At 39.6% G+C, this 144179-nt stretch overlaps 2 protein-coding genes across 2 annotated transcripts in view; one reads left to right on the top strand and one right to left on the bottom strand.

The window, feature by feature from the left end:
* The window catches only part of LOC134654428 (septin-2), a 12698-nt gene extending 2005 nt beyond the window's left edge, over positions 1-10693 (top strand). The window contains exons 4-9 of the mRNA XM_063509868.1: positions 28-214; positions 1882-2000; positions 2750-2942; positions 5529-5692; positions 7327-7464; positions 10504-10693. Of these exons, the coding sequence (XP_063365938.1) occupies positions 28-214; positions 1882-2000; positions 2750-2942; positions 5529-5692; positions 7327-7464; positions 10504-10671 (969 nt within the window). The 3' untranslated portion in view covers positions 10672-10693. The remainder of the gene's footprint in view (positions 1-27; positions 215-1881; positions 2001-2749; positions 2943-5528; positions 5693-7326; positions 7465-10503) is intronic.
* Positions 10694-30528: 19835 nt separating this feature from the next.
* Positions 30529-142476, bottom strand: LOC134654423 (GAS2-like protein 3). The gene is made up of 11 exons (XM_063509864.1): positions 142319-142476; positions 89310-89349; positions 58598-58813; positions 57457-57631; positions 35177-35301; positions 34511-34652; positions 33916-34108; positions 33524-33567; positions 33261-33394; positions 32373-32501; positions 30529-31827 (listed from the first exon to the last, which is right to left on the bottom strand). Exons 3-11 carry the CDS (start codon positions 58799-58801, stop codon positions 30898-30900), a joined length of 2076 nt encoding a protein of 691 aa, XP_063365934.1. The 5' UTR covers positions 58802-58813; positions 89310-89349; positions 142319-142476; the 3' UTR covers positions 30529-30897.
* Between the last annotated feature and the right edge of the window lie 1703 nt (positions 142477-144179).

The raw sequence follows: 144179 nt of genomic DNA, 5'->3' as shown, positions 1-144179 counted from the left end.
TCACCTGCCACCTCATTTCTCTTGCAGCTGACAATTTGCGACACGGTGGGCTACGGAGACCAGGTGAACAAGGAAGACAGCTTCAAGGCCGTGGTGGACCACCTGGACGCTCAGTTCGAGGCCTATCTCCAGGAGGAACTAAAGATCAAGCGCTCCTTGCCGGCGTACCACGACTCGCGCCTGCATGTCTGCCTCTACTTCATCTGCCCTACCGGTTTGTGATGTCCTATTATTATCATCTTTCTTTATCATTTATATACAATCTTTCATTTTGTTGCTTTGTTTTCAATCAGATCCTTATTTTGATATCAAGCTGCAATTTAGCATATAACTTTGTTGACAATGTAATTTTATGATACATTCAGGCCATGTGGTTATTAATATATACAGAAAATAACGCAAAGCTCGTCAGAATCGTATAATATCCAGTGATTACGGTGTGAAAGTTCCATACTCATACAGTCCGAGCCAACAACTATGGACTCCTGGGCTACAACCGCCAAAATCGAAGTTCGCAAGTTGCGGGCATTTTTCTCTGTCACTCTAATTACGCCTTCATTGTAGTAAAAGAGAAAGATTTCGGTTTTCGCGGTAGCCCCTCTGGCTGTGGCCGTCTGGGTAAAAAGTGTGGGGACCCCTGTTTTGGGAGATCAATATTGTAGTTTCACAGTGGTCAAATTCAAAATAGCACTGGTTTGATAATAACTCAGGTCCCCTGTTAGGTAGCGATACATCGATCCTCGTCTTAAGGCTTCGTCACACAGGCGCGTTTTCCGGGCGGCGCGTGAGCGGGGCGCGCAGCTTTTACATATAAAATGCTCACGCCGCGCCCGGAAAACGCGCCTGTGTGACGAAGCCTTTATTGTCCTGCCTAGTTTCACGTCACGTATTGGATTACTTTCTCCATCCCACTTGCCCACTAAAATATTGATGTGTCCTTGACACTGGGTGTTATATGTATTACTGAGCATATTTATTCAGAGTGCGTGCGTTAGACAATAACATAGCGTCTAACGGCACTCCGCCATTTTGAAACCCTTTACTTACTTAGTGATAGCTAATAATGGCTAATAATAACGACTGTCAATCTTAATACAAGAACGTGCATACAAACAAATATGAAAGACGGTACTTTTAGGCGGCTAAAACATGTGGTACTGTATAGCGCCATCTAGTTCGGCTGTCAAACTCGGAGCACGATTTATTCTGAGCCTTCAAACCTCTTCTACAATCTAAAATTCTTGGATAATAAACTTTACACTGAAGAGCAATGAAAATGTGTCACTTTCTGTGGAGATTATAATCTGACCCGATTTCGATGCTGCTGTGTGTATGACTGTATGTACTTGTCTTTGTTACGAAGATAATGGCGTGCTTATACGGTAAACAATGCATTAACACCGGCGATAAATAAATCGCTGCATATATTAACATTCCGGGCAGTGTCATATTTTTGTAGAAAACCAGTGACGGAATATACATGGTAGACAAAGCTCTCAATACATTTTTGACTCAAAAGCTGTCCATATGATATGACTGGCTCTTATCTGACACATATGTATCACTGAAAGCATCCCTTCTCCGGTATATTTATATACACCGACCGCAGCTTTGAATATTAATAACTTGATCCACACTTTCCCGCTATTAAAACAAAACTCAAAAAATACTGTTACAATTACTTTCTTTCACTTAATATGTACAGTTGCAACACACGATCATAATAGGTAAAACAACAAGATAAAGATAATAAAAAAATATTTGCCGAATATTCGGAATTTTAACTGAATAATTCGGCTGGATACGAACATTGGAAAACTTGCCGAATACCGTGTAATTACCTAATATTCGTCCCAACTCTTAATCTTATTATTTACGCAGGTCACGGTCTGAAGTCCATCGACCTGGTGTGCATGAAGAAATTGGATACGAAGGTCAACATCATTCCCATCATCGCCAAGGCTGACACCATCTCCAAGACGGAGCTGCAGAAATTCAAGGTACTCATTTGTTACCTAATTATCCTATCACTAGGAAACAAATCAAAATATTTTAGAATTTTAATAACAAAACTTCCGTGAGACACAGACATATTATATTAAAAGCGGGTCACTCACGTATTTTAAGTCGTTTTTCGACTTGAAATACGTGAGTGACCTGTGTTTAATATTTCAGAATTGTTTTTCAAATAGAAACACTTAAAATAACTGTTGGCCAAAGCATGGGGGTGTCTAAATGTGGCATCATTCAAAATTATTTCTCTGTTTACATAATACGAAGCTATGTCCCGGTACATTGAGCCCTTCGTGAAACATGTGTACGTGACGAAATAGATACATGCTAATGTTTTACTTACACTAGTGCTGCCTCGAAGGTAATTGCCTAATTGCTAAATGCAAAGAAACTTGTAAAAATTAATTATTTACTTCCTTCCTCATATTAATGTTCAGTAATATTATAGCTACAGGTTATATTAATTACCTTTATGTATTATTATAGACGTGCGTTTATTTACTTAATTAGAGATTTTGTTTGAGGAGTAAAACAATTTAACCCTGTAAACGCCAATACGTTTAAAAAGTGTCTCAAACGAAACCTTACTTGAAAGCATGAAAATCAATTTCACTGGGACACAAAGTGTAACATTTAGGCCGAAATAATTCGTTTTGTCCCCTAATAAACAACCTGTAATCAATATTTGGAAAATAAAAATGAGAATTATTATAAAAAATACCGTTTTGTATTCCAGTCTAAGATAATGCAAGAGCTTCAAGCCAACGGCGTGGAGATCTACGCGTTTCCCACCGACGACGAGTCCGTGGCCGAGGTCAACGGGTCGATGAACTCTCATATACCCTTCGCTGTGGTCGGGTCTACGGACATGGTCAAGATTGGCAACAAGACGGTCAGAGCGAGGCAGTACCCTTGGGGCACCGTGCAAGGTAGGTAGTGCAGGGGTCGATGAACTCGCAAATCCTCGCTGTGGTCGGGTCTACGGACATGGTCAAGATTGGCAACAAGACGGTCAGAGCGAGGCAGTACCTTGGGGCACCGTGCAAGGTAGGTAGTGCAGGGGTCGATGAACTCGCAAATCCTCGCTGTGGTCGGGTCTACGGACATGGTCAAGATTGGCAACAAGACGGTCAGAGCGAGGCAGTACCCTTGGGGCACCGTGCAAGGTAGGTAGTGCAGGGGTCGATGAACTCGCAAATCCTCGCTGTGGTCGGGTCTACGGACATGGTCAAGATTGGCAACAAGACGGTCAGAGCGAGGCAGTACCCTTGGGGCACCGTGCAAGGTAGGTAGTGCAGGGGTCGATGAACTCGCAAATCCTCGCTGTGGTCGGGTCTACGGACATGGTCAAGATTGGCAACAAGACGGTCAGAGCGAGGCAGTACCTTGGGGCACCGTGCAAGGTAGGTAGTGCAGGGGTCGATGAACTCGCAAATCCTCGCTGTGGTCGGGTCTACGGACATGGTCAAGATTGGCAACAAGACGGTCAGAGCGAGGCAGTACCTTGGGGCACCGTGCAAGGTAGGTAGTGCAGGGGTCGATGAACTCGCAAATCCTCGCTGTGGTCGGGTCTACGGACATGGTCAAGATTGGCAACAAGACGGTCAGAGCGAGGCAGTACCCTTGGGGCACCGTGCAAGGTAGGTAGTGTAGGGGTCGATGAACTCGCACATCTTCGCTGTGGTCGGGTCTACGGACATGGTCAAGATTGGCAACAAGACGGTCAGAGCGAGGCAGTACCCTTGGGGCACTGTGCAAGGTAGGTAGTGTAGGGGTCGATGAACTCGCAAATCCTCGCTGTGGTGGGTCTACGGACATGGTCAAGATTGGCAACAAGATGGTCAGAGTGAGGTAGTACCCTTGGGGCACCGTGCAAGGTAGGTAGTGCAGGGGTCGATGAACTCGCACATCATCGCTGTGGTCGGGTCTACGGACATGGTCAAGATTGGCAACAAGACGGTCAGAGCGAGGCAGTACCTTGGGCCACCGTGCAAAGTAGGTAGTGCAGGGGTCGATGAACTCGAACATCATCGCTGTGGTCGGGTCTACGGACATGGTCAAGATTGGCAACAAGACGGTCAGAGCGAGGCAGTACCCTTGGGGCACCGTGCAAGGTGAGGATTTAAAATTCGTGTTTTCGTACCATCTAAGCTAGTGCCTCTGTGAGCAGTAGACCTCGCGAGCAGAGCTTAAAACTGAATAAATGTATGGCAAAAATATTTATTAAAATATAGGTATAGTACATGTAATATAAACAAAAAATTAAAAACTACATAAAGCTACAAACAAAAATTAAACGAATACGCTTAACCCGCGCTTGATAAATAAAAAGTACGAAAATTTTAATTTTTTCAAAATAAAATAAATAAACAACTATACGAAATTTAAGTATAAAAAAATACAAAAAGTTATGTAGCAGTATACAATTACTGGGGATGGAACCAGGGACCTGCCGATGCAAACAAAAAAAGCGAACGTTTGCAAAATACGCCATTATAGTTCTTACTAAAGCTGACGAAATTTAGCTACTCATTCTCAAGTAAAAATTAAATATCTAAATACCGCCAAAACCAGCATTACAAATTTTCTGAATTTTTGGCCATTTAATCTATAAACATATCTCAAAAAGAAAAAACTCTTATGATACCGATACGACTATTTGTTTAGGCGGGAGCTATCACGACTCTGCCATTTTGAAAAATTTCCAAAAACCGGATCGCCAAATTTTTTTTATTTCGTCATAGAATTCGGTCACAAAATTTTACGAAAATCGGTTAAGAATTGCGACCTGTAGAGGAGAACATCCGAACATACAAAAGCAATATGCCCGAGTCAAAACGTAGACCTTCGCTACGCTTCGGTCAATCAAAGATATCTAAATTACGGCCCCTAATCTTTACTTTAGCCCGCGATAAGAAAGCGGGAGAGCCAAAGGTCGCCCTGTCCAAATGTTTGGAGACCCTCGGCCTAAATGAGCCTTAAACACATTCATTTCCACCCAGCCAAACAAGTCATCCGCGCCAGGCCACAACAATTTCTTCATATAAAGGTGTTGTACCGCGATCCCAACTATCGGGTCCTGCGGCCTGGGAACGGAATCATAAAATACCCGATAGTCTGGTTTTCGGCACTGAATGTGTTGTCTTTTGGTTTACCGTCAAATACTTAGCCTAAAATGTTGTCATATACAAGCATAGAGAAAAAAATACATAGAGTGCTCACTCCATACATCAGTTTTAGTACCAAAAAGACTATTAGCATCTAGCATCGAGTAGCGGAACTATCAGTACTACTACTTGACAATAGATGTAGCCACCGACCGGAAAGTCTTATGCTGTTGAGATAAGACTTTCCGGTCGGTGCTACATCTATTGTCAAGCAGTACTGATAGTTCCGCTACTCGATGCTAGATGTAGACACTGAAATTAATAGTCTGAACTGATGTATGGAGTGAGCACTCTATGTATTTTTTTCTCTATGATACAAGTAATAAACAGATCCCTTGAACATTGTAGTGGAGAACGAGTCCCACTGCGACTTCGTGAAGCTGCGCGAGATGCTGATCCGCACCAACATGGAGGACATGCGCGAGAAGACGCACGCGCGACACTACGAGTTGTATCGGCGCCGGCGCCTGCAGCAGATGGGCTTCAGCGACGTCGACGCCGACAACAAGCCGGTGAGTACTCACTGCTTACAGTTTATGCTGCCCTGGTACTGTCTTCACGTAGGACATGCGCGAGAGACGCACGCGCGACACTACGAGTTGTATCGGCGCCGGCGCCTGCAGCAGATGGGCTTCAGCGACGTCGACGCCGACAACAAGCCGGTGAGTACTCACTGCTTACAGTTTATGCTGCCCTGGTACTGTCTTCACGTAGGACATACGCGCGCCAGTACGAGCTGTATCGGCGCCAGCGCTGCAGCAGATGGGCTTCAGCGACGTCGACGCCGACAACAAGCCGGTGAGTACTCACTGCTTACAGTTTATGCTGCCCTGGTACTTTCTTGACGTAGGACATGCGCGAGAGACGCACGCGCGCCACTACGAGTTGTATCGGCGCCGGCGCCTGCAGCAGATGGGCTTCAGCGACGTCGACGCCGACAACAAGCCGGTGAGTACTCACTGCTTACAGTTTATGCTGCCCTGGTACTTTCTTGACGTAGGACATGCGCGAGAGACGCACGCGCGCCACTACGAGTTGTATCGGCGCCGGCGCCTGCAGCAGATGGGCTTCAGCGACGTGGACGCCGACAACAAGCCGGTGAGTACTCACTGCTTACAGTTTATGCTGCCCTGGTACTTTCTTGACGTAGGACATACGCGCGCCACTACGAGTTGTATCGGCGCCGGCGCCTGCAGCAGATGGGCTTCAGCGACGTCGACGCCGACAACAAGCCGGTGAGTACTCACTGCTTACAGTTTATGCTGCCCTGGTACTGTCTTCACGTAGGACATGCGCGAGAGACGCACGCGCGCCACTACGAGTTGTATCGGCGCCGGCGCCTGCAGCAGATGGGCTTCAGCGACGTCGACGCCGACAACAAGCCGGTGAGTACTCACTGCTTACAGTTTATGCTGCCCTGGTACTGTCTTCACGTAGGACATGCGCGAGAGACGCACGCGCGCCACTACGAGTTGTATCGGCGCCGGCGCCTGCAGCAGATGGGCTTCAGCGACGTCGACGCGGACAACAAGCCGGTGAGTACTCACTGCTTACAGTTTATGCTGCCCTGGTACTGTCTTGACGTACGACATGCGCGAGAAGATGCACGCGCGCCACTACGAGCTATATCGGCGCCGGCGCCTGCAGCAGATGGGCTTCAGCGACGTAGACACAGACAACAAGCCGGTGAGTACTCACTGCTTACAGTTTATGCTGCCCTGGTACTTTCATGACGTGCTTTAAGATCCTCTAAGGCCCGCTAACCCGGGGTTAAGTGATTAAACCGTTAGCCTAGTGTCAAATTGTACTAGTAACCATGGTAACTCCAGGTTTAACCGGTTAACCCCGGGTTAGTGAAATGGTGCAAGTGGGCCTAAATTAATTTAACTTCCGTTATTTATCTGATCTAAAACGTGTACATTACGTAATGCTTATTTTGACATTAAAAAAAGAACTGATTTTATTGGTCAGTCAACAATTTTTACAAATATTTGTCGAAGTTATAATCAAGGACAATAATTTTTTAAGCTTTTAGGATGTTTATGATTTAGATTAAAATTACACTACAAATTTGCATCAATGAATCTATATATGAATGTCTGCAATTTGTTGATTTGTAAAATAACCCTCTTGTTTTCCGTTGCAGGTGTCATTCCAGCAGACATTCGAGCAGAAGCGCAGCGCGCACCTGGCCGAGCTGCAGCAGAAGGAGGACGAGATGCGGCAGATGTTCGTGCAGCGCGTCAAGGAGAAGGAGGCGGAGCTCAAGGATGCCGAGCGGGAGGTAGGGGCGTTGCAGGTGTCATTCCAGCAGACGTTCCAGCAGCAGCGCAGTGCGCACCTGGCCGAGCTGCAGCAGGACGAGATGCGGCAGATGTTCGTGCAGCGCGTCAAGGAGAAGGAGGCGGAGCTCAAGGATGCCGAGCGGGAGGTAGGGGCGTTGCAGGTGTCATTCCAGCAGACGTTCCAGCAGCAGCGCAGTGCGCACCTGGCCGAGCTGCAGCAGGACGAGATGCGGCAGATGTTCGTGCAGCGCGTCAAGGAGAAGGAGGCGGAGCTCAAGGATGCCGAGCGGGAGGTAGGGGCGTTGCAGGTGTCATTCCAGCAGACGTTCCAGCAGCAGCGCAGTGCGCACCTGGCCGAGCTGCAGCAGGACGAGATGCGGCAGATGTTCGTGCAGCGCGTCAAGGAGAAGGAGGCGGAGCTCAAGGATGCCGAGCGGGAGGTAGGGGCGTTGCAGGTGTCATTCCAGCAGACGTTCCAGCAGCAGCGCAGTGCGCACCTGGCCGAGCTGCAGCAGAAGGAGGACGAGATGCGGCAGATGTTCGTGCAGCGCGTCAAGGAGAAGGAGGCGGAGCTCAAGGATGCCGAGCGGGAGGTAGGGGCGTTGCAGGTGTCATTCCAGCAGACGTTCCAGCAGCAGCGCAGTGCGCACCTGGCCGAGCTGCAGCAGAAGGAGGACGAGATGCGGCAGATGTTCGTGCAGCGCGTCAAGGAGAAGGAGGCGGAGCTCAAGGATGCCGAGCGGGAGGTAGGGGCGTTGCAGGTGTCATTCCAGCAGACGTTCCAGCAGCAGCGCAGTGCGCACCTGGCCGAGCTGCAGCAGGACGAGATGCGGCAGATGTTCGTGCAGCGCGTCAAGGAGAAGGAGGCGGAGCTCAAGGATGCCGAGCGGGAGGTAGGGGCGTTGCAGGTGTCATTCCAGCAGACGTTCCAGCAGCAGCGCAGTGCGCACCTGGCCGAGCTGCAGCAGGACGAGATGCGGCAGATGTTCGTGCAGCGCGTCAAGGAGAAGGAGGCGGAGCTCAAGGATGCCGAGCGGGAGGTAGGGGCGTTGCAGGTGTCATTCCAGCAGACGTTCCAGCAGCAGCGCAGTGCGCACCTGGCCGAGCTGCAGCAGAAGGAGGACGAGATGCGGCAGATGTTCGTGCAGCGCGTCAAGGAGAAGGAGGCGGAGCTCAAGGATGCCGAGCGGGAGGTAGGGGCGTTGCAGGTGTCATTCCAGCAGACGTTCCAGCAGCAGCGCAGTGCGCACCTGGCCGAGCTGCAGCAGGACGAGATGCGGCAGATGTTCGTGCAGCGCGTCAAGGAGAAGGAGGCGGAGCTCAAGGATGCCGAGCGGGAGGTAGGGGCGTTGCAGGTGTCATTCCAGCAGACGTTCCAGCAGCAGCGCAGTGCGCACCTGGCCGAGCTGCAGCAGGACGAGATGCGGCAGATGTTCGTGCAGCGCGTCAAGGAGAAGGAGGCGGAGCTCAAGGATGCCGAGCGGGAGGTAGGGGCGTTGCAGGTGTCATTCCAGCAGACGTTCCAGCAGCAGCGCAGTGCGCACCTGGCCGAGCTGCAGCAGAAGGAGGACGAGATGCGGCAGATGTTCGTGCAGCGCGTCAAGGAGAAGGAGGCGGAGCTCAAGGATGCCGAGCGGGAGGTAGGGGCGTTGCAGGTGTCATTCCAGCAGACGTTCCAGCAGCAGCGCAGTGCGCACCTGGCCGAGCTGCAGCAGGACGAGATGCGGCAGATGTTCGTGCAGCGCGTCAAGGAGAAGGAGGCGGAGCTCAAGGATGCCGAGCGGGAGGTAGGGGCGTTGCAGGTGTCATTCCAGCAGACGTTCCAGCAGCAGCGCAGTGCGCACCTGGCCGAGCTGCAGCAGGACGAGATGCGGCAGATGTTCGTGCAGCGCGTCAAGGAGAAGGAGGCGGAGCTCAAGGATGCCGAGCGGGAGGTAGGGGCGTTGCAGGTGTCATTCCAGCAGACGTTCCAGCAGCAGCGCAGTGCGCACCTGGCCGAGCTGCAGCAGGACGAGATGCGGCAGATGTTCGTGCAGCGCGTCAAGGAGAAGGAGGCGGAGCTCAAAGATGCCGAGCGGGAGGTATTAGAGCGGGTCTGACGCCATAACTTTTATAAGGGAGGTGGGACGTAGAATTAGGGAGAGGACCTCTGATGCTCGCGCGGGTTCGTACCTGGTGCAAAGGCTGGCCATCGCTATCCAACGTGGCAACGCGGCAAGTGTCATGGGCACCTTTGCACCCGGTACAACTAGCGGAGGTCTTTTTGATTAAAATATTTTAATATTTAGATTTATTTAAGTTATTTTTGTATTATTTTTTATATACCATTAACCTTTTGTATAATACAATGGTATTAGATTGGGTTTTTATTTGTCTCGTTCCCATAGACATACAAGAAAGATGCCAAAGATTTTTCTTATTATATACCTCAGTGGTAGTTTTTACTTCACCTAGATTTGTAGGTTTGTCATTAAGAAGCCTTTGAATTTTTAATCCAAAAAACTGTCGATTATGTTGCAGACTTATATATTTTTTTAAATGTGTGAATACCAATCATCATTCATAAAATAATTAGATAAGGTCTTCTAAATCCCTTTAGGCATGGCATCATGGGATCTGATACTTGCCCTCAAGATCCCATTTATATTACTCGTACCCACCCTGGAAATTCAGGCTTAAATTAATGTTTTTTTTTTTAAGTTAAGTTAATGTCTTTAGCGGCGCTGTGCACTTTTTGCGATGGGGAAAAAAATGTTAATCGCGACAGGTCACGTGACCGTAAGATTCGTAAGACGTAAGACGGACACGTGACCTGTGCCCTGTTTATCAAAAGCTTATAACTTGTAATACAAGCGAAAGTCACTTTTTGACAGCTTTTGTTAGAAAGGGACTTCCACTTGTATCACAAGTTACAAGCTTTTGATAAACAGGGCACTGCTCGAAAAACTGTTACAATGTCATTGAGTTTTCACTTCTGCTGGCACTCCCGGAGTGCAACCCGTTGTTTTTTATTGTACATGACCTTGTTCTGTTTCCAGTTGCACTCAAAGTTCGACAAGCTGAAGAAGGATCATACCGACGAAAAAAAGCGTCTAGAAGAACTCCGCAAGAAAATCGAAGACGAGACCATCGAGTTCAACCGGCGCAAGCAACAGACGGTGCAGTCCCACCACACGCTCACTCTTGGCAAAAGCAAGAAAAAGTAAACTCGCGCTGTTTCATGTGCTCCCGGTAGGGCATGCTCCCGGGAATTCCCGGTTCTCAAATTCCCGGGAATTCCCGGTTCTCAAATTCCCGGGAATTCCCGGTTCTCAAATTCCCGGGAATTCCCGGTTCTCTAATTCCCGGGAATTCCCGGGAATTTTATAGTGTCGAAAGAACCGGTACTGTAGACCCGGTACCGGTACTTCCCGGTTCTCATCAGTATGCGTATTTATTTCCATTTCAATAGTAGTTATCGTTTAGTAGTTTAGTTTTAGGATATTATATTCGAATATTCTTCTTCTAGGAAGTTGGTTTTATATGAAAATATTCCGTTCTCGGGTTGAATTTTCACCTTCTGACCCTTCTGTATGTATCGGTGCCGTCATAGTGCTGAGTGCATCAACTACGGCCGTGTGGCTCGTACACCTTGAAGCCCAGGCGGAGGCAAAGTATGCCGGTTAATTTCGTAAATTAGGTTGGAACTCTAATAAAGTGTTATTTTTTTTTAATAAAATACGTCATTTATGAATATTTATGCAATTATTTATATGAAAATAAGTCATTTACGCTGACACAAACAATTTCTTAAAAATAATCATACGATGTTTAGAGAACCGGGAAGAACCGGGAATCCCGGTTCCGGCTATACCCAGAACCGGGAAATGAAATTCTTGGTACCGGGACCGGTACTGCATGCCCTAGCTCCTGGTACCTTCAGCGTGATAAATGGCGCGTATAATCGGATCTCTGTAGACTTTGACGTGATAAAATGTGGGAGTGCCATATCTTTATTGAAATTTAACGATTGTGACGCCTCCTCACTTTGTTATTGCAAAGTGTGTGCAGTGTTAGCTTGGTCCGACTCTGTTGGCTTATTACACCTGCAACCATACGCTCCATTATCAAGGCTAATTCCACATACTGGAACTTTATTATGTATTAAGCATAATTTTCAAGTACCCTGCCTTAATATAATATCAATTATCACAATAACTATAAAAAATCCATGAGATATTTAAGGCAGGTTTCCCTATGAGATTTTAATGAATAAAGTTGCATTGTACCTAACCTAATGGTAATGAACTTTGATTCTTTTAAAATGTAATCTAGTTTTCGCTTATAGCATTATATATCCATTCCCCTAATCGAAAATGAATGATATTTGCGTATAGTAATTATAACTAGTTTCGGTAACGATGGATATGCTTAAGGTGTCCCACCGCCGACAGGTAGCAAGAAGCTAGTAATAATATAAATAGGTTTTATTCGGTACATCTATTACACGTTTTTCGCGTTGTTCGCGAGCGAAATGAGCAAATAGTTGAAAGTTTGTCGGCGGTGTGACAGCAGCCTTACAGCTTGTTTTACTATACTCGCCCTCAACCCAAAAGACGACTATGGCAATAAAACCCTTGAGCTCGCGTTATCAGTTTCCCATTGTATTTCACGGAGCGAGCGGAGACCTTTAGTGCAGGTAGTAAACCCATATAAAGGAATGTCGATATTGTCGATAAGTTGAGTGAGTGAATAGGTACATTTCTTGTGCATGAATTCAATATTATTATAATAAAAGTTGAAATACGGTGTAACATTATAATTACCTTATTTACACAGACAAAAATCATTAAATAATTGTGCAATTACAGTGAAACTAAAATAAAATAGAATTACATCGACGTTTAAAACACTTCGACCGCCGAGCTTTATTACCCCTGCCTCGAGTTTTATGGCCCCAGTCGTCTTTTGGGTTGAGGGCGAGTATAGTGATTGCTTTGTGATGTGTTATGTTTGAACAAAACCGCTCACGGACAACCGGCCACTGCAACCTATTGTTGATCCTAGACTTAAATATCAATAGTTCTCGAGATACAGTAATGTGACAGACAGACAGACGGACAGATTCGCACCATGAGTTCCTTTTGTGCCTTTTTGGTACAGAACTCTAAAAAACGTAGAGTAAGCGGCATTAATAAAACTTCGGTATTTTACGATATAAAACTATTAAAACGGATTATATCGCGTATATTAAATTTTATTCTAGATCCCGACGTTTCGAACCCTTTACAACGGGACGTAGAACAAACGAACGGTCGTCTGAACGTCGGGATGTTGAATAAAATTTAATATTCGCGATATAATCCGTTTTAATAGTTTTATTTCATGAGTAATTATCGCGGTAACCGAAGACAATATTCGGTATTTTACTTAAACATTCTTTGCTTTTGGATAGCTTTCATGACCATTTTTAGAGAAAAAACGAAGCATCTACGTTTTTTCGGAAAACTTAAAACTTTTGGGTTCTTTCTACTCAGAATCGGAAGGAACTTATTTGACATACGAAAAATGTTCTGTGACGCATTTTTACATACATTTTGTTTGGACTGTCACAAAACGGACCTCATACATTTTGAATGTAAAACTGAGGTCAAATAATCCCGAGACTCAAAATAACCCGAAAATTCTTAATTTTTCGAACAAAAGCAAATCACACTTTTTTCTGAATACCGATTTATATGATTGTGTTCATTAGATGCCGTACTAAAATAGCTTTTGTAAGACGCGCTAAACCTAGAACTTTAAAACATCCATTGCCGTATATTATTTTATAAGTTAATTTTAAGAAAATTGGCCAAATAATCCAAGTAACCAATACTATCTGGTTATAAAATATCACTTGACTTACCAAATGTATTAAGAATAGATTATAAAAGGTTGTATTCTGTGCGTGACTTTGAAGGCGTTGACTAGACATTGAAACTCGAAATAAATGAAACATGAGAATATAAAATGTAATTTTATCACTTGAATGAATGTATTGTCTAGTTAACGTAATCGGGTGGATCAACTTTTTTTTTGTTTTAATAATAAAACATCCACAGACATTCAATGTATTAAACTCACATATTTTTAAGTCTTATAATCATCAATTCATCTGATTCATCACCGTAAATTGCCCGTTATGGAAATTGCCGTAAAATTGCATTTTTGGTACATTTAACCCTTTAACCGCCAGAGTCTGATATATAAGACATTACATATCCAGCTCGTTTCGCCACAGTCTGATAAATAAGACAAAGATCTGATTTGGTTTTACAGCACATTTATAACTCCCGTAACTATGCCAACCTTACTCTGCGTGGTACAATTACTGTCGGTGGCGACACGAGCACACTCGATCAAAAATTGCTGGCGGTTAAAAGGTTAAATACCATAAAATCAGGATTTTGTTTTTCCTCTGGAACTAATCGTAACCATGGCAACGAGTGACACTAAAAAGTTGATTCACCTTATTCCTCTAGTATAAGGTCTCAAATTAAACATACGGTTATGTTTAAATAGTTTATTATATACTTACGAAAGTAGCCGTATTGGAAAACGCAGTTTTTGCTACCACTACATTACGTTATTTTGCGGTTTGACATGATTCTTGGCTTCGTATAAAGCCACTGTAGGAATAATAATCAGATTTATAACAATATTTAATTAATTTTAATGAATTTTATAATCGTTTTATTAATAATGCTCTCTACATTTTGTACTTTGCAGTAAAAGGTAGCGTAGACGAGGGCAGTATGTAATTTCCAGGCATTTATTTGTTCATTCCTGTTCCGTCGAGGAACAGATTAGTATTAATTAATTTCTATGCATATTTAGATAGGTATTTTTTCTTACATACAAAGCAACACAATTAGGATAGAATATATTTTCATGTATGTTAGCGAGATGTTTTTGAGTTGGCAACTACATTTATCTCAAAGCCCTTCCTTCCGGCGCGACCTATGACCGCGCCACCTAGCGAAGATAAAAAAAAAACTTCTCCTGCCGTTGAATCGAAATGGCTGCGATCGCTCCGCGCTCCGGTTAAAATAATTCATATCTCGAGTTCTGTCGCTGCAATTTAAGTGAAAATCAACCAGAAAGTACTCAGTGACCCAGTGCCCCTCATGGATATATGCAGCTGTCGATAAAAGCAGAGGATTTCCAAATCACCATACATAGACCACCACGCGGTCCGCCAAGGCGCTTCTGGATTTATGTAAGTTTGACCTCTCAATATATATCGCCGCTACATAGTTTTTTGATCCGTTCGATCCGGATCTTTCTTTCTCTGGTTGTGTTGCTTTTGTAATTTGCGGTATTTCGTACCCAGTTTTTCATTTAGACACGTTTGTAGTTCAATTTAGTATTGTCATTTCCGCCATCTTTGTCTCGCAAAATGGTCCCAAACCCTACAGACGGCAATGCTGAAGCCGACACATCGTGTATTACACAAGACATATTCGAACGAGATCTAATTCTCGACGAATTAAAGAGAACATTACAGTTCGCAGCGACAAATACAGATCAATTCCGTTCACGAACAACAGATTTAACAGTGCATCAGCGAAAGTTTACTAAGATTCAAACTAAAATCGAAAAAGCGTTAATTAAATTGCAAAGCTTCAACAAAGAAGCCAATATTAAGATTCGTAACGATTTTAACGACTTGTATTACGCGATAGTTACACATCTAAATAATCTAAAGGAGGTAGACGTAGAAAGGCGTCGCGCGAGCCGCGTACTTACCCCCAACGATACGCTTAGCAACGATCGTCGAAATTTACCCAAATTATCGCTTCCCGAATATCACGGTGAACCGACTGGTTGGCCTGCCTTTTTCGATTTATTTCAATCGCTGGTACACAATAACAATGCCTACACGGATGCGGAGAAGTTTAGGTATTTGCTCCTTTCCGTTAAAAACGAGCCACATAATTTAATTAAATCAATTCCCATAACGGAAAGTAATTATGCAATTGCGCTCGATATTCTAAAGTCTCGTTATGACAATAAACGCATTATCGCATCACAACATCTGGATAAGTTGTTCGATATAGATATTTGTTCCGCGCGATCAGCTGTTGCTATGAGAAATTTACTAAATGTTTATCATGAAAACATAAAGGCTCTGGAAGTAATGGACTTTCCGGTTAAGGAATGGGACTTCGTTCTGTTAAATTTATTGTTACGTAAGATTCCCGTTAATACCCGAAAAGAATATGAACGTTCCTTAACCAACCCGGGCGAAATACCTAAAGTTCAAGGCCTAATTGCTTTCCTCGAACGCGAACTTTCCGCGGAACAGATGATTTCAGTTTCCAATACACAGTCCACTCGAAACAATTCCTTAAGTAGTAAAAATAACCCAAATTTAAATTCAAATCAAATAACACCCAAGCGTGTTTTTGCAACAAGTACGGCGTCAGCCCAAAGTCGACCTTACAACGATACAAATAAGGTTCGATCTTGCTTGAAGTGTAAAGGAATGCACTCACTTAATAAATGTTTGGAGTTTCTAGACTTATCAATCCAAGATAGATTTGCATTTGTTCAAACAAATAATGTATGTTACAATTGTTTATGCCCCGGGCACGACTTAAGGAATTGTAAATCAAGTTTTAAGTGTCGTAAGTGCAATAAAAGACACCATACGTTAATTCATTTAGAATCAAACATTCCGCGACCGGCTATCAATGAAGCTGCGGAATCAGTTGCCGTCTCGCTCGCTCTTACGGAGCAGCCCGGCCCTAGCAGCCCGTCTGCAGTTCACGGCGTAAACGAACAGAGTTTAGGTAATGTAGGTAAACGGCCTAGCACGGTTCTATTGTCAACAGCGTTGGTTGACCTTTATTACGAAGGCAATAAAATTGCTACTATTCGCTGTATGATAGATGGGGGTTCACAAGCAGCTCTAATTACAGAATCGTGTATGCAACGACTTAATTTACCGCGACATCACGATAGCGAGCCTTTGGTCGGTGTCGGCGACTTGCCGCTGGAACCTAGGGGTACCTTCGTGTGCTCAATTTCGCCTAAGGGCAAACAAAGTCCGATTATTCCGTTAGAGGCTTCTATTCTGGCGAAGTTAACCCGCCAAATGCCTAGTGTACCACTAGCACCTCTCGCTGATTGGCCTCATTTGCAGGGCCTCGCTTTGGCCGACCCTGAATTTCATAAACCTCAGCCGGTTGATATGATACTAGGCGAGGATATCTTCATGGATATTGTTCGCGATGGCATTGTCAGGGGTAAACCTGGAACGCCCACCGCAATTAATAGTGTGTTTGGTTATTTGCTAGGAGGTAAAGTGAACTTTACTTCCAATGTTTCGACTCCACGCCATACTTGTTTTACGTCGTTCGACAACGACAATCTTCAGAAGTTTTGGGAGCTGGAGTCAGTACCAGAGTTGCGGAGTTACACTCCCGAAGAAAAGCTATGCGAATCCTTTTTTCAAAAGACGCATAAGCGCGACGACACAGGGCGATACGTAGTCGCTCTGCCATTCAAGCCCGACGCACCGCCGCTCGGCGAGTCTCGGCAAATTTCTCTAGCACGATTCCATAAATTGGAATACCGTCTAGAACGTAACCCCCAGTTGAAGGCGGATTATCACGCGTGCCTCCAGGAGTACGTGGATCTCAACCACATGGAGCTCGCGGACGATAACCCCCCCACTGGCGCGAGTTATTACCTACCCCACCATTCTGTGTCAAAAATTTCCGAAACTACACGCACACGCGTAGTATATGATGCTGGGTGTCGCACGACAAGTGGACACTCCTTGAACGACACCTTGTTGACGGGTCCTACGTTACACTTAGACATCGTTGACGTTCTTCTAAAGTTCAGAGTGCATAACATTGCATTTTGTTCCGACATCAAACAGATGTATCGCAATATTCTTGTGCGTGAAAGTGATAGGGACTTTCAGCGCATCCTTTGGCGTCAATCGCCCGAGGAGCCTCTGCGCGACTATAGGCTTCGTACCGTTACATTCGGTGTAAGTAGTTCCCCCTATCTCGCATTACGCACAATCAAACAGCTAGCTCATGATGAAGCTGAGCGTTTCCCACTCGCCTCACCAGTCTTACTAAATGACGTCTTTGTCGACGATGTGGTGACCGGTGCAGATACCATAGCCGAGGCCCTCGCTCTGCAGCAGGAGCTGATAGGTATTTGTGCCACGGCCGGGTTCGAATTACGTAAATGGCAAAGTAACTCGCCCGCTATTCTCGCTGGTACGCGATCCCCAGATTCTCATGGTGAGCGGCGCGATAATGTTCATTTTGCCGAAATGGAAAATGACAAAGGGGTCAAAGTCCTTGGACTTCAATGGAATCCGGGATCAGACTCATTTAGTTTCAAAGTACAAAGTACTTCTAAGGCCTGTACGAAGCGGGCAATTCTCTCGGAAATTGCAAAAATTTACGACCCACTCGGGTTATTATCTCCGGTAACATTGTTTGCCAAACATCTAATTCAATTGCTATGGTTAGCAAAGGTTCCCTGGGACGCCGAAGCCCCTATCGATATAGTTAACTCATGGACGAGTTTTGTTGGCGAGCTCCCGCTCTTATCTCAAATTTCATTTCCTCGTCATATTTTTAATATTGACGACTTCGATTCAATCGAAATTCACGGATTTGCAGACGCAAGCCAAATTGCATATGCCGCATGTGTTTATATACGTCTTACGGACAATACCGGTAAGGTTCAAACTTATTTAGTCATAGCTCGAACCCGCGTAGCACCTCTTCGGATTTGCCTTACTATCCCGAAAATGGAATTAATGGGATGCGTGATCCTCTCAAAATTGATAGAACGAGTAATGCCTATTTACGGTGATCGCATTCGCCCCGATCAAGTGTACGCGTGGTCAGATAGTTCCGTCGCGCTCGCGTGGCTTAAGTCACCCCCGCACGAATGGAAAACGTTTGTCTCTAACCGCACCAGTGAGATTTTGTCCCGTGTCCCGGCGAGCTGCTGGCGTCACGTCCCGTCAGCTGACAACAGCGCTGACCCGGCGTCGCGCGGTCTGCTGCCCGCCGCGCTCGTACAAAATGACTTGTGGCTCCATGGTCCTACATGGCTCCAACAAAGTCACGACTCCTGGCCTATACAAAAACCGGTAGTAAACACAACTGAGGAAAAACGCAATAAAAATGAATCGACAAATGTTAATTGTGCATGTGTGTCCACACTACCTACTTCCCCGGACGATGATACTCTTATTACGCGATTTTCGTCGCTAGGTAAATTAGTTCGCGTCACGGCATTGATATTTCGTTTCTATAATAAATGTAGAAAACATAAACAAACGCTCCCGGAGTACATCACCGTACCAGAGTACCACTTTGCATTAAAGCGACTCATATTGATTACGCAACAACAAGTGTTCGACGACGACTTTAAAAATATTTCGTCAAGTAAATCCCCTTCCTTACGTTTGCGGCGTCTCGCGCCTATTATAGATAGTGAGGGATTATTACGCGTCGGCGGACGCATTCATAAATCGTTTTTACCTTATGAGTCAAAACATCAATTAATTTTACCTAAACGACATCCTCTTACAAATCTTATCATTGACGATGTTCATATACACGAATTGCATGCCGGTCCGCAGTGCGTGCAAACCTCGCTCTTACAGCGATATTGGATCATTTCGGGTCGCGATATTGTGCGTCTGCGCGTGCATCGGTGTATTCCATGTTTCCGCGCACGACCTACTCGCGTGCAACCTCGCATGGGCATGCTTCCCTCGGTTCGCTTGCGCCCCGCGCGCGTATTTAGTAAAACCTCGTGCGATTTTTGTGGGCCATTCTACGTTCGCGCTAATAAAGTTCGTAATGCAAAAATAATAAAATGTTATGTTGCGGTTTTCGTATGTATGAGTGTTAAAGCTGTACATCTTGAGTTAGTTTCCGAACTTTCTACGGAAGGTTTTTTAGCCGCGTTGCGTCGTTTCACGTCCCGCCGAGGATATTGTACAGACATATATACCGATTGCGGACGTAACTTTGTTGGTTGTAATAATTACCTTAAAGAATTATACGCGTTCTTACGTAACGATTCGGTCATGAGCGCTCTCAACCAACAAACCTTAGAACAAGGATTAACTTGGCATTTTCAGCCACCGTATGCTAGCCATTTCGGTGGACTATTCGAAGCGGCTGTTAAGAGTTTCAAAACCCATTTATACCGCGTAATTGGTACACAAACGCAAACATATGATTCTATGCACACGCTGACCTGTCAAATTGAAGCGGTACTGAACAGTCGGCCGCTGTGCGTGCTAAGTTCGGACTCTTCTGATCTGTTGCCCCTTACGCCGGCTCATTTCTTAATCGGAGAGCCCTTAACGGCCCTACCGGACGTTTCCTTGATTGACGAAAACCCTAGTCGTCTTACGCGTTGGCGCTGGGTACAGCAAGCTGTCCAGCATTTCTGGCGTCGATGGAGTCGCGAATATCTCCATCAACTGCAACAGAGTACAAAGTGGCTTCAAGATCGCGGTCCCGCCATCCGTGAAGGCACTGTTGTTGTAGTTTGCGATGACCACTTGCCGCCGTTACAGTGGAAACTCGCACGCGTTCATGCTGTCCATCCGGGCACTGATCAAGTTATTCGCGTCGTAACTTTAAAAAGTGGGAACACGTTGTTCAAACGACCCGTAGTTAAGGTCTGTCCTTTACCTTTAGAATAATTCCTACTATCGTTACGACTCTTAATGTTAGCATTTAAGTTAGGTATAGGTTTCTTATCTTTCTAAACTTTCGTAACGTTACTTTTAAAAGTCACTACGTGCTTTTAAGGTGAGCGGCATGTTCCGTCGAGGAACAGATTAGTATTAATTAATTTCTATGCATATTTAGATAGGTATTTTTTCTTACATACAAAGCAACACAATTAGGATAGAATATATTTTCATGTATGTTAGCGAGATGTTTTTGAGTTGGCAACTACATTTATCTCAAAGCCCTTCCTTCCGGCGCGACCTATGACCGCGCCACCTAGCGAAGATAAAAAAAAAACTTCTCCTGCCGTTGAATCGAAATGGCTGCGATCGCTCCGCGCTCCGGTTAAAATAATTCATATCTCGAGTTCTGTCGCTGCAATTTAAGTGAAAATCAACCAGAAAGTACTCAGTGACCCAGTGCCCCTCATGGATATATGCAGCTGTCGATAAAAGCAGAGGATTTCCAAATCACCATACATAGACCACCACGCGGTCCGCCAAGGCGCTTCTGGATTTATGTAAGTTTGACCTCTCAATATATATCGCCGCTACAATTCCTTTTATATATTTTTTATACTTATAATTAATATTTACCTGATTGAGGTATTTAATAAAATCGTAAAATTACATTTTGTTTTACTTATCTAATTTCGTATTACCTGACATTTAGCAAAAATGTAGGAATATTTTAGATAATGGACGGATTCTATCATTGTCAAAAGTTACGGTTAAACTATACCTTCTCACAAGACGCAGCTTAATACATTTCAATACATTTATAAGAGTTAAAATGTTAAGTATTATTAACATGTAGTCAGCAATACTATTCGTTTAGCACCTTTGCATACAAATGTCACTTTTCTCTACAGCTGACTCTACTCTACAACCTTTACCGTATCGCGTAATATACATGTCGTAGTCAGATTGTATAATCCGCCGTATTACATTACGGCTAGCCGTTTTACAAAACAGGGGCGTTTTGAAATGCGGCGGTTCGACGATTAGCCGGATTGTCATTGCGATACGTTCTTCAATAAGGCGGCCTACGTTTAGCCGCATCGTATCTACTATTTAGATTGTAGAGTGACCATTGTTTCGATCGCCTACGTAACCGGAGTTTGACAATGTTTGCAATTTAATTTATTTTTACCATGGTCCCACCGCACTACATGTGTTTCTTTTCCAAAACATTTCCTTCACAACTTAAATAAACGGAGCCCCGCAAGCGGGGCTCCTATTTCTGGGCGATTTGCCCTTCGGGCATCTGAAGCTACCTAACGAACCTAACCTACTTACCTACCTACGCTTTTTTCCCCAAAGTGTAATGTTTTCACGGACGTCTCACTAAATCAATAGCTAGGTAGGTTAGGTTCGTTAGGTAGCTTCAGATGCCCGAAGGGCAAACCGCTCAGAAATAGGAGCCCCGCGAAGCGGGGCTCCGTCTAGTTAAGTCGCGAAGGAAATGTTTTTTGAAAAGAAACAGTCCGATGAACTCCAGATTTGATGGACACCCCAGCGTTTTTCATAGTTTGTTGTTGTTATGTCAGGCAGCGCCACGAGTGTTAAAAATGGGAACTAAAAACTGTCAAAGCGGCGGCTAATGACTCGCTGTATTACATTACGGCTAGCCGTCTTGAAGAACGTATGGCGCCGAATACATTCCGGCGGATTTTCATTCAGCCGCATTCAATCCGGCTAATCGTCGAACCGCCACATTTCAAAACGCCCCTGTTTTGTAAAACAGCTAGCCGTAATGTAATACGGCGGATTATACAATCCGACTGCGACATATATATATATGTCGTCTCGCGCAATAAATTCTGATTTTATAATAAATATTTCCCTCTGCCGCAAAATGTACAAAAAGCAAAATGTACACAACGCGCAAAATGTAACAACAGGTAAAATGCTAAATACGCAAAATGTGCACAAGATAAAACGTACAATAAGCAGAACGTACAAAAGCACATTGTACAATCGCATAATGTACAAATCTGAAAATGCGCACTACTAGCAAAACGTACAATACGCAAAACGTGCAATATGCAGAACGAGTTGTAAGCAAAATGTAATTTTTTTTTTGTATTTTATGTGCCCCACACCACTGCTGGATTTACTCCTTTACCTTTATGGGGAAGGCCAAAATTTTTTCGAGATTTCGGTCAGTATGGCCTCAGTAATCGTGTTGGAAAAACATCCTGTATATAAAAGAAGAAACTGACTGACTGACATCAACGCACAGCCCAAACCGCTGGGCCCAAAGTTTTAAAACTTGGCACGTAGATTCGTTATAAGGTCTAGGGGTGCACTAAGAAAGGATTTTTCAAAATTTACCCTCAAAAGGGGGTAAAATGGAGGTCCAAAGTTTGTATGGGGAATCATGATTTGTTAGACCATTTTATTAAAAACTTCGTAGAAGTATTTGTAACGACAAATTAGTAAACACGTGTTTCCGCATTTTTGAGAATGCAACCCTTAATAGGGGAAAATGGAGTCAAAAAGACTGAAAAGATAGAAAATGATGATGGAGTCGCGAAAAACTTGTGTCAGACATCGAAAATGAACTCACCAAAACCTCGATGTGGGATCAGGACAACCTAGTCCGATTCAACCCTACCGAAACACAAGTTTGCGGACACGAACTTTTAGGGCACATCCCTAACCACGGAAGTACTGGGATTCTTGGAGTCGATATCGAGCTGTTAAGTTAAGGAGGAGGTTATAAGGGGTAAAGGAGTAAACCCAGCAGTGGTGTGGGACACATAAAATACAAAAAAAAAATGTACATTTTGCTTACAACTCTATCTGCATATTGCACGTTTTGCGTATTGTACGTTTTGCTAGTAGTGCGTATTTTCAGATTTGTACATTATGCGATTGTACAATGTGCTTTTGTACGTTCCGCTTATTGTACGTTTTATCTTGTGCACATTTTGCGTATTTAGCATTTTACCTGTTGTTACATTTTGCGCGTTGTGTACATTTTGCTTTTTGTACATTTTGCGGCAGAGGGAAATATTTTCGTGTTTCTGTAGATATAGGCACAGAATAAATAATAGTACTTAAGTACAGAAGACTCACTCTCTAACAAAACGCGTCTGTTACGATCAGCACAGATATGGCCGCTAGGTGGCGACAGCGCCACGCGCAGCTTATGGCTTTCCCCAAAATTGGGGCCGAACGGATGTACTTTTAGCTACTTGTAGGAAAGCGATGAAATCGCGGAGTGGGACACGCCTGATATAGGCTCAAGTTAATTAATTAATAATAAAGAAATTAGGCGCTAGAACAATAATATTTGACTCACGAGTTAACTTATAACATGTAGTAAAACATTACATTCTCGTCTCTACCATCTATCCAGGTTGATAATCTGATAGTTGATGTATGATTCGGTTACACCAGCGAAATTCGTAGAGGTTGGGGTAAAGTATACGCAATAGGTTTGTACAGGCTGTTGTAGTAGGTATAGCGGCGGCGCTGGGGCGTCACTGAGCCGCGCGCCGCGAGGGCCTCGGCGCTCGGAGGTGTCGGCCGACACTGCGGAGAAACACCGCTGTTTAGTGATTAATAAATGTATATATATAGATAGATAACGTGCTCAAAAATATCTGTATATGTACTCTAATAGTTAGATAATGGCGGCATGTTTAGAATATTTATGAGCACCTTGGATAATTCTGATACCAAATGGACTTTTTGCTTTGTAAAAAACACAATTATTATCTTTCTATGCCAGTTTGGTTTTAGGTTCCTACAAATATTGATAAATATATATTTTGAAATGTAAGTAGGTAGGTATGTTAAAAATTAATATTTATAATTTTGAGCACCTTTATAGCCGGTTTCAACTCTCGCACGAGCCACGAGACGCGAGTCCACCGTTTACACTCGCGTTCGGCTTGTCATTCGGTTATAAACCTTATGCCGTGCCGTTAGTGTTTAAATTATATTAGCTCGACGAGCTTGCGAGCCGCGAGCCCACCGCTTACACTCTCGTCTCGTGGCGCGGCTCGTCTCGTGGCTCGTGCGAGAGTTTAAACCGGCTATTATAATTTATGATTTACAATTCTTTTAAAAATTAAAATGTTAACTTACCCAGAAGCTCTGTTGAACTGAAAATCTCACACTATGACAACTTCACAAGCGTGCTTTCTGCAGATAACGTGAATGAGGCTTAGCGGTACGATACCTACTCTACTACTAGAATGATATGGCGGATTCTTTCAACTCTTAGCCGAATTTTGCTAGATAAATGGGATAGTTTCCTCAGTATAAGCAACTTTTACTTTATGACCAACTCCGAAAACGCGAAAAGAAATTAAGAATTTAGGCTCTCCCAAAAACATCGACTTTTGATTACCTTAGCTACAATGTATGGAATACGTTTTACGACGAAGACTTGTTACACCATGCACATACTAAATGCTACGTTAACAATTCTTGTATCTGCACCATTTTAATTCACACTAACGGCAAACGCTATACTTATACCAGATACGTATTCGAAATGAGCAATTGCACGATTATCTGTAGGCACGAGGGCGCCAATATGGTACCTATGGTAATGGTGGTGGGTACCTAGTAGGCACGAACGATCTTGTGTTTCCACTGGTCGTAAAACAAGCGTTGAGAATTAAAACGATGCATTTGTTATGACAACAATCGACAAAGTATGCCGATGCCGGTCAGTAGACCAGTACGGATATGATGGTCGTTCTTGTCTACGTGACAGCGTGATAAAACGGTGTCCGTCACTTTCTTTCCCACGGTGTTAAACAGTGACAGTTATTTTATCACGTGGATAAAGATAGATAAAGCTATCCATAATAGGCTGGCTGTAGAGTAGATATACAGGCAGCTGCGCGTGAGCGTCTAATCGAGGGAATGCTCTCATTCGTACACTTACTGCGTGCTCGGACTGCCGAGCTTGAAATCGTTTCAAATGAGAATGGGTGAAGTCCGGTATTGTCAACTTGTGCAACACAGACATTGTTCATAAAGCCCCAGTACCTGTACGGACGTATTTTTCTCTTATTTATACTGTAGTCGTTTAATTTAAGTACTTTGGTATAGGTAAGTATGATTTCTTAGCTTTTTCTAAATTCCCCATGTACTTACGGTACCTAGTAATTAGCCTCAAAAAATTAGGAGTGACTACATGTTGCTATTGTTCCATATAGATTGGTTTACTTTTTCGGTTGATTTCAGGAGCTATTAATAATTATTGATCAGTCTATGATTAATTTACAGCAGCCATAGGGTAAAACCCGGATAAATTCGAAACATTCAGCAACTTTTTGTGGAAGACAGATATGTGGGCCCGGCATATTCTAAATTAAGGTATTATTTTTCGTATCCGGGTTTTACTTATCTAATTGCCCAAAACCCAGACTAGAGGTTCACATTGTATTGGAAAATGAGGTACGAAAGAAACAGTGCGAGTGAAACTACAAGCAAGTGTTAAACCTTTATTATCAACCACGAGTAGGTACAGTACAGACCTAGGTACTACTTAGACTTACACGATAACTGGTCATTCTCTCATTTCGTGCAAATCGATGAGATTCTCTCGATTTGTAATTTTTCTTTTAAATGGTAAACTTTTGGGTTTCGTCAATTTGTGGATTCATTTATTAACATTTTTCTGCTAAAGGCACCTTTGTAACCTTATTACTTTTCATTTAATAAGGCTACTGGTAATGAACTACGCGCTGGTAATGAAATCGGCCGAGATGGTAATTTTATCTGTGGACGGTAATGAAACAAACTTATGAAATCGAACATAAAAAAAAAGCGGCCAAGTGCGAGTCGGACTCGCCCATGAAGGGTTCCGTATTTAGGCGATTTATGACGTATAAATAAAAACTACTTACTAGATCTCGTTCAAACCAATTTTCGGTGGAAGTTTACATGGTAATGTACATCATATATTTTTTTTAGTTTTATCATTCTCTTATTTTAGAAGTTACGGGGGGGGGGACACACATTTTACCACTTTGGAAGTGTCTCTCGCGCAAACTATTCAGTTTAGAAAAAAATGATATTAGAAACCTCAATATCATTTTTGAAGACCTATCCATAGATACCCCACACGTATGGGTTTGATGAAAAAAAAATTTTTGAGTTTCAGTTCGAAGTATGGGGAACCCCAAAAATTTATTGTTTTTTTTCTATTTTTGTGTGAAAATCTTAATGCGGTTCACAGAATACATCTACTTACCAAGTTTCAACAGTATAGTTCTTATAGTTTCGGAGAAAAGTGGCTGTGACATACGGACGGACAGACAGACGGACAGACGGACAGACGGACAGACAGACAGACAGACATGACGAATCTATAAGGGTTCCGTTTTTTGCCATTTGGCTACGGAACCCTAAAAACTGTATTTCAAGAAAATTAACACCAATTAAAATCGACAATATTAAAAACATGTGTCTTAAGCACTGTGGAGATGATCAAACCGACTTAACATACACTTGGGGTTGACAATCTCAACTTATAATGTTCAAGCTAGATGGTACATTTACCATTTACTTATCATCATTATAAGTCGAGATTGTCAACCCCAAGTGTTTGTTAAGTCGGTTTGAACATCTGCGCACCATATCACATAAAACGTAGTTTTCAAATTTTCAAAAATTAGCATAGACAAAATATATTTAAATCATTCGCGTTTTGTACCTATGTAATTTATTTTTATCGTTTTAACCCTATAGTGTGGGGTGTCGTTGGATAGGTCTTTAAAAATAAATAGGAGTTTGCAAACAACATTTTTTGATAAAGTGAATCATTTCGGAAATAATAATTTAGAAAGAACAAAAAACGGTTATTCCTTCTAACTTTTGAAAAATCGATCCAAAAATATGAAAAAAAAAAAATCATAAAAATAGTGCTTAATAAACTCATTCAAACAAAATTAAAGCAAACTTGATAAGTTAAGCCGTTTATGAGTTATCGCTAAAAGTCTTCCCTTCTTATTTTATTTAAAAGCCTGGCAACCCTTATTTGTGATCGGATTTTCGCAAGCAACCCTATAACCACATAATAGTGACCGGGAAAAGATAGGCAACCTAGTTGATTTATATTGTACAAGTTGTATACTTTCCATTGGAACTTATTTTGTTTGTCAGACAGATCGGTGAAATTTAAAAAAAAAAAACTTAAAAAAAAAAAAAAATAAAAATAGTCTTGACCATATTTCTTTAAGCAACCCTATTTATTTATGTTCAGGAACATATTTTCTTTCATAATATGTAAGTTTCATCCGTCAGACATATCGGTGAAGGTCGACCATCTTAGACTACAAAGGCTCAACTATTATCATATACAGTTTTAAATGTTTATAACAGCGTAGTATTTATAATTACTAAGCCTCTTTTCATTAAATGCACTGCCTCGAATATATTATCATTACCTTCTTAAGTCATTCATTACCTTCCCCAGTAAAATTGGAAGGAAAAGAAGTGAATGAAACCGATATGAATGAAGTTTTGGAAGTTTTTGTCGCCTACATCAGTTGGCATCAGACCTTAATTTTGCAGAATAAACCATCTGAAAGGCGACACTAAAACACTTCATTACGTATAATTATAATAATGTACACTTGCTACTTACTGTATAAATCACGCGATGGCGATGAAGACTATCGAGAACCACACTCCTTCCCGACCCGAGAGATCGTATATATTTTCGCTAACAGTGGCACACGGGCATCCGCTACGAGATCATGCGGCCAACTGACTGACGAACAATGTGTTGCATCGGCGGTAGGCGCTATATACCCTCGCTATGTAGCAAAATATAGCTAATCTATTTCTCGCGTCGGTAATGAAGAAATTACTTGAACCATACACTTATAAGGCTGTATAGTTTTTATTATTTATTTCTAGCTTCTAATATTATACGATTTAAAACATAACTAAATAAGTCATTTATTGCACAAACAACGAATTTTCTATTGTAGTATCTTAAGGTTAAAATGTAGGTCAAAGTTATATCTTCACGCGTTACATATAGAGATGAATGAAAAAATTGGGTGTTAATTGTACATATAAAGAAAATACTAACTTTTTTAGAATTGTTCATTGGAGATACATATACTTTAGGCCCTATGTTACAACCTTGCATTAACAGATATTCGAAAACGCCACCACATTTTTGGTAAATTTCCGAAAACACCGATTTGCACGAAATGCGAGAACGACCCTATGGCACAGTATTGCTATAGTGCGTCAAGCAAATCTTGTCAGTAGCAATGTACTGCAAATTAAAGTAGGGTAACACTCAAAGAGCAGAATTGCGCTAAAAAAAGCAGCAATGTACATCGAACCAAAACGTGTTTATTTTTCCGCCCTTCATACGTCAGTTCGAGTGAATAATCATTAACCTCAAATTTTAGTAATGTTTACCGTCAACGAGCATGATTGTACATTGTAGGCACCTTAGCTTTGCTTGAGGTCATGCATAATCTTGGTATTTAACGGTGACAGCAGAAATTTCTCTTGAAATAGAAACGATTCAGAATGTAAACAATAAGATGATGGCTGTCATTCACGATCCACATTCCACAGATAACACACAGATGACACGCGATTTTGGAATTATTCGAACACAGTGTTGCTAACCCGCGATTTTTAAAATTTGCCGCCTTTTACTACTGACAAGATTTGGTTGATCCAGTTTATATAGCTACACACGTAGATGAAGTAAAAATACTTGGACTTTGGCCACCAATAAGCAGTGTTGTGAATAACGCGTATTTTTAGGCTTAAAGACTCGAGCCCTCAAGACTCGTAAGTCTTGAAGACTCGACTATATTTGAGAATTGTATTTATTTATTTTACACGTATGGATGTAAGAAATCGTCTTTGCCGCCTTTGAGGCGTTAAGCCTCGAGAGTCTTAAGGGTTCGAGTCTTTAAGCCTCAAAATGAGCGTTATTCACAACACTACCAATAAGTCCTGTCAAAATACCTGGCAATAAATCACTACGAAACTGAACACTTATTTCATGGGCAAAATTGTAATTTGCCCTATAAATAATTTAAAAAAATATCATGTGACACGACCCGCTGGCCAGAGTATGGTCGTACTAAACCGATCTCGGAACATAAGGTAACCCTGTGAACGCCACGCCTATCGTGCGCGACGGGTAATCTTGAACCTTGACGGAATGTACGAAGGTTGATATTGGGCTGTAGACGCGTCCGTCAGTTGACGTCTTTGGCAGTGAACATTTTTTACCTAAATTTTAATTCATCTAACTGGCGACTTACTCTTAAGAAGTACATAAAATATCACTTGCGTGTATTACAGGTAAGCTCTCGATTATATTAGGCGATGATTTAAAAATGTGTTATTATTAAATTTGATGATTTAACTACTTGTGTTTAAAAGTATCTAGCTTGACGAATGAATTCTATTCCTAACAATCAAGATGTGTGATATTACCGTATAAGTATAAAACTTTGCCGTTTAACATAACTTTGCCCACCGCGTCACAGTTCGGTAATATCGAAATAACTTAAAAGTAGTTACAGATACACTTTCTTCAGAAATTTACAAGGAAGGAAGGGTCTCGGGAACTTGCAAAGACTTTTCAGAAGGGCAAAGTTTTATACTTTTACGGTACCTATTATATAAAATACTGGAAGAGTTGACAGTCAATTGTTTAGTGTGCTGCAAATCTATCTTAATATCTGGGAGACCGAGCCTTGCTCAGATAACATATTAAAAACTCAAAAATGCGCGTTTTCCCAGAGATAAGACCTAGCTACATATAGATCGATTTTTCAATCGTTAGAGCCGTTTCTGAGAATCTCCAAAGAATTGCACGTTTAAAGGACGTTATAAGAATATTTAGGGGTCTTATAATAGAGAATAATCAGCAACACACAACCAATTGATATTGGAACACTTACTTTGAAACCTGTTCGTTTGTAAGCCGGGTTCAAAAGAGCTCTGTAGTGTGTCCTAGACGTCCTATACTTATAGTGCTTGTCTAGGGTTTGCAATCCGGATCCGAAATGTATGAAATTATCCGGATCTGGATCCGGATCCGCGGATATTCCCATACATTTCGGATCCGTCGTCGTGCAAACCTTACCTATGCTTGTCTATCTAGTGTGGGTGCAAAAATATCTAATTTCGTATGAAAATAGGGATATGTGGAACTATCGACAACGAATATTTGTACCGTCGAGTCGCGTACGGAGGCCACCTTCATTAAATTGCTAGTCTAAGTAATATAATATCGTAGAGAATAAAAAAATAAGCAGAAAACAATAAAAAACAAAAATAAAGTAGTATCTCTTATCTTTATTATCAAATCATAGCATCAAATGAAATTATCTATTTATGGCGGTTCAGTATTCCATTTGAACATGATAGTAACTTAAATATCTTTAACATTATTCAAACACAAAATCATAATCAAACATAAAATCAATAAAATAAAAATTAAATTAACCAGATTCATTATTGCAAATTATTTAGGAATTAGACATTAATAATTATAAAGTTATATGATTATCGTTACAAGTAGAATGACTGGCCCGAAGGCGGAGATTATCGAGTTAGGAGATCTAAGTACCTTACACTTACACGCTAACTAGAGTTGAACTTAGAGCGACGCTCTCTTAGTCAAGAGTTAAAACTAGTGGAATGTTTATCTCGGGGGCACCTCCCGCGGCGGGGGACTCCGGTATTTGGCTTTGATGTGGAGGAAGGGCTTCTTCGTGGAGCATGAGTCTGATATAGAGGCTGCTAGAGAGAGGCGGATGCTCTCCTCTATAGCTGCTTGCGTGAACCCACCCACCGGGGCGGCCGATTGGGCTTTTTGAAGCGGTCGGGCTACCGGCGTAGCCGCTGCTAAACTCATGCTGCGAGTTTTCTTGGTGGCATTCAATTTCTCCGTCCCGCAGAAGGTTTTTTTCGGATCATGCACGGGCGTTGAAGCCAAGCTTTGACTTCGCGTCTGCCTCGGACCGGCGGTAGGCGTCGTAGCCGCGCTGGACGCTTTCCGAGCGTTAAGCCGTTCCGTCCCGCAGAACGGCTTCTCCGGCGCCAACGCCAGACTCATGCTCCGCGACTTTTTAGGTACATTCATAGAACCAAGCGACTTCCTATGCTCTACGGGCGGTGTTTTGACTGATCTACTCGGCGTGCTGGGTAAGGATTGCTTGCGCCGCGTGTCGGTTTTCAGGGGAAGGGTGAGGTTAGGTCGAGGTCGAGTCGGTTTGGGAGTGGAGGTGCGCTCGTGAATCGGCGAACTCTTTCCGCTGCTAGCTTTGCTGGAGGCGCGAGTGCCGCTCCTGTCTGGCGAGGCTCCACTGGAGGCTTTGCTGACTGGAGAAACTGTTCCTAAAGATTCTTTAAGCGAAGCTTTGCTGGAGGCTGGAGAGACGCTTTTCCTAGGGATGGGAGAGAGTTTCCGGTCTTCGTCGATGCCGGAGTCAGGGTCGGGCGGTACGGGGAGGACGTCGCGGCGGCCTTGCGTGACGAGACGGACCTGGCAGGGTTCGTGGCGCGAGAGGAAGTGCTCCAGGGTGTCCCAGCCCCCGCCGACGCGCACCATCATGTGGCGACCCTTTAGCAGCTGTGGAAAACAAATTATATACATGGTAATTGAATCATTGCTCGTGGAAAAAAATTATGCACCTACAAAAAATAAGGCCGAAAACCAGATAATCTACTAGTGAAAGAAAAAAATATATATTTTATAGAAAAAGAATGCCAGAATGCACCAGATATTAGACCAGAATCAGTGTATGATTTAGAAGGTAGATATATATTAAGTAATTAAACAATAATTCCCCCTGACAGTGCAAAAACGATCTAAAATTACTGTGTACCTATGTCTTAAATTGTGAGAAATTTACAAGGATTAGAAAAGGATATGGGTGCATGGGGTGCATATAGCTGCGTCCCGATCTCAAACCGCGAGCGGTCTGCTGCATATGTTTTTTAACATCAGTTCGACTTTAAAACTCGGGGTACGATTTTTTCTAAGACTTCACTCCTCTCCTACAATCAGTAATTTTTGGTGTAGGCAAGGTCACGATGCGTGTCATCCATTGTCAGTTGAAAAATTTGGGAGTCTTTACAGGTACGGGGACAGGATATCTTGGGATAGATAGTTACCCGAATGAAGACGTTCCTCCCCGCGATGTTGTAGCGCCCCTCGCCCACCTTCTTGACCTTGAGGAGCCGCGAGCAGCGCCCCGCGCCGCAGCGGCAGCCCCGCTCCAGCAGGCGCGTCACCAGCTGCACCTGCAAGTATAATACACTCAACCCGCTATCTACTGCTACTCCGAAACCGACTACACTCCACTAACTACGCAATGCGGCAGTCGCGGCAGATTATTCAATATTCGTAAGTTTTAATTCGTTGGATCTGTATGCCATCTTGTAAACAAGGGACTAATGTGCTGTGCTTCTCGCTACAGTTTACGCACGTTCTCTATAAAATACCCACTTAGTCTGACGAGGATAAGCCAGACCCTGAACCTGTTCACGGATATTAGTTTTTATGAAGGTTTTTAACCCCTTTTGGCCTGCGTTGCGTTGCGTAGCTAGTGGATAATAAAAATTTGATGCATGTACAAAATGTGACTGTACACTAGCCACCTTGTGCGAACAAAATTAAGGAAAATGTGTGGTCTTCACTGCCACTACGAGTACAATATAAACACTAACTTTGTCAAGGTATCCACACAGTGAATGTTACAACTAAAATTTTCTTTGGACGCATAAGTAGTTTACCGACAATACAATGTTGCTGATGAAAAAAATCCTCCGAGAGGAGAACTCAAACAGGGCCTTCCGCGGAAATCGTTATTAATTTCTCTATCGCTTCTTCATATTCGTGCGATTGCGATAGACAGGCAGATAAAGAAATTTAGATTTTCCTTTCCCGCGGTAGACCCTCAGACACTCACGTGATCTTCGTCGAATTTCGTTTAAAATTATAGAAATAATTTGACCAAAATTGTACGAGTTTGAAACTTGTAGGATATGTGGTCTACGTACCCGCTTGTCAAGCTCGTTGGTGGGTCGGAGGGGCACATCGGAGTCCCCGCTGTCGAGGGACCCGCCCGAGCGGGTGCTTTCTGCGTCCACACCGTCCGGCACCAGCTCTCCTGACACCTCCGTCTGTGTGGACACTGTAACAGGATATCAAAGGGTTACACATACATATAGACATGACAAAGTTCATAAGGAATGACTCACGCTAGAACGCCGTCTTATTTATTATTAGTATTACTTATGCGCTGAACGGGTTTAATACTTACTTTCATGTGGTTCGGGTGACGATGGTAGAGGATCACTCTTAGTTCTGAAAAAGATAAAAGTGTAAGTTATTTGAGTCGAAATAGAATAGAATATACACTAAACTCTAATGACCAGTGACCAAGTCCAGAGGCCGGGATCGAACCTAACGTCCTGACCACTAGACCACCCGGCCTCAGCGGTATTACCCTCTCCAAAAGTGATACAGTACTCAATAGCGAGAGAGATGGTGCTATTGGTGTAGGTATTCGAGGGAAATTTATCTTTTAGTGAAGCGTTTAAGTATTACAAATTTACTAATTACATACAGGCAAGTTATCGTTAAACTGCCATAAGTATATCAAACCCAAAGCCATCCGTGACTAGGAGATCAGAAGTCGAAACGCATACTCACTTCTCAGGCACAGGCGAATTATCCCTGAACTGCCAAGCCCCGGACATAGCTGAATCGAGTCCGGAGTCCCGCTCTTCAGCCGCTATCTCTCTCTCCAGAGCCACGAGGCCTGGAGGCTCGAGGCCGAAGCGTGTGGCCAGACGAGCCACCTCCAACAGGCAGAGCACCACCTGCCGCGGCTGGTTATGTAGTACTGGAAATTAAAATTAAATACATGGGCCTAGAATATAAAACTTTATGATAAAATATGGGGCATTATCTATGAAAAGGGACCTTATTGTCGATGGCGCTTACGCCGCACAGCGTCGCGCGGCATTGTATTTATATCGGAGCATCGTTAATAATGGCGTAAGCGCCATCGGCAATAAGGTCCCTTTTCATAGATAACGCCACATATTTATCTCTCTCTTAAGAAGAATATTCTTTTCACCATACCAACGCGTAGCTCTCTTGATTGTTCAAAAACTGATAAGAAATTTGCATTTTATCCACATGTGAGGCAAAGAAAGCCCGCCTAAGATACTCCAGGCCTTCGGCCTCTGGGCCTCCGGCTTTTCCAAGGACAGGTACTTATAGCAGAATATCAAGAACATACCTAGGTCATCGCTCTCGAAGAGCAGGTTCTCGTGGACGCCGAGGTCGCGGCAGAAGGAGAGGAAGTTGTCGGCGTTGTCCCGGGAAAAGAAGCTGCGGCGCGCCGCGCGCTGCCAGCAGCGCCCGCGCACGGCTGGCACCGGCTGTGGATAAACAGAATATTGAATGTTGTCTCTTTCAAACAAACAAAGTAAGTAGAAGACACTCCAGGCAAGTAGTAATAACGGGTATTTAGGGAACAAAGACAACTTTTATTTTCCCAATGTCTTTATGACCCATTCTCGTATAGAACCTTAACTCCTATTAGTTTTCCACTCAACTGGTTGAAACAAGACTTTCCTACCCATACGGAGACTACGGAGAGTCGAGAGTCCCAGGACCAACGCTTCACGCGTTGACTGATGCCAGTTGACAACTTCTCACCGCTGCCGAATGCCTCCAGAAAGTTATATGTCAGCGTGACATTTGCTAGAAGACTGATCAACAAACCTGCTGCAACTAAACTTACCCCAACGAACAATCCCCGGTCTAACGCTTCGCGAGCTCGCTCATAGATGACTGATGACGCCAGCTGACACAACTCTGCGCAGTTGTCTAAGGCGTCCAGAAAGCTCTCCCATCAGAGTCATTTTCTGGCAGATTACAAACCTACTGGAACTAGACTTACCCCAACGAAGAGTCCCTGATCTAAAGCTTCGCGCGCCCGCTCATGGATGACTGATGCCAGCTGACACAACTCTGCGCCGTTGTCTAAGGCGTCCAGAAAGTTCTCTCCCGTCAGGTACGTGATGCCTGGAACAATGATACACCTTTTAATTACTGGATTAAGATTCAGTATTGCACGGCAAGTCTGGTTATAATGTAATCAGAAAATTACAGTAACTATAACGTTTAACTTAATATAGCAATAATATATTAGATAAGTTGACAATCCCTTTAACCACACAACAATCCTATCATATATCACGACTGACGCCCCTGAGTATCTATGACACTATAAATGTCGAAATCATACGCGGTCTTACTCCGCCATAAACGTCTGCATTGCAATAAAGTTTATCCTTCGTTCGTACCTAATCCCGTCCATACCAATGACTAAGGAATATAATGTGGCTTTCCACCAGAGAAGGATCCTTATGCTGGACTGAAACGTTCCTTATGAACACGAAGCATAAGGACCCTTCTCCGATGTAAAGCCACAAAAGTCTAGACCGCTGCATTTTATCGATCCATCCTCTCCCTCTTCGATGGTCTTTTACGGCACCATAAATCCCGCTTTTTATGTCCTCTGGTGTACAAGTTACACCTAGAACTTTAGCCCACGAACACTATTTTAGGCTGTTAAAAGCAGTTAAACTCGACCCCGAGACTTGTCATCGTTAAACTGACGGCTACTCGTTAAACTAGCTGAAACGGGAGGTGACTTTGGTATTTTTAGTCCAGGAAAGAAAATAAAAGAAAATTTAAATGACCTACGCTAATACGACTCTAACGCAACGTTAGGTATTTGTACAAACCACTAGCCAAACTTATTACCTTTGTAGTGCTTAAAGTGTAACAAGCTTTAAGGTGTAATATCGATAGAAAATACGTACATTATGGACTAAATACAGAAATCTAAAAACCTTATCATTTTACGAATGCTCGATCCACGGCAAAGACCACGTGATTAGTGGCAGAGACAGGTAAGACCACCGACAGGGGCGACAGGTACTTATTAAAAAGTAAACTGCAACTGTACTTAATAGTTACATACTATTTCAAATCGAAGCTCTAATCTAACGCATTAAATTCTTCACGCTCGGGCGCGCACATCGCGTGACGAGACGTGACGCTATTTCACACCTTTAAAACGCAGAATCATAAAATCCTTCATCACAATCACATTTAAGAGTATTTAAAGCCCGATCGTGTTAATTTATGGATAATATCAAATGGGAGGTTTAAGTCAGCTAATTAAAATAAACACATGTTTTATGCAGTCATAAATTCACTCGTAAGAGTAGGTAGTAAAATAGTAGTGCATGTGTTTGTTTCCTACAAGCTGGCATACGTGCGTCAGTGCTGTCTGTGCGTCGATTACGGACACTGACCTACGGCAACTTATTCACGAGGAGCTTGCAAGCTTAATACGTCCGGTGAAAATTGGAATTTAAATACTGGTGTTAATGTCGCTCGAATTGAAATTTTTAGATGTTAAAGGAAACCCGACACCTGCCGGGAAATGCATAAAAGCCTGTGTAAGGCCTGAGTGGACGCTCGAATTGGGCGTGCAGTGGGGCGGGGCGTGCGGCGTGCATGTTAAACAAATGCAAGCGTATAGGAGCGGCCTTAGTGCACGCTGGTCAAATTACTTGTGAGCCCGACGCCACGCTACACGCCCCGCCGAACGCTCCGCTTCGAGCGTCCACTCAGGCCTTACACTAACTTATTTATGAACTCGAAAATGAGTCTGTCAACCCTTAGCTGTCAATGTTAAGTTTTGTTGTGAACCGTTTACTAAATGGTGAACCCCTGCCTGGCGACATCTTACATCACTTTAACCCTTTATATGGCACACTGAGATAACAAAAAAAACTGAGGTAAATAAAATCCCGCCAATTTAATCAGAGTTTACTTTGTTTATGCGTTCGCGTGCCGTACAGCGCCGTTAGATAACCGCGTATTCAATCAGCTTTCTTGTGGCAAAAACGCTTTTACTACGCTACGCATACTGCATTGCACTTCTTGTGTGCATTAAGGCGCTGTGAGCCGCGCAGGTCGCAGCTCGCTATATAAGGTTAAACGATCAGCCGTGCGTGCTCGAGATCGGTGCAAATTATATTTCGTCAACCATACATATGTGTATACGGTGATTGTAATAGCTAACAACATCAAATTATTGGTCCTGATTCTAAATCACAGATCGCAGAACGATATGCCTTGCTCAACACCCGTTAATCATAGCAAACGTCAGTAGGGCGAGTGCACCGATAACCTCACCTAATAAAGCGGCAATTATGTTGAACTTTCACGAGCGCACCCGTGACCCGACCCGGGAGTGTGCTAACAACTGGCCAGTGTACACCTTATTGCAAAGGCATAAGGTGCACTGAAGGTCACTTGACGGTGTTGCTGTTACAGAGACCCATTAGCCATTAGTCCGAGCATCGGCGTCTACTCAACTCTATGGCCACTGCTCGACGCAACGTTAGCGTAACAGCGCAGCGCCACTATTTTCCATAGCGATCATTGGTGATATAACTGTATAGTGATAGGTATCTATCGCATCGAATGATGATCCCTATGACAATTCATTTTAAATGGTACGTAAGGACCACCTCACACTAGCCTATTTTGAGCGTCGGCGTCTAGTAAGCGCTATACAAAATGGCGTCTCTGCATTCGCAGTTGCGCCAACGTTGCGTCGAGAAATAGGATTGACTAGACGGCGACGCTCGGGAGCGCTAGTGTGGCGTAGCCCTAAAATGTTTGTAGACAGTAGAGAGGAAAATGAGGACTACGTTTGTATGAAAAGGCGCTCAGTCGTCCACTTGCGTCTTAAAAAATATTTTGCACGATGGTCCGTGCAAGCATTGCGCCATGGGCGCGGGCGCACGCAGCGTATTTGGCTCGGCGCCGGCGCAGTGCTGCAGCAGCCGATAACGAGCCACGAGCGCCGCGCCGTGGGAAAACGCTCCACCAATTACTTAGTAGTGACAGACCCGAGCCAAGCTCACCTTTTCTAACTTATTTCATCACCCTTATAGGTATACATAATATTTAATCAATAAACATATGTTCTGCTAGAGATTTAGAAACACTTAAGGTCATCATTTAGAAGCTTAAACTTTGCGAAAGTGGAGGCTAAATGGTGACGAAGAGTTCTAACTAACCTTTAAAAACCTACTCGAGATTAATAGACTTTCTACGAGTATATGTTGTAATAGGTCGATAATCGATGACTAACATCGTTTTGTCCGTGTGCCGCCGGGCGTGCCCACTTCCACTCTGACCAATTCCTTTTCAAAAATCTATTATTGATTACACTATTTACACCGTTTTGCAGGTAGGCTTCGATTATTCTGCGTATGTATAACCATTGGCCTTTGCGTCTATTGCAGACGATTTATGGTGCAAATCGGAGAGACAATGACCTCTCCAGACTTAACACCGCCTGGGACGGAATTAAGGAAACACAGGGATGCCCAGCACTCTGCATTACCCTCTCGGCTTCACTGTCTTATCCCACAGGAAAGGGAGCCAATACGTGTGGAGGCAGGTCGGCTGCAGGAATCTGCCGCTTATTTCAGGTTGGACCCTACTCGCGCCTTACGGTAACTCCATTCCGGGATTTAATTTTGGAGTATCCTTCTCCTATCTAGATGGATTGCAAGCCAATGCTAAGAGGTCCATCTCCCCTGTGACGAAAAAGCTTTTTGATTCGTTTGTGGACTTAGACTTAGTCGCCTCGTACAACACCCTTATCCCATGTGAGGGTTGGCGCTATTCTAAAGCCAGCCACCACACGGCATGTAAGTATAACCACACGCAGAATAATCGAAGAAGATTGCTAGTTGCGACTTATTTATAATATCCACAAGGCCCGGACCAACGGACCTAATATTAGGGGCCCAGGCAACTAGCAATGGTTTTAAGGCGGAGAAGGCGGCCCCCCTAAATTCAAAGTGCTAGGGGCCCTCGGTCTCTAAATCCGGGCCTGGCGCTTGCAATGGCTTGCATGTACGTGATATATGTGACGAGACTTATGTAAACATATTTTGATGCCAGTCATAAATAAACATTTAAAGTTCAAAACCCCTTACCCAATCATATTAATGAAGTTGTATGTCCTAAAACCTAGTTAAAATGCATTAGGCATGCAACCGCATGTCTGTTACGCACTTTATAGACGAAAACCGTACGTGTTGTAGGTTAAGTATAGTCGGCGTAAGATATACCTAACATATCCTAGCCCCACACATAATATAGTTAATGTTATGTTATGTACATTAGGATACCTAATAACATTGCTAACTCTTCTTACCTAGTCCTAGTCTTACGTAGTCGGGTAGAAGATTTATTTAATCGTATGGCATGCATGATTAGGCAATCAGAGTACCGCTTTGAGGTTGTTAAGCCAGGTAACTACCTACTTCGGGTGTCACAGCGCATCCAGGTCCATTACTGGGCCAGGATAGGAGTGAAGAGGGCAGCGCCGAAATGTGTGCTCAGTGGGGGTCGTTTGTTCTTCTTCGCCGCACTAATATAAATGTTTACGTCGTGGGTCTAGCGTGAACTAATGCAGAATGCACTCCAAAAATGCAAACAAAACGGCAAAAACGCGGCAGGAAACAGTAATCGCATTTTCGAGCATAACTCATTGCGTAAAGTTTCTAGTATGTGGATAAAGTGCTCGTTTAGATTGTAATCTACAAATATTAACAAAAACTGCTCTTTAATGTTATCAAGTGGGTTAGTTTGTGACCCGCGCACATAGACTTACTTATTTTTAACCGGCTCGGCTGCTATATTTCAAAGTTCAAAATATGTATACTTTATTCATGTAGGCCTAGCAACAAGCACTTATAAGAATAAGAATATAAGAATATTTATTTAACAGAAAACCTTATTAACAATTAACAATGTCCTGTGGCCCCACACTAGGCTATGCCTGTCACGTGGTAGCCGAATTCGTTATTCGTAAGCTAAAGGTTTAGTAAGATCTAATCTAATAGGTAAAGAAATTAAGTAGTTCAGTTTTGATATTAAATCTACATATGAGCGCTGTAAATACAAAGGTTTGTGTGTGTGTGTATGTGTGTGTGTGTGTGTGTGTGTGTGTGTGTGTGTGTGTGCGCGCGCACGCATTAAATCATAGCAAGCAAATGTAGCCCTACGAGGGAATTTATTCTCTTGGGATCAGATACCAACCGAGGTCACTATCCACTACAATTACCTTACAACTTTCAAAATGTCTTCACATTCGTCATAGCTCCAGGATAGCAGAAGAGCCTGAATTTGCATTTTGGCTTGACTAAACCGACAATCTTTTATATTACAGCTTTTGAGTAATTTGTTGTATATGTGCGGAAACAGAAATGCCTTAAACCGTTTAGCAAAAGCAGATTTAACGCTCAGTTTCGGGACTTGGAATATTCTTTTCTGTAACATATTTGTCAGATTGGATGACTGACTAGTATCTCTGTGCATGAGCATGGCAACACGTAACATGAATAATTTTCTCACTGACAAGACTTGAGCTTCACTGTAGAGAGCATGTGTAGGATATCGTCGGGGTCTACGTAAGGAAACCTTAAGTACCGCCCTTTGAGCTCTTTCCAAGTCTATTAAAGTGGACTTAGCACAGCCTCCCCACGCAAGAATGCAATAATCTAGAATAGATTGACATAGTGCCAGATATACCATTTTAAGAGTTTGTCCATCTGTAGCCTCTCTTAGTAACTTCATTGTATAAATGAGTTTCCGAACCCTACCCGCTGTTATCACAATGTGCTTTTTAAAATTAAGTTTCTCGTCTATTTCTATCCCTAAGTATCTTAAAGAGCTAGCTTTGTTAATGCTGTCACAGAGGCATGAGCAGGGTAAAAGGCCACAATATACGTCACAATTTATAGCATGGATCTTAAGGTTGGTCATTGATGGAGGGGGGCTTGAAGACGCAGATTTATGGAAGCACAAGAATTTGGACTTGTCTGGATTCAGAGTCATAATATTTTGATCCAGCCACTGGGACAGCCTTTGGAGGCCTAGCGTTGATACGTCTTTGACCTGGTCCCAAGAGTGTCCATGAAAGATTATAGCAGTGTCATCTGCGTAGCAAAAGACTTCACTATTTGAAAGGTCGAGAGACAAAACATCATTTATATATGCGATGAATAGGGTTGGGCCCAAAATGCTGCCCTGGGGAACCCCAAATGACACAGGCATTGGTTCACTGACTAGGTTACCGATCTTAACACGCACACACTTATGAATAGTAATTACGTATGAAGGAAGAGGCACTCAATCTGCTCAATGTTTTAGCCCGAGGACAATGGGGCTGTTCATAAATTACGTCATCTATTTTTGAAAATATTACGTAATTTATGAATAGCCCCAATTCACAGTTTGTCCTATTGTCATCGGGCCAGGATCCGTTGATCGGATTCTCAAAAAATCAAGGGAAGTGCTAAAATTCACTTTAACTGATAATACACTGAAATTACCGTAAGTGATAGAATAAATAGTAAAGGTACAAAAACACCAAAAGAAAAAAGTCACAAATTTTTACGAAAAAAAAATCCTACTTTTTTGGCCTGTCAATTATTTTTACTCCATTTTAGTATGTTTTGAACCGCTCATAGGAAAAATACGTAAAATCGTACTAAAATGTATGATTTGATCAAAAAGTACGATTTTGGTAGGTACGTTTTTGGACAGCGTACGATTTTAGTACACGTAATGCTCAAAAAGTACGTAAAATAAGTACTATAAGGTACAATTTGGCAACACTGGAAACGCTCGTAAAATCTATGTCTGTGAAGTTGGCATATCAAAATCTAGCAGATCGCTTTTGCTACTGATGTTGTTACGTATATTGGATTAAATTGACAATTTACTCCGTTGTTATTATATAAATAATTATACCTATGCTTAGATTACCTACTTAGACTTGAAAAGGTAGTAAAGGCTGCGCCACCGTCCTATAATCTTGTTAGGAACGATGCAGTAAGACGATTAACCCTATTGTCTACACAACACATGCAAATAAACTCACTGCTCTACCACACCGACATAACTTTTCACTTCTCATGTTACCGGTAAAACATTTAGAACGAAAAATACCGGTTATTAACGAATTACGGCTAATTTCTTTACAATTTTGTTCCCGAGTAGGTACTCAGTTCTTTAGTTTTTAACTTTTTAGTTTCCTATCACGAAAGCTAAACTCCCCGAGAGACTAAGTATTACAGAACTTTGTGGTTCTTCGATAAAAAAGTTGAGGGTTTTAAAGGGTCGCCAACGTAGACGTCTCATCCCGATAGTTCCAAGGGTCCACATCCATAAGCTGCTTTGATAGCTTACTATCAGGCAAACTTTTACACTTCTTTACCACGAGGTTAAAAAAAGTTAATATATTGCCGTCTTCATGGATAATTTCCATTAAAACTACAGGATCTACACAGTAGGGTCTTCCGCATTGCACATTATCAATGCAAGTATTCCAACAAAAAGCCATGTTGAATTGACAATGACAAAAACATTTTTAATTGCTATTGGATGACGTCTGAATGGCCGGAGTATGGCCAAAGATCTGTTCACTAGATGGATCATTGGGATTCGCTTACTGATTTATGATTGGATGATTTTATTTAATGTGATAGTGAGCAAACTAAGCCTGGCCTAGCGGTAAGAGCGTGCGACTTGCAATCCGGAGGTCGCGGGTTCGAACCCCGGCTCGTACCAATGAGTTTTTCGGAACTTATGTACAAAATATCGTTTGATATTCACCAGTCGCTTTTCGGTGAAGGAAAAACATCGTGAGGAAACCGGACTAATCCCAATACGGGCCTAGTTTACCCTCTGGGTTGGAAGGTCAGATGGCAGTCGTTTTCGTAAAAACTAGTTCCCACGCCAATTACTGGGATTAGTTGCCAAGCGGACCCCAGGCTCCCATGAGCCGTGGCAAAATGCCGGGACAACGCGAGGAAGATGATAATGAGTGAGCAAACTAGCAGACGAGCAGCCTGATGGGAAGCATTTCTTGACGCACCTCTACGTTCAGCGATAGATTTTTCTGGCAGTGAGAGGACCGTCGTGAGTCTTCGTTTTCGCATAGGTATATTTAAATGCTTTGTAATGCGAAGTCTAAGGGAGGATGTTAATGCTGTATGGATTGTTGAACATGAAGTAATGGTATTGCAAGCCTTGCATGACGGAATGCTGTTACAACATGAGGTTCTAGACCTGTTTGGGACCTAAACTACGGACGTGTTTTCGATTTTCTACAAAATAATGATAGTAATGAAATGAAAATATTTATTTTCAGGCAACTATTATTGGCCCATAGATAAATACCTTAAGAACTAGCAAAAAAAACAATAGTCTTGTAAAAAGTACATTATAGTCACACGAATCCGCCGTCAAAAACCGCTGCCATACAATCGAAGTTGAACTTTCATTTTAAAACGACACTACATGAAACTTGGCAAGAATATTTACGTAACTATATATGTATGTCTGGTACTAGATTTCGTTGATTGCTTAGTAGAAATTTTGCATGTAAAACTACTGTCTGTGTACTGGCTCTAATTTCTTTGTATTACGATGTCTAATACTAGGTACTATGATGATTGGTACTTACTATAGGCATCCAGTTTCCACAAGAAGTATCACAGTATCGATAACAACGCGTGCAACCAAAACGAACCGGACCACCCGCGTACCTGGCAGCACTTGCCTTATGGCGAGCTGACTCATCCGATAATTTATGTATTTAATTAACGGTTGCAAAATATACCGATTTATGGCGGTTCAAAGAATGGAATTAATATTCCGAGCGTATAACACAGTATAAGAACAATGACAGTACTCTATTTCCTCTTTTACTACTTCGTCTTGTTGGGTTATTCCCACTAGTTTTGATTATGTAACATTTCTTCTGTCTCTTCTATAATATTAATTCCTGAGGTTTTGGTATTTTCCTAGACATGATGCCCTTAGCAAAAGTAATTAGTAATTAGACTAATTTCTTTGCTTAGGTATTCGTAATCCAGTACTGATGCAATTATTTCGGGCCCCTTCTATGAGATATCAGGCCCCTATTTCACCACGGCGACAAGTGCGACAATTCGACAAATGTCACTGTTGCTGACGTCACAGGCATCCATGGGCTACGGTTACCGCTTACCATCGGGCAGGCCGTATTTCTGTTTGCCACCAACCACCATCATTGTATTATTAAAAAAAACTTTATTATATAGGCAAAAAACAGGTATTTCTCTTTCGAAGTTTATGATGATGATGATGACAATTGTCACACAATTTAATAGACCTTTCGGTAATTCTTGACACGAAATGAGTTCTGTGTCGGAATATCGTGACAATTGTCGTGTTTCTTGTGACAATTGTCATTAGCTTCGCAAAATAAGTACTTACATATTTATTTATTTTATTTTATTTTCTTTATTGGAGAAACAACAGAAGTAAGTACAGTAAAAGTTAATGATAAGATATACAGTTCAGAAGATGTGCACCTACCTCCTATTGGCGATATAATGGAGTATTTTTTAAATTAATATGTTGGTGGCAAACAAGCACACCGCCCGTCCGATGGTAAGCGGTTACCGTAGTCTATGACGTCAGTAACAGTGATGTCGACAATTTTCGCACCTGTCACCGTGGTGAAATAGGGGCCAGGTCACCTTGGCTGTGGTGACAATCGTTGATAAAAAACGCCAATTGAAACTTTAATCATCATCATCTTCCTCGCGTTGTCCCGGCATTTTAATTGCCACGGCCCATGGGAGCCTGATGGGGTCCGCTTGGCAACTAATCCCAGGAATTGGCGTAGGCGCTAGTTTTTACGCAAGCGACTGCCATCTGACCTTCCAAACCAGAGGGTAAACTATGCCTTGTTGGGATTAGTCCGGTTTCCTTACGATGTTCACAATCGAAACTAATTAACACTGTACGGAAATAGTCGTGTAATTTTTCGTAACATCTGTCATCCTGATACATTTTTTTTTATTCATCTTGGGTGGCCTCCCTGATCCTTCATATCATGTCTCGCGTATTCTCTGAATCTCATTGTACCTTTATTTTAAGATGTACTACTCTCTATATTATCGACTCTGATCTTAATCAGCACGCATCTACCACCCACCCTCAAGGGTACTTGTTCTCTTAAAATATCCTGTACGCCCTAGACCACACGCGGGCGATGCGTTATCAAATGCAACATGCCTTAATTGAGCCCGCGGGCGAGGGAATGGCAATAACATTTTTCATGCTAAGATGGTGGTAAATAAGCACAGGGTCTGATGGTAACAGCTAGAACATCGCCTATGAAAATGGGTATATACCTAATGCTAGAAGCGGCAGATACCTATCATTATCAATGTAGTTCAGTGAAGCGAGGACGGAATGTCTTTACCGACTTGAAGACTTCAAAAGGAGGAGGTTCGTTATCCTGAGATATGTAACAACTAACTTACTGAGGGCCTTACCAAGCGTACTGTGGGGCTAAGTCAATTGGGGTAAGATTGTCCCAAAATATTGATTTATTTACTAAGGTGACTTAACTTAGGCGTAATTTTATAGGGTTTTATACTGGCAAGCCTTCGACTCATTTGCTCGTATAGCGATTGGAAATAAAACTGAGAAATACGGCCTGTGATAACATCACGCGCCAACCCTCTACTTATTCCAGCAATTATTAATTACGTTTTGCTTTTAGCAATAATTGCCAGTGGTATTTGTATACAACAAGATGAACATTGCGATACGTGTCTCAAAATTGTTGCATGTATTTATTTACTCTCCGAGCCTCTTTGTCGGCGAGTACACTGAGTTTTTTAAACAAGTCTTGAAATTTCATAGCATCTTTGTTAATGCTTTAATTGATTTCAAACGACTACTCATTAATTAGCTCCACATTTTACTACGTATCATTAAATTATCCGCCGATACTTTATGCATCTGACGTAAAACTGTTCTTAATACATAGGTACTACACTTTATGAACAGTGCTAAGGAATACCGGCTAAGGAGGTAGGTACTGTACGAGTAAAACGGTTTCGCCATCTGAATTTTCTAACTGGATTACTCTACCTAGAGCAAAATATAAGAAACATATTAAAAAATAAAGTTAGTATACTTGTTTTTATTAAAATTATAAGGTAAAGACCTCACGGAAACACAGACAAAGAAATATACCTATATACATACACAAATTAACAACGATTATATGTTTTAACTTTACTTTTATAAACTCAAAACTTAAGAACACTTGGGTTTTTTCCTGTCTCCGGTTGAGCTCCAGAGAGACGTACTTTAATTAAAATTACAATAAAATCAATCGTAATTAGTTCTGCGACATCGAAAAATAAATAATCAATAAGTAGTCGCAAATAAGCGCCAAGGACGGATTCCGTCGAAGTGAGCGGACATTTTTGACATGCCATGCGAGTGCACATACTCGTACACACAACTACACGTATATAATACACTCAGTATCAATATTAGCGGATGAAAAAATGCGCCAGAACTCCAAAAGTATCTTCCACCCTCGAATACTTTTCCAAATAAGTAGAGATATATCACAGTTAATCCAAATTATATATTACCTACATTTTTTACTTACTAAACTGTAAGCTATAAGCCACTGAACCGATGGTATCTATTTGTTTAAATCTTGGCTGGCAGCCAGCGGGAGCTTTCATATTGAGGTAGATCAAGAACCCTCAAACGCATCTATGATGTTCTTTTTAGAATATTGAAGTACACATTGCAAAACACAATCTAATTAATAACAAAGCTGGGTATACATTGTTTAAAATAATACAATAAAAAACACATAAGTCAACTGTTATGACTATGACTTACATCTCAGAGACAGTATGACAATCGACAATACTTGCTCGGCACTGTGGTAGTTGACCCGAATGTTCGCAGTATGACGGCGAACGGCGCACGCGCGGGCAGCGGGCGTAAACAACAACATTACATTTGCAATGCTTATGTTTATGCTTATCAAACAGGTCGCAATTCGGTCAATACCGGCTCAGATTGCTATAAATAGGAGGCGTTTTAGTACCTATCTTTAAAGATAGTGCATTTAAATGCATTAGAGGACAATGGTGACCTATATTAATTAGATACTTAAGTATATAAACTTTTTATTGACAAAATTACGTTATATGTTTACATTTTGCTTATCAAACAGGCCATAATTCGGTCAATACCTGCTGTGATACAAAGTATACAGCGTTTGTAGGGCCTCTTAGGCCATTACGCCTTGCTTGCATTAGGGCTTTGAAGTAGGACATTAAAGGCTTAGTGGGCTAAAAAGATCTGTGTATTTTCAACAAACACAAATTCAACGTATAAATAACGGTAGATATGCAAATATGCACCTCCGTTGCATGTTGTGTGTACCAACAAAGTACTTACTCTTCAACTACCAGCAATTTTAAACGTTGTCAATTTACATGCAGACCTGTAAATGTGCAGCTTGCAAGCTAACCTTTTCGCAAAACATGGTTTCCAATTTCAATATCTAGTAACATACTGACCTTATTCTTCATTTACTGTAGTAAGTAGTATAATTTTGTATAAAGTGCATTGTTAATTGCTACTATTGCAACGGGCTGCAGCTTGCAACCGAGCTGGCTAACGGGATCCGCACTCCGTATTCAAATTGAGTTTATTCATATTAATATAATAAGTGTCATAGTAACTATGTGCGGCGCAATTACAAGATATAGCGATTCAAAGGCATCAGCTGAGCGGGTTAACGAAAAATAAGTATGTACTTAGTATGAGCAACGCTAAATGATGAAGACGCGTGCGGTGGATTTTACCGCTTTGTGCACCCGCGCCTGCTGGCGAACGCTCTCAATGATTCTCTAATGTTCAGTGGAGTCATGTTTAGACGTAAAATTTATGCGCCATGTTTCATATCCAATTCCACAATATTCCACAATCAAAGGCTTTTTGGTCAATACTGAAATGAAATACATTTGGCCATTTTAGCCGGTAAAGACCTGCAAAATTCTTCCGTTCATTGTATCACGATGGTTAAAACTGTTAAAAGTCATTTCCATCTAATGGATATAGGTTATTTGTGATGTATAATTTAGCTATTTCGTTTTAAACCCGTTTAAAAGTCCATTGAGTTCAATAAGTAAGTCGCTCTCTCAAGGGAAATCCTGGCATTTCGTGAGAAGCTTTTGTTTAGATCTGCCCGAGTATCTATCTGCTCCCGCCCCTCCTGCGGCCCACACTAATGTATGCACGCCGCACCGTCTGCGCGCGCGCCGCAAGCCTAAAATAGAACCATTATAATTACTTGACCCGTGACTCACGCCCCATTTCCTTGCACATTCTGACAGTAACAGTACTCTAGTGCGGATAGTAATCCGCAAACCAAAATGGCGTCCGAGATCATATTACCATCTCGTTAATTCCTGCTACGACTCTGAAAGTGTGAACAGCGGCAGTGGGATTTGCAGTCCTAGGCCACAAGCCCCTGTAGAAAGTACTCGTACTAGCCGCCCATTTCTCAGCACCCATCATATAAACTGCCGCTTATATCTAGGCCCGGGCCTACTGGGCCTTGGGGGCAAACCGCCACTGAGTGTGAATGAGAAGTTTTACAACCCCACCGTCGTTTGTTTTGCGGATCGTATAACAGCTATCTTAACTGAACTAACCATTGGTGTACCTTATGTCATTGCAATAAGGTTTACGAATTGGCAATAAACAGTGTGGACAATGGTACAGTCAGCTTAACTAAGTAGCGGATGAGGCAACGCGCCAAAAGTATGTATATGGCATCCTGGAATACTTTCCCAAATCAATATTATAGAACATTTTATAATAAATATAATAAATATTATAGGACATTTTTTCACAAATTTACTAAGCCCCACGGTATGCTCAAGAAAGCTTGTGTTGTGGGTACTCAGACAACGATGTATATAATATACAAATACTTAAATACATAGAAAACAACCATGACTCAGGAACAAATATCTGTGCTCATCACACAAATAAATGCCCTTACCGGGATTCGAACCCAGGACCGCGACTTCACAGGCAAGGGTCACTACCTCTACCTACCACCTACTAGGCCAGACCGGTCGTCTAAATATATATCTACAGTTCGCGTTCAAAAGTGCCTAATTGTTCTAAATATACATAGAGACATAATTATATCTTTTTTGTTAAGTTGTTAGAGAATGACGAATGACATTTGACGCGTAGTCTGCTCCGTTACTTTTGATGCTGACTGTACTAAAGTTCCCATTTGGTGTAAAGGCATGTAGTCGCTTTTCCTACCGTGACAGACAGATTTGCCGATGAAAATAATGATGTCGTGAACAGTTATATGCATATTTGGAAGAATGACCTGTCGACGGGTCGTTAAAGACACATTTTCACAAGAGTTTGTATGAATATGAAATATCATGTCTTTAGATACAGATATCACATTTCATACAATTCCGCCATTTGTACTGTATTTGTTATATTGTGCAATAAAATTGAAAATAAATAATATATTCATCGAAAATTAATTGTTTCGCAGGAATCTCTCATTGGACTTTGTTTGTTTCGTAATAAAACAAACTGGATTTGGTATGTTGGAACATTATACGCCTAAATGAGGCCATTCATAATGGATAGTTAGACCATTAGGTATTTCCAAGAATATTTCCCTTGTACCCCGTACATTTTTATTTACCTACTTGAAGTATGTACTTAATATGTATTAAGTAATGCTGATTTAGTATTAGTATCATCGTTAGAATCGGAGAAAATTTATAAACAAAATCGACATCACATTTCATTTCGAATCATCGTCAAAAATAATCATATTTCTAGTATTTCAGAACCTCCAGAGGATTACAGTCCATGGTTTTAGTCAAATTAATTACTTACTCGTATTTTTTATGAACGTTTACTCTAAAATTTATATTAAGGTCAAACAAATGATTCACCACCTCTCATGCACCGAATGTTGACCCCACGTTACACAACAATGATTCAATCAACAACAGACGAGTTTGTTTACATCGTTTCTCGCGTGTGCTATAGCCGTATGGTTATTACTGAGTGCGTCTATCATGGTTCACTGATCATTTTTATACCTTATTGCAATAGTTTAAGGTCTAATATTGGTCAGTTTAGTTGTGAGTACCATTATTTCCTTGAAACGGCTTGTCCGACATACGCGCGATTTCTCAGCGAGAATTCAAGTCTCACGAACAGACTGTTGAAAGATATGTGGTGAGCGCAGTATGTTGCTTAGAAATATAATAGAGAGAGAAATTATACATAATAGAGTCAAGATATATTACCAATTTTCTAGCTAATTTCCGTCTTTTTTTAAATAGGTAATCATAGTTTCCTTAATTCAAAATTCAAATTCAAATTCAAAATTATTTATTTCATGGCAATAAGACATTTTCAATACTAATCCCAAAATCTTTAATTAATTGCAAAATTTTCTATATTCATCCCAAAGACGTACCGATATCAATAAAAAAAGAGACACGTTTCGTACAAACTTCTTTCTACATATATAGGTAGGTACATCGGTTGAAGAGTTAGCTCATATATTAAGCTTACGTCTCAGTATTATTCTCGTACCTTGCTGTTGTCAATCTACTGAATATTCTTACTGTAGCTAAACTGTTCTCTCAAGAAAATCTAAACGAAATTAAATCTCGTTTCCCCATCACAAAACACAAATTGCCTCCGACAGACACATGAGGACATTATGTCGTGACAGACGTCCCAGCAAACACGAGATAAAACAATTTGTGTGTCAGCTGCACTGGCTTTCGATGGTTATGAAGCTTCGAGGGAACTTTCCCCGGTTTCATCTTATTGTTAGTGAAATCTAGGATTATTTTACTAGAGGGTACAAAAAACATATCACCCCGTAAAGACAATGAGATCGTGCTCCTGATATTCTCGGTATGGAGCAAACATGTCGAACAATTGTGACTTAAAATATATGAGTGACCCGTTTTAATCTCATGGAACATCGCTAGATTCCCTTGAGAGTAAGGGGTAATTTGTTACAAAAAACTAAATGACTTTTTTATTTTGGAAAATAACACAACAAGCGCTGTGTCTTGATTCGACTTTGCGTCGTAAGGTGTTTCGGCTTATGTCTTTGATACGGTACTTTTGTGCCTTTGTTTTGTTCCGATTGTACATGGCAAATAGTAGATTTAATGAAAACAGCTGCGTTTAGCATTACCTCAATTAGCAAATATATTCGTCAGAATTAGGGCTAAGGCTGATGAGTCAGGCGTGAGTCCCTCGACCAGTGGGCGAGTGTCAATGAGTTGCAGTTTGCAGCTAATGCAAATAGGTGTTTAAGCTACCCATACACCCTACAAGTTATCTGAGGTGTCTTATGTTTATAGAATTGCACGGCAATAAGATTTCAACGACACGTTCCGTACAAACTGGCAGCGTACAATGTCTTGCTGCCTGCCTTGTTGAACCCAATGTGCAATGTGTTTAATAGATGTCAATATAATCCTCAACAGCAACAAGCAATAATATGTCTAAACAAAAATTCCTTTCTAGACAGAGGGCCTACCGCGAACCACGTTCGATGTGTTACCTCCTTTTCACACTTAAGTACGAATTCAGAAGTGCGCCAGAGAGGCAACACGTCGAACGTGGTTCGCGGTAGGCCCTCAGATATCTATCCGCAAGATGTTCTATATTTAATTAGAAGTTTCTTCTGGAAAGAGTTATTCATTTTCATGGCCGGCCATGGAATCCTCAATAATCTGTTTAACAAATGTTTGTATTCGAGCTACCTATTCGTGCCGCCCTGCGCGTGCGCGTGCGCGTGGGCGGCGAGGTGACAGATCTAGCGCCTGCGCGCCCTTGCCCTCTGTGGTTAAGGTGCGCCCAGCCTATAGCCTAGATAATCGTTTGTATAAAACGATAATCGAATCTATAATCTCTGTATTAGTTTGTAATGTACCTATCTATGGACCTGAGATGTCGGAGATTAAATAATTTTAGCTTTTTAATTTTTATGATTCTGTGCTTACTTATTAGCGTCATGTAAGGCTCAATTTAAGCGCGCAAGCTTACCAGCTCAATTTGAACGCACCTTTAGTAACTTAACAAACAGCTTCGAGTCTACTGTTATAAACCTATACCTGTTTTAACACATCTAAATCAACTCAATCAGACACTTAACTTGATATATTGTTATTTAGTTCTCCAACTTGTATTTTCTCATTTACTTTTTGCTATGGCAACTGTAGGTAAGTAAATTGCATGTATTTCAAGTACCTACTCTAATAAGTTATGACCATTTTAAGATGGACAGCTACTAGTAATTTACGATTGTATTTACGCTTGTCACCTCTTCAACGAGCGCTACCATTTTAGGAACAAGGCCAATATGTATAGGTATAAATATGTTAAGAAAATACAGAAATTGACATTTTGTATCTTGTTTAGCTGTATATAAATAATTGTCAGTTTTATAGACTCTTGTATAAAACATTATATTATACATAGGTATGCTAAAACGAATGGAATATGAATTTGCCAAGCAAAATGTATAAGAACATTCCAATTAAGACGTTGATAATTCGCAAAAGGAAAAAAACCCTTTTTTCGAAGGCCTTCATGAAGCAGTAAGTGCAAGAGAGACGATGTTTTTATTAACATTATCGATACCTCGATACTATGTAGAATACAATAACATAAAACATTAAATATAAGGTCATGTGGGGTAAGAGGAATAATTGATTTAGCTCGGGGCAAAAGAATCAATATGTATGAAGATTCCCAACAAGTGTATTCCACCCAGTGTTTCTCTTATCATATCTTACCTCTTTGCAAATTATTGCTGTGCCGCTCGGCTTTTTCTTTAAACTTGGCCGGACCACATCACACCCCATTGCTATGTGTAAAAAAATCATGATAAGTCTGTTAACTCGATTATGTACATTTAATTGATTATTCACAGGGTAACTAAACAAAAACACAAACGTTAACATAATCAACGGCAAAACGCTGTGCTTAATTAATATTACACGCAAGCTCCGATTATGCTAAACGTCCATTGTTTTGCAATATGGGATTAACATATGCAACGGATTAACGCTACTTTGGACGAAATACCACATTAAATAATGCATTGCGTGAATATTTATGCAACTAAGCTAATTTTTTGATTGACGACAAAATATCGCAGTCGTATACAGGGCCGGATTAAAGGCCAAGCCACACCGGATGCGTGTGCGTGACGTGCACGTACACGTACGCGTCCCGCTGCGTTGTAGAATACGAAAACACATAAGAGAGGACACACCGCTTGCGTGACGTGCGCGTGACGTGCGCGTACGCGTGACTTGCACGCAACGCAGCTCCGACGAGACAAACCGGCTGCGTACTGCGTGCACGCGTCCACGCAGCGGAGCGGCAACGTCGCTTCGTTGCGTGCAGTGATGACGTTGTGTTTAACTGCGATCCCTATGAGAGGGCGAACCGAGCAGGTTCGGACACGCACAGCTCGGTGCTGCATAGGTGCTGTGCGTGTACACGCGCAGCTCGCTTGTATTTATTTACAACTCGGTCGGTGCGCGTGCTGGTTTTTAATATGGATTCAGTGATAAAAGAAAAACTAATTAAAATCTTTCGTCAATACGAATGTATATTTACAACATAGCACAAAGATTACAAAAAAATACGTCTTATATAAATAATTTGGCCTGTGGGAACAAATCGATGTTAGGTATTAACCAGGCATGTTATATGTGTAATAATTGCAATGGCGGCATTAGTGAGCTGCTTCCATTTGCAACGGGAGTCACATGATGTAGGTACTGTCGCAGGAGTATTTTATTTTACTGCACGCATGACTGAGCTGCAGCGTGCACCTGCGTGGCGTGTGCAGCACACTGCGTGGCGTGCGCTGCGTGACGTGCGCGTCACCCGGTGTGACAGGGGTGCTGCGCACGTCACGCAGCGCACGCCACGCAGTGTGCTGCTAACGCAGCCGGTGTGGCTCGGCCTTAAGCGTGTCGGGGCCCCTAGGCAGTGCAATGCTCGGGGCCCCCTTATAGTCAATTCTGCATACATAATGTTCAGTACAGGGAAGTAAGTTTTCGGTTTTAATTTCAACCTTCAGGTGTCGGTTGAGACGATCCGAACTTCAAACTTCAACATTTATTCAACAAATAGGCCACAAGGGCACTTTTACACGTCAACATTGAATTTACATACAAGCAAAAAGTAATAATAATACACCAACAATTATAAAATACAACTCCCAAATCAAACTAACGTAATACAATTAGAGATGTATAAGGTCTCTTAATGTCGAATTACATAAAAAAAGTATAATAATAATATTAAAATAAAAACAAAACAGATACATGGAGAAAAAAAATCTAAACTTATTTAGAGGTGTAAATGTCTCTAAGTGTCAGAACAAAAAGATAACTTTAATTAAACTACTAATAATGATTTTCCATGTATTCATTGACCAGTTAAGCTACCATGTAGGTGTGGTCAACCAGCAAAAAACGCGAGCGTAGCGAGCGCGAAAATTTTTGTAAAAAAATTGTGAGAGCGTGTTAGAAAGGCCGGGCCGGCCCTAAAAATTCGAAGTTCCCCAGCGAGCTTTCATGCGAGGTCAAAGTCGTGCTTCAGGACAAGCTCAGCTAGAGCACAGACGCCAACGAATGTCCATTGTATTAAAAAGCGAGACCGCAGGCCGAGCTTGGCGCAGCGAGACCAAAGGCTAAGCTGAAGAAGAGGAGATTTGGAAGACAAACCAAAATGTGAGGTAGCCTCACTTTTGGCTGAAGGTCGAGCTCAGCAATCTCCACATTACTTAACAAGCCCAAAGCGTACTTATAACCAGCGAGGTGAGCTTTCATGCGAGGCAAAAGGCCAAGCTTCTGAAATCAATGTTGATATTTGTTAAAAAGCGACGCCGAGGATCGAGCTGTAAGAAAGTAGCGTGCAGCGCTCTGACACGAACTAATCGTCAAATGTTACTCAACAATAATATGTGTCATATGTACAAGAGTTACTCGGAGGGCAGAAGTTCCATTGATGAGGTTTTAGGCCCTCAGGAGCCTGAAATTCGTGCTCGTCATTACAGACTTTAAAAGCTATAAAATAACATAATTTACATAATCATCTAATGATTGTGTGTCTGAGAAACTGATATTGGACATTAGGTATAAGTAGGTACCATAATTTTTTTTTTTGACCATATGATACAAATTTTTTTTTGACGCGCGCGGGGCCCCCTAACCGAGGCGGGGCCCATAAGCAGTTGCCTACTCTGCCTTAGGGTTAATCCGGCCCTGGTCGTATATTGAGCAAGGGAGTCAACAGAGGAGTATAGAAGTGGTGTACTAACTTCAAAATGAATACTGTGCCCAGTTGCCCTAAATTTTAGTACTATACTTTGTTTTTTTTTAGCATTAGAAATAAGGTAAACAATCTTGATGTGTCTTTTAGTTGAAAAACACATTTTAAAAATAAGTTACGGTAAATATGTAACAATTATGAATCTAATACGATTTTTTATAGTCTTCAGCTTTCATAAGTAATAGTTATTGATTTTTAAAAAGTGTTTTTCAATTAAAAGACATGTCAAAATCGCTTACCTTCTGTCAAGTTCTTTCTAATGCTAAAAAAAACGAACTTATAGTAGGTAGACTTATTTACATCGGATCTTATAGAGCATTCGAGAATTCAACAAATATTGCTCTAATGCTGCTCTAATAGTTCTAAAAAGTTTCAAAAAATTTGAATATGATCTCAAGAAATAAAGAAGTTCAAATTTGCTTTTGCAATATTTTGTTTCCCACACAAAAATTACAGTCTTAGAAGCTTTCTGTCGGCACGATATCCGATGTATGCCTAGAAGTCCTCTAGAAGAAAGACGAAGAGTTGCTACCTGTGGTCCACGTGTGTTCTTCGATTAGTTATTTGGGCCCCTGATTAAATTAATACTACGACTCATATGCACCTGATTGATAGCCAGTGACAAACTTTTTACGCACGCTCGCCGGACAATGTGGTCACGATAAAAACATGTTTGCCGCGAGCGCGTGGGCCACGCAAAAACACCACCGATATGGCGCGATGATACAATACAAGATTTTATACTATATTAGATCGTATTATAACTATGTAGTGTTAAAAACGGGGTATTTCCCATCTATTTTGAGTTCCTCATATTTTAGCGCTGCACATGATATCTTCTCGGAGTAACTGACGTGGCGTGCGTAAGTTTTGTGGTCAGCCCACACACCATAGCGATCTATCCTCTTCTTGTTTCGCTTGTTACGCACTTATTTAAATATTAGTTTAAATTTTTTAATAGTAGTTCTTCCATCCTTTCGACGTATAGTACCAAATACGCTTAGTGCCATTACGCTTAAATAGCGTTTCGCAAAATGTTTTTTTTTAATAAGCAAAGTACCTATACCTACCAGATTATTAGAATACCAAACAAAGGATGTCCATGTTATAGAGCTTGAAATTGTAGCTATATTAGATCGCATGGTTACTGGATATATTGGCACTAGCTAGAGGGCAGCTGACCATGGCGGCATAAACAATTAAACACGCTAGAAAACGAGTAATACTGGAGATTACGGCAACTAACGGGGTGATTCGCTAGAGAGAACCTGGAATCTAAATGGGTCATCGAAGTAATACTTAATAGAGTCTGTTTAAAGTTTTCTACGCATTCTTATTGCATAATTAAGATATCAAGTTAAACACTTTAAAAATAAAAATAAAAATGTTTTAAAATTTTAATCATTTAACCGTATCCCGAACAACTTAAATCACTCTTACGAACGTCGAAGTAGAATATACATATATCCTGAAGACTTACTCAATTTATTTTGCAAAACGTTTGCGATATCGCTGTCTTCGCGATCGTTAGTAATTTTCGTTTAATATAAATGAAGCCAAACGTAGGTACGTCACGTCTCTCTCCGGATAGCCTGGAGATAGTTATAATGACGGGCAAAGTTGAAGGCACGAGACCTCAGGGACCTCCTACTGCTATCTATATGCAATTAAAATTGAAGCATACACTTGTCGAGGAACTGAAGTCTATGGAGGAACCTATTAGCCTTCAACAGAGGGACATGATGTCACGATCCTCAGCATTGAGGGAACGACTGAAGAAGAAATGAAAGCTAAAGCTAGACTCACCGATGGTCTTGTTGATCCAGTCAGCCAAGTCTTCTTGCAGTGGGAACAGCTGACGCGCCTGCGAGTATAGGATCTTTTCTCGGTAGTAGTCTTCATCTTCTGCGCTGGGAGTTTGCGCGGCTAAGGCGCAGTCTGCTCGCTCGTAACTGCTGCTTTTCTTTCTGTTCACCACCACCTAAGGATATAATAATTGTAATTATATTAATAAAATTTAATTTAAAATGTATGTCTAAGAATTTGAGTCTCTAAAAAGCCTTTTAGACCATTGCTCCACTCCAGGATACAGACTCGTCTGCAATTGCTGTGAACTTGTTTGACATAGTTCCTATCTAAGGGCCACTTGCACCATTCTACTGACCTGTGATTTACCATGGTTACCACTACCTACCATTTAACACTGGGTTAACGGTTTAAGCGCTTAACTCCGGGTTATTCGGATGGTGCAAGTGGCCCTATGATGGTTAAGTTTGACTGCCGCATTCATAGTCATTTAATTAACAATTTAACGTTCATTTGTCAACATCATGTTATCTTTGTTTGACAACCAAGCGCCGGCACAATGGTTCTTTAATTATAATTAACTCTGAGTGCGATAGTAGTTACCTAGGTACTTAATTAAATTAAAATAGAACAACGTCTACAATCTCAAAATTTCTTGTCTCGTTCCTTTCATACTGTATAATTAGATTATACGAGTAGAGCCAAATTGTCTTTTAGCCACATCTTTGCTGTTAATAATTTAGCTGAGCTTACTCGTATACCGTGCCTTCATTTTACGTTTTTATCGCGCTGACTTATATATTAAGAGATGACAGTAGATGGCGTGTGCCTATGCTGATTATGAGTTTAACCTAAATTGGGCTTAACTTGAAAAGCCCTTAACTCTCTTTAAACCATTAAATTTCTGTAACGCCCATATGAACGTTTAATAAGTGGTCGAAGAACAGAGCAAATTTCTAAGTAGGTAGTCGTAAGTGTTAACATATTCAAAGGAATTGGAGCGCTTAGAACTCGCTAAATCTTGAGAATGTGCATGATCAAACCGCGTTGAGCAGTCGGTGGCCTTTGGGTCTACAGACTCTACAGAGTGAGATGACAAGTACTAACTAAAGATGACGTTACAGATGAAGTTTTTACAAACCTCTCCGTGTTCCACGCTTCGCGTCTCTTTCCCGCCCTGAGTGTTAACATACTCAAAAGCATTGGAGCGCTCAAAAGCGTTGAAGATGCGGTCAAAAGTGCCGCTGAGCGGGCGATCAAACCCCTTGGGGTCCACGGAAGGGGACGAGGGGCCCCAGGACGCGCGGCTGCCGATGGCCGTCGGCCCGCAACGGTAGTATGCCATTGCCTCCCTTTTCTGGAACAAAAGAAAGAACACTTGAAGAGATTTGTTCGTAGATAATAACTGTATTGTAAAGTATTCATACTGCGAGCCATCGTTGGAATCATAAGGTGCGTCCAGATCTAGCGAATGCGCCGTGAATGCGTACGCACGCATGTTTAGTAGTAGATTGCGTTCTTTATGCGAGCCTTGCATGAGTTTCGGTAAATAGGGACCCAATCTAAAGAAAACTCGTGTAGTTAAAACACAAAAACGTCCAAATTCGCGGCGTATGCGCTAGATTTACGTTATCCATTGCTTGTCAATGTCAAAAACAGGTGGCTAACAAAGGCACATTATACATTATATACTCAGTGGAAAAATATGGAACTTTTAGTTTTATAGAAAACACGTTTCCATTCATATCTTCAGCTGTTAACGTTGCATGTTTAACCATAATACATTGTTTTCAAAGACGTACGTAGATCACCTGAGGATATTTGCAATGAGCCGAACGTCTGTGCACGTCATTAAATAAACAACGAAACACGCAACACGCTATTGTACCAGTCTCCGTTGTTGCCATACGAGTAGTGAAAAAGCAGAAATAAAAGCCAGACGACTTTAAATCTTACGCGAATGTGACAAGGACTTATCTTTGTACGCGGATAATGCCTCAGCCACTGATCGCTTTTTGCGACATGACATAACTTCTTTAATGACTTGTTAATGGCAGTCGTTGTTCCATATACGTCCACTTGAATGGTCGATCATTCGTGTAAATTTCGGCCGAAACACATTTAGCATTCGGACAGGGGAGTCATTGTTCAAATCCTCGCTAATGGAACAGATATGACGACTTGACGAGACCGAGGCCATAATTAAACAACAAAGGAACCGATTTTTTTACGCGGTGCCGATCTTTTTCACAATGGCAGGTTGTTGTTAGACTCGATTTCTGCGAAGCCGTCTACGCTCTTAAATGCAGACTTCTCCTCCAAATAGCTTATACATACTTATTTAGCACTTTAAGAAAACAGTTCTTCTGGACTGTAAACAGGTAGAGATATACCTACAGGAATAAGTAGGTACCCCCAACCCTAGGTCTCCGTGCACCCTACGAGAAGCAGCCTACGTGTCAGCAACTTGAAAACATTGCTGGGTTTCATGGAGGGAGGTTAAAGTAGCTAGCTGTCGCTTTACAGAAAATGCCAGGACAACTAAATTTAAAAGGCATAAACACCAAATTATTAAATGGAGTTTAACCCTTTCACATCTAAAGGACGTAGCAGACCTACAGTCCATCACAGCGTCTATTTCGGTAGCGCACGAATGCGATGCGGTATATTGATTCGTCGAATCCCATTCATAGTTAACTTTACGAGAGTAAAAGCTGATGGATTGCAGTATTTGCAGTCACCGCATTGCGGACAAAATTAATTGGATTTAAATTCGTTTAACTTTTCAATTTTTTTTGAGGTAAGCTATACAGCAAAGTAGGTGGTACTGTTTGACGGACGGACGGAAGTAACATATGCTGCATTAAAATTATTGGTTAAGCCTAACCGTGTTTAGTGCAATTTTCACAATGACTACCTACAGTACCTACATAATAAAGTTTTCAGTCTTTCTCAGAACTTGACAAACAAGCAGGTTTGGATCATGAATAATGTTTGATCACGATCACATTACATCGCTACTTTTACTCATTCATCATATTTTTAAAACTCGAAAGAAGCGACACAATTACAATATATACTATATCCACTTATCATCGATGTAAAAAGTCGCCGTGTATTTAGAATACAAAAGAAATTCATGCTGTCTTAAAGAGGATTCCTAACATCGACTTTTACTTTAGCTCACCCCCATAAATCCTTATGCAAAACGGCGCCCATGTTCTGCCTGGCCTGCTCAATTATCCCGCCTTTGCGGCTCCAAAACGGGCTTATCGCCTGGGAATGTCTTCCAGCGCGTGATCAGCTAATCTATTACATTAAAACCACTTACGAAAGTCTCAAGAACAATCCAGTACAAAAAAGTGCTTGGATTAAGCATAGTAGTTAAGGATCGGGAGGTCACGTTACACTGGAGAACTTGACTCGTGCGTGTGCGCCTGCCGGGCCTTGAACCCCGCCATATATGCGCGCGCGCATTATGCCTGTGATTATGCTAAACCCGAGACAATGGCTTTTCAGTGCGCGTAATGAAGATCACGGCTGCGCTTTTGTATTTATTTCAGGCATAAGTTCGAAAATAGTTGCAGTTTGTTGCTATTCAAAATAAACTTTCATTCCCTTTGACTGGCGACTGGTGACTGGCGTATTTTCCTATTTTTTCTTTAATACATATTAAAAAAACTTATCCGGTCAATAATTCTTGTATATTTTGTCCTTATTTGTTTAAATAGGGTTCGGGTAAGTTCGTGTCGCCGATTGTCCGCTGCGCCGTGCGCGCGCGCACGACGGTATAATCGTACATCGTCGTGCTCATGCGACTCATGCGACTGATTGTTCTGATCGACAATGACTACGTGATCATGTTGACCTGTTGTTGATACTTAATTTTGTTTGGGGAAGTCATTTGACGATGGAGACAAAGCCCGTTGGTGTTTTGAGATCTATTTAGTTTAGGGTTCTTAAAATGTTTGTCAAACAATGGAATCCTTAGCTCTATTTCTTTATTCAGTAGACAACATTTCATATCAACCCACTATAATTATAGATTTTCGTGAAGGTCGATAAGACAGTGGTTGTTGGTGATCCCTATTTAAGTAAATTGAGTTTGACGTTGGTCATACATACTTACCATATAAGTATATAATTACCACCATCGAAATGAATATATATCGACAATTATGTCTATAATAAATGACAAAGGAGTTTACCATTTCCTGTAGTAATTTCAATCACAAATTGCTTAAGTATCTAAGTTTATGAAGCACGAGGCGGCCCGGGCGGCATCAAAGTTCAAAGTTCAAAGTTCAAAGTTTTTATTGTATATAAGAATCGGTACCGAAGTGCGGAAAACTTATAAAAATCGATCCAAGCAATTTGGGATAATATATATTTTGCATGTCATGCTTATTTGTCATTATAATATCAACCCTATTTCAATTGCGATAAAGATGGGTACTGCTGAATCGTACCTGATGGCAGATGGCACGCAATACTTACGGACAGTTTTCCTCGAGACGAAGCGAAGGGAAACATACAAATATTAAATTCGCATTGGGTCTTTCCGTGGAAAGATTGAAATCAACGAAGCATACCTACTTATAAAATATTCAGACTTGTTTTTAGGGACGAATAGGTTAAATTAAATTGGTTTTATAGGTATTTTATCGAAACATTTTTGTCGGGCGGACCACCTATCTATATTGAGGCTGACGAATGACGACAGACTAGAGGTATAATTGACTAGATGCCTAACGTTCCTACTAAAACCAATTATTAAAACACAAACTAAACTACTGAATGGTTTTATTCCAAAATAATGCCCATGAATCCCTATTTTCGCAACTAGACATCTTAATGCTGTAGCCTGAAAGGCTGCTTTCTATTATTTATTTTTAGAAACCTCGGTATCCAAAATGAACCTAAAAGGTAAATTTTAGATCCCTTGGTCACGGAACCAAAATGTCACCTCCCACTCCCTCTTACTTACTTACTTAACTAACCTACTTAACCATAATATAAACACCCCTTTAGATTTACCCTTAGAATATGGCCATGTGATTTAGTCGTGATCGTCTAGTCTAGCGTTAGGACCCCTCGAAGTGAACCGCGGTACCCTAGGTTCTTTAATGAGTATCAGCTAAATTTTGGACTCTGATTTTATTTACAATTACCTGGACTTTGGGAAAAATATTTTAAGATATTGGAAGCACATTTATTATGACGCTAATGAGTAACTTACTAGAATAATTTATTAAAATACAGAAATAGTACCAAAAGTTACCAGAATTTATTAGTGTAATGTAAATGGAGTTATATTTTACTTCAAATGATATTATTTAGGTAAATGCAGCATATATGATGATACTGATATAAAAGAAATATATTTGGTAAAATGAGTTTGAAAATGGGGTTGGTAAAAGCCTGCTACAATCTATTAAGCCTCCGGGATAACATATGAGTAGCACTCCTGGGGTAAGCCCATTTACACCCTAGCATTTCAAGTTAATATTATTAACTACCAGCTTCTATACGAAATATGCTACCCATACGCTCGATGCAGGACTGGGGGCTCCTAGTCCAATCAGCAAGGTCAATTGGAACTACTAACCTACCCTACTCTTTAGCCAGACGGGCTATGACCAACACTTCGGAACCTATGCGTACCTAGATGGCTATGGAAAGAAGTGTCAAAGTATCCATCAGTCATCAAAATTACTATTCTTTTTTATTTCAAAAACTAGGGATGCGAATCCCATTTCCATTCCCCAGCAACTAAAATATAGACTGTATTTCTAGTTTTTTAGAAGTATGAATGAAGTACTAAGTTTCATCTTCCTCGCGTTGTCCCGGCATTTTGCCACGGCTCATGGGAGCCTGGGGTCCGCTTGGCAACTAATCCCAGTAATTGGCGTGGGCACTAGTTTTTACGAAAGCGACTGCCATCTGACCTTCCAACCAAGAGGGTAAACTAGGCCCGCATTGGGATTAGTCCGGTTTCCTCACGATGTTTTCCTTCACCGAAAAGCGACTGGTAAATATCAAATGATATTTCGTACATAAGTTCCGAAAAACTCATTGGTACGAGCCAGGGTTCGAACCTGCGACCTCCGGATTGCAAGTCGCACGCTGTTACCGCTAGGCCACCAGCGCTTTTTTTGAAGTACTAAGTTTATTTGTTAAAAATATACTATATTTTATGAGACTGAAATATCAAGATGAGCATTATTTCACTCAAAATATCCTTTGGATTACTCTTGCCTGCCAAAGGTTCCCTAAAACAGCTAGACGTCGATTTTCTATCTCCGAATAGACTGTGTTCCTAATCCCAGCTTGATATTTATGATTTTATTGTGTAAATACCTTAGAAACATGATTTTAATACTCAGTACCTCGTCTTTACACCAGAAAACCAGAATTTCATAAATAAAAATAGAGATAAGATTTTACATTAATTATTTTCCCCAAATGAATTAAAATATTGGAAGATTTAAGCAATTGAAACCCTATACCTATTTACGCACAATTTTAGTTTAGCAAGACCGTAGTTGAAGTCCCTTAAAAAGAGAAATACATCAGTTTTACAGACCAAGACTAGAACGAACCCTAAATTCCGAATAATTAGTGTGTGAATTTACCCTAAACCTACCCTTGTCCCTACTCTAGTATAACCAAAGCACAGTTCGTACTTACCATCGACCTGGTACTTTGGAATATACGCAAGTGTATCCCTACTAAGAAACTGTAAGAGTTCGGCGAGCGATTCCGAGAATGCAACCTAACAGCTCGTGGGCTTGTCTCCCCCCATGGCGGGTTGCACAAAGGCAGGGTGGCAACATGGGTAAGACAGGTCCCTATTATGTATATAAGTGGTATAAATAAATATATTTAATATACGAAGCCTCCAAATACTGTAGATTTCAAATGGGCCCAGATTACTCCGGATGGTGCGCATGTGACACCCCCACTATTCATCTAACAGCTGGACATTGGAGAGCTAAGGAGGGAGACGTTTTTCACCTTCTATGTTGGTAAAGAGAAGGTGCCAAGATAACCCTCATCTTGGAACAAAAAGACTCCTAGACAGCTCACATTTAACACCGCAAGGGGTGAGCGGTCCAGTCGGACAAACAGTCAGTCCAAACAATGATCTGGTTTTAAACTATATAGCAAAAGACCCCATAGTAAAACACTAAAATAACTAGGTTCAATTTTACGAACCAAACTACTCACAAAATCAAACTAACTAAACACAGAAGTGAAATTCCCTTAAACACCATTATCTAAGTTCAGTTTTATGACGATATTGTCCCCATAAAACCAAACACAGACACGTTTTCCAAGTCCCTGCTATGCAACGATATTGTCCCTGCATAACGTGATGGCACTTAGAAAACACAGTGTAGAAAACTTCACTATAACAACACACAGTAGCAAAGAATCCCCGCAATAGCCTGAGCTCAGTTTTACGACGATATTGTCCCCGTAAAACCAAACACAGACACGCTTTCCAAGTCCCTGTTATGCAACGATATTGTCCCTGCATAACGTCGCGGCACTTAGAAAAACACTGCGTAGGAAACTTCACTATATTTAAATCCCGTACACGGTAACAAAGAATCTCCACAAAAGTCTAAGATCAGCTTTACGACGATATTGTCCCCGTAAAACCAAACACAGACACCATTTCCACGTTTAAATTCACCAGGATAATTCCAAGCGAAAACAAACATAGTAACAGTAGTAGAGGAACTTTGCTCACCGAATATTAAACGCCCGAGAACCAGAGTCACTGCTAGTCCGATGGTTGAAGAATGAATGAATCGCTCGCAGCGCGCACCCGCCTTTTATACCCCTTACTGGCGACCTATTAGCGACGCAACGGCGACCTATTGGCGACAGGCGACGTACTGGCGACCTATTGACGACAGGCGGCATATTGGCGACCTATTAGCGACAGGCGACTCAACGGCGACCTATTGGCGACAGGCGACGTACTGGCGACCTATTGACGACAGGCGACTCAACGGCGACCCATTGGCGACAGGCGACGTACTGGCGACATATTGGCGACAGGCGACGTACTGGCGACATATTAGGGACCTAGGCCTAGGGTCATAACAGTGACGTATTGACGACGTATTGACGACATATTGGTGACATATTGGCGACATATTGGCGACATATTGGCGACATATTGGCGACATATTGGCGACATAACGGCGACATAACGGCGACATAACGGCGACATAACGGCGACATAACGGCGACATAACGGCGACATAACGGCGACATAACGGCGACATAACGGCGACATAACGGCGACATAACGGCGACATAACGGCGACATGTGACTTACTGGTGATTTTACGATACACTGGCGACCTATTGGCGACAAGCGACATAACGGCGACCTATTGGTGACTTGCGACATACTGGCGACAGGCGACGTAACAGCGACCTATTGGCGACAGGCGACGTACTGGCGACCTATTGACGACAGGCGACTCAACGGCGACCCATTGGCGACACATTGGCGACAGGCGACATACTGGCGACATATTGGCGACAGGCGACGTACTGGCGACATATTAGGGACCTAGGCCTAGGGTCATAACAGTGACGTATTGACGACGTATTGACGACATATTGGCGACATATTGGCGACATATTGGCGACATATTGGCGACATAATGGCGACATAACGGCGACATAACGGCGACATAACGGCGACATAACGGCGACATAACGGCGACATAACGGCGACATAACGGCGACATAACGGCGACATAACGGCGACATAACGGCGACATAACGGCGACATAACGGCGACATATCGGCGACATAACGGCGACATAGTGGCGACATAACGGCGACATAGTGGCGACATAACGGTGACATAACGGCGACATAACAGCGACATAACAGCGACATAACAGCGACATAACAGCGACGTAACGGCGACGTAACGGCGACTTACTGGAGCTCTTACAACACACGGGTGACCTATTGGCAACATGAGACGTAATGGCGACCTATTGGCGACATGGACATACTGGCGATCTATTGGCGACATACTAGCGACATGTAGAGACAACTGTTATTCTAAAAATACCAGGATACCAGAACCGAGGAAGAGGTGATTTGTCTCGTGGCGTGTGCCGACGCTTGCTTCGTGAAGAAAGATCCTAAGTCCTATTTTGTTTACTAAGCCATACGACCGTAATATTAAGGTTCACATTCGTAAAGTTCGATGTTACCAAGATCTATCCCTTTCCCGCTTGCGTTTTTAGAGAAAGACGGAGATATTTTCAATGACGTCTACGCACACATTCATAGGCAATAGTAGGGTAGTCAGTTTGAGTAGACTAAATTACAATAAAAGGGAACGTTTTATGGCTCCTCTACACGTACGAATTTGTAAGCATTATTTAACTTTGAGATACTTTTAGTTTCTTTCCGAAAAACACTCCCGTATTGAAGTACTTTATGTTTATTAGTAGTCAAACATAGCGGGAAAATTAAAATCTTACGAGTTTTGGATTGTTCGTATTAACGCTGTACTAGGAGTTCAGACTTCCGTACGACCGAACGTCAAACTGTCAATGTCATCCAAAGGTTCACGCATTTAGGTTAGTTTCAACTTGAGATGATTATCTGACGCAATTTATTAATCTAAATAGCGAAAATTTTATAGTGGGTTATATATTAAATGAAACCACAAGTGGTAAAATATGGAAATGTGTGCTTCAAGTTGTAATTGTTACATTATTCATTGGAATCATGTATGAAATACGCGACTGAAGGGGATTTTAGTATTCAAGGTATTTCTTTCTAGTTTCTGAGTTTTGTAATGACAATTTAAGGTTAATATTATGCAATAGGCATACGACCAGTCACAATGCCTGATAACAGTTTGGATATCGACTAACGCAAATTGCCCAAAACAAATAACTCATTCTTTTCGTTGAAAAATGGAACCGGGAACATTTCATGGGAACTTTGCATTTTTTGGATATCCTCTTCGGCAAATTGCTAATCGGAATGTCAACGGAAATAGTTCTCATCCATCAACATTTCCATTCAGAGCGATATAACCGGCCGCAGATAAATAGCCGCGTCAGCAGCGTGATAAACGACAAGTTACGTAAGACAAGTAAGACAGGGTAAGGCCTTCGCTGTCGTCGCTCAACTTGACCTGAGCCCGACAGACTATTTGCATAACTCGGCCCGGTGAGGGCAGGTGGCTTTACAACCTAACAATTACTGTATTGTCTTGAAGTAGATCAGCCGTCATTTTCATGTAGTTAATAATTATACATATAAACCTACTTGATTGAGGTGACTGTTGCAGCCGCTGTTACGGTCGACATCTTTGATAAACTAAATAAAGCGACGGATTAAAAGTTGTAATCGTGGCAGTAATGCGGCGGCGACAGAATTCATTGGATCATTCATATTAGCGGTAGTGATCATTTACCTATTCCGAAGCACTAGGGCGTAGGGCGCAAGACGAATGCTTTGCTCTTCAGGGCTAACACAACTCGTACCACCACTCTACTCCCACACTTCTATTACTGGCCCCGTAGACAACATGTCAATCGCTAACGCTCCCTAGCGAACGAAACGCAACTGTCACTGTCACAATAATATGGAAGAGTGATAGAGAGACACAATTCGATGGCGAAGCGATAGCGATCGTCACCTTGGCTAGGCCGCCTGTTGTGGCAAACAAACTCAGCACTAGGCTAATCTTATCGTCTCCCGTTTGATTAACTCCATTAAGATGAATGTTCCGCGGACACCCGAATGCGCCGGCGCAGGGCTCAAGACGAGTGCGTTGCTCCCTTACACAGGGCTACCACTACTTTATAATATTTTGCCAGCAAAGATATCTAGTCTAATAGTGGCTTTTAAATAACTATTGCTCCTGAACATAATGATCTCCCTTATATTATGAAAGTCAGAAACACAAGACAAGTGAAGTGAAATACATCATTTGGCATAAGTTGGTAGCTTAACTTTTTATCGACAAAGCGCATCTTAGCAAGTCCACCATGGCTTTACCAAATAGTTCTTTTTTTTAGGGTTCGGTACCCAAAGGGTAAAAACGGGACCCTATTACTAAGACTCCGCTGTCCGTCCGTCCGTCCGTCCGTCCGTCCGTCCGTCTGTCACCAGGCTGTATCTCACGAACCGTGATAGCTAGACAGTTGAAATTTTCACAGATGATGTATTTCTGTTGCCGCAATACAGAATAAAATAAAGATTTAAGTGGGGCTCCCATACAACAAACGTGATTTTTGACCGAAGTTAAGCAACGTCGGGCGGGGTCAGTACTTGGATGGGTGACCGTTTTTTTGCTTGTTTTGCTCTATTTTTTGTTGATGGTGCGGAACCGTCCGTGCACGAGTCCGACTCGCACTTGGCCGGTTTTTTTTGTATCCAATTATTTCGTTCTATCAATCAGCAGTCAGCACTAACGAATGCCTCAAGTGGCTTAAGTTGTTGTATTAGTTTTTTTAAATAGAAATACATTAAGTATTAACTGGTAGCAACGCTCTACATCTACACAAAAGTAAGTACAAAAGTCCTGAAGGTTTGTATTTATTTAGGTATGCAACAAATTTTACAAATTGATCCAGATTGGACAGCCCTGTACACGTCGGCGTCGGCGGGGGCAAGTCTCCATAATTGGAAGCTCCCGGCGAGCCCCAAACCCCTTCGCGTTCCTTTCTGAGGGCTACCGCGACCACCGAAGTTCGCAAATTGCGGTCATCTTTCTCAGTCACTCTAATTTGCGCCTTAATTGGAGTAAAAGAGAAAGATGCCCGCAATTTGCGAACTTTGGTGTCCACGGTAGACCCTCTGAACATGCTCAAATCAATGCTTATTAGTGAATTATTTATTACACTAAGGGTTTTGGACTTATTTATGTACAGTCAGTTGCAGAGATAACTGATCCCTTGCATAGAAATTCGTTCGTAGGGGGGTCAACAATCTCTGCAGCCTACTGTACTAGATTAGATTAGATTCATTCAAAATAAAATGCATTCACAAAAAGATCTAGGTTAGGTTAGGTACTTCATTTCACTCTACCATATATGTATATCAATATTATTTTTATATCCCTAGATACTAAAGTTTGTCTTTCTAGTACTTACCTACAAACTAATAAAGCTAAAAAAAGTAGGTACTGTAAACAATTGCACAATACAGAAAAATATAATGAAAATACATTGAGTTTGTCTATCAGTTATCAAAAAAACATACATCAAAATGTTTAAGTAGGTAGCCCAATAGGAATTGTTGATCTACCTGTTTTTTGTACGATTGTATTTTGAAAATTGAAGACAAGCAGAAAATTATGATAAAGCGGTTAGAAACATAACAACAGCGGTCGCATTCAAATGTTTTAATTAAAAGAATGAGTTCAAACGTGCTCGCGATGGATCGGTGTCACGGCGGCGGTTAGTTAACAAATCTCTTCACAAATCGTTCTATATGCTCGAATTGCTCGACTGCATATTTTTCTACAGCTAGTAGCGTCGGTTACCGTATCTTATGGAGATATCGCTTACTTCTTTTTTAAATAACCCCATGCCGTAATTCCTCGAGAATTAAAAGCTCGGCAACTATTTCAATTCCTTAAGCCGAAAAGAATGCGGAAAAAAAATCCTTTAGAATCAACTGTGTCAACTGTTGACGGCGAGCGTTGCAGACAGTGGTCTAAACAGCCGCTGCCGTGCTGAGTACGCATAATCTGTTATCCAATCGGTAGAATCCGAGCAGTAGCAAGTAGAATAGAAGCGGTAAACTAGAGTCCGTAATAGTTACAATTGCGATATCATACGTTTGCTTTATGCTTTGTGAAAAGTGACAAAGCAGCGGCACGGCAGCGGCTTCGGTACCGCACCAACCCAACACCGCAACATACCAACTTCTAGCCCGCAACATATTCACTTTCCGTCCGTCTCAGGTTGCACCTATCATATTTGTGGTCGATTTGGCAAGAGGAAATGAGATCGATTACAGATACGTTCTAAACCGGTCAACTGTATACTTTCAATAGCTAAAGGAAACTAGTAAAGTTTTACTGTAATGTACCTATCAATTACGCCTAGAGCATAAATGTGTCGAAGTCTAATCAAAGGTCTCACTTTGTCGCTTACCATAAGAACGAGTTTGATTTTTATCTTTATACGAATAACCTGTCAAATCGTCCTTATAGCATGCGAAAAAGTGGGAATTTTTTGCTTGGAAACAACACAAATGTGCGTCCGTGTGTGGTACTGAAAGAAATATATAATATATTTGCACAAAAGTAATAAAAATATCTGACAATATTATTTAAAGAGTCACAAGAGTGAATCATAATATTTTTGAGCGTTCGTGTAAGATATTAGTGCAAAGAAAAGCTAATATTTAAAATTAGATTAGAAACACCTTATCCGAGTGTTCAAAACGAGCATTTGTCGCGAAGTTGTAGTACCGTGTAACAAGATCGCTTCGGCTTCGATCGATTTACAAGCAAACGTTACTCAATCAATTCGCAGGAAATCGAACCCAATTCAAAAGCAATGAATGTTTAGTTCATGTCCTTTAGAATGGGCAATTTCTCTGAATGGGCAATTGCTCTCGTTGCATCTATGATGGGCTATTCATCTTGATGGAGATTAGACGTCCGTGTCAGAAGAGGAAAAGGGTACAGTACCTCTTTATAATATCAGATATTAGGAGTCTCAAAACGGCCAAGCTTTCAAGTGTCCCACTTCCTTTTCCGAGACCGTGCGAAGTGGGGGAAAAACTAAGAAAGCGACCACCCGGCTCCGAAACAGCATCTAAAGACGCAACCGAGATAAACTCTTAGCTTTTTGGTGTCTCGACGACGACTGTACGAAGTGTAACTAGTTATTTTAGTGATTTATAATTTTTCATACATTCGTGTAAAAACTGTAAAACATGAAGCAGCCTTGCTACTTGATAAATATCGAAATTATTGCATGTGATACGCGATATGTAGGTCCCTTCATCAGTTCTTTGTATAAATGTTTCAGTGTCACCGACGATCGGCATTTAACCGACAACCGCACATGCATACAAAGTGCACATTACAGACCCGTTCGTGGCGCGGCCGTAAATCATTATTGCATATGCGAAATTCACATCGCTCCGTCGATGTTTTTACGATCACACCTAAACGTACCGTCAACCGGGGTGAATAGACACAGTTCTGAACTTTGAACTGTTAGGTAGTTTGACAATTTTGTGATTTATTATGTGAGCTCCTAAATTCCTAAACTATGTAATCGCGTACCTATGTTTTAAAGCTATCAATATTAGGTCCGTTGGTTTTTTGTCTGGCCATTCAAAAACATATATCGACATTGGTATCTTATTTGGATGATGGCACGATTGGAGGACCAGCCAACGTTGTTCTTAGCGATTTAAGGAAATTATTGCCAGCCCTATTGGGCATTGGCTTAGAAGTAAATTCAGAAAAATGTGAATTGTTTCCATGCAGTTCATCTGGCTTTTTCCCTGACTTCCAAGCACTGCTGCCCAATTTGAAATTAATTGACACCACATCTTTTTCACTTTTAGGTGCTCCAATATTTCCTGAGGGGGTGCCCTCTACAATTCGGAAAAAAGAGGATGCATTATCATCATCACTCCATCATCTACAACAGCTCTCATCACATGTTGCCTTGGTTTTATTACGTAACTGCTTCTCCATGCCCCGCCTGACTTATACACTTCGAACAGCGCCCTCATGGCTCTTCCCAGAGCAAATCCGCAACTTTGACCAAACTTTGCGAAATGGTCTGGAAATCATCCTCAACGTCAGCTTGAATGATTCCCAGTGGTCTCAATCTTCGCTGCCCATCCGATATGGTGGTCTCGGGATCCGTCGAGCGCACGATGTCGGACTAGTGGCATTCATAGCCTCCGCTCACGCTTCCATGGATCTTGTCACTCGAATCTTACCAGTAAACGGTGGCAGTGTCCGAATTCCTTTTTTGTAAGAAGCCTTATATGAGTGGAGGGCTAGGTGCCCAAAGGACGCGAGGCCCGAAAATCTGAAGCTCCAAAGATCCTGGGACGACATTCTTAGCAAGAAAACATACGATGACTTACTCGAAGCGGCTGTAAATGTCGATGTGGCGCGTTTAAAAGCAGTGGCATTGCCTGAATCCGGAGCATGGCTGCACGCGCTACCATCACCATACTTGAGCACACTCTTTGATACTGACTCCCTTCGCATAGGTGTGGCACTGCGACTGGGCTGTACTGTTTGCGAACCCCACCAGTGTGTGTGCGGGGCTGCAGTCCAACCAAACGGTCACCACGGACTGAGCTGCGTTCGTTGCGCCGGTAGGTTCTCCAGACACCAGTGCATTAACGAAATTATTCGTCGTGAACTGGTGTCTGCGAATATGCCCTGTGTCTTAGAGCCCCAAGGCTTAAGCAGGACCGACGGAAAAAGACCAGACGGTCTGACGCTGGTCCCATGGGAGCGAGGACGCAGCCTCATTTGGGACGCGACGTGCGTAAGCACATTTGCCCCTTCCCATCTCAGCTACACGGTGCATAAAGCTGGAGCTGCTGCCGAAAACGCCGCCAAACTAAAACGGGTTAAATACTCAAATCTGGAGCCGACCTTCGATTTTGTACACCAGCGGGCCTTGGTGTGCTGATGCTAAAAAATTCATAAGAAAGTTAGGTCAACGCCTACGAGAGAAAAGCGGCGACCCCAGGTCCGGCGCATTTTTAATCCAGCGTATCTCGCTAGCGGTACAAAGAGGGAACGCCAGCAGCGTACTAGGTACATTCAGCCGGGTACCTATGGCCTAAATGCATACAATACCATTAATTTTTATATTTACCTAAGTATATTAAGTTTGTAAATTTCTGTACCTAATAAATGAACATATGTATAACCTATAGCATATGTATGCCGTGACACGATGTAAATCTTATCTCAATGAAGCAAGGACTACATATCGCCATAAACTGTGTCTTCCCCTAGCTATACTTAATATTAACCGGCCGAAGACTAACCACATGTGTTAAAAACAAATACATTCTTAAAATAGTCACAAAAGGATACCGTCCTCTACGCCTTCATGTAAACAAACAAACTTCAGAAGCGCAAGGGCCTATTACACTTCATAACGCATTCAAATCGAACCCTTTTAATCGCTTCATTATATTAAATTACATAGACATACAGAGCGGCTCCCGCTTTACAACAATCGAAACTTTTCGAGCTATCCCTTTCATTATCTATTTTTTAATGAAAGGAGTAAAAGGAACGGAAAGCTATTGAACTTGAAAGCGCGTGCTGTGCCTCGCACATGACATAAGAGCGAGGGCGACGCGCGCGCACAATGGGCGCTGAGTGGCGCAAGCGATAAGCGGAGGCGACTTAAACAATAATAAAAGTTATCTATGAAATAACTGATTAACTAAGTCATGTTAAAATTATAAGTGTACCGGTTCATAAAAATCGCCAAATTTTGGATTTTTGCACTTGAATATATTATCAATTGTTACAATAGATGATAATGAAAGATTGCTTGCTGGTGCTGGTGCTATGTTGCAGCGGCGGGAAATGGGCGATGTTACTGTCAATTTCTTTAATAAAATGAGTGATAGAATGAAAGTACTTATCATAACAATTTCTATTTCCCGCTGCTGTAACGCTGTACCTAGAATGCTGCGGCAGTAACGCTTCTACAATCGCCATCCTAATTTCATCTTTACTTTGCACTTTTAAATACAGCACTGACGTCCAAACGCTACTTCATGTTACAGTTCTGACGCCATGAAGATATCCAATGACCCCAACAGTTTGGAGCGTTTTTTAGCGTTTGCAATTTTCGTATAAATTCTCTGCTAAAGAAAAGACGCTTACCACAACGTTTTTAGTACACTGTTCTTCCTGTTGCTGTCTCAATCGCACGCGCATAATTATATTGCTGTCCCACCCTCGTGGGTACATGGTATCACTGCCGGCTGTCAACGTCACTGTGCGAGCGGGACAGCGACATAATTAAGCGCATGCAATAGAGATAGGAACAGGCGGGTCATAATGTTGTGGTACGTCTTAACTTAATCGGACCTTATGGATGACGTCTTTAAACAGCATCTAGGATTTTATTTGCACCTTCATTAAGACAAATACAATCCTTTTGCCCCCGCTTCCGCCTGTGGCATGGGCCAGGCGGCGGAAGCCCCTCCCCGCGCTCGCGTTCATTGATGGATGCGCCGCACTGCTCAATGGGCTGCGCAAGCGCAACCCAGACGCTTTGCCTTTACATTATTATATTACACCGTGCCTGAGTCCCAGACAGAACCGGCTCTACAAATAGGAACTCGATAATTTTACCTATATATACTTGGAGTTTTGCGTAAGTTTCTCACTAGTGATTTTAGGGTTCCGTAGTCAACTAGTCTATCTGTGTATCTGAGGCTTTGCCCGTGATCGTTAGTGCTAGAGAGCTACAATTTGCCATGCCATGATGAATATAAAGTTGCGGTCTCGCTGAGTCTCATCCATTTTACTGCACAAATATTTGTAAATTCTATCTGTTTTTTTTTTTCAATGTACTTGCAATTCGTTGAATTTTTTTGTGTCGGTAAATAAATATCTTTTTATTTTATTTTTTATAAAGTGATAAAATACACATAAAGTGGGGATACTCGTAAAATATTTTTTCCGCTTCAACCCTATGGTGTGGCGTGTCGTTGCGAATAGGGGTCTTCAACAAACACTTTTTTTAAACATTGCGCAAAAGAACGTAGCAAGCTGATGGCGACAAAAAAACGCCGTAGACGACAGTGTGATATTTGCACGTTCTAGAAAGTCAACCGAGTAAGTACCAGGCAAACATAAAACTCAGGACAGTGTAAGTGTTCCTGCAAACCACTTCAAACTGTCAATTGCTAGTCACGGAGACGCCTACAGCCCCACTAAACTCATATGTGTTGTTTACAACGTCGGTAACGAGAAAACAGGCTTCAAGTCTCTCAGGGTATGAGGTATGAATACACCGAGCTGATTAAGCACCGTATTTCCCTCATTGTCTTGTTCAATACCCTTAAGACTAAAGGGGACGACTGTAAGTGACCGCTTTTCCATACAAATCCCCATTTTTTTCTAGAGTCTCGGGATATTAACATCATAGATTTCATAATGTTAATATCCAGGGAGGAAAATGAAGACTACGTATGTATGGAGATTATGGACCGGTCGTCCACTATCCTCTTGACTGGACGATGCTTAAATCAAAGAGTCCGCCGACTCTTTGATTTAAGCATCGTCAAGTCGCGATAAAAACAAAAGACGAGAGTTTACAATGGAATTTATATCGACAAGATACAATAAAGATAAAAGTGAAAAGGTTGAGCTTCGTGACGTCTCAATTTTTGTAAAAGGTTGTTGTCGCTATGTTTTGTTTTTGCATTTTGTTCGTGCCATTATATCGAGACTTTTATGTAAAATAAAAGTTTATGTAGCTCAATCGCAATTCATGATCGCATCATGTCACGACATAGGTATGTAGTTCCAGCAGACTTAAGCTTTGGTTTCCTCCGATAGCGGTGCCGTCATATAGCGGCCGTCTCCATACAAATACTACGACATCCATATTTAGCCGTATTATTTAGTATGGAGACGGCCGCTATATGACGGCACCGCTATCCTAGGAAAACCGATCTTAAGAATAGGTCATGAGAAGATTATTCATTAAGTACTCTTCTTTTAATCTTCACATTATCATTCTTCAGGAACTAAGTAAAAAAACATTTTAAAGCGAGAAAGCGTATTAAACGTGAAATGTTGCTAGGACATGCAACATTCATAATGTTTGCGACGTTGCAAGGACCAGTGCAAAATGGCGTATTACGCGGAAAATCGACGTATCTAGACTATCTATTTTTTTTTTTTTTATTTATAAACAAGATATATACAGTGTATTACTAAAAGAAATTAAAAACTAGCTTAAATCTAAAATAGGCCCTTGAGGCATTGTACCAAGGATGCTAGCGACATTTCCTCGCCGTATCGCAATGCTGATACGTTGTGCGAGGTAGCCGCCAGCTCTTCGGTCACCCGTTACGTCAACCAGACGCTTCGCGATTTCTGCGAACAACTTATGTATATCTAACACGAAACATTTTCAATTATATAGGACACACTTCATCGCGCCACTGAGTATGCTTTTAACTCCCCCATTGGTTAACGGAAATGCCAAATCGCATTAAAACACCCCTCCTTCCAGCCCGGTAACCTTGAGCTTTTGCTGGTTTTTGTGTCAGTCTGTATACTGGGTTGATCGGGAATTAGGGTTGTGAGACTTGTGAGTTGGAGCTCATTTTGAAACTTAAAGCTTCGAAGCGTAAAGACTCGTTAGTATCTTGGCAATTGACACTTTACACTAACAATTTTTTGTATTACATTTCTGGGTTCACCTTAAATGTTATCAAGGCTTGAAAACTTACGAATGTTTTCGCCTCGAGCCTTTAAGGGTGTCCGGCAACTCCGGCTCTCCATACAAACGTAGTTACACTCTCATTTTAAAACTAGTAGCTAGGTTGCTCTGAAACTAGTAGCTAGGTTGCTCTGAAACTAGTAGCTAGGTTGCTCTGAAACTAGTAGCTAGGTTGCTCTGAAACTAGTAGCTAGGTTGCTCTGAAACTAGTAGCTAGGTTGCTCTGAAACTAGTAGCTAGGTTGCTCTGAAACTTTTTACTTACAATAGGATAAGGTATTACCTATATCTATGTCTGTAATTAGTTTATGTAGCTTCAGATACCATAGTTAAAACAATACAGCGAATTTAAGTTTTTCATACAAAACTATAGTTTTTTCTCTATTTCGTATGTTTTATAAACTGGAGCTAAATTAATTAAGGACCTAGATATATCTCATGTCATTGTATGTGCAAAGTTTCACTACAATCCAATACGTAGTTTTAAAATGAGAACGAGACTCCGTTTGTACTTGTAGGTATGGGAAGGTGAAATTCGGCGGCTCTGGACTCTAAAGACTCGATAGTAGCTTTAACGCACAGCCCTATTATCAGTAACGCTTAACCTATACAAGTTGCCATATTAGTCAACGTGTAAATTATACCTCTTTGAATAAATGAATACCGGCCGTAATCGAGCCGTTATATAACTTTAATAACTATTCGGGCTGCATAACACAGATCTAATTATAGACAATTAGGGTATTCAATGAAACAGAGTAATTGTTACTAGCATCAGCAGAAAATGCCACATTCGTTACATACAACTTATGTAAAATTTAATATGTTGGCTTAAGAGTAAGGTACTTTGTATAATCTGTAGTAAGGTGAAATATGATTTTTAGAACGAGCTGCGAAAATGCGCAAGTAAATCGCTATTTTTTGATAGTTTCGCTAGTTTTCTAACTTTAATGTACCTACCTATTACTTATTTTACGTACCTAAATGTTAAATAAAGAGGACTTTACAGTACCTACTTATCGGCAACAGGTGGGTTGTAAATAAACAATAAAACTTAAATACAAAATAGGTATATAAAAGAAAACGGTTAGTTATCGATGCTTGCTGCACCCAGCCCAGTTTTTATGAAATATTGTAAGTTGTGCTGCAATGTATTGCCCTTTTCTAGTTCAAGTTATTTATCTTCTTTGTTATTAAGTAATAACAAAGCAATGCTCCAACAAAACCGCAACCGTTAAGACAATACAATATTCTAGTCTATGGCGTACCGCATATACCGCAGGGACACAGTTCCCCCGAGAGCCAGTTCCCTGCGTTACGGTACGCGCGCCCACTAACCCAATGGCATCCATCGTGTCACTCACCTCCTACGGTCGGCTGAGCTCCTGGAACATTATAGCAATAGGTGATTAACTGCAATAAGTTGTGAGCACTCGACGAAGTTTTTAAGAATCTGCACTAGAAATTGGAATAACTATAAGAACTATGATGAGATACTTTATAAAAATAGAGCCAAGCTCTGGGAGCCACGTGAATGCCCTGTTAGCGTCTACTTACTTAAGCCAATTGTATTATTCAAAACACTTCTCAGCAGTGGGCAAAAATGGCCAAACCCGATATGGCTACTATAATTACCTCAAACTAAAACAAATAAGCTAATCCAGTTAGGCACGATAGCGCACGTTCGCTGCCGGTTTAGCATATCAGGCGGAACGATCACACGCAATTAGATTACATGATACCATCTAGTTCCTAACGAGTTCAGGAGCTTCAACAGTTAGCACTCCACCGAGGGAAATGGTAAATATTTCACACAAAATAATGCCACTTAGCATTGGTTGAGAATGCCTTGGGTTGGGTAAATGGGTACGAAGGGTAAAAACGGGATCTGATACCGCCCTGACAACAATTAACAAGTTTAATTCTGGTATAATTGCATCCTAATAGCCCCATGCGGTACCAGGATAACATAAAACACCAGGAGCTCCAAACCAAAGTATACTTTTAAACAAGACACCGGCAACAGGTGCTCGCGTCGCGTAGGACTCGTAGGAGGCCGCATGCTCGTTTTTTGCCCAATCTCTTAATAACTCGAGTTGAATAACTCGTACGGCAGATGGTCTGATTTTAATATTTTTTATTGTTTTGCAAATGGACCGGACGGACCAACATGGGCGTATGACATCATGGACCCTCGAGAATGTATGTAGATACTTGGAAGAAACTAGTATTGTAAATAAACTAGCGTTAAGTGGAATTCAGAGAATTGTTAGAGATAATTAAACCGACAAACATCAATGGTATCACTTAAATAACGTCGGCTAAAGTCGCAAGCCTCTTATTATCCCCTCCTTTGGAGGAGATAAGAGGTTTGCGACTTTAGTTTGCGATTTCTAGTAACAGCAATTTCTAGTAAAGTATCCCTTTTTTTGGCCGTATGGCGCCGTCAAGTTAACCCACATGTATTTCAAGTGGCTACCTCACTGATAGGTATACAATGTTGGCATGCTGGGGGGCAATAATTTACCAGAAGTACAGTTTTTTATTTAAGTTTTTTTATTTAAAATTTATTTAACTCCTTTAAAAATAACTTTACCTACCCTATACCACAGGGCGGACACGCCATACAATACATCAAAAATGATTTGCGTTTATATGTGTGCGCGGCACGTTTGTACACGCGTCATTGAGTTTCTGACGGAATCTCAGTAGAGCGACTTACGCACACATTCATGTCGCGGCCTGTCGCGGGCGAGGTAATCCGAATCGGGGCGGGGCGGTGCGTGTACGTTCTGTATAATAATACTATTACTTATTCTGTGCCTATACGTGCCCTATATACGCTATAGAAAGAATGCGCATTTACGCTAGAAAGCATACATACATAAAATTCATATGCGACTGTAAATCATTAGTAATATTAGTAGTATGTGTAGAGAGCAGGTAATTGGGAACAAAGCTAATAGGCGCAACTAATAATAACTGATGTGGCGATAACGCGGTATCTGATGCGCGTGCGCCGCACACAATACAAGCGGTTGAAACAGTATCTTAACCTGATAAGGCTCAAAGGTTTAATTTAAATAACTTAAAGATGGAATTCAATGCCGGCACAATCATTTGAAAATAATAATATGATATTACACGGGCTACTTACAGTCTGCATAGAAATTCAACATCATTTTCACAGGAATCAGTGGTTTATGGTTGGATGGGTTGAATTGACCAAGTGAACAAATTAATTATGCAGAATTAACTTAGCCGAACTCACCATTGGTCATTAATACGTTTAGACTAGTGGAAAAGTATCTTACTTGCCTACAGGTAAAAACAATTGATAAATGTATTAAAATTTTTGAATAGGTAAATAACCTAACCTATCCTCGGAGCCTACGGTGCCCCAGTCCACTGTAGTTGTCAGTAACTACCAAAGAAAATAAAATCCATTCTAATAACTACCACCTTCAAATGTAAAAACTAAAACATTAAAAACTAACATAATTATGATCATTCATTATGATGATGATGGTATGATATGATTAAGTATGTTACTCGCATTCGCGTAACTTAACTATCAATGCCATCCAAATGCACTTTACTCATAATGAAATTAATGTACTGTTACAAATATATCCTTATATTAGCAATTCGCGTAATTCCTGAAACGGAAGTGGGAATTAATCTTCCTCTGTGTCAATTGCCTGTCTGATGCCGCGATAGTGTTCACATCAGCGACTTCCGAATAAATGTAACTCTGATCGATAAGCGGGATTATCGCAGTTTTTACACCACCTGCGTTTATGTAATCGCCTACTCATTTATGTATCTTTTGAGGTAGGTATCTATTATTCATGTCTTATGTGGCAGTGGAAACGTCAATACAAGTAGTACAACTTGATTTCCAAAGGCGTGCCAAGTTCGAGATAATTACGAGATATCCTCTAGGATATCTATAATAACTCTAAACTAACTCTAGTTTTGATTAAGAGCCAACAGGAGTGGTCATTTCTCCATACAAACGTACTCGATTGTTTCCTCCGTGGGTTTTGAAGCTAGAGCAATGATTTTTTCAACACAGATTAATATTGTCGGTACCTGTGTCGGACCGTTTTGATTTTTTTGATATTTTTGTTTTTTAAGGCGCTAGAGCCCTTCAAAAATGGCCAAATTGGCCTAATTGACTATGCCGCAATGAGAGGCGTGGTATTCAAAACTGATATCAATTAGCCAAAAAAGCAAAACGGTCCGACACAGATAATTTCATAATCATTTAGATTTCCAAATTTGGTTACGATTGGTTAAGTTTTGGAGGAGGAAACAGTCGAGTACGAAACCTTGATTTTTGGGATTTTTACGCAGGATTTTTCGCCTTGTTCTTATCGTACTAGTTTTAGGAGCCGCTTTCGTTAGCGAGACGGGTATATTTACCTAAAATATTTAAATCTCAGCTCCTGTTTCGTCTTAAAAAGTGCTACAAATCAGTTCCGACTTCAACACAAAACCGTGTTAATTATTATAATATCAGCCACAAAGCACATTTATTTTACACGCATATTATAATATGTGCTGTGTATTGCAAATTTAGTCTCAGCAAAGTATATAGTTACTAGTTACCTACTTACTTACTTGACCTAGTTTTGTCTCGTTTGGTCACAGAACAAACTTAAAAACGATTAAATGACATCATTAATCAATTACCAGAGATAGATGAAGCGATGGATCCATCAGTGATGGCATGAACATAATCAACGGGTCGAATCGACCCGTCGCTTCGCGTGTCAGTTCGGCCAAGAATGTTTGTAATTCTGAACTCTATTTTATTTGCGTTAAGGCGAAAAGTGTATACATATATTTGATGTTAACCGTATAATAAATGAATCCAAGTAATTAGATATTTGATTAAGCTAACTGCGGAGTAATTACGCTTGTACCCCGCAACGCTAAGTTATGGTTGTCACACAAATTAAATCGATTTTGATATCTTTACTTGGTTTTTAATAACATTTTTTAATTTCTGTATTAAGCTCTTTAAAATAAAGCTCACCTAAAGGGACAACATATTTTTTTACAAAGCTTTTTTTATAGCTTATAAAGCTTAGATTGTTTGTTAGGATTTAGGACCAAAACTTGTAAGCCTTTTTATATGGCCTAGCCTAAGCTAAACTAATAACAAAGTAGATGTATATTAATTTCGTACGAATTATCACAACCCAAAACAAAATGAAGATTTGATTTATTAATTTCTCCTACTCGAAATAATATACTTGTTATATTGGCAACCCTAGGCGTTTAAAATGAACTAGGTAGTTATTTAGTTTTATTAAACTGGCAGCCCTGGCAAACCTGAGACACTTACGACACAAATCCAATTATTTTTACGCTGATCTAGATTTAAACTTGCAACAAACAATTATGTTCATACGAGCATATGCATAATTAATCGATTATGTTACTCTCATTTAAAATGAGAAAAGCCGTGCAGGTATATGGTTCAAAATTAATCAGAACAGTTTCATTAAACTGTGTTGCTAGAGGTAATTTGTTATCAGGAACACCATAACTATGCAGCACCAGAAAAGTGGTCACATAGGTCGCCATCGGATATATCGGGTGTTCACAAGTATCTGAACGAAGCCTCTACTATCAAGACGTTATAGTGAATGTTCAGCACCTTGCCAGCTACGATATTTGATGGCGAATGTATACTCGTAGGTACCTACAGAAAATGACGTGCACTAAGAGCAATGAAAACGGGTAACTTTCAATAGAAATTCTCATGGCTTTTCAGTGTGTAGATAATCAATTAACTTAAAGTGTCATACATAAATACCAATGACGTAGTAAGTTTGAAATGGTTCCTCAGTGGATTGGAATCAAGTAGTTTGATAGTGCACGAATATCACATGTGCTGCCTCGTTTAGCATTAAACTCCGCCCATTGCTAATCCGCACGCACTTATTTTAACATAATTACAGTTTAGGCTTTACTTTCTTGCCATAAATCTGATGGGTTTACGCCTTCAGACTAGTTAGTGGTTGAGATCCGTTCACACTGGCTGAAGCTCTTATGTGGCGTTGGGCCAAAAAGTTTTTTAGAATTAGTTAAGGTTATGAGACTTTGCTGTGCACATCATTAAATAAACGGAATTTAAAGCCTAATTTGTGTACTTAATTCTCATAGACATGTTAAAAACTTCTACTTCTTATGTATGACGAAAGTCTTAGAAAAATGTATCCAAATTATAAACTTTTATAATGTCCACAGAAAAGACGCCGATTTTGCCGAAGTTTTTGACCCAAATAGGTACCAATGGCAGATATAGATTCAGGTTTATAAGAGAAGTTTGTAATGGTCAATATAGTCATCATAATATCTTTTTCAATAAATTTTTAATTTATAACACATTAATTGCTACAGAAGTTGAGAAAGCCCAAACTCTTGAGAGGAAGGCTTTTGTGGCCAGCAGTGTTTTTATGACAGGTATACAGATAACGTGATCTTTCTAGAATCAGAGGTGCCCCTTCTGCCCCAGCACGCACGCGGCCTTGCGCGCACGCGCCGAGAAAGTCTTAATTAATTCGGAAGTTTTCGTCACAATTAGCGCGGAAAGCGGAACGTTGCGTCAGCTGGAGCTGGTCAGGTCTTACATGACCAGCTAAACGATGTGTGACTTGCATCTAATCTCTACTAATAGTCCAGATATTAAGGCGCAAAAATACATTTGCCTCATGACAAGATCAAAACCAGTAGTCAAGTGGAGCATTTATTATAAGATTAACATTTGTCAGGATTTCCCCTGACATGTCAGGATTATTCGTCCTCTGTCATTTGCGAAGGGACTTCGCAAGTGTCAGGGTTTTAGAAACCTCAACTAAAATCACTAGAATCTAACCAAAAACTTAGAATCGTACCTACAGCATATGATGGCTTGTAGCTACAGCACATTTTAAAAACTCCGAGATATGGAGGCCTAATTACAAATACCTCGTCAGCGGTGTTTGGAGAAATTACCGTTCTGGAAATGTCAGGATTTGTAGGGTGATGCCCGGACTTTTGTCAGAATTGACGCATGGTATAGAGTTTTTAGCGACTGCCACCTTAGCTTCCGACCCAGACTGAAAACACTTAGGCCTTAAGTACTAGCTTTAGTTCAGCTCCCGCAAGTCGGATTTTCATTGTAAAGCGACTTTGAAATTTAAATATTGCGTACCTACCCCATTAACCCATAGCGTAGCTTATTATTAGAAACATTACGATTTGAACCCACAACTTCCGATTTAAGTCATACTCGTCATTGTTGATAATGATAACTACCATGCAACCTGTGCAACGATTATGCTATTGTCCTATAAGATAATTAATTAATTATCCGTTATTTAATAGCCAAATTACTCTCTAACAATGATTCTATCATTACATTTGCGTCATGAACGGGAACAGCAACACACTTATCTAACCTCGACCTTATCTCGTTGCAATAAGGTTTACGAATTATCACTCTAATACAGACGTAAGAATGGCCAAATAGGTACCTACTTCGAATAATTTGCTCAACCTATTGTACGTCAAAAAATCAACGCAATCGTATGAAAGAGGCATTCTCATAATATTTAACGATGAGCGATCGAGGGGGGGTTTCGGATTTACCCATTCAGATTGACTGTTATGAAACAGTTGCAAAGTCAGGGTAAGTAACTGGAGTTATACCGCGTAACCGAGTATGAACCAGTCACGTACTTAATGAAACTCGGGTAAGAAATGCTCGGGGAGTACAGAATCCGGAAATGAATGATTTGTTTCGTCTTTCCTAATACGGTAGTAAGAGTGGATTTCATTCCCAACTTCTGTTTTGTAACTGATATTTACCAGTTGCTTTTCGGTAAAGGAGTACATCGTGAGAATGCGAATTCCAATTAAGTAGGCCTAGTTTCCCTCCGGTTTCGAAGGAATTCGTTTTCGTAAAATGGGATTAGATGTAAAGCGGACCCCGGACAAAAAGAGCATAATGAGCCGTGGCAAAAAGCCAAAAACGCTAGGAACATGATTGGTCTTAAATACTTATCCATTATTTTATCATCTGATCACCCAATATACGTTCACATCTATATATATTATTATAATAGTGTCTCTTCAGCTTCACTAAAGCTGTTATAAATAACAACCCAGTTGTGGCACAATCCAGGTTAATCTTTGTAAATCGTCGGCTATCCAAAGCTCCATCTCGCTAAACGTCACTCGAAGTGGACGTTAAGGTAATCCTTTCGAATAAATCGCGGATTTACCCTGTACCTGTACCGTATTTTTATTGGCGCAAAAACTAATTCTGCACATTCCACTCGTATAGGGGTCAATTTCTGAACACGATTTTTTTTCTGTCCGTGATGAAAATCGTGGGTTAGCATCAGATAATACTTACCATTTTTTTTTTACATAAAGAAGTCACACTTTCACACCGAGTTCCATATGAATTCACTGATTAATTGGTTTTTAGAGTACACTTAAAAATACCTAAAGGCTCAAATTACTGCTCCCGTGCCCTGTCCGGAATCTACTTTTGAGCATAATGAAAAATCCTACGAAAAATTCTACATTAGTATCACTAATTTAGTGTCAAATACTTAAACTAGATGATATTTACTATCACTGAGCACATACACTATTAACTTCATTGTGGTAAATAACTCGTGATCGATGTTTAAATTTTGTCCGAGCGCGCGAGTACAATTTCGTCGGCAAAACTCACAGGGCTCTGACAGCCGACGTCTGTATTTGAACCGCCTCGTGTCCCGCCTCACCTGTACTGGCAGTATTCGGCTGTCTTTCAAAGCAAACGGATGTACGTCAAGCCGTGGCGTGTTTGAGCAAATCGCGTAAGTATTTCGGAATCCGGGTGGGCGACAATTTTTTTCTAATTTCGATGCCCCTTATAAATTTTATTTTCCACATAGCTTTTCAATAACAATTGTCATATTTAGGAGCCCTTTATGTATCTTTATGTAAGCGATAACATAACAGTTTGGTCAAACACGATTTAAATTTTTGGCGAATTTTTTTATTACGAATTCTAATTTCCGTGCCCTAATTCCCATAGCAAATTTACCTAAAACAGCTGATTAAGTGGCACGGGAATTAGAAAGTATTACATTTATTGTCAACAAATCTTTTATTGGGGGCACTTTAAGTTAATTGGCAATGTTTACGTCATATTATTATTACATTTATGTATATTGGCATTGAATATATATTATATGTAATAATAATATGACGTATATCTTTCTATTTTGCATTTAAGGAAATCTTAAAGAATGCACAAAAATTTGTGAACGGTTTTTTAGTATAAGTACTATAGTACATACAGGGTGGACCCGAATAACCCGGGCAATTTTAATACGTAAGGTAAGGTGGGGTAAGACGACACCGGGGTAAGACTATCACTTGTATGGAATCCTTGTACTGTTAGTCTTGCCCCACCTTACCTTATTCATTGATCATATTATAACATTAAAATATTATATAAACATAAAACTATTTCTGGAATTATTACATATTATAATACCTGTACCTAAGGTTACATGAAACAAAATGAATCAAATTTGCAATGTTTTTTTTTTTGTAAATTTGACAGCTGACAGCGTATACCGTATAAAGTTTAAATATCTGGGAGACCGAGCTTTGCTTGGAAAACATATACCTACCTAAAAACTCAAAAATGCGCGTTTTCCCAGAGATAACACCTAGCTAGATCGATTTTTCACCCCAAAAAACCCTCATATATGATCAAATTTCATTCGAAATCGTTAGAGCCGTTTCTGAGATCCCCGAAATATATACAAGAATTGCTCGTTTAATAGATTAGTTGTTATAAATTAGCTTTTCTAATACAAGAAAAAATAAATATATATCCTATTCTTACTATATTATAAATGCGAAAGTATCTCTGTCTGTCTGTCTGTTATCTCGTCACGTTTAAACCGCTGAACCAATATCATCTTGATGATATTTGGCATGGAGATAGTTTGAGACCCGGGGAAGGACAAAGGATCTGGGGGCACGGCAGTGCCGCCGCCAAGTCGAGCAAAACAAAGTGGCACGGCCGTACCATCAAATCTCAATAACATTCTATCAAAATAACATTTAATGCACTTTACAATCCCTTAGTTTTGTCACTGACACAATCACTCACGATCATCATTATTTTAAGGTACTTCTAGCATACCCAAATTTGAAACGTAATTTGGTTTTAGCTTTTTAAGCCAATAAAAATCTAATAATACTGCAATATTAGTCACGTTCTAAAGATCTAATAACTGCATAAATAAGTTTGTAATCCCATAGAAATATATGCGATAACAACGTTGCCTTTTAGTTCTTACAATTAGTAGGGAAAGTAAAGGTACACTACGACGTACGATGTGAGTATGAATAAAGATGTGTATACATAGTATCAGTATGGTATGGGTATGATTACCTGAAAAGAAGGACAGCCTACAAAAAGAGATGGGATCCTATCAAAAACATTACATGTAAAAAGATGCAAGTCTCGCAACGCAGTTCTTCTACTACAAAAAAGTTTTGAGATGTAATGGGAAACCAAGTCGGTTATTTTAGTCAGTGCCAGGGGGTATTAAAATCGTAATACTATTAGATACCTTATTAGGGTTCCGTAGCCAAATGGCAAAAAACGGAACCCTTATGGATTCGTCATGTCTGTCTGTCTGTGATGGTCTTACCCCACCTTACCTCATATGTGATCAAACAATTTTTTGTGTTATGAAGGCAGCATATTCGATTTCTTCAGATTAACTTACACAATAACTTCTTCTCACTGTGCCCCTATTTACTTATTTCTTAGTATCATTTCCTATACGGCCATATACCAGATCATACACCTTGTACCTATCTACATGCAGATACATCATGACACTTTTTAATTTAATGAATAGTTTTGTATGTATGTATGTATGTAAGTAGGTATTGTTTTGAAATATGTACATTTTACTAAGAAAGAGAGATTAGTTGCCATTAAAATCAAGGAAACGATTAGTCAAATACGTAGTATGATACACTAAAAAGTGTATCATACTTTCGTAGATTTGTCGTCCGAAACTAAAATTAAAGAAGGTAAATATGTTCGATGCCGCTTCAGTATGGTTAAAGTACATTATTGTAGATTAAAATATACATAAATAATAGTTTTAACTACCAAAATAAGTTAAGAAAACAATTCCTGTGCCATGTTCTAATTTCCGTGCTAGTAAAATCTAATTCCCATGGACACACTAATTCCCGTGCCCTGACCAAAATTTTAAATTGAAATAACTTTTATAGTTTTATGAATATTTTTACCCCATAAGAAAATTAATGTTTATTATATTTTTTATCAAATTATCAGCATATTTTTTTTTGTGTAATGTTAGTATTTCAAAATTCCATGGGAATTAGACAAAAATGCTCGTTTGGTGAAATTGACCCATAGGATTTACAGTATACAATCAATAAAACGGTCCACAGGTGACCACCAAATACAACTTTACGATTATATGATAATCTGGTTGTATTCAGCACGCATCAATATGCGTGCAACTACAATTAGTTACATTTAGAACCTTACAAGCTGAGGTACCGCCGTTCAATAAAATTTACTTTGTTTCTCTTACTTCACAATGACCTTTAGTAGTTTGGTTTACTCAATCACCACGCTTTATTGTTTCTAATAAAGTTGATAAAAACGTTTCCAATTGATTTAAATAGGAAACGATAAGTCGACTCCACAAAAACCAATACCTAGCTCTCGTTACGATGTGAATCGGAATTGAGACATTTCCATAGAAGTGTCAAGTCCATTAGTAACATTATTGTGAGAAAAGTCGAGCAAAAACTGTCAGCTGGAGCAGTAAAAGTGCTGGGGCACGGTGCATGGATACATCAGTAGCCTATCTCCATACGACTAATGCCTTTTTACTCGGTTCAATCGCCCGCTGTATGAAGCTTCGATGATCCTAAAGTCATATGAGAGTGCTCCCGACTCATCTTAGAAGAGATTTCGCCCCCAAATCTGTATTATACCGTTTGGTATAAAGGGTTGCTAAGAAGATTTGTTTGATATGTTGTCCGTGGCCCTTTTTACCGCCACAGCATGGCCCTCAAATTTACCTTGATTTAAAGATGGAATGGATTTGTAATTTCTAATCTGGTAAAAGTCACTGCTGGGGTGTCATTGTGGGCAGTCGTTTCTCCTACACTGCCAATCTAATAGTGACAAGCACTTTCATCTACTAAACATCACTACATTGGTTTCAGTTAATACTACTTAATACCACGTATTAATACTCGAAAGACCATAAAGGAAAACTTTACTCACCGTCGCGCGCGATTCAAAGTGTCATCCTCAGCTTAATGAACTGTAACAAGAAAAATTAATTTAGTTATCAGTTAGATTGTTATAATGATTTAGTCATTTAAAATTAATATACATAATTATAAGATAATTTTAAAATTTAAAAGTACCTAAACACGTGACATTTAAGAAAGCTGAAGGGAGACTTTGCCCTAATCAAGTGGGAGACTTTAACCACGTTATTAAACAAAAGTGTCAAAATGTATAAAAGGTATTTACTTTATTAGCATTCCTAACTCCAACATGACCTAACGTAGGTACCTAGAAATATTCCTATTCAGCCTAGACCTAAATTTTTATTTTATTTTACATAAATCAGCTAGTTTGTATATCTACTCAGTAATATAGCAAAAATAACTTTTTTTTTGTTGTAATAACTAAGTTGTTTATCTGTGTTCCCAAATAAATTACTTTTCTAAGTAAAGACTTTTCCATAGATTAGGTAGTAGGTATATGTTATGTGGATTTTTCTTTCTTTTTCTACAGCGATGATGTTTTCTAAGTACATATTTACGTCTACTACTGACCGTACAGTAGCAAAACGAATGAATACTGTGAACTGCAGTAACCCCCGATCACTGATTAGTATGTATTTGGTAAGGAGAGCACTGCCCGTCGCAAATTGCTAATGATCGTCTAGATCGGTCGGCTTTCTCTAACAACACATTTAGCTGATCATTGGTGTGCCTTATGTAGCTGGAATAAGCTGGCCGATAGTGCCGACCGCAGTGTCCATATTGGTCACCCCTATGTGTGTGTTCAATAGTAGATTCAACTCGGGAACTTCTAAAAGAAACATTTAAAAATTACCTTCTACTCACAAATCTGCAGTGTTTTGACTACCTTTGTGTTTTTAGGAAAAAAGTAGTACCAACGTTATATTTGTGAAAATCAGGGTTTAAAATACTGGGTGTTCTAGATCTATAATCAATGTAGTTAAAACGGAGTAAGCACCTTTTGGGTAACGGGTACATTGAACCTTTATATTGGACTGGAGTCTGTGGACTCTTGCGAGGTCAGACTGCAAATGTTCAGATCGGCTTTCTCCAGCGCACGCGGCGACCGCAGCAGTCTGTCACAGCCATTATTGCGTTCATTAAAACACTATAAATATTGAATTTAACTGTTTTTATATGAACAGTCAAAATGCTCATAATCAATGCATACCATATTTCATAAATGTCTGAGTAAACTGTAATCTCCTCAATTGTATAAAGTTCTAAATGAACAAATCCAAACTAATATAGGTACTTATACCCGCTATATTTACCTACTAATACCAAGAATGCTACTTAAAGGTTGTCTGAAATCTTGAAAGCTCTTTTCTCTCTTAAGCGGTAACGATATAACACAATTTTATTGTCCTGGTAGCGAAAGCTTCTCAAAGTAACCTCGATGTATCCAGGATTTAAGAACATTAAGCGTAAAAATATTAGGGAACTTGTTCGAATCATGGTCTCAAGTCTCTACTCTCAAGCAGGCAGCTTAGAAAGGAAACGCCGCGGGTGCAGCAAACGCAATGGATGCAGCGTTAGACAGGTCGAGCAGGAAGGCTTACAGCTATCGGCATTCGCATTCCACTCTCTAATCTCTCTATTGGTGAAAAAGTCGAGGAAATCAACGACTACCTGCTTCGGAAAATGGAGTTGTAACTAGATACCCGTTAATTAACGCATATGTAGTGCAGCAGGCGTATTATGGATAGTTTTACCCGCGTGATAAAATAATGGTCACTTTTTAACACTGCGGGACAGAAAGTGACGGATACCGTTTTTTCACGCTGTCACGTAGACAAGAACGACCATCAATCATATATTTAGGCATATATAAAATTGATAGAATTTTGTGACAAATTCAAGCTTCCGCGGAACTTGAACGACTACTAGAAATGGTGAAATAGAAGCCAGCTGTAATATCTACTACTAGGCAAGCTCAATAGATTTGTTAGTAAGCATGTTGCGCGTTTCACTCTCGCTTTCCGCGGCGTGCGCGCAGCCACAGCCACGGTCAAGGCGAGCGGAGCGCGGCTCCACTGTTGATGTTGTGATCTATGCCGTTAGATCCGAACTACGAGTAACAGAAGAACCGTATGACTTTGAATAATTTTACGGTTTAGACTCACTTGTTTCAAGTCACTCGCGCCGCTCGCGCGACATGTTTCGGAGAGCCTAGGTCTCCTTTCTCAAGCACTAACAGTGCGAGCAGCGTACAATCAATCAATCAATGTTAGTATGTCTCACAACAGTTTAAATTCGAACCTTATGACTTTGCAATAAGGTCTGCCTGGGTTGCAGTTTACAAATAATTTTAAGATCACTGCAGGCTAGCCGGCAGCTGCAGGCTGCAGACCAAAGGAGATAGCAGGATTACCTCGACGCATTTTGCAGCAAGAAGGCGTGAACCAAACCGTGATGAGTTGTAGAAGAAATGAGTGGACACAAAAGAAGCTATCTATAAAAAAATTGCTGTTGTTTACAGTTCGTTCTAAGTGTTCTAATATTATCGTGTCGTGCGACAATGCGCCCGCGCATTCTTGTCACCGCACTATATAGTCCCGCTAGTTTCCCACGACTTAGCATATCGTGCTGAATGCTTCTATTGATCTTCCGCGATCTCGATCAACTTTTCTTGACCGCATCACGACCTCAGTTTTTTTGTGACCTTTGCGGTTTACTTGTCTTGTGATATCTGAGAGCGAATTAGAGTGCTCTAGTTTAGGATCTTTTATCTTTCTTTAGGTTATAGGTATGTATACAATAAAACAGAATATATCTAAATAAATCTAAATTTACTTAATCCGACAGTGAATTTATAGTATTTTATGCAACCGTTGTTTAAGAGAGGTCAAAAAAGGGAGTGGCGTGAGTAACAATTTGAGGCGAAGCCGAAAATTGTTAATAAAGACGCCACGAGTATTTTTTGTCTCAGTTAAACAACGTTGCATACAATACTTTTTCTACGACCAAGCACTTACTTTGAAATAAAATTGTAAATTTAACAAATATTTTTAATTCAAGAAGTAGCAAAAATGGAGGCTACGGGCGGGAACATATGAATGAATGAATGAAATAAAATAAAAAAACATGTCTATGGTTCACATTTGTCAGAGATGACATTTATAATAAGGTTGGCAACACTGTATTTCATTCAATATTTTTTAAGTGGTCATTACACGAAGTATCATAAAATCGCCAAAAAGATACTGCGTGTATGCAAAAATTCTTTTTTGGGGCATAGACTAAAGACTTGTCTTGACAACTATAAGGTAGGGTTTTAAAGGTGTGTGCACGACCCTTTAAATGACAAATAAAAGTACGGGAGTAGAAAAAATATAAAAAGGTTAGCCGCCAAACTCCGCCGCCGCGAAATAAATAAGCCATCATACAATCATAGAATAAGTTTGGGACCCCTAACCTTTACTATTGAAGGTAGGATCTTGAAACATAATAATACTCTTTAAATGTTATAAGTAGAACTCAAAAGGGGTTGGAAATAGAATTTCAAGTTTTAAAACAACTAATACGTAGTACATACCTAACCCGGAGTCACGGACGGCTAATAATCAAAGATTTAAACTATCTAAAGCAGTAGCACGTTAAATCGTGTCCAACACTCCCATTAGCAACCACTTAAACACCTTCAACCCCGGGGTCGTGCCCCTAGCTCCAAGAAAGTGAAATCCACTTATGTTAACATTCCTGGCCTCCTACACGCCAATCACGCCGTTCTTGGCGTGTCTAGTTTTGACAGCTGGATAATGTGACAATCAGCGACGCATGAGTGCATGGCGTCAAATGGAAATTGGTATGGAAATGCGGAACTACTATTTGGGAGATGTATGTAAATTATTACGTAACGTAATGAAAGAATTCTTGTTGTTGTGTATTCAAATTAGAGAAAATCAAAGAAAAGATGATTTGGCACGACGAGGTGCGTAAATCTTAGAGCTGAAAGACCTAGAAATATGTATCATATTTTAATGCTTTTTATTGTACATGTGGTATTATTTACTGCAAAAAATCATCTTTTAGTTTTAGTTCAGACTAAGGTTTCAATAACCATGCAATTTATTTTCTGTTACAATGAACTGAATGAACAAAGCCATTGACTTTTAAAAAGTAGGTAATTAGACTATGGAAATGATTACTCGCATAATGACACAATTGTTTAATCACTGATACATGTCAAGATAAATATATCAGACGTGTCTTATTATACTACCGGCAAGCAAACGTTAATCTATAAACAGAATCAATTGAGCAACGCAATTAATTTATTCGATTAATTAAATCGCTAGGCTCACGTTCATCATCGGACGAGGGAAATATATCAATTAGCACGAAATCGTGTCGCCCAAGCCATCCGGAACACTCGCTCGCTCGGAAACTTAATTACTAATCCTTCGACGACTAATCGAAGGTTGCCGACGCGGCGGGCGGAAAATCTTACTGTCACGCGTGTCGCGTGGCCGATCCACTGTGCGTAAAACCAATAGTTTTTAGCACTCATTCTATTTAATAGATTTAAAGAGCTAAAGAAATTGTACATAATACCTAAGTTGCGTCCCATTGATGTATAGACGGCATCACTTAACGAGATTCGGGTAAATTGGTGGTCTATCGATGTTATGAAATGAAATATCGATCATTCGTCCGCGTGCATTTATAAACATGTTTCTTAAAAAAAGTAAATGTGTAGAATCTTAATAGCTGTAGAAACTAAATAAACATTAGGTTAATAGGTTTATTATTTTGCCTTTTCTGAAAAGTCGAAGATTTTATACCTATAAAAGAAAGGTAATCAAATGAAACTTCAAACAAAAATCTTGGGAAATATTGCTGGCGTCTTTCAAACAATGTCATTTTTCACTTCTACAATATGAGAACTTCCATCAGTTTGTTAAAGTAGGTATCTCTTCTAATCTATTACCTCGGATAAAAAAGTCAGTGTTATACAATCGGTATTTTGGTAAATTGTTGTAATTGTGGTCAGCCATCATGTTTGCGGTATTGAGTGCGGGCGGAAAGAACTGCAGCTTCCGTACGGACATGGCAGTCGTTGCGGTAATTGGGGAAAATGGTAGTTAAACTAAAACTTAAAATTTTGAAGTAATAGATAGCAAATAGAAAATCATAATCATGCATAAAATCTACTTTAATAGATTAAAAACATTTGAAAAAGCATTAATTAAACACACTGTTTCAAACAGAAGAAATTATTGATGCCAAATATTTTACGATGCTCGATAAAAGAGAAAATATTTACTTTACAAAACGATTCGAGAAAATTCTCCAACGCTTAAAATACAATATCGTGGTTCAATACAGTCAATACAGACAGCCAATAATTAACGTCATAATGAATTATTAATTAATGCATTTTCCACCAAAGTAACATTATGTAAAGTTGACAGTTTGTATGAATTTTAACAAGCACTTCAGAGGTCGCGTAGTTTGGCTATCTTTACGACCGAATGCTAAAAAGGTTGGTGAAAAGAAATCAAAGGTACGCCCTTACTATTACAATTGCTAATTTTGACATTCGAGGCAAGAGAAAGAGGGAAATCGTAGGTGTTACAAAACCATTCACTATATGTTGTAACCAGAAGCTTCTAGGTAACCCAAACTGCGTGATTAAAAGTGACCTAAAATCCAGCTAGTTTCGACGATAGATATTTTGTTTACACCATTTAAGAATTTAAATAACTTTACAGTACATTTGGGGCTACTTTTACTCCCTTCGGTCGTGTTTTAATTTATCGCCACTCGTTTCGAATTTCCTCTTTTTCGCACTTGTATCGAAAATAACTATTAGCGGCAAGAACATACATACCTATTCGAGTCACGTATTTTGAAATCTCATATTTTGTGGTGTTCTATTATAAGTACCTAAATCGTTTTAAAATCGAGCATTTTCAATCTCAGTCAATGATCAATCAAAAACCATAACGCTTACATAATAAAAACATTGGAAAGTGACGTTTTTCACCATCTGTCATAGTTTTCGATCTCATCTCGAGGACATCGGAGCAAATTGCCGGAGGTCCGCCCCAGCGGCCACACTAACGAGCCTATCATTCCCAATTCAAATTTCATGCCGCCGCGCACGCGCTCACTGCGCCCGCGCACTACACGGTACAACTATTACTAGCAGTACAGTGGATTGCAGCCGGAAGCAGATGTAGGAAAAACTTAAGAGTTCCGTTCTGAGAGGACCGACATGAGCTCAGCGTGCGGTTGTAGCAGCCCCTTTGTTGAACGACGCAGCAAAAAGACCCCAAGAAGACCTCAGATGGCTATTGCGGTGAGGATATTGAGGATTTATTGCGGAGTAGGTACTTTGCCTACCATGGTGCTAGATTTTATACTCTGATTTTGATGATAAGGAGTGCCAAGTTATTCTTTAAGAAAAGTTAGAAACTCGATTACACACCTGAAACAACAAAACACACGTCGCGAATTCTTGGATCTGAAGAATATGCAATCTTTTTCTCAGCAGTCTAATCTTGTGGACCAAAAGCTATAATCTCAGTAAACTGCATTTATTCGATGTGGTCAAGATACTGACCACGTTTAATACACTATGTCGCACTTGGTTTGACAGGCGACATCGATCGATCCGCACTTTCCCGACCAATCACAGCCGCTTTCTATTGTAACCGCTGCAAGGATTACCATCACTGCGTCAAAAAAGTTACAAGAGTCGTTAAAGTTATTGGCACAGTTGACCTTTGGTCACTGAGAAACTGTGGAGACATAAAACATATCCGGCTTCGGTTTTGTGGTTAGGTATAGGTTGTCGAAAACATTGGACGTGTCTATTGTGTTACCAAGACAATTATGACGATAACTGAACAGAACCTTAAAGGGAGTATTATATCTGCTATTTAAGAAAAGCTATGTAAATCTAAATGAGGCGTGTCGAGCAATTATAATTCTAGACAGCACCTTTACTGCTACCTTGCAAAAGTGACAAAAATCCCGTAGATACTTCACAAAAAGAACGGATTAGACATTATCATAACTAACATAAATAATTAAGTATCTACAAAGCAGTTAATGACTGTCAGAGTGTTACCTTAGAAACTTGGAATAAACAAAAACGTGAGTCCACTTCGGCACTGCTGACCAACCTTGACGTTTAGCTTATTCACGTCCATCATTGTGAACAGAACTGCTGACGAAGCAAACTGTTAATGACAATGACGAACATCAATCATCTTCCGCAGTCGTGTCGGATACAATAGCGAATTTAAATCTCAAATAATCTTAACCTCCAGTAAATAAATAAATTAATGATCACTGAGGCTGATTATGCTTTATCAATTCGATATGGTTTTCATCTTATTTTGATACGATATTGAGTCAATCATCAATATTGACATGATTACAAAGCATTTTTTAGGTTGTTGTTACCGTGTTTTGCGGTAAAACTAATTGCTTTGTATTCTTAAGTACGCGCTGTGAAGAGGTTGGACAAAAAGAAAAAGGTAACACTATATCAAAATACGATCAAACCGTATCAAGTTGTAAAATCCGAATCGGACACATGGTCAGTGTAACGGTGAGCGGTTAATTAACAATCATCCATTTTGATTTGAGCGGTGAAACCGCGGCGTGTGGGCTGACCGCACTTAATAAACATAGCTTTATGTAAAGTTGTTGACACGTTTGCATTTTTAACTATAACTTACGCTGTCATCAGAACTAATTGGAATCAGTTCATTGAGGTTATTGATTATCTACAAGTAATAATTAAGACCCTTCGGGAACAAATCAAATTATAAAACCAACCCTTCAGAGGCGTGACACTGGAACGGACGCGGACGGGTACCGCCGCGACAGGGTAGCCTCTAGAGGTCCAAAAGGTGTTAGCCGCGTAAGCTGAAGACTTCAATTCACATCCAACCTCCGCCACTGAAGAGCTTTTCTTCAGTACATAAGACATCTATTTCAGTTTAAAATAATCATGATCTGATAAAAATGTACTTGACTAAGATAGGAATGATATATATGGGTGAATATGGTCATTTAAAATAGGAGACAGACCGCGGAGGTCATAATAATTATGTACGTTGGTTAACATAATATCAATAAAGCAATATTTTTAGGGTTCCGTAGCCAAATGGCAAAAAACGGAACCCTTATAGATTCGTCATGTCTGTCTGTCTGTCTGTCTGTCCGTCCGTATGTCACAGCCACTTTTCTCCGAAACTATAAGAACTATACTGTTGAAACTTGGTAAGTAGATGTATTCTGTGAACCGCATTAAGATTTTCACACAAAAATAGAAAAATAACAATAATTTTTTGGGGTTCCCCATACTTTAAATTTTTTTTTCATCAAACCCATATGTGTGGGGTATCTATGGATAGGTCTTCAAAAATGATATTGAGGTTTCTAATATCATTTTTTTCTAAACTGAATAGTTTGCGCGAGAGACACTTCCAAAGTGGTAAAATGTGTGTCCCCCCCCACCCCCACCCCTGTAACTTCTAAAATAAGAGAATGATAAAACTAAAAAAAATATACGATGTACCAATTTACCATGTAAACTTCCACCGAAAATTGGTTTGAACGAGATCTAGTAAGTAGTTTTTTTTAATACGTCATAAATCGCCTAAATACGGAACCCTTCATGGGCGAGTCCGACTCGCACTTGGCCGCTTTTTTTAAATTGGATTTTTCATTTCAATTCACAACTTTTGCGGAGTCTCCAGTGTTCATCGAAATCGATTCCTACAGGCTTATTTTATTTGGAGGGATGGATTATTTAAAGATAAGATATCTAAAAATAGACAAATTATCTTCGGCTTTCCAAATTGGTATGTTTCGCCGCCACCAGAAATCTCTGAAAATTTCACACGTCCATCAACCGTAAGAAATTACCTAATTAGACGCATTTCAACATTGTTTACGTGTCGTTCCCATTTTAGTGAATAGAACTCGTTCATATGTATATTAGAAAAATACGGAGCAGAGAGCGTAAGATATTCGCGCTATGTGAAAGCGCTACGCGATGCGCGTGCGCGTCGCATCGGTTAGCTGGTGGAGCATACGCGGCGCATAGTGCACACCTGCAATAATCTTCTCCGCGTTATGTCATCCTGGTCAGATGGGTTTATCAGTCCTTTGACTTGTTGAATTTTATAAACAACAGAGATTTAAATAATAATAAATTATGAAAATAAATAATGTAAGCTTTTATTTGGAGTCTTAAAGGCTCGAGGAGTCGAGGAGTGTCGGCTCACGAATTTTCAAGACTAAAATATAAATCATTTAAGCTATATTTAAGCTTGTCTTTGTTTTCGCGTGTTTTTTACAAGATAATTGTTATAGAAATACGGGTTTACTGCTGACGCCTAACTATGTAGGCTTTAAGTTTCGAAACAGTTACGCGCTAACTCACAACAATATCCGGACATATTGGAATTAAAATTGGTGTACAGTAGCAATTCTGATAGTTCCATCTTGAAATACATAAAATAAATAATTTCGACCACAAGAGAAGATAAGAAGATGAAAGTTTATATTCTTAGTTAATTAATCATCTAAATATGATCAGGATTGTAGCGCGGATTTCACCTTTGAAATATAACTACTTACATGTGAAAGTGTATCCTGCTTTCTTTTACTGTTTTGTCGTTTAAAATTATCAATAACTTCCGATTATGACCGCCGACTGTTATTTGTTTTTACTTTTTACCAAAATATTATTACAAAATACAGTAAAGTGTGTATACGGATGTGATATTTCATTTCAACTCGCACATTCCACGCTCGGCATCCGTCGGTTCTTATTTCAATAATGAAGATTTTTTTTAAACTTTTTATTGCTAGATCTGATACTGGACGTGCTCTATTTTCTTTAATTATTACTTTAATACGAAAATTATGCAGTTGGAAGACTTAGAATTTCGCTATTACAACGGGAATGAACTTTCTAGAAGCACGAACTAACTAATAATAAAGACTGATGATTAATTATAACATGGATTATCGATCGATCACATATGCAATCCCAATAAGGATGTCTAAAACTAACATTTAGGGTAGTTACAACACATCTCATGAAACCCAAAGTCGAAACCAATCTCAGAGCCCGTGGTGCGTTCTATCAATCGGCAAACGAGGCATAACTGCCGACAGTGCCGACCCACCAACCCGCATTGGACGTGCGGGTAAAATTTAAAAAAAAATCTGAACTGGTTCACGGGAATGTCCCTGATAGTACAAACACAACAACAACAAAGCAAGAACTAAAAGCGACCAAAATAGCTTCTAGACATATTATTCTTCTCTACATTTTCCTTTAGACTAAGAACACATTGCTAATATTTTTTACAAATCATAAATACTTGAACGAGTGGAATGCGTTTGTAGTGTCGAGTTTCGGGTAGCCATTGTTTTGCAAATTTACGAGTCCGGCGCGGGCGCACGCTGGCCTTGCGCGCGCGATCGAGTTTCGTTCGTCAAAACATAGTCATTACCTAGCAACGTAAAACCATTCAGGTAAGAAAGCAACAAAAAATATGTACAAGGTACTTAGAGCAATCAAACCGACCACGATTAAAAAGATCTCAATCCCCATTCAAAAGTGCTCCTGGATGCCGTGAGAGTAGATCCCCAGCAAGGCAACTAAGATCAAGATCAGTGGGAAACATCGAAGGGCCGGTAGGATCAGCACTGCTAAAGATAAAATATGTCCAGCAGTGAACGTCTTTGGTTAACTGTCAAGTGTCAACACATCAAACCGATAGGTAAATTCACAACAATCGAATAGGCAAGTGTAAAATCTTACCAGAGGCGATACTTTTTTTAATTCTTGTACCAGTAATGTCACAAATAGAAAGAACGGAACTATAACCTTTCTGCATAGTGTCAATGTCATAGTTAGAGCGGTTATCAGCGTGACGTCACGCTGCGCTGGCGCCGCTACTTAAGGCACCCTGTACACAGTACACCGTCTGTTTGCTGTTGTGTCAGTACAATCTGTCAGTCTATCACTAACATAATTTTAACTTATTATTGTGCAGAAAGCCAAGTGTGATGGAATAAAGGCCAGACCTGCGAAAACACATTACCTGCATTTACATGTAGGGTAATAGTAATAGGTACCTGTTATGTTGCGAGCACATCAGCGACAGCAGTCGTTTGTGGCCGAATTCAGCAGTTATAATCCTGAATTAAAATCTTACCGTAGTTAGGTTTGAGATCTCGCAAATTTAGGATGAGTGAATGGATCGAATGATGAATGAAAGGAATTAAGTGCTCTAGGATTTAAAATGGCTCAGACAGTTTCAGGGCCTATAGTGTAGTTGTGTATTTCGTGGTATTTTCTTGCTGGTGAGTTTTTTGATAAGTTATTTGCGGTAATGATATGGTAAAGCGTTCTTCAAAATAGGAGTATAAGCGTCTCCACAGCCTACGGTGACCGCTTATCATCAGGTGGGCTGTAAATATAGATATGTTTGTTTGCGACAGACGTAGAATGAAACCGCCGTCAAAGATAACCTCAAAATCACAACCCTTACCCTCCCTCTCAACTCGACGCGAATTCAAAATGACAAATGATGAATAAAACTCACCTTAATAATCCAAAATCAACACTCTAACATTAGAATATCACTATAACAACACCGATCAGCTGACTATATCCGACATCGTGTCGTGTCGTGTACGTGTCGCCGGCGCGGCGTCGCGACGGCCACTGAGACTAACTACTGAGGGACCGGCGAACATGCAACACGGAACCAAGGGAAGGTCAAGTTCAGACAGGATTGCCAAACAGTGAGAGTGATCTCTTAAGTGAGGGCTTAAGTGGGTATTTAAGTGTTTTCAAATGGACAAACACTTTAAGTTTTACAAACATGGGTGTGTCGGAAGCAGAAAGTTTAAAGAGGTATTTTCTAGTCAAGTATCCGCGTGGGCCTAGCCTAGGTCAATACGATACACTATCTCTCTTTTAAAATCAAGTATAGTATATATTATTCTACCTAGAATAAAACTATTATATTCATTATAATTACCTACTTACCTATTTTTTAGTCTTCTTGGTGCGCCAATTTTCCCTGAAGGCGTGAGTTCGATGCTTCAGGCAAAGACATCCGCTTTGGGGTCTTCCTTTGAACGTTTAAAGCATTTATCGGCTCATGTATCTCTTACGCTACTGCGTAACTGTTTCTCGATGCCGCGCATAACTTATTCTCTGCGGACGGCGCCCACTTGGATGTTTAAGCAAGACACAGAGGACTACGATACCGTGCTCAAACAGGGTCTGGAAGGTCTATTAAACATCCAATTGGTTGATGAACAATGGCGCCAGGCAACACTCCCCATTCGGTATGGGGGTTTAGGTATTCGCCGTATGCATGACATTGGAATTGTCTCGTTCCTCGCTTCCTCTCATGCTTCGGCGGGCCTTGTTGCGAAGATTCTCTCCGTGAACAGTGGCAACATCTGCCTTCCTTTCCTGCAGGAGGCCCTTGATGAGTGGTCGACTCGGTCGTCTGGTGGGACGCAGCCGGACGATCCTGCTTTGCAGAGACTCTGGGACGACACCTTGTGCGAGCTAACATATTCGCAATTGCTGGCTCAGGCGGTTAGGGTTGAAGATGTGGCTCGTCTTAAAGCGGTAGGACAACCTGAATCGGGGGCCTGGTTGCAGGCACTGCCTTCGCCACATTTGGGGACTCTACTGGACAACGACACCCTGAGAGTAGGAGTCGCCTTACGGCTGGGTTCCAAGGTGTGCGAGCCCCATCGCTGTATATGTGGAATGGCGGTGGAAGCGAATGGGCACCACGGCCTGAGCTGCTCCCGGGCTGCGGGGCGGTTCCCGAGACACCATGCGATCAATGAATTAATACGTCGTACCATGGTCTCGGCGAACGTGCCTTGCGTTCTGGAGCCTCAAGGCTTAAGCCGTACAGACGGGAAGCGCCTGGACGGCTTAACGCTGGTTCCGTGGGCCAAAGGCCGCTGCTTGCTCTGGGATGCAACCTGCGTGAGTACTTTTGCGCCTACTCATCTTGCTCCCGGTAGCCGGCTGGCAGGCGCAGCCGCGACAAATGCCGCGAGGCTCAAGCGTTTAAAATACGCTAACCTGGAACCAGCGTACGATTTTGTCCCGGTCGCGGTGGAAGCTGCTGGGCCGTGGTGTTCGGAGGCGAAGAAGTTGGTTGGAGACTTGGGGCGGCGTCTACGTGACAGAGGGTGCGATCCACGTTCAGGCTCCTACTTAGTCCAACAGATATCGCTTGCCATCCAGCGCGGTAATGCCGCTAGTATCTTTGGCACTTTTGGGCTGGGTGGGGGTCGGAATGGGGGCGATAAGTAGGTTATTTTATAGTTTAGTGTGCTTTTTTATTTTTTATTTTAAGGTAGTTTTAGTGTTTTTGTTTGTGTTTTTTTTTTAATTGAAAAAAAAAATTACCTACTTACATTATATATATAGTTGCGAATCTAAGTTTGTTAGCTAGGTATTTTATATTTTTTTTACCAACAGCCATAGGATGATTGGTCTTTTTGTGGTCTTTCATATCTGAAATGTATTTAATGCCATCGTCACGCAGCGTTCTTACAAAATATTTTAACTAGAAACACCAAGGAGTGATATAATAGTAACTACATTATATTTATTATCCTATTTTGGTTCCGTTATGCATCGCCCGACCGCAGCATCTGCAGCCCGTGAATCAATCTCCGCTCTCTCCCTCGCTCCCACCCCTATCCCCGCATGGGTGAAAGGGATGGCGCAACCCTCACCGCGCAAGTCTCCCCTCGAAGATTCATTAGAATCAATATAGCACGTGATGAGAGTGAAATAGTGAATGCCTGAATGGTAATCACCTAATCACATGTTCAAAATTTGGGAGGTTGCCACGCTGATTCTAATAATATTATGCTCAAAATATTCATTTTATATTATTCATATTCGTATATTAATAATAATTCATATTACATGTCATTTTATAATGTTACATTAAAATATAGTAAAAAATATATTTATAAAATTAGAATTAGAACAATAATTAATGTCAAATAAAGATATACCTACGGTAACATAGGTATAGATCTGGTCAAGCAGATCTTGTCAGTAGAAAAAGGCACGAAATTCAAATTTCCTATGGGACGATATCCCTTCGCGCCTACATTTTTCAAATTTGCCGCCTTTTTCTACTGACAAGATCTGCTTGACCAACTACTTTTAATAACTTAGTTCATAAAATCTACAAAACTGTAGAAAGTGTGCTCGATTTAAAGCCGGTCAGTGAGGGTGCATCTTATTTATGAAATTTACCTCCTGAAACTATATGTACTTATGCCTTTCCTTTGCATAAACACGGTTAAATAAGTATTATAAGTACACATCTATCTACTCTAATATTCTTATTCTACAAGATAATTGCACCGTAGATTATCGCTCGTACCTAATAATGTACCTACGTGCGAAGTGGCTAATAAGTTAATAACGGATGTGTAAAATAACCACCGATCCCGGTTCTAAGTGCGGTTGACTTCCGGCGCCACTGCGCCCGCCGCGGCGCTTCCGCCCTCGTTTCAATTACTGGGGGGCTAGCCAAGATGAAAATTTTACATCGACTAACGCTAATCAAAAAGATAAAAATGAATTTTTAAGTTTCGATTGATTACGTTTTTGAAGTTGAATACACAATACTCTCTCATAGCATATTTTGCATTTATAAACATCGTCATTGGCGTAATCTACCTAATAATATTACAAAGAACTATAACAATAAGCCATAATATATATATTAGAGGCGCGTGGGCACAGAATAAGTAATAGTATTATCATATGCGTGGGTTAAAATTGTATTTTAACTATTTAATTCCAGTTTCAACATTTTTATAGGCATTATCTCCATCTAACCCTTCTAAATACAGTAAATACTGGCCCAAAAGTAATAAAATATATACCATAATGGCCATAAGACGAGACATTCCTAGCAATAAATAACCAACACAATGGCGAATCCCCAAAATATTGTGATCCTGTTTCCACTATCCAAACAAATCTAATATCAACACAAAAAGAATTTCCTTAATTCCCACGCCACCAGAATATATATCTTGTAAAACTATTATAGACATCTACACTATGTAGATCGCGCAAGCACACATATAAAAAAAATTAGATCGATGCGTGATTTCTCATTTATTTATCTAACGGTACTGTAATTTAATCAATAATGTTAGTTAAAAAATGTGTATTATCACAAGGCTCAGTATACACTGCTTCTTTTAATTATCACTTGGTCATTAGCAAGCAGTTCTAGTTTGCTTTAAATTATAGGTACCTGTCGCGGACGGTGTAGGTAATTAATTTGTGGTGTATCTTGTAGTCGATTGCTTACCTGTAAAATAAACAAAATACATGTTAGAACTTTGACATAAACCATTATTTATTATTCAAATATATTTTTAATAAGTATTGGTTACGAAAAAAAACCTTAGCTATAAAAAAAGCGGCCAAGTGCGAGTCAGACTCGCCCATGAAGGGTTCCGTATTTAGGCGATTTATGACGTATTAAAAAAAAACTACTTACTAGATCTCGTTCAAACCAATTTTCGGTGGAAGTTTACATGGTAATGTACATCATATATTTTTTTTAGTTTTATCATTCTCTTATTTTACAAGTTACAGGGGGGGGGGGGACACACATTTTACCACTTTGGAAGTGTCTCTCGCGCAAACTATTCAGTTTAGAAAAAAATGATATTAGAAACCTCAATATCATTTTTGAAGACCTATCCATAGATACCCCATACGTATGGGTTTGATGAAAAAAAATTTTTTGAGTTTCAGTTCGAAGTATGGGGAACCCCAAAAATTTATTGTTTTTTTTTCTATTTTTGTCTGAAAATCTTAATGCGGTTCACAGAATACATCTACTTACCAAGTTTCAACAGTATAGTTCTTATAGTTTCGGAGAAAAGTGGCTGTGACATACGGACGGACAGACAGACGGACAGACAGACAGACATGACGAATCTATAAGGGTTCCGTTTTTTGCCATTTGGCTACGGAACCCTAAAAATGGCTTAGCCAGTGTCCATGTTACCAATGTCAGGTTTATCCGATGGATACCGATGACCGATAATCATTACACATGTCACATTACGCTGGGAACTAGTCGTATCACTACAGGCGTCTATTCGGACATATGTCTGTGAATAAGTAGCCTATGAATGCCAGGATCGTTCAATGGGGATCGTATCGGATTAACAGTCCAACTCGAGGGTGGGATAATCATTCTGCCGGAACACTTGATTGGATTACACATGTCATATTAGTTTGGGAACTGTTGAGTTAATTAATGTGACAGCCATTGATATGGCTTTCTTTTTAATTTTATTGAAAAAGAGCTGTTTTTAATAAACGTTACTTACACATGTTTTACATTAACTCCTCGTTACTTATAAATATTCGACATTAAAAAAAACGCTGATGACCCGTGTAGGTTTACAGTAGGTAATAAAGGACATATGTTGCTACTTTACCGCACTATCTCGATAATTAGCACATTACCTATTTACTACGTACTCGTAACTATGTCGAAAATTTAAAGGGCCATATGTCCTGTAGAACGTTGTATTTAAGATACATGTGCGAATCGGGAGTGTTTTAGGTAATTTAATCGCCAGCGTTGCGAATTCCTATTTTTCGAACTTGTGTCGTAATGTACTAAGTACATATTACTGTATATTCAATACATCTTGAGACTCACGGGAGTAACCACTCCGTACTAAAATGTGTTCACGTGCAAAATATCCAACAGCTATGCGACTATTCCCTGTTTAACGTCCGTCGCCGCCCCTTTTGCTGTCCACTTACACAAGTGCACAGGAAATGCAAACCTCCCACGTCTTGACTTGACGTCCTGAACGTGCTGTCGTCTTTTGTTTGTTTTGTTGCGTGTTTGTGGTAAAATAAGAATTCTGAGCGATGGTAGCCGGCAGAAAGACGTGCGAATTTAGAATGGAATAGATGAAGACTTTATTTGGTGTCACGAGTCGACTAGTACTTATATAGGTAATTGTGCCACTGATTTTCAGGGTAACCACTAACCAAACATCGCATATCTTTTTGTCAACTGTCAAAATCGAACCGAACTTGGCCCTTTTTTGCGTCATATCAAGTCATATGCATCGTTTCGCGTGCAATCTACTTGGCTTACAAGAAGTTAGGTTCATAAGATAAGATAAAGATAATCATTTATTTCATTTCATAAGATGTCTAATATAATATGTACAACAATTAGATGACTATGGCTAATACAAAACACCAATCAAAACTCAAATAGGTGATAAATGGAAATATAGTCATGTGATTTTTCGTAGCGTACGTCTGTCATCCCGCTGCATTTTTTCTTTTCTTTTGGCCTTTGTCGATGTATTGTCTTTATCATCTTGGCTAGCCCCTATCTTTATCTGTGAAAATATTTATTAGAGAATATCAGATAATTTTGGTGTGAGTTATTTCCACTACTACTGATGCCGACCGTACTGTCTGTTTGTTTTATATTTATATTAATGTATGTTATGGCGCCGTGTGTGATCCGTCCCACGCCACTCATCTCACAATTAATTTAGTACCAGATGACATCAGTACCTAGTGATAAAGATAACAACTTACTTTACAGCTGGGTTCATGATCTCATTGTTTAGTATATTAGAGAAGGCCAGTGTTTTGGAAAGCATTTAAGAAGAGATGATTTATTATCGTAAGCTAATATGACTCACGCTAGACCGGGCCCGGGCGGCCGGGTCGAAGCGTCCGACATGTCATTTTCTATGACGGCTGATCGGTGATCACTGAGGGCCTACCGCGAACCACGTTCGACGTGTTGCCTCCCTGTCACACTTACGTGCAAATTTACAAGAGCGACAGAGAGGCAATACGTCGAACGTGGTTCGCGGTAGGCCCTCTGGTGCTTTCCATAGAAAACGAAACTCTTGAAGCTCCGGCCCAGTCCCGGCCCGGTCTTGCGTGAGTCATGAACGTGGTAAATTTAAAACAAAACTACTTAGAACATTAATTGCCCTTGATCCGGCGTCATTGAACAATACAAAGCATTTTGGTGGGTAATACTTATTATAGTTATTAGAATCGTATCGTACACGTGCCTATTGTGTTAGTAATTCTTAGCACTTGTATTGTCTAACTGAACGGGAAGGGCCACGCCGAGTACCTATCGCTATAAGTGAGGGTTAGATCGACTGCTTAAAGCTTGTTTTATAAAACACACGTTTGCTTCATGAATGCCCTAAGAATCATTGAAGCAACTTTTTTATTCAACAGTAAATTAGGGATTATTGTCTATAATCTAAATTACAACTACTTACAATTCTGCGGAGTCCTCGGATGTGTTCATATTTCTCAAATAAACCGTTCTCCGATTTTTGACAACTTTATCAGGGTCTATCTATATGCATCGTTCTATAGACCTCTCGCCAATCTTACATATATGCACCTATGTGTGATAGTTCTCAAATAAACATCTTGGTATGCAATATGGTCTATTATGATATTATATGCGAAACGGGGTGTTTAGGTATATTAAGTATACCATGCATTTGTTTATTAAAATCTTATAACTGCAGGGTTTCGATTCTCTCTTGAAATTGTGTAAAATGTTTCGGGGCCAGAGGGCCTACCGCGAACCACGTTCGACTTGTTGCCTCCCTGTCACACTTACGTACGAATTTACAAGTGCGACAGAGAGGCAACACGTCGAACGTGGTTCGCGGTAGGCCTTCAGCTTCCCGTGTAAATAGCTGGAGTAGTGCAATACAGACGCGATCTAGATATTATCGGTCACGTAAACGAGAGTTTGGGGGAGTTGCGCAAGCGCACGGTGTTGGTGTTGGCACCTGGCGCCTCTAACCTACATACAGGTAGACTCAAATAAACTCGTGAATATGTTTATTTGAGAACTAACACACTTAGTTGCATGTGTATAAGATACGAGATTGGCGAGAGGTCTATAGAACGATGCATATAGATAGGTAGATACGAGTAGACCCTAATAATAAAAGATATGATAAGTTCACAGACACTATGCGAACAGCGATTAAAGCCAATAGGTACGTATTAATTAGTGCAGAAAGCAACCAACCAACATTGATATAAAGTTAAATATATGTATTACTAAAAGATTGTTGCGCTTTCTGTAAAACGCCGATATTTAAAAGTTGGTACCGTTTCCAAATACTGCTAACGAAACACAACTACTGTTGTAGTTATTGCTTTTAGGCGTTACACATGAAAATAAAATAAAATGCGTTGAGAAAGAGGTCAATGTGAATTGAATAAAATGCTAAACACCCGTAACATTTAGTTACGGATAAGTGAACAAGGTTTCAATTATATTATTCTTGTCAATTATTTACTTATACGCGTATCATATTATTCATATTAAATGCATCAATATAGTAGGCGTGTGTAATTCCGAGCAACCCAAATAAGATCATGTTTTCAGTCAGAACACGATGCAACTTATCTAATAATCTTTGCTAAAGTGCAGGTACAGTAGCGAGTACCTTGTCTAGACATGCGTACCTACTTTACTATACGTTACTAACGTTCTGAGAACACTTTCAAACGACCAGTTTGCCTCTGACCTCTCGTTACTAATAGTTACTATGGATATTACAGGTCAAATTATATAGCGACGAAGTTTAGTCTGTCAGTTGGTTTACGAATAGTAGAGCTGCACCTATGCACAGGCACTCCTGCACTCTATTTGGTTTGGGTGTGTTTTGACCGGCGGTGAAATGGGTACGGGCTTTCAACGTTTCAAATTGGAATCGATCCTGTCTGCGTTTCTGGGCCGTTTGCGACAGACACGACAGATGTACTGAAAAGGGCAACATGCAATATTGGCTTAGTTGAAGTACTTGAAACGATATATTATTGTTTAACAACAACTTAGTATAGTATAGTGAGAAACAAATAAATAAGTCAACATCACCAATCACAGTATAGAGACTGTAGAGTCCGTTTTAGCTTACTTTGCACGGACTTGAATAGAACAAAATTAGGGAGTGCCATTATAAACGTCATATTGTCATTGAAATTTGACATGAATGATGACATTGCCACACTTTGTTATAGCAAATGTCATGCAGAGTTAGCTTGGTCCGACTAATACTGATAGTAATTTTTATATATCGGATACCTATGTGGTTATTTTATTGTGACGACTCAACAACAACTCAATAACTTATAGAAAATAACTTTTACACCCCTTATTTTAGTGTGATTCTAATTCTAGATTTAACAATTTCGCTATTGGATTAATTGGATTCGAGAGTGGATAAAATAAGTTGAGCGAGTCTAAATAGCAAACTGTCAGTCAACAAGTCATAAAACAATGTTCAGCAAGTCTTCAGCAATTTCCGAGAGTTAATATCGTGCATATAGTGTTCAGCCGCGTACTAACCCTCAACCTTTTAGTTTTACGAGCATGATGCATCTCATCTCACACATCTATCAGTGCATTAAGAGGAAAGGGGACGCCCGCTTCTCCATACAAATGTAGTCCCCATTTTCCTCTCTGAATATAACATTAACGATTTTTTTTACACAATTTGATGTGTATTGAACATACCCCTTTGTTTGACTTTTTTCGATTTTTTGATCATTATAAGAGTTATGAGCGAAAAACAAATACCATACAAGTTTTTAAAATGCTCCTTACTCATATAATAATTTAAAAAACGAAAAATCAAACGATGCGAGTTGTGGTAGATATACCTACATCAAATTGTATCAAAATATTTTCAATAATGTTAATATCCAGAGAGGAAAATAGGGACTACGTTTGTAGAGAAAGGCGGTTTCGGGGCGGTCGTCCACTTTCGTCTTAAACAAGCAAGAAGCAGCCATCTTTGATCGGCTCAGAAGCGACGACTGATGCGCTATTTCCATCCATTCCATCCAAAGGATGCTTATAATTATAAATATGCTATTCCTGGGCGTAAATATCTCGTGCTTTGATGTCATATTGTTAGCAACATTGAAAGATAACTTTGCGTTCTATATTTAAAATCCATGAAAATTATTGTTATTCGTTGCCATAGGAGGCACTTCATTAATTTTCTTTCCTACAAAGATGGGTGTTTTGCGGTTTCCTAAATAAAACTAGATTTTTCCCTCTGAAGATATTTAATTTACAATCTACAGTCCACAACAACTCTCCACCTATGAAAGCCAAGGCCTTTTCACATATACTGATGCAACGCCCTTTAAGGAAATATGAAAGCTGTGCTTCAAATATGGAGATTATGAGCCATTGTCGAGGAGAAAAACGCGCATTAGACGCGCAAGAAAACGGTCTGATAATGCATAATAGGCAAACTAGCAAGTGCAGTTATTATGCAGATGACATAGTAAAGTGATCCATCGTAAAACTAAGTAAAATTAGATTTTGGCAAAAGGCGCTTGTCAGTGAAGCTTATTAGACAGAATTATAGGACTGTACTTTTCATCCTCCTCAAACCAAACGGTCGTCTTTAAAAAGTCTAGTTCTTTTTCTGCCGTTATTCATTGACACATACGCAGGCAGCTTTTTAAAGCATAAAAGGCAAGATAAAAGTTACGTGGTTATTTCCATGCATTATTTACTTTCCGATTGGCGTTGACTGAAACAACTCAAAGAGATAAGATGAGAGATTCAGCCGAAAATCGAAATTTTCTAAGATTTCAATCTCGAAAGCGTGACGTGCAAGTAAAGAATTTCCTAATAGATAGGTTACTGTCGTTGTCCCTACATTGTGAGTTGTGACACGACTCTCGGTTCAATGCTTGCTCAACAAGTCAACAATGTTTTGACCAAACTTGGCGTTTGCCCGATTTGCCTCTATTGTATTATAATCTCGACAAGTAAATAGCCAATTAGCGTTAACATTCCTTGGTTCTGTTTCGAGCTACGTCGTCCAGGACAGTGTTTGACCAGGTGTCTCCACTCGTGGTGACATAGCCACTGAAACATTCCATCGCGCAATATCGATTCCGTGAATTCCACCATTCGATTGGAAAAAAACAAGTAATGGTACACCTGTGCAAAGATCGCATTCGCTACGCTATGAAACTATTGTTGCCAAATGTCGAATAAAATAAAATATCTTGAGTATTAGTCATTTTATGTTTACAGACGAAATCAAGAAACACATTATGAAATTGCCTTATGTCCTTAAATTTTTAAACGGTACTTTAATGATATTCTTATCTCTTATAGTTCTTATAAATGAACTTCACTTTTTTATTAAAATTACTGATTTGCGTGTTTTTAAGTCAGCTTCATAAAAACTTAACTAATATATAGAGGGTAGAGCATGAATTCAAAAGTAAATATTTTGCCCAAGCTAGTTTTCCAAAGGGTGGCACTAAATACGCTGAGATTCTTTACTGCGGCATATCGTTGATAATTTTAACAAACGTTTGCGTTTAGCTAAAGGAGAATGTTTTGAAAGATAAGGTTTTGTTTTAGTTAAATGATTGTAGGACTTAGTTTAAATTTTTAATGCAATTTCATAAAAGACTGAGAAATATATATATTACTAAAAAATTTCGTTATTCATTATTGGCATATTTTTAAGCCAACCTGTCTACAGTCTATTTACAGTGACGTTAAAATGTATCTGCCACTGATCATCACGACCCTTATTCTTATCCGCTCATATTTCTGCGGACTGTACCTACGTTGAAGAAACAAACAGAAATGTCGCTTGCAGCGAAAAAGAATAATTTCCATGCACTTGCTTCCCCTTTTCCATATCCTTTTATCCCCCCTAGTTGGCAGCCTGTCATAGCGTCGACACCGCAAAGTTAAAAGCCCTCTAGTTGAGTTGAGAGCATGTGTCATCATTCGCCATTGTTTCGCCAGACTGCATGTCCAGACTTGGATACCAGGCTCGCAGGCAGAACTTCGCTTCTACACTGCCTGTTCAGACTGAGCTACTATTAGGTACGTTCCCAAGACATGCGAGACAAATAATCTGACTACGAATTTCGAATTATTGACGTTCTATCGACTCTCTTGCTAGACTGCGTGTCCCGTCTGAACTACCAAGTTCCCAGAAAGTCCACTTACTTCCTTTTCTATCGACTACAGATTGTGTGTTTAGACTTCACTATTAGGTTCCCAGAAATCTGAGGCATTAATTACACTACAGACACTTCCTATCGACTCCAGACTGCGTGACCAGGCAGACAGGAATCGCAGGTGTTAATCTATGACGTGCATAGATTACTAAACGTGTATTTAGTATTTACTCTTGGCGTGGGTTCCGTTCTGCATAATGTTAATTGCTTGAGATCGGAGTTGACCACCCACTGTTTAATCGGTTTAATCGCGTCATATACTTACTTTAGATAGGTACTGGTTAATTATAATTAAATGCCTTATATATTATGACCTCGAACTCAAAAAAGCTTAATTATTTTATTACACATGCAGCTCAAAGCTATGAAGATCTCCTTTTTATTTTAATTCAGTTTATTACAACGTCCTTACTTATTAACTTTCAATTGTAAACCTTGGCTTTAATAACTTTCTGCCAAAAATCTTTTTTAATTCAAACTGAATTATAACTGACTGTACTTGGTGCTAAATTATTGTAATTCCATCTGTATATACATAGGTACTTGTAAAAATTGTAAAAATAAAAACTAAAATCGACTTGCAAGATTGTATTACATTGTTTACAATAAAAAATAAATAAAGATAATGTGGGTGACCTAGTTTACAATTAGTCACACAAGTGAAGTTTACATAAGTGTGTAAATAACTTTAACATCATCAATAATTTGTGTAAGATTCCTCTATTTCATTTATAACCCTTAAGTATCCCAATAATTCAAAGTCCAGTAATTTGCGGACACCTCATAAAATAACTAAGCGCTCAGTCCTGCTGCTGCGCTGACAGTCGGCTCACCGGACCACTATTCTAAGAAGCATTAAGCTGTCAGCTATTCATAACTCCCTGGTAGTTTTTACTATTTTGTCCTGTCAATCTGGCTTTATTATTAATGGAGGATCTTGAGATTATGAATGACAGGTTGCGAAGATGATCCTTGATGCTTTATATTCGGATTATTGCAGCAATGATCTTTTTATGAAACATCAAGGGTTCTGATGCTATAAATAGATTGTAGTGTAGCGTAAGTTCATTACATGCTTTACCTAACCTTAATTCCCATTTGTGGGAACTCTGTTTCAAAAATAAATACACAGTGGGCGATACATCAATCAGTCGCTACTCGAAAGTGATCAAGTGAACACTCGACATTTTCCAATAAAGCGTGGGTTTAGAGCTACGATATAATTGTCGACAGGATGCGGGTCGCCGAGGGCCCTCGCTTCCCTTTTCTATTCTAAACTCTTCATTGGTTATAAATGTTAATGCTGGTGTAAAATAATGGTATTGGATACTTCTAGCTAGTGTATGCTACCCTGGTATTAACTTACTTAACCTTTCATCAAACCTGTTAGATAGAGCCGAAAAATCGTTCTCGAAAACATGCAAAAAGATGACAATGGTCAGGATCCTTTTCATACACAAGCAAGATCATAAATCTCTTGTTAGAGTTTAACGTGAATGATTCGATAACGTCGATCCCTCCCCAATGATTTCGTGGCGCGGTGTCTTATTTAAAAAAATCCCATCGATTTTAACCAGATACTCGGTCTACTCTTTGAGGCCAATGGCCATCCTGTGTAGCATCTTTCAGAGTAGGTATGATGAAGATGACCACTCAAGAACTTCCTGACTCCTCCTCACCTATAATAATAAGTCTTGCCACTCTGTGATATGTCAACGACCTTGGTTTTCCTGCGGATCTCCGTATTTCTAATTCTAATTCGATCTACCATGGACAACTTATCCCATTTCAAACGTAAATTAGAATCAAATATCGTGTATCTAAAAAAACAGTTGTCACTTGAGTTCTATTCGTGTTCATTCTTGGAACCCCAGAGGAAGTTGCTATAAATATAAGAGCACCTGGAAGCCGTGACAAATGCACATTTCACCATTCCGCTTGGCGGCTTTGCTCGGCTAATTGCTTGGCTCCATGATTTAATGAGCTACTGAATGTAAACCTAATGAATCCGGTTAACCATAGCCAAACTTGGCAGTGACATCTGACGATCTCTTTTAGGCGAGAGTGTAAGATTTTAATACCACATATGGTGAGTAGGTACATTTAGCATCGGAAGTAGCGGATCTGACTACGCGTCAAAAGTATCTTAACAAAAAGGTATTACTTATGTATGTGTAGAACAATTAGATCGTGACAAATACTTTTAACGCGGAGTGAAAACATACATAATACATAAACATAAATATATCCCTATTTGAAAAAGTATTCGGGGCTGGCAGATACTTTTGGCGTGTTGTTTTATATCCATACGCTATACTCTTGCTGACTGTACATAAGTGCCACCTGTGAAGAATCGTAAACATTTACCCAAAAACGTTAAGTGCAACAAACCTTTAAATTCAAAATATTGAGCTTTCTCTTACCGTTAAAACGGATAAGCCGAAAGAGTCATAAAGTCCGTTACGCATATCTCAGGGATATATGTTGTGTGCAGTTTGCGCGTATCTCGAGATAGTGACATGTCATTTGTGCGATGATATCTTGGTGTGAATGGGAGCGACTCGGCGACAGGCAGTGCGTAGAATGCAACACGACATGAACACGACCTTTACGCACGCGATGCTTCGGGGGGCTAGCCAAGTTGACAGTCGTACATCGACAAGCGCCAAACGCTAAAAGAACAGAAAAAATGTATATCGGGATGTCAGATGCCCCAGGGATCCCTAATAGGTGCAGATTTTGCTGCTGACTGTACCTATTCATCATCACGGTAGTTTTCTCAATAAAATAAATAAATAATATAATACACGACAATTTTGCCTGTTTACCTACCAAACTTTCTCATCCCTGTTATCACTAATCAGTGTAAACAGTTTCCAGCACGCTATAACAGCTCGTTACATGTTGATGCAACTCATGTACCGTCAATACTGCTGCTACTGATACCTCATAAACCTAATTTCAAAGACGTAAGGTACACTATTAGTCAGTACCTATGTCACTTGTATGAGTTATATATAAGTCACATAATGGAAACTCTCGAGAACCGGTGCGCGCGCGCAGGTTCTTGCGCCTCAATCCTGCCGGACCAGATCGCGAACAAGGAAGTATCTCAGCACCTGCTCTGATGTTATCGTTATCAAGATTGAGCGAGGAGATAAGATGTGCAAGTGTTACTCACTTGTTACCATTTGGAAGATTAATATCTCTGAACTAGAAATCAGCGCGAATTCTGGCCAATTATGGGAGACCCAAAAAACTACTCGTGTTGAAGTAAGAGTATACCTACACGAAGAACGTAGGATGGACGTGATAATGAGAGGATATTTAAAGCGTCTGTTATAATAGAGCTGTATTCAAAAGTAACGTTTGCTCACAATTTCAACATAACTATGGATAACGTTAAATATCTGTTCGATAAAAGTTTTTGGCAAAAAAAAACAGACTTTATTGCTGCATGACTGCAATGTACTTTATTTCAACAGCCATAAGGCTCTCTCCGACAATATACGATCATTTAAACATAAAGTGGGATGCTCTTTTAATTGAAACTAATATAATTAATAGGTATATGTAACCCCTAAATAGTGATGGAAAAACTCTAATGAAAAACAAACGAACGTGGGCGTGTAAACCGATCTGTGCTGTGAGGGGAAAGTGCCACCAATATTGTTGTAATGATATCATGTGGTTTATGTCCACTGTCTGAAACCGTACCGCACCCGCGGATTCACTCGCTTTAATGAATCCATTAAAAACCACCGGCCCAGGAGGAGCATTCAGATGTGGAGACCTTTATTCATATGTGGTAAAAAATCGTCGGTGCATACGTACTTGTGTATATAGAGCACAAAAGCGTTAAAAAAATATGACTAAGAATTCGGTAAGATATCCTTATCACCTTATTCCTTATCCTTATTTTTGACGACCGGTCTGGCCTAGTGGGTAGTGACCCTGCCTGTGAAGCCGCGGTCCTGGGTTCGAATCCCAGTAAGGGCATTTATTTGTATGATGAGCACAGATATTTGTTCCTGAGTCATGGTTGTTTTCTATGTATTTAAGTATTTGTATATTATATCTATCGTTGTCTGAGTACCCACAACACAAGCCTTCTTGAGCTTACCGTGGGGCTTAGTCAATTTGTGTAAAAATGTCCATTAATATTTATTTATTTATTATTTGTTTATTTATCATACACAAAAAAAGAGATTAACTACCTACCTATTTACCTACTGTTACCTACTGTTAGCTGTACAAATTGAGAACCCCCAGGGCTCCGCCATTAAAAAGAAAGCAAAACCTAAATCGAATAATAATAACTATCGAATCTGCTCATCTAAATTTCATGAGAATGGGTTGAAAAACATACGTGTAGAGGAGAACAGCCGGACATCAGACATACGAAATTCCCAAGCTGAAAGGGAGACCTTCGCTCGGTCAAAAGTATAAAACGAAAACTGTATTAATCAGCGTTCAGGTAGTATATCGAGATTCGAGAAGAGTATGCGACTTTATATTATATATTTTTTAATCTGAATACGCCTGATGTACCTGATGATGATGACTTCATCGCCCACATAACCCGAGTACCTACAACTATGACTTAATTGAAACTTGAACCGAAGAACGTTTACGACCGACGCATAAAAGAAAAGAAATCAAGCCAAGTGAAAACTACAATCGGCAACCCGAGAGTAATCAACATTCTAATTTATCGCCGCATGTATACATATATACATACACCAAGTCGTTTTTGTTTTGACATTTCAACAGAAATGCGCATTTTATGCACGGCGAAGAAAGCAACGATCTTTATCAACATCATAACTTTACTTCAAGTCTCGAAACTTGATATAATAAATGTAAATCTGTATTAAATGCCGGAAAAGTATCAACAATTACTGCTACTTGCGTTTTTACATTTCGACATTGCTTTAATTAATACCACTTATGTCGAATTTACAAAACTCACGCCATAGTTGCAATATATTACGAAACCTCTGAACTCATTCTTATTAATCGCTGAAATAGTGATCGATCTATAAAACCAACTTGTATTTTCCGTCGAAATCTTAACAGTCACTTTTAAAATTTACTTTCTGGGCGGTAGAGTTGAAGTTGGTATTCTGTTTTCTTTGTAATAGGAGACAATAGAGTATTGCGGGTGCGGGGGCGGCGTAGGCGGGAGACATTGTATCGCATTTCGCCGTGATGGATGCGCCGGAGTGGATTACCGTAACCGTAACGATTTAGATATCGCCGTAAATAAATGAGCTTGTTTGCGGGTGATAAGACGACAGTGTTACAAGCATCACATGCCAAATGATAACATTGACGTCAAAATATTGTCTACATTACTTCGTGACAAAATTTACATGTTTTATTGTTTATATTTCACAACTAATTTAAACGCTAGACAAACTACCTAATTAGTACAATTTCTTCATGATAATTTTCGAATCCCGGCAAGGGCATTTATTTGTGAGTTCATCACGAATATTTCTTCCTGAGTACAGATGTAGGTATAATCTATGTATCAGTTCAGTACCTGTACCGGCTAGGCCGATCTGTATAAGATTGTCCCCAAATATTTATTTATTAATATTTTTTCCTCGTTGAGCCATAATCTGCTAGAAGAATATCTAGATCATACTGAACACGGGGACCGACCCCGAAATCGCGAAAAAGGTATATATTTTTTACATTTCCGAACCCTTACTAATATTTAATTAAAAGGGCTACTTACTTAATAAAAACTACTGAAATATCATAATGACAAGTTTACGATCTCCTTTTCCTTTCGCTAAGAGCAACGGCTTTATCCTTGCCGTTATTATTTAACGAGTTAATAACTTTTTATTGTTCATAATATCTTTTATGAACAGCCTTGGTTAACGTAAGTGTATTGCACCCGTGGGTATTGTTATCTAATTAGTACCGCGTAAGAGCGCGACGAATCACTTGTTATAACAGAGAAAAGTTAGTAGAAAGATTGTTAACAATTAATTATACGAGAATCGGACCAAGCTCACTGTACTTAACATTTGCAACGAAAGTGTGACCATGTTAAATTTCATCATTAATGTTAAATTTCTATGAACATATGACGTGTTAATGACACCTCATAATTATTTACTTAAGTCCGTGACTGATGGTAAGAAAAATATACTTAGACTAGAGACTGCACAGGGCTATAACCGCGAAAATCGAAGTTCGTCTATTGCGGGCATATTTCTCTGTCACTATAATATGTCGTAACGAGAGTAAAAGAGAAAGATTCCCGCAATATTCGAATTTCGGTTTTCGCGGTAGGCCCGGCTTAAGGACGAACTCCATACACCATGGTGCCACCACCTGGTGGATTAACACTTTTGGTGTATTCCCATTTATCCCCGCCGGGCACGAATGGGAGTAAGTGCATTCATACGACTCATTCCCATCTGTTCCCGTCTCGTATATGGCGGCGGTCATATGGGGCAGGGATAAATGGGTATACACCAATCTTTTTAATAAGAGTGTACGTCATAACGTCATCTAAAAAACAGGCCGACGAACTCGCGATCTTCAGCATTAAGATACCGACTTAGAAGACGAGATTATTATGAAATTGTCTCTATTTATAACAACACATGTCCTTATCAAAGGAGCACATCGCCCTGAGACAAAACTCCTTATCACATACTGTGCTCAACAACTGCATGTTCCAAAACAAATTGAATACAGAAACACTTCGCTGAACAATGACACCGATAAATAAATATAATAAATTAATAATGAATATTAAAAACAATCTTACACAAATCGACCTAGCCCCACTGTAAGCTCAATTAAGCCTTGTGTTGTGGATACTAGACGACTATATTTTACGTAACAGGTAACTAGGTTACTAGTACATAATTGAGATGATAATGACATCAACTAATTAAGTGGTAATGATATTTAATTAACTAATGAAGTAGACTAGCTAAAAATAGTCATTATATTCAAATTCACCTATGATAATGTCATGATTCAGACTAGAAGGGATTAAAATATGATACAATTACTTAAAAGGTGAAAGTCGCGGTGTGAAATGCGTCATAATTATAATGACCGCATAATAAGTGAGATAGGTAATCAACTGATACGGACAAAATTAATCCCAATTATATACGGTGATAATCCCGGTAGATACCTAACAATGTATGTATAAGGTACCAGGGCAGGTGTACTTCCGTTTGGCCCAAATACATTTCGCCAAATTTCACTTCCCAACAAACTTATCGCAGTAGTTTCATTTCCCAAAGGAACCTTTAGCAAAGTTGCATTTCGCAACAACTTATTTGGTCAAATTATCATTCGGCATGATTTTACTTTGTCAAATGTTATTAGGACAAAAACTTATTTAGCAAACGTTTTTTATTGGCTAATATTATATTCCAAAAAGATGTTTGCTCAAATTGTTACTTCGCAAATTTGGCAAATAGGCATCACTATTTAAATTTGAACCTAAATTCGTTCGTTCGTTTTTGCTGCATTTGTATGAAATTTTGGCGACACATTTTTTCTCGTATTAGGGTCGAAAGAGCTCGTGATTCTAACTGAAAATAATACGAAAAATCACAGTTCTGTGTAATGCAGATTGGGGGTAATCTTCATAAATTAAGTTATAGTAGGTAGGTACAATGCAGTACCAAAAAAATTACTATGTTTTTAAAATTTTTAATCATAAAAATGTCATACCATTAGATCTTTAAATTTTTAATTACTTATTTCAATAGTTACCACTGTGTTCTGCTAGAGTCAACTGATAGGTGCGACGACGAGCGAAGCGAGGAGGAGCGTGTTAGGTTGACCGTGTAATGACCAAACAAAATATTTTAAAAGAACTTAATTTTTTAATTAATAGATAGCCGTTTTCTTTTTTAAATGTGCTTCATAAATGGTCTCCAATATATTAATTCAGTTGCCAAATAAATACTTGGTACCTGCCTAAAAATAATCAAAACCTGTAACGGCATTAAAATACAACTCATATTGATATATTTTAAGGCTCTATTTTTGTTGCCAAACTATTAATTTTAGTAGCCATTTCTATTTATTTAAACTACCCAAATTCGATTAATTAGTTGACCGGTTAAATACGTGTCTTTTAAAATTGGAACTTTACGGTTACCATTCAGTACCCCGAACCATGAGTCACTGACAGTGTCAACACTGACATATACGTAACCATGTAATTTACTTTCTATAGTACCTACATCTCGCTCGCACTAATATGTCAGTAAGAGCGAAATGCATAGAATTCATGGTTCAACAAATTACATCCGTTTGCATAAAACATAACCAAAATGATAAAAAAAACCAAGGTCGGGATAAAGTATTTCAAATGAAAGCAAAAATAAAATTACTGCCCTCTATTATTGGTATGTAAATTGTATGCCATGTAATATTTTGGGACATGTAAGTTATGCTTAATGATACATTTGACTAAATATTATTGATAAAATGAAACTTGACCAAGTAATCATTTGCCAAACAATAACTTGCCAAAAAAGACTATTGCTAACTGAAAAATTGCGATAAGTTGTTTTGCCAAACATTTTTTTGGGAAATGATAATTTGGGAAACATAGTTTGGGATGTGATACTTTGGGAAACGTTTTTGGCCCATTCATTAGTAAACCACCAGGGCAATAGCTCAATAGTTTATCAGCGATCGTTTGAGTAACAATATCATTGTACACTGTATTGTACATTGTGATTGTACCCACTAATTAAGTTGGGTAATAGAAGAAGGAAGTAAATTAATAAAGTGTTATGCTCTTAAGTAATTTTAGTATAAAGTTGTAGGTATTATATATATGTACCTACAACTTTGTACTAAAATTACCTGTTTGTTTAAGTTTGTTTGTACTTACTAAAACTTTATGGATCTACGGATTTGAACTAAATAATAATAATATGTAAATTTAAATTGAATTATTATTATAAACTATTACCACTTAATCTTCCCTCTGGCTATAGATAATGTAATTAACAGTTGATAATAAAGCTAACATGCACTGGGGTAACTTCAAACGCTTCTAATTTTACAGATACATATTTGACCCTGTTATATTGTACCACTAACTTTTTGCGACGGTTTATGGGGTCTCAATCTACACTTATACAGCCTCTAAAACAAAATGGAATCTCAATCGAGTGCGTGTGGTGTGCTTGCAGCATACGGCAATAACAATAACAATAACGAGTTGGCGCATTTACTGTCGAGCTCCGCTCCGCCACTGTTGCCATATGATGGACTAAAACGCACGAACACTGCGTTACATTATTTGTCTTTACGTGTTACTTAGTTTTGTAACTCAAAATAACATGTTTACATGTTTACATTATGAACCTCCAGGTCTTTTTTTACATATTTTGTAATCTTATCTATATTTGTTATTCATGACTGTATGTGTTCTGAACAATAAATAAAAAAATAAAAAAACATAAAATGAAGCAGGACCTTTTCTAATGATTAGCGTAATACTAGGAATGGAAATGGGAATGGAACTTCACACCATTCTGCAACCTCATTCTTCTCGGGTGGTTGCTTACCATCAGGGCAGTATCGATATTCAGTAGTAAAAGTGGAGTTGGGTTGTAGTCTAACGCTTATATGTAGTTAACTGTATGATTGTCGTAATTAAGATAGACATAAATATTCATAGAAAATCCGTGATGGCGTCCAAAAATCTGCTTAAATAAAAACAAATCTGTGTATGACATTATGGCCACACGCAAGCACTCCCTGGTTTAATAAAAACTGTCTATAAACGGACGATGTAGGCCGACGGATATAGACCGAACGAGGGGCGAACACATGCCGACCACATACGTACACTCTAATTCCATGTTTTATTGTGTACCACAAGAGATTACGATGCGAGCAACTACGAATTAATTCCGAAAAAAATCCAAGGAAAAAGCCGTGCATTTTGAGTCATTTTTCACCCTCGTAAGATTTTTTACCGACACAGCTAAACACCTGATTATTATGTGTGGCACTGGTATGTCATCGTCCGTAATTCTCGTATTTTATGTACTCGCTCAGACAGACTCGGAGAGGAAGAGCTTCACTCATTTTCTATCGACCTTCTGCAAGTGAAATATATGTGTACCTACAGACGCAAGAGTAAAGCGTCGAAAGAGCTCGGAGCACTCTACATTGACTTTACCTACCTAATACCTTTAAAATAGGTACTTAAAATAACACACTGTAGTTCAGTGCAGTGTTTGTTAGAATAAAATTTCCTTATGAGTTAAATTGTCCTTTAGATAGAATCTTCAAAAATGATTATGAATTGGTCCATTATTTGTCTAACTCAGTGGTTCCTAACCTTTCAGTCCGGTCACCCCTATGACTAACTAGGGAACCTGATTTTACCCCTCCTCCATAAAAAAATAAAACGTGTACGTTTGTTGTATTGTTATATTAGGTTAGCTTATTGCCCCCGTAAAATATCAGTTTTACCCCCACGGGTAATTACCCCCAGGTTAGGAACCACTGGTCACTCTTAACTGATCCTGCAAGCGATGAAAGATGAACTGTGTTCACATCGCAGTGCAGGTGCATTTCTAATCAACAAACAGAACACCATTTATGAGCAAGAGAAATTTATCAGTCAAACCAGACGCGTCCGTCATTAAGTTACCAATCTGTAAGATAACCTGCAGGTCACGGAAAAAGAGCCCTTTATGCAGGTTATCCTGTATTTTATGTACAGTCGCCAGCGTGGACAATGTGCTCAAAAATATCTGAACATGCACTTTAACGTCTTGATAATAGAGGCTTTGTTCAGATATTTGTGAACACCTCGGCCGCTCCCATATATCTGATGGCGACTGTTACGCCCACGAGATCGCCCACAGACCAGAACGTGAATAGAGTGCTAAATGCACTTTCAACAAACTCATTACCCTTTTATAAGCACTACGAATTTTACTGCATAGTTTTTATAGCTTTCATAACGAAGAGGGAGGCAAATTACATTGTACCTATGTTTTACTTTCTTACATAATATTCTGAGAGTAGGTTGACGCCATACGCAGCTTACTACGTCTGTTTGTATGAGAATGGAGGGACACATCAGAATGTGAAGTATTCTGCGCCCGGCTTCAACCAGACACACAATCGCTAATATTTATATTTTTATTATCACGCACATTTTGTTTTCAATATCAGAGTAGGTATCGTGTGCGCCACTCGTTTATTATGCTTTTATTTATTACGACTCTCCATAATATTTAGAAAATTTTAACTAAATCACTCACACAGTGATGATGATGATGATGATGATGATGGTGAGAGCTAGTTGTTGCTAATAACTATTCCAAATGCGTGAAACTCTCTGAGAATAACGTGCCTATGAGTACTCTGTAGCACAAACTTATGAACTCGGCACTAAAAAACAATAAAAATCACAATTTGTCATAAACTATAAATAGGAAACGATTGTCCCGCAGACGGCTGACCCAAATCTGATGTATCCTCGTGGGACAATGAACTAAGCTCGGAATGAACAAGATTGGATCGAGCACTGAGGCCAGGCGCCATCAGATATATCGGAGCGGCCAAGGTGTTCACAATATTCACATCAGCCTCTATTGTTAAAACGTTAAAGTACATGTACAGATATTTTGACCACCTTGGCCGCTCCGATATATATGTGATGGCGGCTGTGGCATACCACACAGTTAACTGACAACTTGTACACCTTATTACATAGAGATAAGATTCATCGATAGTCTGTCAGTGATGCTGTTAGTACGGCGTTCGGCTTTATTGGGTGAGATTGGCGCAATGAAGGGAATCTGAGTCAGTATTAGGACAAACATCCTCGTACCTACCTCAACGTGGTACAGTCAGAATAAACATACAACTAGTAATAAAACTTCAAACAAATATAAATGAGCGGTCGGCGGGCAGTAAACAAGGGACGATGACGCCGTGTCTGAATATTATTCTCATTATCCGAGATAGTTAGAGGCCCGGAGAGGGACATATAGGATAGTTTTTATCAATATTATGTAATATATTTAATATATCTTTTTTACTTTTACTTTTTTTTTTTAATATCATAATTCCACGCAAAGAAAGTCGCGGGCAGAAGCTATTTTCTAATATAAACGGGCGGGCTGTCGTGTCGTTACGCAATCAAATGTAAATGTACCGAGAATTATAGTTCCGGGAAAAAGAAGATTCCGATAAATTGAGAACCTCCTGCTTTTTTAAGGACAAGGTGGCCAAATAAGAGGTATATACTTTATTTTTGAAATTTTATTCTATAAAACATGAAAAATATTAAGTATTGCTTGTTAAATATAATATGTAGGGTCAGCAATTACACATGGAAAATTATGTCAGACAAATGTCCACCTCTAGCAGCATGGCAGATGCGAACCCTTTTCATCGCGTTTTTCATCACTTTTTCATACATTTCTGACGTTATCTCAGCGACAGTGTTTCGAATATTTTGTTTTAATTGCTGAAGTTTCGTTGGCCTATTAGCATAGACACGTCCCTTTAGATAGCCCCACAGAAAAAAGTCAGGAGCTGTTAAATCAGGCGATCTTGGGGGCCAGTCAATGTCACCGTTTCTCGAAATTAATCGACCGGGAAACGTTATTTTTAATGTTTTAATGATTAAAACACGTTGTTCCGTCGTAAAACGCTCCATAATAAATTTGCCGTATCTACACAAACTAATTTTCATGCAATAACTGTCATATTTACCGCCAAAATAAAATGGCGGCAAAAAAAAGTTGTATACCTCTAAGTCGGCCACCCTATACCTACTCGTAAGTAGGTTAAAAAGACACATCAGTGTAACCGCGTCCGCGACCACGACCAGTGTAACCCGCGTCGAAACGTCGGAAATAAAGGTAAAATAACCCTCCTTTTGTGTTGCCGTAGTCGAGTAAAAATTGACTCCTTATCCTGTGGTGGTATAATATACATTCTACAAGCCATGGAGAATCTTTATAATGAAAGAGACGACGAATAAACTGCTTAGATATGAGAGCGTCAGTTATCACACAAATAAATATTACGATATAATAATGGACTATAATGGGTGCCTCATAAATTCAGACAAATGTGACATTTTAAATTATTCTTTTATCGAGTAAATAGTATATCTTTATTTAAAAACATATTACTCAATATTTCTTTCTCTCGATAGGTAGTTTGAATTTAATCCTTAGGTATCGGAATAGTTTGTCAGCTTTCCTTCAATATAACGTATGTATTTATAATCCCACATGCTAAACAACTCACACCAAGTTTACGCTAGAATTTACTAGTTATTTCCATTGAAATGCAATTCACATAAGGATGTTTAGCCGAGTGCTTCCATCATCGAAGCCATCACGGCAGTCGTAACTTAGATGGTCCGCGAACGCGCGGGTGGTCGCTATAAACGTTCTAAATTTGTCTATGATTGGTGTTTATGGCAATATAGTGATGTGCCCCGGGAATGGCATTACAGGGAATTTTGGGCAAGAATTGGATTGGAAGGATATTCAACGAATGTTGAACCGTGATTCGTGTCTATTATGAATAATTTGTTGTTGAATGTGCCGCTAAAATTAAATACAAACTTTATTAAAGGTAGTTAAGTGTAACGTACTGTCATAGTTAATAAGTACAGTCAGCTGCAGAGATAGTTGTTCTCCCCTGCAAACAAATTTTTTAAATATCTTTGCAATTTTCGTTATCTCTGTATCAGTAAACTAGGTAAAGATTCGGTATGTATGAACATTAAAAAGCAATGTTTCTCAGTGGTAAACATAACATAAAGAAACATGTTCCTCGTCCGATACAGAAACAGCGCAACACTAATCGAAAATCAGAGTTTATAGAATAGAGTAGCTCGTGTTTATGCTCGGCACGAGATTTGTATTTATAATGACACATCCGGCGGCTTCAGCTAATCGCCCGTGGCATTGGCTGTTGATGTTGATACCGACGCGTGGGAACTCGCGGATGGCACTGCCATACTATAACACATAACATTTCTTTCGTTCATGATAATAATATTTTGCAAACGCACATTAGACTTTGACATCCGTACTAATAAAATGCGAAAATACCTAACTACGTCTGTTAGCTCTTGAAGCTTGCAGGCTGTTTGTTACCAGTGTTACCGCTAAATAAATTTCCATGAAATTTGGTATGTAGTGTAGGTAGATTTTAAGCCACAGGAAGGGACATATACTGGATCAACCAAATCTTGTCAGTAGTAAAAGGCGGCAAATTTGAAAAATCGCGGGTTAGCAACACTGTGTTCGAATAATTCCAAAATCGCGTGTCATCTGTGTGTTATCTGTGGAATGTGGATCGTGAATGACAGCCATCATCTTATTGTTTACATTCTGAATCGTTTCTATTTCAAGAGAAATTTCTGCTGTCACCATTAAATACCAAGATTATGCATGACCTCAAGCAAAGCTAAGGTGCCTACAATGTACAATCATTCTCGTTGACGGTAAATATTACTAAAATTTGAGGTTATGATAATTCATTCGAACTGACGTATGAAGGGCGGAAAAATAAACACGTTATGGTTCGATGTACATTGCTGCTTTTCTTAGCGCAATTCTGCCTGAATTCTGCTCATTGGGTGTTACATGGTGTTACCCTACTTTAATTTGCAGTACATTGCTACTGACAAGATTTGCTTGACGCACTATAGTTTTTATCACGGATATAAATTATTATTTATATCTTTCGCCGCACACAAAGTCGCGGCCGCAGACGCGCAGTACGCTACAAACGAAGCTAGTATTTAATATATTTTGCAAACGGTTTGCAATTTGCATTAAGTATTCAGTAGGTTTTCGGGTTTACCTACGAGTTGGTTTTTGATTGTGGACCGTTCTTCCTTGTGTGATCGAATAATGTCGTAGTATTAATTTTGGTTCAGGCGGAGTATGTCACTTTCTTAGGACGTCACATTCTGAGTTCGTCACTTTCTGACTTTGTCACTTTCTGAGATCGTCACATTCTGAGTTCGTCACTTTCTGACTTTGTCACTTTCTGAGATCGTCACATTCTGAGTACGACACTTTCTGAGGACGTCACTTTCTGAGTACGTCACTTTCTGAGGACGTCACTTTCTGAGTTCGTCACTTTCTGAGTTCGTCACTTTTTTAGCATAGGTACGATTTAACAGTATAATATACCTGCACGAAAGATGTATACTGCCAGCAACCAGATTAATAGCTGTTTGACATACGGTCGCTTTTATATCCTACATACCAATACCAATCTCTGTTTGCCTTACGCCTGACTCGTAGAGAATTCCATTTGGCAAAACGTCCTATGTTTCGTGCAATAAAGTGAAAATAGAGAAATAAGTAATAATAATAAACCAATCTAATTATGTTTCAATCAGAGTATTTAATTCAGAATAAGTACTTAGAAACTACAAGCACCAAAACATTTAGCCACAGATTGGAGTTAGGCCGGCAACAGCTTCGATTCAATACACATAAATGTTTCGCACAGTAGGAACCATGATTTTATCATTCGCCGCTGTGATTAGCTCTTGAAGGTATCACGGCAAGCTCGCTGACACCAGTAGAAGGTCATTCCAACATATTTACATTTAAACGGACTGCCGCTCCTTTCGTGACAACATATTCTTCAGCATCTTCTGTCATGTCTCCATAAACTCAAACGTCTTTTTTTCTGATGGTAGTGTAAATTTTGGATACCTATCTGCGTATAAAATCAGCATTGCAGTTTTGTTTCAGACAATATTTCTTCTCGTGTCATCTGTGGAGAATAGGCGTCAATGGATTTTTTCTTCAAAGCGTTGCCGAATTTCAGAAGATATGTTCAGCCATCAATCACTTCTGCGTATGGAGTGATCCATACTCTCATAGTTCTCATGTTCTTTATTTGTTTGTTTTCTTCCTATATGTATAGGTTACACGATGAATTTTTAAATTATTATTACATTATACTTTTAGCCTGACAATAAAATTCTAGCATGTCGCCGATTTGACATCGCTGATTTCTTTTCTATTTAAAATGCGAAACTACAAAAAGGTTATATATAAGTAGTCTGTCAAAGGACTCTCTCATTTCAAACATAGACAGAGATAATCATACTATCTTTGTCTTACTCTAGTACTAGCACCCAAAAGAAAAGGATGAGTACAGTTTGTATTGTTCTTATTTAATGACAAATTGGTTTGACCAACTATACTTACAGTCCGTTAACTCTCAGAATGAAATTCGTTTTTCGGGTAAAATCGGACGTAATCGCGTAATAGAAAATATATTTTTTAATGTTGATTCTAGCGAAAAAAAGTAGCATTTATTTTATAAGAAATCTCAAATAGATTATTTACGTAAAAGATATTTTTTTGCTGTGGGCTACCGTTTACGAGTTATTTACGAAAAACTAAAAAATAACAACCTTGGAATAAATTATACGTGACTTTCCCACTTTAATATATTTTAAAACATTCATCCTAGCGAAAAAGTGTACTGAATCTTTTTTGTAGGAAATTTTATATGGATTACTTATGTAGTAGAACATTTTTTGCTACGGGCCACCGTTCAAGAGTTATTTACGAAAAACTCTAAAAAGGGACCTTAACACCATAATAACATCATAATTTGACATAGTCGCCGGTCAAAGGAACCGAGGTGGAAAGTTCCCAAATTAGTAATCTGATAGCCCACTGTAACACTCTCCCACCTCTCTCCTCAACTAACCCTACTTTACCCTACCTAGCTAGACCTAGACTTGCCTAAAATACTAAAAATTCCAATAAGAAAATCTAAAATTCTAAAACCCTTTTAAAATACCGCAATCCGTAAATACCTTTATTAATAAATATAAAAGTAATGTAAATAATCTAAAAAGCTAATTAAATAAGTTAATATCTTGAATTGGATCAGTAAATTGGCCAAATGATCGTCTAGTGTTTATGTAGAACCCTTCGTGGTAACCGCTAATAGTAACCAAAATCCTTTTCGCATATAAGGAAAGAGTTATGAATCCTAATAATGTCAAATAATTATCAAACCGTAAATTATGTCAGAGCAAAACATATGTCCGAGATGTAGGAAAAATCATTACAAATTTTAGTAATGTTAAACTTAGTTTGACTAAGTCTGTAATATGATGTAACAAAAGTCAATAGTAAAATGTCATAATTAAGTATGTTCGAGAAATGTCATAGTAAAATTGTCAGTAAAGTATGTCAAAGTAAGTAAAGTCTGTCAAATGTAATAGTCAGTTAGTCAATGTCAGAATGAATTCTAATAAATGTCACAATTACAAACATTTTTGTTTTTGGGGTATAGATGTCGCTCCGCCTCCGCGACACCCGTGATCATCATCCAGTTGCAGGTCAGAATCCCCGCCCCAGTTCGGAAGGAACTATTTTGTGGTCCAGAAGGGACATCTTTTATAATGACTGGCCTACTTCACCATTTGACCAAGTCATTATTTTGTGACATTTTTCGTCAACATTGAGAGGACATCAAAGGGACAATTTAACATAACAAAATACTGGTAGTAGAGCAGCTGTATTTGATCCACTCTAAATCCCCAGAATACTGTAATTTTGTAGTAAACATATTTTAGTATACAATGAAATGATATTATCCAGACCGATGTTGTAGTCATTCTGAATCACACTTTCGGACCAAAATAAACTACGGTCTTGCATCTGCCTCGACCTAGCCCAGACAAACCACTCACTGATATATTTCAATAATAATATGACCTTGTATTTTTAAGGCCAAGTGTGAAAATTACAGATCTGTAGAAAACAGAATGAAATCGACATACAGACTGCCAAGGGACAGGCAAAATAAATATTTCTTTCATAAGCAAAGTGACTCTACAATACTACAGTATATTGTGGTTATTAACTTTAGTTTTTCCCACAATATATTTCTACCAGTAGTGTAGCAAAGGACCAAAATATATTTAAAGTCATAAGTAGATATGTCAAGTTTGTCAATAAGTCATAAATAAGTATATGTAATAAAATCCTAATAATCCCTAACCCCACACTACATCCTAGCTATTGCTATTTTGTATATGACCCATAAACCCCATAATTATAATTGTACTAAACAATTAAAATAGCCATATCAAATGTATCGACAGGGATCCTAGCTATCTATTGTGAATATCTAATGGCTTTGTTAAATTAAAATTATAAACCTAGATTAATCCTACAATTCCCTAAGCCAAACAAATATAAAACCTAGCCCTAACAGCTAAACTAACCAACTACTCTACCGATATATTTGCAAACTAGTATCCCGGGATACACATTTAATTTACTCGCGTAATTACTCGATGTGCAATGAATGAGTAATCTCTAGTCTACAGCTAACTAAGACGAGTGAGGAAGCTCGATTTAGTCTAGATCCTATTCCTCGTGTGCTGGCCAATATATCCACACAGGGGGTTGGGACAGCGGATATATAGCCGGAAAAGGGTAATATAAAAGTGAATATATAAGTATATAGATACGGGATATTAGGACTAGAACCTGGCTTTTTTAAGAAGTCTAGTTGACAACCCAAATCGTCCAGATTCCAGGGGTAAAACCTGTCTTAATAAACGCAGGAACTGCCAGGTCCCACCTGGTATTTATCAAAAATCCGCAATTAGTGAACTAGGGCTGTAGTTGACACCGTTTGGTTACCCGCCCTATCTCTCTAACCACCCAGCACTGTGCTGAATTGGAACTTTGTTCTGTCTACCCCATAATTTATATAAGGAAGCTATGAACTATTTCACAAAACTACTTTAAATTAATATATAAAGTCCTCCAACCAAGATCATTTCGGTGTTAAATATCACTAAAATAATCCAAGTCAAAACACTAAATATATTAAATACAATTAAATCACAAATTTAATAAATTGCACTGAAAACTAAACATGACTTTAAAACCTTTAGTACTATTGATTTGTAACCTAAACTTCACCAATATATTCACATACATTAGCGCTTGTCTGAGCACAAATCAATAAACAAATAAAATAATTTAAATTCACTATGAATGGCACTATGAACAACACAAACTTTATAATCTTATTAAGTCTATTGATCAATAGTTTAGACTTCACTTAGTACAATTTTAAATACTAGCGCTTGTCTAATCCACAAACCAATAAACAATAAAACCCTCAAAATTAACACAAATTAATTGAACTTCTCTAAAACAATCAAATAAAACCCCACTACAAGTTACGTTATATTATGCTCCAACCAAACTCTACCAGGATCATGAGATTCTAGCAAAGTCCAGACCAGGACACAACATAGGTAACCTAGATTAACCTAACCACCTACACTATTGAACCAGTTCCAACGGACTGCTGAAGGCCAAGAAGCTGCTTGTGCAATTCCTTATAAACATCCCTACCATGCCACGACGCTTCCCCGCTATTCCCAGTTCCTTTGCCCTCATTGGTATACCTCAAACCAATGCTGAACTTCATAATCGCATACAAATTTAACCCTATTTACTAATTAAAATAAGGTCCAACTTGACCTACTTAATGGGTGTGGTTTAAAACATTATTATGACGGCTGTGGGTTGACATCTCAGTTTCTTTTAGGGTTCGCATCTCAAAAGGCAAAAACGGAAACCCCATAGGACCACCCGTGCGTCCGTCTATCTGTCTGTCACAATCTACCTTCTCCGAAATTACTGGATTATTTAAATTCAAATTTAGCACTTGTGACTCAAAGTAGGACATGCATTGTAAACAAATGAATTTTAAATATGGATGCCGTTCTTGGGGAATAAATGAGAAAATCTAAAAATAAAGTTCTTCAAACTATATCGCATTGCATATGAAACAAAAGAGTTCATTGCAAGAATCTTAAATATATTCCTTTTTTTATAATTTTAGGATAAATAGCTTAGATATTTCACTCACGTTTAATATAAAAAAATAGATTGCCAAAAACCGCGCAATGTACGGAACCCCGGAACGCAAGCCCGACCCGCATATGGCCGTTCTATTCTAATCGTCTTTGTTTTTCTATATGAGCCATTTATTGTAGGGCTCCGCCCTTTCTTAATTCTTTATAATATGGTTCAGTTTTGCATAGAATATTTTAACCATAACAAACATATCTCATTCATTTTTATGATGACGTGCGAAGTGTTAGTCGAAATTTGAAACTAGTACTTGAGCTAAGAGAACCAATCTAATTTTTAGGCAATGTTTTATAATGCAAAACCTTTATGACATTGAAATAAAGTTCAAATTATTTTATAAACAAGTATCTTAATAAATTGGTTTACTATAAATCACCAGGCCCTTCAAAACTTTATCTAGAATTTCAGTCACTTCGGCTTATTTAAGATATGAGACGAAAAATAGCTGTTCCAATTACCGTGAGAATCAAGAATTAAATTTAGCCGATTTAAAAATAGAATAATACTATGTTTACATATAATGATAACATGGTAGATAGATTCTGGCATGTTACACCACGTAGTGAAGAATCTAAAAAAAATTTTTGGACATCGAGGTTTGTACCACCTTGTATAGAGTAGTTAATACCACCATAACTAGTAGGTAAGTAAATATTTAAATTCATTAAAATATGTGACTTTTAAGTACTTACTGTATATTTACAAATTAAATTTAAAATTATTGTTTTAATTTATTCTTTTATTTTAAAGTAAATTTGAATTAAAACTAGAGATAAAATAAAAACCACAAACTATAAAATATACTTACTTACCTACAAAAAAAATGTGACTGTTATTACCACTCTATATAATTTCAGCCAGAAGTAGTAAATGACGGTGTGACGTTCTGCTTTCAAATTCTGATTCTATTTTATATAGAATATGACAAAAAGTCAAATAGCAATATAGTCATCAACCAAATATTAAGCATAACGTCATTCAATTAGGGCTTATTTTACATTGAGACAATAGGTATCCCTAACTTTTTGCGGTAAGTTTAAAACTTTTTGTGAGTGAGTAAGAAAGCAGAATAGCAGTATCACCTTCGCGTGTTACCGCCGATACCCGATGTAAGTATCTTTCTGAAATCCGAAGGTCATTAGAGTTAACGGACTGTAGATAATATGTTGCGCTAGCTTCGACCCGCGACTTCATCTGCGTGGAAATAATGATGATGATGATGATTTATAAACAATAATTAGGTCCTTCGCGTCGTAGCGCAAAAACAATCAAATTTTCGTTCCCCTTTGAAACCCCTAAGTAATATTTAAAAAACACGAAAAAAAAAAGAAAGAAAAATGTTTATAGGGGTGTATCTTCTAAACCGAGCGCAAAAATATTAAAATGTTCATTCCTCTGTAAGAAACCCCTAATTAATATTTAAAAAAAAACAAAATAAAAACGTTATAATGCTGTATCTCCTAAACCGTGCGTCGTAGCGCAAAAATAATCAAATTTTCGTTCCCCTTTGAAACCTTAAAGTGATGTTTAAAAAACACGAAAAACAAAAAACAAAAAAGTAAGAAAAAGGTTTATGGGTTGTATCTCCTAAACCGTGCGTCGTAGTGAAAAAATAATAAAATGTTCATTCCTCTGTAAGAAATCCCTAATTAATATAAAAAAAAAAAAAACAAAAAAGAAATAAAAAAAAAAACAAAAAAAACTTTATAATGCTGTATCTCCTAAACCGTACGTCGTAGCGCAAAAATAATCAAATTTTCGTTCCCCAAGATTTGAGGCCCGGGGAAGGACATATACTTGGTCAACCAGATCTTGACAGTAGAAAAAGGCGGCAAATTTGAAAAATGTAGGCGCGAAGGGATATCGTCCCATAGAAAATTTGAATTTCGCGCCTTTTTTTACTGACAAGATTTGGTTGACCAGCTATAATTATTATCATCATATTTCCACGCAGATGAAGTCGCGGGTCGAAGCTAGCGCACCATATTATCAAATTATAGTTGGTTAAACCAATTTGTCATTAAATAAGAACAATACAAACTATACTCATCCTTTTCTTTTGGGTGCTAGTACATACTAGAGTAAGACAAAGATAGTATGATTATCTCTGTCTATGTTTGAAATGAGACAGTCCTCAAACTATATATAACCTTTTTGTAGTTTCGCATTTTAAATAGAAAAAAAATCAGCGTTGTCAAATCGGCGACATGCTAGATTTCTATTGTCAGGCTAAAAGTATAATGTAATAATAATTTAAAAATTCATCGTGTAACCTATATAGGAAGAAAACAAACAAATAAAGAACATGAGAACTATGAGAGTATGGATCACTCCATACGCAGAAGTGATTGATGGCTGAACATATATTCTGAAATTCGGCAACGCTTTGAAGAAAAAATCCATTGACGCCTATTCTCCACAGATGACACGAGAAGAAATATTGTCTGAAACAAAACTGCAATGCTGATTTTTATACGCAGATAGGTATCCAAAATTTACACTATCATCAGAAAAAAAAGACGTTTGAGTTTATGGAGACATGACAGAAGACGCGGTATGCTGAAGAATATGTTGTCACGAAAGGAGCGGCAGTCCGTTTAAATGTAAATATGTTGGAATTATGACCTTCTACTGGTGTCAGCGAGCTTGCCGTGATACCTTCACGAGCTAATCACAGCGGAGAATGATAAAATCATGGTTCCTTTCCTACTGTGCGATACATTTATGTGTATTGAATTGAAGCTGTTGCCGGCCTAACTCCAATTTGTGGCTAAATGTTTTGGTGCTTGTAGTTTCTAAGTACTTATTCTGAATTAAATACTCTGATTGAAACATAATTAGATTGTTTTTTATTATTATTTATTTCTCTATTTTCACTTTATTGCACGACACATAGGAAGTTTTGCCAAATGGAATTCTCTACGAGTCAGGCGTAAGGCAAACAGAGATTGGTATTGGTATGTAGGATATAAAAGCGACCGTATGTCAAACAGCTATTAATCTGGTTGCTGGCAGTATACATCTTTCGTGCAGGTATATTATACTGTTAAATCGTACCTATGCTAAAAAAGTGACGAACTCAGAAAGTGACGAACTCAGAAAGTGACGTCCTCAGAAAGTGGCGTTCTCAGAATGTGACGTACTCAGAAAGTGACGTCCTCAGAAAGTGTCGTACTCAGAATGTGACGATCTCAGAAAGTGACAAAATCAGAAAGTGACGAACTCAGAATGTGACGATCTCAGAAAGTGACAAAGTCAGAAAGTGACGAACTCAGAATGTGACGTCCTAAGAAAGTGACATACTCCGCCTGAACCTTAATTTTGGGCGCGTCGCACAACGGATGTTATTATAAACTGAGGTTCCGCGCATTCTACTTATGTTATTCTCCAACCATCCGCGGCACGGTAGCAATGATTCATTTTTATTTGAACACTTATTTTATTTACTTCGAGTCACTTGAACGCTCTATTAAACCGCTCTGGAGGGGCATGTTCTTCACCTATTTCACGTGCTTATGTAGTTATATGTTTATGGTGTGTAGATAATACAGTATTTAGATAAAGCGGCTCTAGACACGTGAACAAAGGACGTAGAAAGATGCCGATAACCTATGTCGCTGCGGGTCACGTTTATCGCTATCGTAAACTCTCTTTATATCGTACTTATCGTAATTCCTAGTATATATGAGTATGTGCTCAGTTCCTTTAAGATTAACAAGAAAATATCACATGGGTCGTTTTATTTCAAGTTGTATACCCTTTTTAAAAAATTTTGGATCTCTTATATTATTTCTACTCAGAATCACAAGCCCTTTCGATCCCAATAGGACAAAAAAAATATTAATAATTTTCATACATATACATTTTGCGATCCTTCCATTCCGTTACCAACATACCGAATGTTATTCTATAAGGATCGAAAGAGCTCATAATTCTCATAACATAAAAATGTCCAAATAAAAAAGTGTCTTGTCTTGTACAAAACTACAATTTCAATTCCCGTAGATACATACTTTTTACTAGTATTTAGGTATACTATTTCAACTCTCGTAAGTCGAAAACGTTTCGCGTCTACGGCTCGGTCGCACAAATGTCACAAGTAATTTACTGGCACCGTGGAAGCACGAACACAAGTAAACATGAGCCCTTCAATTTGCTCGACACACGCAAAACGACAACATACGAAACAAGAAGGGCGGGTACGGAGACCTTCGTGAGGAATGTCGAATGCTTTATCGAAGTGGAGCAAAAACTCGTCCGCTCATAGGGTTGCCATATGTACGTATTCCCCTGACATTATGTCAGGGTTTTTGGTCTCTCGTCACTCTCGTCAGGATTGGGAGCTGTCAGGGTTTTTTAGAAAGCTCAACTAACTGAACTAACCATCAGAAGCTAGCTTAATGTTAGGAGTTGACAACTTCTTATTTTAATGTTAGGAGTTAGGTAGAGCAAAGGAAAGGTGATGCTGTAACTACAGCGTGGCAAGTTAAAAGGCTACTAGTATAGCCCTCAAAGATGTTTGATTAAGCCATTTAATGGGCGCTTTTAAACGTTATCGTGGTAATGACTCAGTGAATGATTAAGGTAAATTGTTGAAAAAATGTTAGACTAGGAAATGTCAGGTTTTTTAGGGCGATGTCCGGACTTTTGTCTGCACGGTCCAATTTTTCATATATGACAACCCTGACCGCGCAAAACCGTGCAATATTCGAAGCGTTTGCGAGGTGAATTCTCAAGGAATCTGTGGATCCTTAACAACTGTGACTAGTCGAAGAAGTGTGAGTACCATCAATTAACAGTTGTGGAACAGATACAAACTTAACTCCTAGTAATAGTTCAGAATTTTTCATTTATGGACAAAGTTCAAAAAATTACTGACATAGTTAAATGTATCGAACCCCTTTATTGCCCATTTAACCACACACCCGTATTTTTTTAGAACAGGTAAGAAGGTTCTTAATAGTTAAAAAAGTACAGCATAGCAGGTTCTCATATGCCTACACTGTCTACCGAGTACAGTACCGTACCGACACAATACTGTGTTAATATTTGAACTGGCCATCAGTGGACCGTATCTCTTTGCAATAAAGTTTATAAACCTCAGTTAAATGTCGACGATAGCACATTCGTTTTTGCGACTAAGAAATTAATCCGTTGATCGAGTTGATTGATAGTTGATACTCGTGTGTTTAAACAAATATGGAGACCGGTGCCTTGTATGTCGCGATATCTCCGCGAACATCTACCCGTCTTCGGACGACCTGCCTTTGTCGTTTGTTGCGACGGTATAACGGCTTCTTTAGATAACATTGATGTTTGAATTAGCAGACCGCCAAAAAGTTTGCCCGGAAAAATGAAGGCCTATTAAGGCCACCCCACACTATCAGCGTCTTTTGAGCGTCGGATCAAGCTAGCGCCATGGAAAATAGCGTCGCTGCGCAGTTGCGCCAACATTCCGTCGAGCAGCAGATACGAGTATACATAATACATAGATGGATACGTAAATACATAAAAAACACCCATAGCTCAGGAACACATATCTGTGATAAACAAACACACACACATGTCATGTCCTTAGGTACCAGGATTCGAACTCCGTGCCTGCGTCACTTGACAAAGTATACCTAGCATTTTGTAACAAATTCCCATACTACAGACATGCGTGTCACATGATATATTGCGATAATCGAGATAAAACGGCGGTGTAAGAGTAATTGCAAGCAATTAACCGCATGACGTACGAGTAGGTACGCTGTCGTGTCGCAAACTGCAAGTGTTACAATTTCGGCGTTTAGACACTTTGGGATTAAGCACAAATAGCGACTACAGAGTTGAAAGAAAGACAGAGGTACAGATAGATAGCTCAACCTCTTGCATGTGTATGATAAAGGATCCTGACCGAATTTGTAAGTAGGTAGTCATCATCATTATGCAGTTTTTTTCTGCTCTGTACACAACCCATGATTTTTAACCTCTCACAAAACTGTGACTTCATAACCAATTTCTTACACACACATACCTACTGACTAATCGGGTAATCTAGTTTAACGTTGCGACAATAAAATATCTTACTTAGATACTAATATCAATTTGACTGTTCTAACAGTTTCGTCTCAGCGAACCTCTGCCTGTATTTTTACTCTGTGGCTGAGACTTACGGGTGTTAATCTGATTTCTTAAGAATGCCTTATTCGTCTAGCAAAGCCGTGAGAAATGTAAGCTGCGCCAAATGCAGATAATCTTGCCGAAACCGAAATAATTCCTGGCGTTGTCCCGGCTTTGGCAACAGTCTGAAATCCGCTCTGCAACCTTATTTCAAGGATTGGCACAGGAACAATTTTTTTAAGAAAGCGACTGTTAAATGCCACTTGACCTTCCAGTACAAAGGAGAAACTAAAGCATTGGGATTAGTCTGGTTGAACAAAGCGACTGCTAAATTACAAATTATATTTCGTAGGTACATACTTAAGTTAAAAAAAAACTCATTAATCGGTTACCGCCTGGCCACCGACGTTTTTCATTTTAAACCTGAGACTGAGAGCGACTCGAATTGTCTCCATGGCGCAATGGCGCAGAATAGAGATGTAGCCGCGCTCTGCATTTTCTATTGCATGTATAACGGGGTCAACGGGGAGGGCACTGGGCTATAACCGCGAAAATCGACGTTCGCATATTGCTGGCATCAGTCTCTGTAACTCTAATTACGCCATAATTGGAGTAAAAGAGAAAGATCCCCGCAATTTCGATCCTCCGAGGAATTGTTCGGATGAATCCCTGCCGCAACTCACAAGTCACACAACACCTCTGGTGTCCATGGGCGACGGTAATCGCTTACCATCAGGCGATCCGTCTGCTCGTTTGCCTCCTATCTCATAAAAAAATCTCGTTGTCAGTGTGTCAAATTTATTCAAAGAAAAGAAAAAACTAATAATTAACTTAATACCTACTTATCTACATTTCTACAATGCATTCTTGATAAATGAATGTTTCTAGTTCTCAACAGTGAGTGCATGCCACTGTTATCGCACTGTTATTGTTCTAGTGCAAGCAAATAATATATTTGCCGCCCATTTGGCGGCTTTAGGCGCATTAGTTATCTGATAGATAACAGATGCCAATAATATGGAAAAAAAAAGAATCCTTGGGTCTTCATATTTTTACCATGCGCTAGGCACTTTTTAAGTTTTTATACATTCAATAGGTAGTTAAAAATAAAATGTCCAATAAAGTTTTGTTTTTATTTTGTGAGGTATCATGAAGTCAGTGATACTGGTCGACCAGTAAGGCTAAGCTTAGTTCAAATAATCTCCAAATATAGAGATTGTAACTGAGATTGATTGTACAACTAACCTGTTGATTGAAAATAAACAGATTATTTTTTTTTTTTTTTAAGACCAAAAATAAAAATAAAAACACAATAACTGTGCCATCACTAACAAAATACCTAAGTTTCGAGAAACTATACAAAAATATATTTTAATTTTTAGAACCACTAACTTCTAAAGTAAGAGTGTATGAGACTCATTAATTACAAGAGTATTAAATTAAACACCTATGTCAAATATTGCACTACGTTCTTACGTCATTCCACATCTAAGCAACATGCCTCGACGTCAAATCTTATCACTTATCATATCAGACAGGCAGGTATAGGAAAAACACGAGAAGCTATTACTTTATTTACGGCAATTAACTAACGCTCTGCAAGCGACCGTAGTGATTAAATTCGCTATCTGGAAAAAACTATTTTGAAGAGACAGTAGATACTTAGATAGGTACACACTCCTTTCGCAGACAAAGTTGCTTTCGCATTTATAATATTAGTAGGGATTATTGTAACCACATATAACATGATAAAATGCTTCGATAAAATGTCACCAATTAATTAAATACGCCTGAACCGCAAAGGCTTACTATAAGCCGATCGGCGACGTGTCAAAACGTTGTGACATGAAAACAATATGTTTACGTCACCCGGCCCGGCGACACACCGCCGGTTCATTATGTCGCCGTGTTTAATCATCGTTAATCATTTTATTATTATTGTAGTTAATTAGTAGACAGTGGTGGTATTGCTGGCGTTCGAAATAAAAACGCATCTATTATGAAGGAGTTACGGTTCAGCACTCATTTAATGAAAATGTTAAACTGTTAAAAGTGGAGTGATAAAAAACGGGGGAAGTGCCTTGTCTAATCCAATACACTATAAAATATAAAGTTTGAGTTAGTACGCTCAAGCACGTCCCGCATAATATCCGTTTGTCGGGTTAATACTGAAAATTCATTTATTATTAGAAACAAGCAGTAGGTATACAACAAACAATAAAAAGCCTTAAAATAGAAATGGTTAACTTAATACTTATTTATGTTATTTAGATACTTATTGTTCTCATGTTTTGACCAAGATAGTTTTGCCTTTTCTCTTACCAATATTTTACTTTGCTGTTTTATGTATTATGTATTGTTACTATTGTTAGTACGTAAGTAATAAATACTTAAGTATTAAAAATTACGTGCAAGATATGATGTGTATAATGTTCAACTTTACCTGCCCGCTTAGTTAATAACTTAGTGGTCCTAGCCTAGGAGAATTAGACCTCAACGCGTTCCGTGCAAATATTTATCTACCTAATCAATTATGATTTGTTACAAATTCCTCACTGATATCAATTTATACTAATTAAAATAAATTTTAATTTGTTTTTACTATTAATTACAGTTTCAAATAAACAGATAGATACCTATTTTAAAGATACAAACTTATTAATAAATTAAAGATACCTATTTTAAAGATTCATTTATTCCACCAAATCAAAGAAAGTACCTATAGTGTGTCAAAGGACTGTCTCATTTCAAATATAGACAGAGAGAATCATACTATCTTTGTCTTACACTAATACTAGCAGCCAAAAAAGAAGGATGAGTATAGATTTTTTGGTCCTATTTACTGACAAATTAGTTTGACCAACTATATACTTACAATTCGCCCGTCGTTTTTAAAATTTTTTTTTTTTATAAAGTAACACCCACCTGTCAGCTACCTGAGCCTGCTTCGGAAACTACAGTAGGTACTTAAGTACACAATAACAACCCTTATTTCTTTGTAATAAGTCCTTATACATATCTTTGTAACTTTGTAAATACGAAATACCAAAACAAACTAACCAAGTATTATTTATACCCGGTTGCAATACTTAAAGTTTAGAAAATAGAAATACCTTATCTTATCAGTTACTATGACGGTCAGTCGAAGATCGCCTTTATCTTATCAGTGCTATTGTTTTGGCGAATGCATTAACGGATCCATTACCTCACTGCGATAGCCTCGACGTTGCGGACCTGACGCAACGGCCTAGGATTAATTACGCTCAATGCCTAGTTAATTGCTGTTTTAATTACTAATTAGCTTTTACCTAGATAGTTTTTAATCTAGATTAAACAAGTGAAGATAGTATTTAAAAAGTATAAGACTGCCAGTTGATTATTATCGTTTTTAGTTTTAATTATCGTGATACCTAGGATTAAAGTTTGTTTAGTTGTTGTTTTTTGACGAACGAAATATAATTTAAATATATGTGCCATAAATAAGTCTACCTACCTGCCATGTTTTTTAAAATATAATTAAATATTTATGTGGGTAGAATCACTTCGTTTCTTAAACTGACCACAGTTGCTTATTTATTTCTAACAAAATTAAGATAAAAAACGGTAGGTATAAAGTAATGTAATAAAATATCCAAGTCCATGATGTCTTTAATAATTAAATATCAATTTAAGAAACCTAACTTGATTAATTAATTAATCAACCTATTACCCAATCAAACTCATCAACCCTACCTAAGTAAATGTAAACAAACATTCACCGCAAAACTAAAAACTTACCAAAATATTATGAACACGCTCCGAACATCACTGCAATTCCACTCTGTACTGACACTACCGGTACCGAATTTAAAACTTAAAAGTAACGAGTAAATGTGCCGTACCGGTAAACTTGGATCGTGACTTCGGTAAGTGCGCGTGAGTGGCGTGCGGTCCGCGCGGCGCGTGAGATATGACTGCCGTGCCGTGCTCCCGGCTCCCGTGCCGTGCTGCCGTGCCGTGCCGGTCGGCGGGTCGCGGCCGCGGCGCTCGGTGGCTTATGAGTAGGGTTTGCAATCCGGATCTGGAATGTATGAAATTATCCGGATCTGGATCCGGATCCGCGGATCTTCCCATACATTTCGAATCCGTCGTGCAAACCCTACTTATGAGTGAGATGTAGTCGGTCTTCATTCGGGTAGTTTTGCGATACCTATTTGCCGCTGAAATGGAATACAAATTTAAATGAGATAGGATTGTTTGAAGTCAAACTCGTAAAGGGCCGCCAATTCATTATTTTATGGGTAACAAAGAGGTGATACGATAATTTTTTATGGGAATAAGTACTCATATAATCGTACTCATACTTATTTATTGCTAAAATATTACATTTTACATGTCAAAGTATGTCAAGTAAAATAATCTGTAAAATAAAACATAACGCTGCAAGATAAAAAGATAAATTGATTAAAAAAAATTGGTACCTACCTGCATTAAAATTATATTACAATGACGACATATTAACACAGCTACATTTTTATATAATAGGTGTAGGGCACCCCTACTAATCTAAACATATTTTTTTGTTATACCTAGAACACCTAGAAGAAGTAAGTATTATATAATCTGCGGTATAGAAGTCTGCGAATCGAACATAAAGCCCTATTCACGTAGTTCTCAAAATGCGTGACCAAATGCTGACCAATTAAAAAGTTAAACAACATTGTTCAAAAATTCAAAATTCAAAAAAATTCAAATGTACATACGTTATGTAGTTATGCTGTGTTATATAGTGCAAAAGGGAACAATAGCTAGTTTAAAAGCTTTCCATAGCTTTTAAACATTTCAGTATAGGTAGGTAGCCAAAATTATTTTTAACAGGCTCCAAAACACAATAGGTATATTAGTTTAAAAATAAATCAAATTAAATGAAAATAAAAAGGAGGTTTATCTAACGCAACAAAGTAAGTTTTGTCATATCTAGAGCTGTAAACTTATACTTGTGTTTATTTAAAGAATAAAGAATAAAGAACAATGTCTGAAAGTTATTTCATGAATAACTAGGTGTTAAATTAATAAACCCTTAATGCCAAAAAAATCCATTGCATGTCAATAACGATAATTTACATCATTTTGGAAAAGACTCTTTTCAAGTGGCATAGCAATCGAAACTAAGTAGATACCTAACTGTAAGATGGTTGTACAATAAACGTGCAGAAAATACAGAGAACATGGGAACTTTGCATTTTTTTTTCTTTGGCACATTGCTCGTTCTTTCGGTAATAAATAATACGCACTTATAATACAATAAGATTCACGTTTGCAAGAAGAGCTGTTTTTCAGCAAGGGCCTCGGTTTCAAGTAAGCTATCTTTCAAGACAACAAAGCATCTACATCGCAGTTTCCTGAAACCGCCAGAACAATCCTTTCAGCCTCTTCGCTTCATCTCCATTGTCCGTAACAATGAACGCGCCGTGGTTCACGCGCGTGCGCGTGCGCGTGCGCGTGGGAACGGAAGCCAGCCCGAAGTTGACACCCCATTGTTTTGAATAAACTTTAGAGTATTGAAAACGGGCCAGAGTATTCCGTAAGAATACGAATAAGCGTAATACGAATTTTCATGCGACAGGCTCCTTTTTCATTGCTTTTCAAATGTACTTTA

Source organism: Cydia amplana, chromosome 15 (genome assembly GCF_948474715.1).
Source record: "Cydia amplana chromosome 15, ilCydAmpl1.1, whole genome shotgun sequence".
In the NCBI taxonomy this organism is placed as follows: domain Eukaryota; kingdom Metazoa; phylum Arthropoda; class Insecta; order Lepidoptera; family Tortricidae; genus Cydia; species Cydia amplana.
Note: the sequence above shows the minus strand (reverse complement) of the source record. Positions and strands in the feature narration are given on the sequence as shown.

What these genes read in the sequence shown, in the direction of transcription:
- LOC134654423 (XM_063509864.1), bottom strand. Translation starts at nt 58,801, where the DNA reads ATGGCATACTACCGTTGCGGGCCGACGGCCATCGGCAGCCGCGCGTCC. An exon ending in ATCAGGGACTCTTCGTTGGG is followed by an intron (nt 34,653 to 35,176) that starts GTAAGTCTAGTT and finishes GTTTATCCACAG; the next exon opens with CCGGTGCCAGCCGTGCGCGG. An exon ending in GGAGGAACGTCTTCATTCGG is followed by an intron (nt 31,828 to 32,372) that starts GTAACTATCTAT and finishes TGTTTTCCACAG; the next exon opens with CTGCTAAAGGGTCGCCACAT.